The sequence below is a fragment of the Archocentrus centrarchus genome, chromosome 7 (genome assembly GCF_007364275.1).
Source record: "Archocentrus centrarchus isolate MPI-CPG fArcCen1 chromosome 7, fArcCen1, whole genome shotgun sequence".
NCBI lineage: Eukaryota > Metazoa > Chordata > Actinopteri > Cichliformes > Cichlidae > Archocentrus > Archocentrus centrarchus.
In genome coordinates, this window is record NC_044352.1 from 27466290 (window position 1) to 27610468 (window position 144179).

The 144179-nt window shown below is 41.4% G+C and overlaps 1 protein-coding gene across 1 annotated transcript; it reads right to left on the minus strand.

Moving 5' to 3' along the window:
- Positions 1-10951: 10951 nt before the first annotated feature.
- ajap1 (adherens junctions associated protein 1) lies at positions 10952-62204 on the minus strand. The gene is made up of 5 exons (XM_030734549.1): positions 61549-62204; positions 31431-32158; positions 12836-12923; positions 12454-12696; positions 10952-11089 (listed from the first exon to the last, which is right to left on the minus strand). Exons 1-5 carry the CDS (start codon positions 61575-61577, stop codon positions 11017-11019), a joined length of 1161 nt encoding a protein of 386 aa, XP_030590409.1. The 5' UTR covers positions 61578-62204; the 3' UTR covers positions 10952-11016.
- Between the last annotated feature and the right edge of the window lie 81975 nt (positions 62205-144179).

Consider the following 144179-nt stretch of genomic DNA (forward strand, 5'->3'; position numbering starts at 1 on the left):
ACCGGGAACTGCCCACTGAGTTTTGGTCCTGTGGCTTTACTGACAGAGACAGATTGGCAACACGCTGGTCAAGTAGCCAACAATAAATTAGTCTCTCCAACATCAATGCTTCCTATTACAGGTCATAGTTTCCTGCTTTCCACTGGTCTGGAACTGGACATTATGGATACTACAATGTTAGCATTTCTGCAATGCATGAAACACCAGTTACGTAGCATCTAGAGCTAGTGCCTCTTGTAACTAGGCAATACTTTCTGGTAGACAGCGTATGGTTTGCCGATAAACTAGTGCACCATACATGTAGCTAACCTTACGAAAGTGACTCGCTTATCAGGAGGAGCCATTTGCCTCTGCATGTTGCTGTAATAACAGGTAAAGAATAAAATCATCAAAGTGATTTGAGACTTGCAGGATTGGCTCATTTTATCCCCTAGTTCTCAAGTACTGCAGCCTGTGTTTTAAGTAAAGGACAAGACCAAGACAGTGGCAGCTTTACATCACCTGAGGCTATGACTTATCAAGCTGCCTGAGGCACACCATTTTGAATTTCTTTATTGTGTTGCTGAACTGTCAGATTTTATTCTATATGCTCCCAACCAGCTGCCAACGGAGGAAATATGAGTATAACAGTCAAGACATTTTCATATGGAACCCAATGAATTGGCAACAAGAACTGCTGCGTCTTTCTTACAGAAAAAGCTATTTTATGGCACAAAGCAGTGCACATGTGGCTGCTTTTTCCAGCACAATTGAGAAGAAATATGGGAAATATGAGATGGGTTTGGAAAACATTCACACTGACAAGGTTTGACCTCAGTAGACAACCAATCACCTTACAAAGGCTCTAAAATGTCATTTAAAACACTAAGTAGAATAGTTTGGCAGTCTTCTCAGCCCAGCCCTACGCTATCTTTGCTGCCATTCAGAGGTGGTCTTGATGTTCCACTCCCCACAGGACAACCAAGGAGCTAATCAACTTTGACTCCCCTGTCTGGGCAAGGTGGCATGAGACTCTTTGAAGGGTGCAGGTTTGCAACTGGGATTAATCTCAGCGTACTGAAGTATCTCCCTGGCAGCTGTTGGCATGCGCCGTCCACTCCCTTGATTGGGTCCGTCTGTGCAGGCAGAGCTGCATAATTCTATTTAATGTATGAGGAGTGAGAGGGGCTCCGTTCCTGTCACAGTCAGTGTGGAATGATCCAACTGGGCTCATGCTAATGTGGCCTGGCAGGCCTCCCTGAGGACAGAGTCTGGCTTTAGGGAGTACAGAGGAGGACTCATTCTGCCCATGCCGATTCGTCAAATATGAGAGGAGAACCGTATCTCCAGGTGATCTCAAAAGCAGAGCACGAGAGAGAAAGCAAGGATGAGAGAGAAAGAACAAGAGAGAAACCTCTGATCAAGAAGATATGCTGTTAAACTGAGAAGGAATATCTCACTGCTTAGGCAAATGTTTTTGTTTGTGTAAAGAAAATTCAAAGAAATCAGTCAAGAGATTGTCAAGATACAGTAGACAGACATACTGTATGTCAACCTAAACCAAAAGGTTGGCGCTGTGGTGGCTTCTGAGGCAACACTGAAGTGGAAGCTACTGTATGAATTTCCATGAATTAAAACAATCCATCCAGTAGTTATTAAGATATTTGAGTATGTGTCAAGGTGATGGATCAAAAGTCCAAGATTTTACTCACTATTGACCCACGCAGCTAAAATGTCTGAAGTCTAATCACAAATAAGACCAAGAACTATTTATTGAAACTGAATATAAAAGAAATATAATGATTACTATTTGGTGCTAGCAATGTCAGTTGCTTTTTCATGTGAGCTGGTTGTTGCTTTGGGCCAGTGTTAAATGGGATTCTCCACTAAGCCTTCAAAAACCATTGTGAAGTGCATACTAAACAAACAGGGTCTGTGCTCGCAAAGCTTTAATCAGTGCCATTATTAATGGTTGACTGCTTTAGATAGGAAGAAAAGCCAGCCACGAAGACATTTCACACCTTAATCAGGTAGAAAAACAGCCATTGCAGCACTTACAGCTTTCCCCACAAATATGTCACTGCTCATTCTGGAGCCTTTTATCCAGGCAGACCACGCAGCCAAAGTCATTTTTGTCATTTTACAAAGAAATTCTTCATTGGAGCCAATAAAGGGAGTTCACTGACCTTATTAATATTAAAAGTGACATTGTGTGATATTTATAAGTTGCGTTGCGCTAAATAGATTTAAATAGATTAATAAATAGTTAAATAGATTTCCAGTTTATTAATTAAGAATTGTAAAGATATAATCTACCCATCACAAATGCTGTCATCCATCCATACTCTTCTGCTCGTCCAGTTCAGGGTCGCAGTGGGGCCAGAGCCTATCCCAGCTGCCATAGGGTGAAAGGTGAGCGGACAGGTCGCTAGTCTATTGCAGGGCCAACACAGAGAGACAGACATTGATTCACACTTATAGCCAATTTAGAATCACCAGTTAACTCAATGTGCATGTCTTTGGTCTGTGGGAGGAAGCTGGAGGCCCAAGACGCATGCAGGCACAACATGCAAAGAAGGGCCCCGGCAGGCCAGTGGACTCAAACCCGAGACCTTCTTGCTGTGAGGCAACAATGCTAACTATTGCACCACCGTGCTGCCTGAATGCTGTGAAATGGAGAGAATGAAGGTGTTAGGCAGAGAAGCAAAACAGCAAAAATAAATAAATGAATAAATATCTGGGATAATCAAGACCGCAATGCAAGATTAATCTGCTTGCACATACACACAAGTGATAAACTGCAGATATGTAGATAAACCTGAAATATGCAGATTGATGGTGTACTTCTCAAAAGCTGCTGTGCGCTTTGTTTTGTGCTGATAATATACACGTCATGTGGTGTTCAGAATCTGAGAGCTGTTTTAGAGATATTCATCTTGTTTAAGCTGTATGTATTTTACCAGTGGCGTCACCTTTATGCTTTAATACGACAGATGAGTCACTTTTACCTCGGCGGTTACAGGAGGAAACCTGAGCCAGCATCACACAGTGTGAATGCTGGTGGATGACAGTGTCGGTCTCATTTGTTAGCATTATTAGTACTCATCAGATTTGACACGATAACTCATATTTATTCATTAAATTGCTAACTTAGCATAGCTGTGTAGGATTTTGCATGTCATTGGATTTGTCAGACGCACCAAATGAATTCACATTCAAATCCTTTATTTTGCGCCATTTGCCCAGATCGCTGCCCTCCCCCCAGAGTCATTCCAACAAACTCCCTATAGCACAAGCTCGTGTTGTTTTACATTTTATTAATAGCAACATCAGAGTACTAAATGTACAGAGGACGAGTCCAATGAGAATCGCATTTACAGTGCTTGCAAATACAGAGCTTAGTAGTACAAGAGTAACCAAATCAAAGTCACCTGGAAATTGTAACATTTACCAATAACTACAAAAGGAAGAGATGTGGTTCATAAGACACAAAATAAAAGTTATACAACATTTAGCCGTCACAGAGACAGACTAGAGTCCCTTTGTGTGGAGGTGTATTTTGTGTGTGTGTGTGTGTAAGTGTGTTTGTATATACTATAGTCATAGGTCTTATACAAAAGTTAACAGAGGTACTCATTGATATATTAAACACAAATATAAAAGTTTGAGTCACAAAGTACAAACTCTTCATTTTTATGGCGACAACACATCTTGAGTCCTTCATGGTAGGTATGAATCGTGATTGTAAGTCAGTTTCGATGAACAGACCGCTGTGTGCCCCCATGTCAACCCCCCACCCCAAAAAGAAATAAAAATCTATACAAACTCCTCACCCCGTGAACTTTGAACTTTGACCTTTTACTGCACTGATGTTTTCTTGTTGATTTTTTTTTTTTTTTACACATTTCCATCCACTCTTATCAGCTCTCGCAGAGCATACAGTCACAAGCCCGACATTTTTCTGCTATCCCAAATTTCCTCGCCGTGTCACTCATTTCAGGCCTGCACTTATTTCGCAAGGCATCATACAGAGCTAGAGGCCATCTGCATGAATTAATTGACACGACAGCAGATTTGGGTTGCGCTGCTAGTCTCATTCTAGCAGAGGGATTATAAGAGAATTGAGATGTTGCAAACAAAGTGGGTTTTTTTTTTTTTCCAAGTCTTTTTCAAGTCTGACTGCACTGATAAGCACTGACAGTGACAGTGCTTTAGCTCTTGTGAATAGAAAAAGTAAAAACATGACCCAAGAGGAGAGTCATAGCCCTCCGCTTTAAATACAGTTAGCACACAGTATGTGATTTTTCTGCAAAGATGTGGAAACGCTGAGCAAGGAGCTACAGTTTACTGAGAGTAAAAAAAAAACAGTGGATCCAGTGAGATACCTGCACAGTCTGATGGCAGTTTGTGAAATAGTAACAAAATTTAATCGGTTTATTGGAGTTCATAGGCATGAATTTTCCTTCTTTTTAAATTTTTTTTCCATATATGTGGATGCAAAAAGAGCTGTGTCACAGTCATTAAATAGTCACTAAAATCCGTTTTTGTGCTTCACATTGAAAGAGCAACAAAGTCCACCTCAGAAGTAACCTGACCTTCACCAACAAGATTTGTTTTTACTTTCTCTTCTTGTCTTTGAACTTGATGATTTTGGTTTCATTTGGGGAATCAAATATTAGTGTTCAGGAAAAACTCACAATTTGCATTAAAATGTTCCACGTTCAGCTCATTAGTCTGAAAGTCCTGCTGACTGAGAACAGAAGTGTCCATACACGGATCACATTTCATCACTATTTCACAAAACGCCAAGATACCAGCTGAGGGTATAGATCCTCTCCTCTAAGTTCATCTTTTCATTGTCCCATTTACCATCTTTTTTCTTGCCTTGTTGACTGAGCATCCTCTAGATATGTTTTTACTATCACTATCAGTGTCAACTGTGTGATACGTTACTGCGCTAATAAGACCACAAACGGCCATGATTTCATCTAGTCACCGATTCCTATGATCTCTCCTCTCGTACGAATGCTTCCGTTAATATGTGGAAAGAAAACAACTTTGTCCTTCAGCTAACATGTCACTCAAATAAAATATATGTCAATAACTTCCACTCTGAATATCTGACATGCAAAGAGGAATCACAGTCTCTGTAAATGTGGCACATCGTTCATCTTGACAGGAAAAGCCTTGCTGATTGATAGCTTGTTTATACTGAGGAGAGCATAGGGTTTTATGGGCTGCTGAAAAAACAGAAACGGGAGCCGCAAAATATTCATTCGCTGTGAAAAAGGCATGTCAAGTAACACCCCCCCCCAAAAAAAACCCTCCTGTTTTCTCCTGCGATGCGCTCAGACAATGTTTCTTGAAACGAATCTGACCAGCCGAGTGGAATCACTTTCTTTCCCTCTTAGCTATAATAAACCATGCTCATCGCCTCTCCTGAAATATAAACTGAAAAGGAAAGAAAGCAGTAAGACGTATCCTTACGTATCAGCTTGATTTCAGACACAGGTAAAAGTTGGAAGGGTGCTGCATGCTGTCTCCGGACATTTGCGCCTGTTTAAAATATAGATCATAGCTGCTAGTTATGTTTTTCTTTGTCTAAATATCCTTCAGCAATGCAAAGAGAATTTCTTTTAGCAGCTCCTCATGGTTTCAAAGAGAAATACTAACATTAAAATCAAGCTTTTTGAGTCTTTATAGATCTGCCACCTGAAAAAAAAATAGACTGAAACTTTTTCCCCCAAAGTAAGAAACACAAAGAACTCCAGAATGTCAAAATCTCCCTTTGTTCAATAATATGATTTAGCATAAAAATCTGTGAATCTGTCCCGCGCTGTCGTCATAATCTTGGCAGAAAGTTTCAGCAAATTTCAGATAATCACGCTGACATTAAATAATTATCAGATCTGCTGTCGGCAGCAGGCAGGACACTGTAAGTACCTTCGTTGATGGAACTGTTCACATCAATTCAAATTATTGTCGCAAATCAGCCAAATGTCTTAAAGCTGCAGGTGTACCATGGAAGTTGTTCATATTTCCGCGCCGATCTCTCACAGTTGGCGTGCGAGCTTCAACGACAGTCACGTGTAGTACAACTTGAACTTAAGAAAACAAACAAACAAAACAAATTTTTAAAAAGACCTTTTTGTGTAGTTTTGGCCATCATTGCACTCAGGAATCACAACACTGTATTCAACAGAGCAGCTGTCAGGCAAACAGCTCAAAATGAGCCTGAGGGGGTATTTCAAACTGTCAGATGGCTTGTAAGCAAATCTCCAGGTAGCCAGACACATTTAAAAGAAAAATGAACTATCTCCCAAACCTTTCACTCTGGTTTACCTGCTTAAACAGTGACGTTTCTGACCTGCTGTATTTGTAGTTGTTGTCAGTACATCCATTTGTGAGCTTGTTTTAGGCTTTCTGGATTCACCGTGCAAAATTCCCGCGCCCCCCGCAGGTCTCGGCAGATTTCTTGTTTAGTACAGTGTCATTATAACCAGTTGAAATGTTGGCCAAAGCTACAACAAGCAGGAGAATCTGCAGCCAAACTAGGAGCCCTGCGAGGCTGCGCTGAGGCACAGCAGCAGCGATTTCAGCTAAAACATCAGCATGTGAAGAGACAGCGCTAACATGCTGATGTTCAGCAGGTATAACGTTTGTCATATTCACTGGCCTAGTTCAAGTCAATTCAGTTTTATTTATATAGTCCCAAATCACAACAACAGTCGCCTCAAGGCGCTTTATATTGTAAGGTAAAGACCCTACAATGATATTTCCATTTAGTTCATACTGACTGACACCAACACTGCCATCACAACAGCCATGCCGGCATTATAGCTGAAGGCCAAAGCTGGAATAAAAACAGAATTATTGAAAAACTTTGAAATTGAAAAAGTTTCCTATCAGCTGTGATGTTGGCTTTTTTTTTTTTTTTTTTTTACCCTGACTATTTAGCAGTCACATCAAAAAGGGAAAATACAGACAGTGTACTTCACAAACCAACAGTGTACCTCCTTTCACAAATGCTCCTTTAGATGTCTTTCCCTGATTATTTCATATGCTGAATAAATGCTGATATCGGTTTATTTTCGCAGTCATTACAGTAACTCGTGTGACAAAGCTTACATTTTCTGGGGCAGTTGTAGCAGTATGTATATACAAATACAAAATGAGAAAGGCGACAGATGATTGCAATCCAGTCTATATCAAGTTTAGTTAGTTTCTTGGCAGCTACTGTTGGATTAGCAGGATTTTTTTTTTTTTTTAATTCATGTGATGATACACTGTCTATTAAAATCAATGCAGAAATGATAGTTAAGAGCAAGTCATTGGTTTCCCAGCCAACCGTGGATACAGCCGAACCCAAGATATGATCACAACACTGTTTAAAACCACTCAATACTTTCAGACCTCCCACCTGGTAATCACCCTTCAGTCTCTGAGCTATTGCAGCGTCTACTGAAGTATTATACTGGTTAGCTAAAGATATAATACAAGTAACTGCTTGAAAGTGCAGGTAAGAAGCTTGGCACAAGGTTAGTTTTGTGTTTTGAAAGAAATACCGTAGTTACACATGTAAACAAAGACACTATCCCCGACCTAGCTGAAACCTTCCCAAAAAATGGGAGAGGTCTTGAAAAATAGAACACACCTGTACACAAATAGAAGCAAATATATAGAAAATACATTTACACGTGTATAATATACAGCAAGTTTCATAACCCTCTGACTAGTAAGATATCACTCTTCATTCAAAAAAATATATGTTATGTCAAAGAAGCAGCACGGCCTGACTGTGAGGCTGTACCGGCATGGGTCATTCATGAGATGATTTTCATGTTGCGAATGGGCCAGTGCAGGAGTTTTGCACCACAGTGTTAATCCCAAGCCATCTTGACACCTCCTGAATGGCTCACACGTACCGATACTGATCACTGGGACAACCTGTTGTCTTGAATCCTTTAAGGAAGTTGAGTACAAGTCAGAAAACCGACTAAGTGAAGGACTGGAGATCGACTGTCTACACCCAGCGAAACCCACCATTTATATCTGTACATACTGTATTGCTGTCTGCAGCCATAAACATTTACAATTACAGAATTGTAGTTGTGCTTTGTACAAACCCACAGCAAAATAAAAGGTAGATTAATAGACCGCTTTCTCGAACGCTTCGTAGCACGAAGGTAATCTGTTTTAGGAGCTTGAAGATGATAATAAAAAAGTACTGGTGCTAGGAAGCTCTCAGGAGAGCCTTTCTGTCCTTCCTCACCACGAGTTTAAACCAATTTGGCAGCAGCAGATTGGTTTGTCTTAATCCCCTTTCTACAGCAAAACACTGAGGGAGTGTTTTTAGGCCTTTGAAAGTACAAAAACAGAACTTTTTCCTCTTAATTCTGCATCATCCCTTTTCTTTTTCTTCTTTGATCAGTTTTCTACAGCACAAATGAAGATAAATCATCCGTGAGCAACCCCAAACATCCTGGCTGTAATAGCTGAATTATTGAATGCTTTGAATGTTGTCATCAAGTACTGAGTGGATTTGGGTCTGGACAGAGCTAAACCTTAAAACCTCCTGTGTTTGATGGGGGATTCCTTCCCGCTTACATCCCGCATTCAAAACAAATGATGCAGATCGTTCTGATCCTGAGGGACGCCCCATTTATAGCTTCTTCCCAGCTTTTCCTATTTCATTTTATCTTTTTTAATCTTCAACAAATTGGTTGAAGGTCTTCCTGATTTTCTGACTATAATTTAGAGTTTTAGGTTCAACAAATAATTTGTCAGGCGAATCAGTCTGGGAGTTAGGCGGGGGGGATATTCAATTACTATCCATGGAGGGACTCCATTTTTCAACTTTGCTATTTATGCAAATGACCACAATTTATTTGAACACAGGGCTCATATTAAATCTGTTCCACCCTTTAACGTTGCAGCTCGGATCAAAATCATAACCAGCGGTTAGATTCATCCCAAAACAGCTGCTGAGACAGAGACCGATACGAGGTGTGCGAGAGAGCTAGACAGACCTGAGGCAGTATGAATGTCCTGTCCAGCTCCGTGCAGTCTGTGGCTGGACTTACTCGTGAACTTTCTGCTGTGGGATTTATCGAGGTCACGAGCCCGCATCACAGAAGCCTTTTGCGTATTTTATTTCCCTATCTTCCCAAATCAGATGCAAATCTTACATAATAAGCAGTTGAGGTGGGCGCTGGACTGGCTTGCACCAGATGTGTTCAGATGGTTTTCTCTGATATTCTCTCATCTCACGTGGGAGTATTTAAAAAGTGGTTCCGAGCGCTTCTGACTTCCACTAGTAGGGCTGTGGCAGACTGTTCTGTGTAAAAAAATAGACACGACTACTCTGATTTTTAAAATGGGACCTGTAGAAACAACTTCTTTTTAAATTAACCGTCCAATAAAGCATATACCGTTTCTATTTTTACCTTCTTCATTCTCTCTCTCTTTCAGCTAATAGAATAGTGCTTCATATAAATATTTTTTTTAGACTCTTTTGCAACACATTTCTTAAAACTATTTCATAACATATTCAAATACATTTAGCATTTTTTGTACTTTCACATTTCTTTAAAAACAAAAACAAAATAAATGTAACTGCAGTTGATACAGGGTTAATATAACGCTCTTTTTTGTTTTTTGTTTTTTTGAAGTCCGTCAGTTGTTGTTGAAATTTCTGTCCATCCAGGTTGTGGCACATAGTGGCATTATTGGCACATTGTTCAGAAATACAGTTCATCTTCCACCCAAAGAAGCTCCTTGAGTTCCTTTGAAATAGGTCAAATGTTTTCCTTGAGACATCCGCAACGTCCACAGTCTTGTTCCATACATCCTGTAAATATATTTATATATAATCTATATCTAAATGACTGTAGGTTCTTGGAAATATGGATTTGCAGCGTTGCAGCTGCTCTGCTTGTCATCTCTAGAAAAATAAATATCTTCACCAGTGTCCAAAGATCACGCTATTTTACAAAAAGAAGCTGTTTTGTGTGTTTCTTGTTTCCAACCTGTGGAGATGCAGAGAACAAACGACTCCTCATTATGTGCCCAGTGCAAAATCAAACACACACCCACACAGAATTTTTAAAGCTGGCCTGCTTCTGACTTATTTTAGGGATAAAATAATTTGTCTTGAAAAACATGTAAGTGTGCCTTTCTTAAAGGGCAGTGCTGTATTAAAAAAAATCAGTGCTGTTAAGGTCTATTGTTGCATACACTTAAGCCTAAAAAATACATGAGATTTGCAAAGATAAAAAGGGATCTTGTGTCTTTTAGGACTGCAGCGCAGGGAGCAGAGTGTGGAAAGCTAAGCTGACTGAGACTAATGTGTGTCCAGACAACCCAGGGTCCCTGTCCTCTCTCTGCGTGCTACCTGCTGGCAATCTATTCCTCTTAAAAATCTGGGTCAATAGCAAACATTACACCGCCCCTTGGGCCTCCAGCAACACTATGGGGCTAGAGCATGTGTTTAACGTTCATGCTTTGAATTTCAAATGCTGGCCCGTTCTGGCGTATTTTAGCCACACATAAAAATGTGTCACAAGTCAAGCAAAAAGTGCCCCTTTACTCCTAGGAATGTTCCAAACAATATGCTTTTGGTGTAAGATTGAAAGTGGCACCATAAACATGAATGAAAACGTTTCAGATATGACAGGAGAAATAATTAACAGTGACCTCACAGTTTATTAACACTGATATTTACATAATTAGTCTCTTATCTCAGCTAAAGACCTGTGCTCCTGCACTGAGCTGGATTTCTCCCTTTTTTTTCTTTCTTTTTTTTTTTTTTTAAATCAAGGGGCACAAGATGGAAGGGAGCATAATCATGTCACAAATATAAAACATATGCCAAGTTCCCTTTTATTCCCAAAGTGGGGCAGCATCACCATGGGGATCAAAGTGGCTAAGGCTCAGATGATCATTTGCAGGGGGGGGACAAAGTGGCACAGTACCCACCAAAGCGTGAATTCATGAAGTCTCTTCCACCCACAGAACATGAACAAGGCCTTCAGCTCGTCAACATGAGATCTCAAACCACTTCTCTGACACAAAGGCCACAGGAATCAGTTGTCTTTCAGTGGGGGAGGGCCTGTTAGGGAAAACGCAAGAAGTCGGGGTCATACTGCAGGTAGTTAACTCATGTGAATAGATACTGTATGATGTAGTCACACTCGTTACATTTTTATGTTAGATGCAATCACAGTATATTAGTTGACAGTAAAACCCCTGTATCCATTCTAAAAAGATATTATTGGTGAGCAGTGACTTTTCCTCAAAACAACTTTTCTTTACAGACCTTATCTTGCACAGGCTCCAAGGCCTAATTATGTCTCCTGTTAGCTTTAAGCGCCAAAGTCGACACGGTACCACTGTCACAGACACAGACAAACAGGCTGACAGAGACCTCCACTTGGTGAAAGTCTCTGTCAGCCTGGGACTGCTGGCCTGGAAAAAGTTCTACATTTTTCAGCAGTGCTGTTGCTTAACCTGACAAAAAACAAGCTATAAAAATGTAACAATCCTTCTATAATTTAAAAGCAGACTATTTACACCAGATGAATTATTTTGCCCTCCCTGCCAACATAATGAATCTGTTACAGGGTTTGGAACCACTGAGTAAGTGTGACCATCTTTGCTGGCCCTGCGGCTCAGATGACTGTGCGATCCACTCAGACAGCAAACACTGTCAATACTCCACCAACTTATTGTAGCCGTGGCAATACAATGGGTGCTCAGTTTTGATGTCAAGCTCACTGACACATGTTCACACACACATTCATTTTAAACTTGACTTGCCAACATTAGATCTCATTCCATATTTTTTGGTATACATATACAACACTGATTAACTGGGTCAATAAATTTGGACATGTGAAGTGCATTTACTAATATTACAGGACTCGTGGGTATTAAAGTTTAAAGTATACACCCATGTGCCACGTTAAATACTCCCATAAAGAGACAGGCAGAAAGTGGCACTGTAAAGACATCCTAATGACTTGCATTTATTAGCTGACTCATTACAGCAATGAAAATCACTGGAACATGTTTTTTTTTTTTTCTTTTGCATGCAGCTTGAACACGCTGAGGCATGCGGCAGATGGATGAGGTGATGGGAAACAGTCCGCCAATTTATGTGTAGATTTGCTCGAGCAAAATACTGACTGGAGCTGACTGTGGTGCAGAGTAGCAGCACGAGCCCGGAGACGAACGCGAGGATTCATGGTCGGCATTTCAATGTACTTTTTCCCCCCATCTGTTTTTATTTAATGCGTCTTAATCCCGGGCACAAGTTACTGGAACATTTCTTAACCCGTTTTAAACTGATCAAGCTTTGCTGCTCAGCATGGGGCTTCATCAAATTTAAGCCACTTGATAATAACATTTACACTGTGGATTTCCAGTGTTGAATGGCTGAGAAAGTGCACATCCCCCCTGTCATATAGTCAGTACCTGTTTCCGTTATACGCAGTCTTGTAGACGGGCGTCTGCTGGATCATCTCATCAGTGTAGATGGGCACAGCAGTCCGAACGCACTCATGTGAGCACTGTAGGCTGTCATTGTAGGCAGTGAATATGTCCACCTTGCTGGGAACCCGAGCTGGGGTGAAGTCTGTCAGGTTTTGGCAGCTTTCTTCTTGCTGGTGGATCTTTCGCTGATGGCTATTGTGGCGACCATTTCCAGACTGCGCACAGCTACAAAAACACGCACCAAAGACAAGAAACAAACATAAAATCATACCTTGTACCTTCGGTCATCTATTAGGATTTCTGAAAGGGAATGAGGGTCCGCGGCCGACGTGTTATGAGGCAAAAGTAAAGGAATCTTTCCTACCAGTTTTTAAGGACGAGTGTTGTGATCAAGGCCGCGATAACCATAATGAGAGACACAGTGATTGTGATTATCTGGTGAACTGCCAAACCTGTAAAAAGGCAGAAATGAGCAGGAGAGCAGAGAATTACAATCATTTGTAGAGGAAATGGATTCACCTGTTGTTCACAGCACACGGCCCAAGCACTTCACTTCTGTTTTGCTTTTTGAATTGCACAAACTCGCTGCACTCGACAAAGTTTCGAGGCCGGTCCTCTTAAAATGTAGAGGATAACAATCAGAACAAGTGCTGATGACACTGCGCCTGCGAGTTCAAGACTGACAGAAATTATTTCATTACAGTCAACTCGAACGGGTTCACGAGTTCCAAGTTTTCTAATCTGCTGAGAATTTAGAATGATGTCATCAAAAAAAGAAAATAAACCAAACTCACAATCAGGAGCTGGCATGTTTTCCCATAACTTTGTCTTTGTAGATTCTGCCTCGAGGCTTTTATTGAAACACTGAATGAGAGTAAATGATTCGATAGGTTACATATATATAATTAAAAAAAGATCAAAATTTTATCCTCATCTGTAGTCTGAGCACTCTGAAAATGGATGCATGCCAATGCGTAGTTAATGAGCAAGACTACTTACACACATGCACACAGGCGCGTGCACGCACATTATATGAATCAAACTTCAGCTTAAAGCTGCATTAATTGATTTTGGGTCACTGAGGGGAACAAGACATGCTGATATATGTAGCAGTCCTCCTTAGGATGGCAAACTAGCCGTGCCAAATGTGTTACAAAACAAGTGCGTACCCAGATGTCGAGCAAGAAAGCATCTGCATTCATCTGAAGTTGTGTAAGTGAAACACTTTGTCACGTTTAAGCTGTTTTGCACACCTCAAACTAATGAAATCGTAATCTTTTGGTGTCATATGCTCCAATATTTCTCCAGCTCCGACATATTTTGGGTCTTTTTATCATACATGTCGTTTTGAGCTTCTGCTGCCACGGGTGCTGACAATCAGGCTTGTCATCATGGAGAGAATCACAATGCCGAGAGATATCAAGGTGAGATCTATCATCCAAGATAACAACGCTCGCCCCCACAGGATGGGGTTTGTCAGAGACTACCTCCAAAATTTGGGCGTGAGGAGGATGGAACGGCCTGCTTGCACTCCTGACCTCAACCCCACTGAACAGCTTGGGCTGCTGTTCATGACAGAGTGACCAACACAACCCCACTGGCTAACTTGCGACAAATGCTGGTTGAAGAATGGGCTGCCATCCCACAGCAGTGGGTGACCAGCATGAGGAGGAGGTGCCAGGCTGTTGTGGCTGTGTATGGTTCTTCCACATGCTACTGAGGCCCCTGCTTGTTACATGAATGAACAGCCAGATTGCCAATATGTCTTGTTTCTTCAGACTTCATCCAATCCAATAAATGACACCAAACACGAGTCATTAGCAGAATAAGCTGTTTGGCATTAGCAGAGAAGATCTGGCACATACTGAACTCTGCTGCTCAACCCACAAATGTGTTTTCCTTACAAATGTGGCTCCACTTAAGGGGAACGAAATGGGCTTTCCAAGGGTTTATTATAAGATTTATTTATTTAGTGACAAGAAGCATTCTTACAAAGAAATAAGCAACCAAATACAAATTCTTACTTTTTGTGTTTAGTTATCTGTAAATAATGAAAATAACATTGAATATTTCTACATTTAAAATAAGAATCTCAACTGCAGTAAACATGGACTCAGTCACTGCAAGGACTTCTTAGGTCACACTCTTATCCACTGACTGTTAATATTCATGATACACTGATCTATTTGGACCCGTCTTCCTGCTCTTATAAAATCATTATTGGGAAAAAAAATTGCGCCCCAATTATAGCGCTATCAGAAGGACAGAACGGCTGCTGGTTGGGGAAATGATAACTCATATAGACTGAGTCCTGAGCAATTTAGAATAGAACGCTGTTGTAAGAATTGGTTATTTCACTGCTCGTTATTATTTGATCTAAGGAGGATTAGAAAACCCACTAACCTCTGTATAATCACAAGTCAACCCAATGGAAACCGTATCATTGTAATTTTCCACACTTCACTGACATCTTCCAGGTCTGTGGTTTATAGGATTGTTTTGCTAAGCTGGACATAAAGTGATTCAGCCTTTTGTTTATGCAATATATCTTAATTACTGCAATATATCTTAATTATATATATATATATATATATATATATATAGAGAGAGAGAGAGAGAGAGAGAGAGAGAGAGAGAGAGAGAGAGAGAGAGAGAGAGATAGGTATAGATAGGTATAGATATATGAAGCCCACATGTCCCCCATTGTTCTGTATGACTAAAGCACAAAATCATTGTTATTATTTAAACACTTGCACAAAACTGTGCAGTCCATGTCTAAACTAAGGATTAGTGCAGGCCTAAAGCCCTGTACTGTAAGGTTAGTGTGTATGTGTGTGGCTGAGTGATAATGCATGAGAACAACTAGGACACAATGACACACTGCAGCAGGTGACATGCTGCGGGAGGCCAGAAAAAAGAAAAAGAAAATGCCATGATGAAAATGCCCACGTGGCCCTTATACATCTCACCTCTCCATCAGCCAGCTGCCTAGCTGCTGATCCAAGCCAATTTGTCTTCGGGAAACGCTCAAAAGGAAGTGCTGCTCAGTCCTTTTAGAAAAGCACACAACCTCTCTTCTGCTTTCCATCCACCTGGACGGCCTCCTCTTAGATGATAAACTTAGGTGGTTAGGACCATGCGCAAAACATACCAGGTCAACCTTGGATTAATGATATCTCTGGCTGGCTCAGGGAAGCCTTACCTTCCCAGTGCAATCAGGGTCCCTTGCCATGGCAAAGGCACATTAACTTATCCAGCAAGTCATTTGCATTTACCTCATATCCCCTCTCTATCCTCTATCCCCTTCTCTGCCTGTGTCAGGCGTATGCTGAAGCTGTTAAGCTGAAAGTGTTCAGCTGTAAATTAACATCTGTCCAAGTTCAGGCACAATACAGCTGACCCGACCTTGATCAATAGCTGAGGAGTCCTCTAAGGATTGCTTCATTTTATATTGATGTCAGATTGAAAGAGGGGGACTTTCCAGTCAGTAGATTTTAAAATCAAAAGCTGCACTAATTTGATTTGTTAAGCCATTACTGATTAAATCACATTACGGGACAGAATTAGGCTGTGCTCCTTCCCAGCCTCCTATGGACACGACTGAGCTCAGGAAAACAAGTGGAACTTCAATTAGAAAATTACAAACTGTCATTAATTGATGAATTTGATGATTGACGTCTGTAAACATGTTTAGTATTCTATAATTTTATATGAGAGGAATCCGATTGGCTACACTGGTAAATATGAGCATGCTGTGTCTAGTTAATTGATGTGGTTTTATATTTTAATATTATATTTTTTAATGGTATTTAAGTCAAAGTTGCTCATTAAGTTACTTCTGGCTGCCATTTGGAGCCCAAAACGTGCGTAGTTTCCAACTACAGTTCTTTAATGAAACAACTGAACCCAAGAATGTGAGGTCCAAACAACACAAACACAACATTAAGTCCATCACATCCTAATTTTCAGGGCAGTACGTTTAAGGCTGCAGGAATAATAGAGCAGATAATGACATGGGTGACAAATCTGAGTGCAGAGGCAAGTTCTATTTTAATCCACAACTGCCAGTTGGAGGGAGGAAAATTTGGCCTCTTTATCTAAAACTCGTTGTGTCCTGGCAGTCAGCTTGAAAAATCACCTTTGGCAGTCACCTTGCTTTGGAGATACCCAGTTAGCTTTTGTTTGGTCAAATCGCTGCCAAACAAACTGCAGCTGAGAGTCGCACGGGCAGAGGGAGGAAGGAAGAGAAAAAAGGGACGGGACATAAAGTGATACAAAGAGGAAGGGACTGCTGGCCTGTGACCTCTGTGGAGCTCCCATCAATGCTCCCAGCAAGGAATAAATGAGATTTTTCACCTTCATGGCTGTGACAGCCTGATGAACATGTCAACAAAAAGGATTGCAGTTAAATTAAATTTCCCCTCGCCACCTACTTTTAATAAAAGAGCCACAGCTTAGACACAAAAACTCTGGGGAGTCAATTAATGCGCCTGGCTGGTAATATCTGTTTTTCTATGGTATTTTTAGGTTTAATGCATTAATGACAAATGCCTGTCTCAGCACAGCAAAAAGGTCAAGAACAACAAAAATAGTGAATTTTACATATATGTCTGTGTAGATTCTCAGTCATCCAGGTCATAGTAGTCTCTGGAGCTTGAAAAAGGCGACTGGACTTCTTTTTGTTTCTTGAAGACGTTTCACCTCTCATCCGAAAGGCTTCTTCAGTTCTCAACCAATTTTACATATATGTATATGTATTGTTAAACCCTCCCAGCTCCTAGCTGGGAGGGTTTGAACCCTTCCTCCACAAAGATTGGGGCATGTTTTCACTACTGTTTGGCGGTTGTATGTGATCAGGATTGTACAAAAAATAATGCCCCCCACCTTGGTGGAGAGGTTGAGCAAGGGAAAAGAAAAATATGTCTATGTCGGTGCAGGTCTAGAGGACCTTCTTTAGACTGTTCCAGTTTAGTTTAAAACCCTCAACCTTTCTGCATATATAGTTTGAGTCTCCGTGCTTTCTTTTTCCCTCATTTTGATGTGTTTTTTACCGGTTTGGCACCAAACAGCAGACACAGTCAGCAACTTTAGCAGCAGACATTTCTCTCAGGAACTGGAACAGTGAATACTGGACTTTCAGTCTGCTGAAGGTGTGAAGCAAAAACATTTTCTTAACACGTTTGCCATTACAACTTTCCAAAAAATTATGTTTGCAGATTGCTCTGCTGCCTCCAAGTGGCAAAAACTTGATTGTTGCTGCTTTAAGCTTCTAGTCAGATGACTTGATAAGTTATATTTATAATTCATCGATTTCTAGAGTTGCAAAATGGTGATTATGGCTGTCTTTATGAAGGAAAATACAGCTACAACATTTTTCTCTCAAACATATTTATCTCTAATTCAGTTTGATCTTTAGGGGATAAACTGATCAGTCATTAATGCAGCCACATGTCCTATGATATCACTTTGGCTTAAAAAGATTATGCACACAAAATGTTATTTTTGGGTAAAACTAACTGGTTATTAAATGAGTGTTTCCAGTAAGTATGAATGTAGTAAATTTAGCATTGTGTTTTTGTTTGTTTTTTTCAGGGGCATATCAAAATATCTTCTTGTGCAAAAATTCTGTCATTGAAATCTTCAACACCCAAAAGATGGTGCAAGACTCTAGTTACCCTTTCTGCACAGTACAGACTCCATAAATAACCTTGATCCAATATAAAATGTCATGTGCTACACCTACAATATTTGATATTTCAGTTGTGGTGATATTCTGCAATTAAAAATTCTCTCATATCTCAACACTTTACATATTTCTAGCTAGAGAAACCCTCCAGCCTTGTTTTATCGTACATTTCCAGTGATTTGTCTGTCTGCTGTTTCAGTGGTGAATTATGTGACAGCATCTAAACTGCAGACTTTTCCCTGAGTAAGAATGATGCAACAATGCGATCTTGGTGGCGCTACAAAGAAAATCAATATTTAATCACTATGCATATGTATGAGTTATTGTGTGCGTCTGCTGGATTGTCTGCATGTAGCGGGTTTAGGAATTATTTGCAAAGAGTGATTTAGAGGTAATGGAACCTAAACCCACGCAGTATTCGCTTAAAAGCACCTGAAAAAAGTAGGAAAGGGTCCTCATTTGTAAACCAGAGTTTCAGCTTATAGAGGTTGAGCAACCTCATTCCCACAGATTGCAAAGTGCATTTGTTCCGGCACACTCGATACATGCCTATACAAATCCCCCAAGACTGAGCAAAACAGGTTAGGAGAAGGCTTCCATCAAAGGTTGCCTGTTGATAACTAGGAATTGCCAATTAATGCTGGTGTCAAAGTGTCAGTCTAGGGTTGATTTCCACAGAGTCGCCAAGCAATCTAAAGCACTCACTGAAGAAGAGGCTAAGACAGGCCGAGTGAGGAGCAGGACAGAGAGAGGAAGAAAGCTAAAGAGCGATAGATCTGAAGCAATTACTCCGCACATCTTTTCTCTCAATGTCAAAGGCATTGCTGCATAAATCAAACTGCATGGCAAATGTTAAAATGGCCACAAAAAAAAAGGAGGCAGCCAGAGTCCATATCTTCAAGTTAGGCAGTGACCTCTTTTTCACAAGCATACGCTCATCTTCTGTATTAGAAACATCAAGGAACACACAAGAGCTCAGCCTACAACACACAAATGAAAATTACTGCAGTTTCAGGAGGGTGTAAAATGCTGTTGTTACTGAGGCAGCTTCAAACAGCCTTCCTTAAATCTGTATACTGTCATGTTGGTGACAGGAGGCGTATTTGTGAACCTAGCAAAGCTTAGCTGAACTGTTTAGCAGGTGAACGGATCTAAAACATGCAATGCACGACTCCTGTCAGGCAATGCAATGCTTTTTGTAATTCTTTTTTTTTTAACAAAACCCAACAAATATAACAGGAAATCACATTAAAATTCTCCTTTAGAACTTTTGATTGACAGAACAATCTAATATAGCCAAAATAGTGTCTCAGTCAACATCTGTATGCTTCTTCCTTGAGGCAGATGTGTCAAACCTTGAAGAAGGAGCAGGAGAAAACAGAGAGCGAAACAGCATCTGCTCAGTGTAGCCCGTTCAGCTCCTCTTGGCTGAGTTTTCCATAAATCGGGAACAGGGGGTTTGACTCTGCACGCCTGTCGCGGGGCATCAGCATTTAAGTCCAGATTTAATGCTTGAGAAAAGGAGATTCATTTTTACTCACTTTATTGAGAGTCAATACAGAGAGTAAAGGCAACCTTATTGGATTGCCATGGTAACTGTTGGGAAAAGTGATTTCTCCCTGTCTCTGTGTGTGTAGCTCTCGCTGTTGAAGTGGCTGTATTATACGCCTATACGGGTCTACGCAGGTCAAAAATCTACATTACAATGTTCACTGAGCTCACTTCTTTAAAAATAGATCGCTGAGACACTTAACATACATTTTACATGTGCTCACTTTTCTCCACAGTGGATGTAAACTTACTTATTTACTCCATTCGTTTCACCCACACGCCCATCACAAACTTGATAACATGACGTGACCAGATGGATCCATTTATTTTAAAGACCTCCCGGTTCCTACGCTGAATGCAATTCTTTTCGCTTTAACCATCCGCCACGTACATCTGCTGACACCGACAGATCTGTAAGGATCAACGGTATCTTTCAGGAACACGCGGTGGTGTCTGCTCGCTCTACATAACTCTGCAATATTTAACCTTGCAACCCTCAGATCATCTAACAAGACCCAAGTTATCAGTAGCGGGTTTGCTGACTGGAGTTTTAATCATCTCATATCCATAATGGAGCTGACAGCGCCATCTGCGTAGAGTAGAGGGGGGTCGAAGTTGCTAGCAGCACAAACAACAGGAACAATCAGTGAGCATCTGGAGGCTCTACAGCTATAACACCCCCCACCCGCCTCCCTCACCTCCTCACTCAACCCCTCTATGATGGCCAGAGAGCTATGAGAGCAGGATCAACAGGAGCCCATTCACTTACATCTGCAGTATCCAGAAAAACTCCAATCCAAACTGAGATATGCAAGATGTTGAGGATGCACAATGCTGGCATATTGTCTTAATACAAGAAACTACAGATTGCATTGCAGCTATTAACCACAAAGGCTGCATTGTGCTGGCTGCAACACTGTAAAAAGGCACCTAATTACAGAATCATAGACACCTAAGGCTGCAAGCCAATAAACTTAACAGGTGTTAAAAGGATGTGCTGGCAGATGACATGCATGAGAATAGTTCAAACTAGGTTAAGTAGACAGAAGGCACGTGAAAGCTACTTCCTTTACACAGATTAAGAGCAACATTCGTTTCTTTATCCTGGTCTAAACATGCTGAGTTTTCAACAATACCAGAAAGAGCTGTCCCCTTGTGTTGTCCTGTACTGTCCATGCCAACAGTGAGTGGGAGTTAAGACACACAGCCTGCATTCAACAAGTGCAACTCACTCAGGCAAGCTGGCAAGTTGTTGTGTGCTCTCCTTGTGTCACTATGCAGTTGATTTTCTACCAACCCAAACGAGTTGGGGAAAAATGTTACAGTAACCGATTCAATCCCAATGGCAGGTGTGATGAAACAGTTCAATGTTCACTTCTGGAGACTAACATCAATAGATTTGATCGTAGCTGGATCAAATTCAGTTACAATCTCTCACACACAAAGACTGACTATTAGAGTCGGTCTTCAGATGTCTAATTAACTTGTCACACAAAGCAGTTTAGTCATGGACTATCTTAAGCAGGATTACCATACAATGAATTCTTGAAGACTTTTATTTTCAAAGAAGAAAAGAATGCCTAATGCAGCGACCACATCTGACCTTTCAGTTCGTTTAACCCGGCAGAAAATGTTTGTCTTTTTAAAGAATCCAGCAATTATATGGACATACTACTTTGAAAACACAGCAAAGACTGTGAAATGTGGAAAAAAAATGACACCAACAGCTAACGGTTTAAACACTGTGAAACAGTAAAACACTGAAAACTTTGTGCTGCATAAAATCCTGTAGCATAGGCGGGGTTATTTACAGGTTTCAGTGCAGTTCTGTGAATTCTTCAGTCAGGATCGGGACAGTTTCCTTTGGACACACAAAAACAATTTCCAGTGGCTTACTGCAGAATCTAAAAACTCTTTCCTTTCTCTTTGCTCTCTCCATAACAATGTTAGCAAACCACAATGAGCCCTGTTTTCCTCCTTTTTTTTTTGTTGAGCGCCAACAGTCAATGTGGATATAACTGGCTGTTACCATGGTAACGGCAATCTTAGGCTGGGCTTAGCCTGGGGTTAAGGTTTAAATTTTGGGAGCTTTAAATGTTTGAAGACATTTCCTGTAAACTTGGAGAACATGTTTACAGGAAAGTGCTGAAGTTACTTTTCTACAATTTTTTTTTTCTATCCTCACAGTGATGAAGGTGCAAGGAGTGGTCAAAAATTCACTATAACCTTAAATATTAATGATTTTACCTGACCACAGCCAAGCAACAAAATATAAAATTCAGACCACTGTGGAAACAATCTACAGTACTTCTTTTTTTTTTTTTTTAAAGGCATTTTGGATATTTCCTCCACCCCCATGTGAGTAAGCAGGCGAACGTAGCTTCTTCTACTCTCTGCCAATTTTGCATTCACGGTTGACAGTGATTACACTCTGAAATGATTACAGTCATGTTACACGCATGCCACATGGGGATGACACAGAGTACATTCATGGCTTGCATTTGTGCTAGCATACAGTATTCATGGGTCATAATGTGCATTTACTGTACAGCTGCATACCTCTACGTGTACTGTGATCTAATAGTTAGTGAGTGCCTAAGCAGCAAAGGTATATACATTTTCTGAGCTGCTGAGTTAAAGCAGTTATGGAAGATGTCATGGCCGGGGAGGAAACAGGCGAGGAATGGCTGACACGAAGGACTCCAGAAGTCAGCGTAACTTAAAAGGGATTTATTTAAGCAGGGGAAAAACAAATACAAAAATCTTGGAAGGGAGACGACGGGCAAACACAGGGAACACACGGGCACACAACATCAACGACGCAACAGAGAACAAAACAAAACTGAGGGCTTAAGTACACACTGGGTAATCAGGGCAAGAGGAAACAGCAGGGAACAACAGGTGAGGCAAATGAAACTAATTACACAGGGGAAGCAAAGCTGAACACAAAGCACAGAAAAACCAGACTGTCAAAATAAACAGGAAGTGACAAACCAAGGAACATACTGACTAAACACGGGGAACAGGCACAGACTCAGGACAGAGACGCAGACATATCACAACACTAGGAAATAAACTAACACAAAACGCTGGGCCAACGGCCCAGGACATGACAGTACCCCCCCCTCAAAGGCCGGCTCCCGACGGCCAAAACCAGAAAACAAAACCAGACAAGGGCGGGAGGCGGGGGGCCAGGGGGGGGGGCCCGAAACCAAAACAAAGACAGGGAGCAAAACAGAAATCACAGGGCGTGAACAAAACAAATCAAACCCGTACAGGAAGAAAACAAAAACACAGGCCCAGAACAAAAGGCGACGGCACAAGGCCGGAGACAGTCCAAAACAGGGGGTCGAAACAAGGAACAGTCCAGGAGCTATGACAAAACAAAAAACAGCAGGGGAAAAAACAGTCCACAGTTCAGGGGAGTCAGTGGGAAATCCAAAAACAAAAAACACACAGTCAGGAGGCCGCAGAGGCCAAGGGGCCACAAAGCAAAATCCCAACGAGGGAGGCCGACCGCGCTCCCAGCGGCGGCGGCGACGAGGACGAGAAGGAATCACTGGAGGCCGCCCGCGCTCCCAGCGGCGGCGGCGACGACGAGGAGGAGTCACTGGAGGCCGACCACGCTCCCAGCGGCGGCGGCGACGGGGAGCAGGCACCGGAGGCTGACCGTGCTTCCAGCGGCGGCGGCGGAGACGCGGAGAAGACACTGGAGGCCGACCGCGCGGCATGCGGCGGCGACGAGGAGGGGTCACTGGAGGCCGACCGCGCTCCCAGCGGTGGCGGCGACGAGGAGGGGTCACTGGAGGCCGACCGCGCTCCCAGCGGCGGCGGCGACGAGGAGGGGTCACTGGAGGCCGACCGCGCTCCCAGCGGCGGCGGCGACGACGAGGAGGAGTCACTGGAGGCCGACCGCGCTCCCAGCGGCGGCGGCGACGGGGAGCAGGCACCGGAGGCTGACCGTGCTTCCAGCGGCGGCGGCGGAGACGAGGAGAAGACACTGGAGGCCGACCGCGCGGCATGCGGCGGCGACGAGGAGGGGTCACTGGAGGCCGACCGCGCTCCCAGTGGCGGCGGCGACGAGGAGGGGTCACTGGAGGCCGACCGCGCTCCCAGCGGCGGCGGCGACGAGGAGGGGTCACTGGAGGCCGACCGCGCTCCCCGCGGCGGCGGCGACGAGGAGGGGTCACTGGAGGCCGACCGCGGGGCATGCGGCGGCGGTGACGGGGAGCAGACACTGGAGGCCGACCGCGGGGCATGCGGCGGCGGAGAAGGGCGACCCCGGGCTCTGGTGGGGAACCCTCGGGTGACGTGGAGCGCTCGGACTGAGCAGAGACCCCCACCGGCTCGGACTGAGCGGGACCCCCTGGCTCGGAGCGCTCGGACTGAGCGGAGACCCCCATCGGCTCGGACTGAGCGGGACCCTCGTGCGCGGAGCGCTCGGACTGAGCGGGACCCTCTGGCGCGGAGCGCTCGGACTGAGCGGGACCCTCTGGCGCGGAGCGCGCGGACTGAGCGGGACCCTCTGGCGCGGACTGAGCGGGACCCTCTGGCGCGGACTGCGCGGGACCCTCTGGCGCGGAGCGCTCGGACTGAGCGGAGACCCCCATCGGCTCGGACTGAGCGGGACCCTCTGGCGCGGAGCGCTCGGACTGAGCGGAGACCCCCATCGGCTCGGACTGAGCGGGACCCTCTGGCGCGGAGCGCTCGGACTGAGCGGGACCCTCTGGCGCGGAGCGCTCGGACTGAGCGGGACCCCCTGGCTCGGACTGAGCGGAGACCCCCATCGGCTCGGACTGAGCGGGACCCTCTGGCGCGGAGCGCTCGGACTGAGCGGGACCCCCTGGCTCGGACTGAGCGGAGACCCCCATCGGCTCGGACTGAGCTGAGCCCATGGGCTGAACGGGGCCTACATAGTGAGGCACCGGATGCGTAGGCTGGGACCGCGGAACAGGGCACACTGCTGCTTTATTGAGCAGCAGGGGCTGCTCGGGGAATAGCCGAGGTGCAGGGGACTGCGTGGAAGCAGGCCGGGAGACGACTGGCTGCGTGGAAGCAGGCCGGGAGACGACTGGCTGCGTGGAAGCAGGCCGGGAGACGACTGGCTGCGTGGAAGCAGGCCGGGAGACGACTGGCTGCGTGGAAGCAGGCCGGGAGACGACTGGCTGCGTGGAAGCAGGCCGGGAGACGACTGGCTGCGTGGAAGCAGGCCGGGAGACGACTGGCTGCGTGGAAGCAGGCCGGGAGACGACTGGCTGCGTGGAAGCAGGCCGGGAGCTAGGGAGATCTGGCTGCGTGGAAACAGGCCGGGAGCTAGGGAGATCTGGCTGCGTGGAAACAGACCGGGAGCTAGGGAGATCTGGCTGCGTGGAAACAGACCGGGAGCTAGGGAGATCTGGCTGCGTGGAAACAGACCGAGAGCTAGGGAGATCTGGCTGCGTGGAAACAGACCGAGAGCTAGGGAGATCTGGCTGCGTGGAAACAGACCGAGAGCTAGGGAGATCTGGCTGCGTGGAAACAGACCGAGAGCTAGGGAGATCTGGCTGCGTGGAAACAGACCGAGAGCTAGCTGACACTGGGGCCTGAGAGGGAGCTGACACTACTGGAGCTACAGAAGGAGCAGGAGCTGAGGGAACTGGGACCAAAACCGAAGGAACTAAGACAGGGGCTGAGGGAACTGACTGAGAGGGCACTGAAACAGCTGACACTGGGGACCGAGGAAGAGTTACTGGAGCTGACTGAAGGCGAGGGAGAGCGACTGGAGCTAGAGCTGACTGAGACCCTGCTGCTGCAGCTAACACAGAAAACCGATGCGAAGGCTTGGACCTGGCTGCCCCCACCCGCGGAACAGGTGCGAGTGCCGAGGTCAGCCCGTCCGTGGCCGCCCCCACCCGCGGAACAGGTGCGAGTGCCGAGGTCAGCCCGTCCGTGGCCGCCCCCACCCGCGGAACAGGTGCGAGTGCCGAGGTCAGCCCGTCCGTGGCCGCCCCCACCCGCGGAACAGGTGCGAGTGCCGAGGTCAGCCCGTCCGTGGCCGCCCCCACCCGCGGAACAGGTGCGAGTGCCGAGGTCCGCCCGTCCGTGGCCGCCCCCACCCGCGGAACAGGTGCGAGTGCCGAGGTCAGCCCGTCCGTGGCTGCCCCCACCCGCCGAACAGGTACAGGTGCAGGGGAAGCTGGAGCTAAGGGAGCTGGAGCAGGGTGAACAGAGGGAGCTGGAGCTAACTGAGGGGTCTGGGACTGCGACTGAGGAGGAGCTGGAGCTACAGCTGACTTGGAACACTGCGACTGAGGGGGAGCTGGAGCTACAGCTGACTTGGAACACTGCGACTGAGGGGGAGCTGGAGCTACAGCTGACTTGGAACACTGCGACTGAGGGGGAGCTGGAGCTACAGCTGACTTGGAACACTGCGACTGAGGGGGAGCTGGAGCTACAGCTGACTTGGAACACTGCGACTGAGGGGGAGCTGGAGCTACAGCTGACTTGGAACACTGCGACTGAGGGGGAGCTGGAGCTACAGCTGACTTGGAACACTGCGACTGAGGGGGAGCTGGAGCTACAGCTGACTTGGAACACTGCGACTGAGGGGGAGCTGGAGCTACAGCTGACTTGGAACACTGCGACTGAGGGGAAGCTGGAGCTACAGCTGACTTGGAACACTGCGACTGAGGGGAAGCTGGAGCTACAGCTGACTTGGAACACTGCGACTGAGGGGGAGCTGGAGCTACAGCTGACTTGGAACACTGCGACTGAGGGGGAGCTGGAGCTACAGCTGACTGGGAAGACTGCGACTGAGGGGGAGCTGGAGCTACAGCTGACTGGGAAGACTGCGACTGAGGGGGAGCTGGAGCTACAGCTGACTGGGAAGACTGCGACTGAGCGGGCGCTACAGCTGACTGAGGCGAGAGTGGCTGGGGAGGAGCACGGCGACGCCGGGAGCGCTGCTTCCTTCGCGTTCTGTTGGAGTGGGAAGCACGATTCTCAGCATCCAGGATGTCCACCAGCAGAGGTGAATCAATAATCTCCACATCATCTGGCAGCCAAGAGAGGTCTGGGGAGGCGGTGGGCTGTGGGTGAAAGGATGAAAATGACGAGGTGGGAGAGGTGAGTTGAAGGGATGACGGCGGATCCGGAAAGCGAGGCAGCGCCTGTGGTGCTGAGCTGCAGTGGTGCGGAGGAGACGACGGAGGTGAGATGACCGGCTGCAGGAGAGGTGAATTAGTGATGGCTTGGAGGAAAAAGGTTGTGTCTTTGCCCTGGACAGGGCGACCAATATTATACAGTTTAGCTTGTAAGTTTTTCCGGAGCATGATTATGGAATGGGCAAGGGAGGCAGTGTCAGGATGGGTGAGGAGCCAAGTGGAGGAAGAAAAAAGTCTGCAGCAGAAAATTGCCTGAATAATCTGACGGGGTTCATCAGTGGCATGAATGATGTTCCTGGAGAGATCTATGAGCTCCAAAATCACTTCCTCTTGCTCGGAGGGGCTCCTGGTATCCGCGGGGTCCATAGTCTGGTTGCGTCGTTCTGTCATGGCCGGGGAGGAAACAGGCGAGGAATGGCTGACACGAAGGACTCCAGAAGTCAGCGTAACTTAAAAGGGATTTATTTAAGCAGGGGAAAAACAAATACAAAAATCTTGGAAGGGAGACGACGGGCAAACACAGGGAACACACGGGCACACAACATCAACGACGCAACAGAGAACAAAACAAAACTGAGGGCTTAAGTACACACTGGGTAATCAGGGCAAGAGGAAACAGCAGGGAACAACAGGTGAGGCAAATGAAACTAATTACACAGGGGAAGCAAAGCTGAACACAAAGCACAGAAAAACCAGACTGTCAAAATAAACAGGAAGTGACAAACCAAGGAACATACTGACTAAACACGGGGAACAGGCACAGACTCAGGACAGCGACGCAGACATATCACAACACTAGGAAATAAACTAACACAAAACGCTGGGCCAACGGCCCAGGACATGACAGAAGAAAGGCCAGTCCATGCTGCTACAATTCTCCCTAAAACAGAGACTCAATCTGTAGACTCCATCAACACAATATTGAAAAGAAGCAGGTATTAGAAATAAGTGCAAGAATGAACAACTGAATATTTGATTAGACAATAATTGGTTCATTAGCATACTAAATACATCATTTTAGGCATGTTTGTCAGCTATTTTGCAGCTTCTTAGTGATTATTCAGAGTAATGCAGAAGTCATTTTTGTAACTGCACATCCAAACTAAAATAATTTTGTCAGAGATTTTTGGTGTTTGACTCTTAATGTGCATTTTTATTTATTTTGAACATTTTACAGAATACCCATTCTATCAGAAACTGAATGAGAGAGGGTGTTAGAAACAGAGAAGCTTTCAAACCCAATTCAGAAAAACAGAATGCAATGATTTACAAATTTCATGAACTCAGATCTTATTCACAATAGAACAGAGAAAATGTACCATTTTAAGAAAAATATTTGCTTACTGTGAAGTTGGTGCAGCAACACGTCTCAAAAAAGGGGCCAAAAACAGCTGGAAAGGCAAGTGGTACTAAAAAGAAACAGCTGGAGGAACATTTTGCAACTAATTTGGTTAATTGCTATAACATGATTGGGTATAAAAAAAGTGCATCTTAGAGAGGCAAAGTTTCTCAAAGGTAAGGATGGACCCATGATCTTCAGGCCCTCAGGCGACACTGTCATGTCATGGAAATCACTGCATGGGCACCAGATGATTCTCTTTTCAGGGAAGGTATTGCACATGTCAGCAAGACAATGTTAAATCCCACAGTGCATCTATTTCAACAAGATAGTTTCATAGCAGAAGAGTCCGGGGGCTCAACCGGCCTGCCTGCAGATTATTGACGCAACATGAAATGCAATTTTTGACAAATGAGATTCTATCTGCTCAACAGTCCAGCACATTTTCTCAGTTTAAACATTTGATTTGTTTTCTGTCTTCTATTGTGAATCAAATATGGGTTTATGAGATTTACAAATTATTGCATTCTGTTTTTGTTTTTTGTTTGTTTGTTTTTTTTACATTTAGACAGCGTTCCAACTTTTTCGGAATCGGGGTTGCATACTGATACTGTGATTATAGGGAACAATCAATTAGTGCAGAATTACAATAGTAATTAAAAATGTTTGGTGTAGAATGATTTGGCTGGTAGATAGTTAGCATAAGATATCTGAAACTTCATAACACTGCAACTAATAGTCTCTCAAGTTCCTCTCACACTCGGTGAAGATCACTTGGGGTTCTTCAAGTTGCATGCCCAGAATGTAAATTGAAATGTGGCAGCATTTCCATAAAAATAAAAATATTGTATCATTCACCTGAGATAATTGCCACAGTTAGCTTGGCAGAGCAAGTGTAAGCTTGCAGGATGCCAAGGCACATCCATGGAGGGAAAAGCACATTCAGCAGATGCCAGCTGGGTGCCAAATGCTCTTGAACTCTCTGCATGCATACATCATGCATGCAGTCTTTGCACTGGTTATGCATTTTTCAGAGCAGTACATCTAAATTGCGTGCATGTGCACCAGCCTCTCTCCTACTGTACTGACAATTAATTAACCTTAAGTGGAAGTTGACACAGCTCTGTTTAGATCTGTTTTGACATGACGAATGGGCATTTGGGTTGGTTTAGCACAAAAAAACTTTCAGCAATTATTCCGCAGTGACAAAGCAGCCTTTTGTTTTGAGCACGCACAGATTAGATGCTGTTGTTAGCATTACTGTCAGCTGATGCCAACTCATCTGCTGTTAAAGTAAAAAAAAAACTTGTGTGTAGTGGGCAGGTTTGACACAGTAGCCACCTAGAAGGCCTTAACCTTCTCAGAAATTATTTCCGATGAGAGATAAGGCAAAGAGAGAAGGAGAAATCTAGAAAGGTTCATTTGAGTTTGATTATCACTTTTCCTGTTTAGCAAAAGTGATAATCAATTCCTGTTTAGCAGAATCAATTTAAGATGGTTACAAGAGTTTATCCTGATGCAAGATTCATAAATCATGACTAGGAAATCTCGTAAGCATCCTCTAAGACAATGTCGGAGATATGAGAGTAAGAGACAAACATAAAGTTAAGCACCTCTCCGTCTGCAATACTTTCAATTCATCAGCAATCCAATGCTGTGCTGCTCGCGTGGTAATTACATCTTGCCTTGGGGCTAATATGAGGCAGAGGGTTAATGTGTTGTGAAGGCAGAGGGAAAATTTCTGCTGCAGTTACACACCCAGTCTTTGCTCTGGAACACGGTTCTCTTCATCTGCTCTGATCAGACACAGTGTGCTTATTGATACAATAATATGCTACCAGTTGGGGGGAAGAAAAAAAATCTTGGCTCGCCCTTCTTGTCAGCTTTCAGTTAGCTGTGGTGACTGATTTCCTCCAGGATGCAATATCAAGCCATCATCTGAATCACAGGTGGTCTCACACTTACCTCCCAATCAAGAGAAAATGAAGAGCTCACAACAAAAATAACAAGATAATTATGTCCTGCCATTTCATTTGGTGTTCGCTATAAACAGTTAAGCCACTGTACAACATATAAATAATGTTCAAGAGTTTTTTTGGAGACGTCTTTGTTTCGATATAGAACATGAACAGTACAGAGTGACAGCAAACAGTTCGGGACCTGTTTATTCATAATCTGAATTCTCCCATTACATTATGAGGTCATTATTAAGTAATTCAAAGAAAATTATTAAACTACATTACACAACTTCTCTGACTTCCTCTTACATTTATCACTGAAGCCGAATAAGTGGTGATGAAGGACATCTACTGTCCTGATCCATGCATAATTTTATGACAGATTTTGCTATTGTGCTAAATGGGAAAACTTCATTTAGCAGTTATTGTTCAGAGGTTGTTAAAACATAACTTACATAGGTCATTTAAATAAAAAAAAAAAACATGTTCCTCACAAACATAATGACATACTAAATCTAATATGCCTGGCAGGGAGGATTGTGTTTCCACACTACAGAGGAGCTGCCCATAAAAATCCATGCCCATAAATGCCCACATACAATATTTCAGGCTTGAGGGCTACAATATGGTCAAGGGCACAGTCTGTGAATATCAGGGGCTACTTCCCTAGGTTGCAATATTATATTCATGAAAAGTAGATCATCAGATGTACAGCAAAAAATGTGATAGCAGTTTGTCTTGCAATATCACTAGGGATAAGTAGAAGACACCTTCAAATTACTGAATCCCAATTTCACCCCCTTGTTCTTTGCTAGTTTAATATTTTTAATTATTGTCCTGGAGCTGGAAGTCTGTCCCACTGTGAAAGCGCAGCAACCAGGTGCAACATATGGAAGTTTCATCCCTATGCTACACATGAACCTGTTTTACATATATACCTAAATCACATGTAAACATAACCTTAGGCAGCTCATCATATCACAAAATAAAGTTCACCTTTGCCGAGAGAAGCCAATTCATCCTTTATTCATAACGTTTTCAGAGCTGATTTAACAAATGTGTTACCTTTATCTGCTTAAAGATCCCCTGAGAAATGTTTTATTAAAGAGACACGCTGCAAAAGAAAGCCCAAGTAACATGTTTGGACACTGCTGACTTGACGAATTATCTTCACTTCTGTAAGTTTGTCTGTTTAAGAGTTACTGAGAGAAAACATTTTTAGCCTACCAACTCATGTTAAATCGTGAAATTCACACTAAATAAATACTTGTTATATATCTTACCTGGTGTGTCCCCATATGGCTTTGGTGGTTTGACAGTCTCCGGCTTGCTGATAGGGGACTTGGTGGTGCTCTTGGCCTCTGTTGTGGTCACCACAGTGAACGTCCTGTGCCTGGTTGTACTGCTAGTGGTTGTGGCCACTGTAGTAGTTGCGGCCCTGGTGGACAGCGTTACGTTTGGCTCTGTTTTTTCCTCATCTATGTTATCGGTCCCCGTGGGTCCCCAGTCAATATATCCAGCTGTGGTAGTCCGGCCCTCCTGAGACTTGTCATAGCTGTCCCATTTGAGCTGCCTCCTGGTTCTAATTAACAACCTCCCGCTTGATAAAGCCACTGGAGCTTTTGCTATTACAGCCAAAGGATCGCCTGTCTCTTTTGGAGAGTATCTCAGCCGGCAATCCTTACAGGCCGCTTGTCCTTTATGTGCTGGCTTCCAATGCTTTTGACCTTTAACTTTTGGCACTATCCCTGCCCTGCTGTCTTGGGGTGGAGGAACAGGGCTGAGGAGCCGGTGGGCTAACGGGCTCACTGTTCTCCAGTGAAGCATGTTAGGCTTATCCCAGAGGGGCTGCAAGCGAGGCCGTGAGCGAGGCACCGATTTAGGCGTGAGTTTGATCCCCAGACCCTGACCGATGGGGCTGCACACAGAGAAGTCCAAGGTAAGGTGAGTCATAGCTAGTAGGATCCACACCCGGTGCCCCACACAGCTGCCTGGCCGCAAAGCAGACGGACTGCAAAGAGAGAGTAAATGAGAGACACGACTTTAGATTCAAGCACTAAATGTTAAAAACAGAGATTTTTTTTCTGTCCTATCCTCACAAGTTTTTCCACTTTTATAAAGATTCACAGCTGTAATGATCCTGTATTTATACACTTTGCAAAGTTTAACGCCAACTTCTGAAAAACACACTCAATTAAGCTTCAATAATAATTAGCTTCGCAAAGTGCCTCTTCAATAACAGCAGAAAGGTCGGGTGCAGGGTAAACGTGGGAAAGATTGCGCTTTTTGTTCTCAACTGTAACAAGCAGTAAGGACTTGAAGCTGCAGATTCTTATCAGCCCAGCGATGATTACACCAGCGCACAAGGTCAGTCCTCATTTACCTGATCATCACATTCTGCACTATCTCCCCCAAACACAAAGTCATCTGATTCCCAAAGGGAAATTTGATTGTGCAGAGAAATGTCTGAGGAGGTTTTGTGTAACAGTAGTGGAAATGCACAAGTGGGCTTCACATTTAGCAGGTCTGTTTCTGTGGGTCTATGTATGTGGTGTTATTTTTAGGTCCGTGCGAGATCGTAGATTCCCCCGCTCCTCTCTGCTGCTCTGGGCACTGTGAACTCCCGCTGGCTGCTGCATTAAACTGCACCATTGTGCACTCTGACTCGCAGGTGTTTCCATAGTTTGCGGCTGGACCATGAAATTGAGTCACAGAAGTTTGGTGTTCTATTTTAGCTTCATTTTTTTATAGAGGTGGAGGACTGTTTGCATTGAGATAATCAGAGATATTTATTCTTGCCAGTTTAAGCGAGGCACTTCTTTAATCATTTACCCTCTTAGAGACAACAATTAATTACTATGACTGTCAGTTTAGATGTTTTATTGTCTTTTACCCATTTTTTAAAAGATTTTACTGCATTATAGTTTATTCTAGTTCTATTTACTTTATTTTGCTTACTTCCAGTACTATGGGATTGATATATTTTCACTGACTGTTGATACACATAAGAATCAGGTTACTTTAGGTTTGGGGATATGTTAGCAGTCTAGCCGTCCCAGTAAATGGATTTCCAGTCAGTAATAAACCTAGTCTCAGCTATTAGCTCCACACACATTGATCATGCACTCAAGTCTTTGTGCTGTTTTCAAATGGGAGAGGAGCTGGAGCAGACTGTTTATTACATGGTGGTTTTTCTTTGTCATTTGTTGTTAGAGATGAACAGAGATCACCTCTAAGACATCGTGATGTGTAACGGCATCCTGTCCATAACAACAAAAAAAAGAGCAAACTTAGTGGTTCAAAATGGTGGCAAAAGTCATGGTGAAAAATTTGGGTGCGCACATGAAGAAGTTACACCACTGCAGTATCTTAAGATGAGGCATGACTATATTGCAGAAAGCTTCACCTATATGGCATTTGTGTATGCTTCTTCATGCTTGCGGAAGTCCCAAAATATACTTTGTCCCTGTGTAAACTTCACTTCTGCACATCACCAGGAAGGCAAGGTGACAGACAGGCTGGCTGTTGAGGCTTGCACCCCGCAGTAGACTGTTTCTACAGACAACCTTCAGCAACTCCTGGGACAAAGCTCCACATTGAGTCCTAAGGGAGAAACCTCATTATGAGTTGTCTTTCATCTGTGGTGTCCTTGGCCAATTTAAACCCACATTGAGGACTTTTCTGGAAGATGATGATGGGTGCAAAAGTTTGAATGGATCTGTCAACAGTCAGAGGCAGCAAGAGACGTCTTTTGATCATATAATCAAAAACCTATGTTTTTAGAAGTCTCTATCATCTGCCTATTATGACTGTCAAAAAAAATACACACACACACACACAGATAGTAATTGATACAAAATAATGAATATCAGATTAGATACACATTTGCAATAGCATCGATACCAACAGCACCCTCTGCACCTCCTGCAGCTGACACACAGCACTGCTGCAGACAGGCAGGCCCACAACTAGCAGCTGAACACGTGAACAGCAGCCAACAAATTTGGCGAAGCATCTAAAGACTGGCACCCCTGGTCTTTATGGAGAAGTACTAAACAGCTATCATACTGTAAATGTTAACGCAGCCGGTGCACACGTTAATATTAGCCATTTAACTATTAGCAGTTACAGGATAGCCACCTTAGCCATCTGTTATTACTAAAGTTGTGGGTAGCAGCTAATAACACAATAACATTAATGTGGAAGACCGGAAGTGTTAATTTAACAGAATAATCCAAATTTCTATGTCCAAACAGTGTTGAAAGTTTGAAGCAAAGAAAAGGCTACTAGCAAGTAGACAGAAACAGTGGCAGCACCAACTCAACCTCACCAACATTACTTGATCAGCAATGAAAATATTTTGCCGAGTCACCAGAAGAAAAGACTACACTCGCGATATTTGATCAGTGAGTATCTAAGATTGCTTTCATTGTAAATGATGCTTCACACAAGCAAATGTACACAAATAGGACAAAGATGCTGCATACTTCAGTCCCCATTCACAAAAGGCCTGTCTGACCCACTGCATACCTTGCTGCTGTTTGCCAACGTGAAAAAAGTACTAAATGTAGTTTTTGGATTTGAACTGGAAACAAGGTTCAAAGGGCTTCACTGGCATGAAAACATTTTAAAAGATAAAACTGCTGCTCGCTGGCAGTAAGTGTATAATACTGCTTGAGGTGTGAGTGAAAAGCTGAGGCTTCACACTTTTTGAACTTGCTCAATTAAAATTTTAAAGGTAATCCAGCATACTAACAAGAGACCTTTCACAATTATTATGTAGACAAACTGTCCATGAAGGATAAGAACAGGCTTTTGTTATCACCAGCCTTCCACTTTTAAGGTGTGAGAGATCAGCAAACCACTAACTGATAAATAATTTAGAATGACGTCTTAATTGAGCTGTAAATGATGACTGATGTGGTCATGAAGGAGCTGTGACAAGGTCAGTCGATTATTGACAGTTAAAAATATGGATAATAATTTTTCGTGTGAGTGCTTTGGCCTCGACCTCAGACTGAGATCTTGGCACCTGCCCAACCTGCACACTTGAGGTGAGTAATTTTTAACTCTCCAGGCCAAATTATTGCAATATCTGATAAGGAAAATGGCCGTAACTCCTCATGAATAATATTTTAAAGCAAGAAAAAATTGAGGCATAAATGTTTTATGATTATGTTTTTTTGCTGCTCCTCAAACATGGTCAGAACAATGTAGAACTGTTCAAAGGAGCCTGCAAAAGCAAGCCTGAGGGGAGCTGGCTTTTCTGATCATAGTCAGGTCTCTATGATTGAGTTAGATGGGAGTGTTGTTCTTTTGCTGGGTATTGAACTTCTCATTAGTATATTATATATGATTTGTATACAGCAATTGTATCTCATTCATTCTCAACTGAACATTGTGAGCAAAGATGCAAAAATGATTCCAAAACTAAGCTGTATAAGTATCAGTTCATTTACAGTCAGGACCTGCTATAGCTTACCATAAAACAACAGTTCAAAGATGCAAAACCTGCATCAATCAGAGCATGCTCCATAGTGTCTGACTTCTGTTTAACCTGTTTATTTGCTAAATTAAAAGGCAGCATATTCTTGAGACCAAATATTATCAATTTTGTAAATTCTTTAGCTGCCCAGCAGTTTATTGTTTTTGTGAACAGATTTTCTATTAATCTATTCAGAATATGCTGTTTTAATTAGTTATCATAGTCTACTTTCCCTATGGAAATGATAATGTGCCTTTGTACTGTAAAAGCTCCATCTTATGTTTATTGTATTACAGGATTTTTAAGAAAAATACCAATATTTGGTGATGCTGATATATCAGCCGATATTTTTTTTTTCAGACACACAAAACAAATAGATTTCCCTAACATTTGTGATATGTAATTATTTATTTACTCGTCTGCGCTCTGCTCAGATCAGCTGGTATTTGTGGCATTCCAAACATGTCTTGTGTACATGGAAGTTGCAGAGTGTCCTCCGGTGGGAAAATTATGCAAGGTCATCACATAACATCATAACATGATTTAAGAGTGTTTACTTTTTAAATTTTCATTTATCACCATTATAAATGTTGACAGAAATACACTGCCTGGCCAAAAAAAAAAAAAGTCGCCACCTGGATTTAACTAAGCACATAGGTACGAGCCTCCTATTGGATAATTACTGCAGCTGGCAACAAGTTATTTAACCCCAACTGGTGCAATGAGTTGCTTCTCATTTCTTAAACAACCATGTCGAAAGACACATCGCGTGGTCGTGGAAAAGATGTCAGTCTGTTTGAGAAGGGTCAAATCATTGGCATGCATCAAGCAGAGAAAACATCTAAGGAGATTGCAGAAACTACTAAACTTGAGTTAAGAACTGTCCAGCACATTATTAAAAACTGGAAGGATAGTGGGGACCAATCGTCTTCGAGGAAGAAATGTGGCCAGAAAAAAATCGTGAATGATCGCGATCACTTAAACGTTTGGTGAAATCAAATCGAAGAAAAACAACAGTAGCACTCAGGGCTATGTTTAAGAGTGAAAGTAAGAGCATTTCCACATGCACAATGCAAAGGGAACTCAAGAGATTGGGACTGAACAGCTGTGTAGCCTTAAGAAAACCACTAATCAGTGAGGCTAACTGGAAAAAAAAAGACTTCAATTTGCTAGGGAGCATAAAGGTTGGACTCTGGAGCAATGGAAGAAGGTCATGTGGTCTGATGAGTCCAGATTTACCCTGTTCCAGAGTGATGTGCGCATCAGGGTAAGAAGAGAGGCAGGTGAAGTGATGCACCCATCATGCCTAGTGCCTACTGTACAAGCCTGTGGGGGCAGTGCTATGATCTGGGGTTGCTCCAGTTGGTCAGGTCTAGGTTCAGCAACATTATGTGCTCAAAGAATGAGGTCAGCTGACTACCTGAATATACTGAATGACCAGGTTATTCCATCAATGGATTTTTTCTTCCCTGATGGCACGGGCATATTCCAAGATGACAATGCCAGGATTCATTGGGCTCGAATTGTGAAAGAGCAGTTCTGGGAGCGTGAGACATCATTTTCACACATGGATTGGCCTCCACAGAATCCAGACCTCAACCCCGTTGATGATCTTTGGGATGTGTTGGAGAAGGCTTTGTACAGTGGTCAGAATCTGCCATCATCACTGCAAGATCTTGGTGAAAAATTAATGCAACACTGGATGGAATTAAATTTTGTGACACTGCAGAAGCTTATGGAAACAATGCCACAGCGGATGCATGCCGTAAACAAAATATTAGTGTGTGACCTTTCTTTTTCTGGTGGCGACTTTTTTCTTAGCCAGGCAGTATAGATCAGCAAATAGTTAATATATGTTGTTGCAAATGCTTAATGTGTTTTGCGTTAATAATAATCAATAAGCACATAAATCAGTTTCTGGTGACTATAACAACATTTAAATTTCACAACACTCCTAACAGACCACATTTTAAACTTTTTATTAACATATTTCTTCCATTTATCCATCCATGCTTATCCAATTCAGTTTTTTTTTTTTTTTTTTGGGGGGGGGGGGGGGGGGGGGGTGCCATAGGATGTTGTCAGTCTGTCGCAGGGCCAACACAGAGAGACAGACAACCATTCACCCTCACAGTCAATCATCCAGTTAACCTGACCCCACTAACTGCATGCCTTTGGACTCAATTTACAGATGCAATTTCCTACTTACTCTCCATCTCATTCTATATGACTACTGATGCAGCACTAACATGCTGACAAGATGTTAAGTAGATGGTGTTTAAAAACATAGGTGGTAACGGCAATTTTCACAGTTCACCCATTAAACGTAGTGCTGTCAGCTGCCTCGTTATAATTACCACGCCTAAAATACTAGTGTCCAGCAAATTTACTTAATCATTCTTAATTACTTTGAGTAAGGAGGAGAGCATTATACACTAAGGATATGTCTGCTCCAGACCAAAATGCTTCAACCTGCAGAAAATCCAAAGCTCACGCAATAGCAATTAAGAGTATCTGTAAGAAGTAAAGGATAAACTGATGTAATTAACACCAAAGCACATGGTAGACTTCACAGTTTTATGAATTAGTCTATTTTGACAATTTTAAAGTAAGAAGCTAAACCATAACTATTTTTAAAAATGTTATCAGTGATGTCTTATATAAGGTACATATTATAATTTATTCTAAATTGGTAATTTAAGCAGCATTAATTGCCTTTAATTCACTAATATGTCAACATATTTCCACTCGCCTTTCATTCACATATTTTCCACACTATAAAAGCAATGTGCTGATCTTGGTGTTGGATTAGACGCAAAAGAAAAAAGCTACAGTGAGAACAACGCACGCTACACATAAATTGTCTTCAATTGATGTTGTCTAAGAACAGCATTTTCATAATTTCAAGACTGCTAATACACTTTGACATCCTGCATAATGAAAATATAATCTAGAAGTTTACCGCACAGATGGCAGAATAATTGCAGTTTTCACAGCATGAACATACCAGATTGCTTTCTGGTTGGATTGTGTGTTCTGGTGTCCTATTTTATGAGCACATGCTCATCCTACTGTCAACGCTAACTTCAGAATATAGGTAAGCCCTACCAATATGGCAGGAAATCCCTTTAGTGGAGCTTGTGGCATCTAATGATTCTGAGCTGCTCACGCCCCTTCTTACAAGTATCACTGTGATTATACATGCAGTCCTTGTACAAGAACTGGCGTATCTGAGGAGGAGCTCATGCACATGTTTATCGGAGGACTAGGTAAAGTTGACTGCAAGAGACTTTATATGCATTATTCAGGCGGTATTCAGTGACCCTACAGGATACTTTTTAGTCCTGAATCTCAGTATGCCCGGACCATTTTGAACCCAGACATACAGGGAATGAAATTGCTTTGTGAAGTTACAGAGCGAACCGTTAATTAGCATGTCTGCTGGCCTGGAGGACTCAGGTTTGAAGGTCAGCTAAAGACTTGCCGGAATGATGATTTTAACCAAGACTTGACAGACCAGCAGATGAAGAGGTAACTTGGCCTTCTGTTTGCAGATGTATCAGGCCAACAAAATTGCTGTGCATAGCACGTACACAACATTCCAGGAGTTTCTACCATTATGTTACACACAAAGCACAACACGTTTCGTAAACCACCATATTTGCTGTTATCCTTCACTGCTTCTTGCACCCATTGATCCAGCAACCATGATGATGCCTGCTACTGTAAATCTATAGGCCCTTAATTACACTAAAATACAAGAGCTGGAAGAAACACGTGCGTGTGTGTGTGTGTGTTTGCGTGCGTGCGGTGGTGTGTGTGTGTGCACGTGTTTCCAGCCTCTGCCGTCCTTAACCAAACTCGAAGTGATGTGGGATTTCAGCAGAAGGTGATGTAACAGTGTAAGATGTGATATTTCAGAAGAAATATATTTAGATTACCAAATATGAAAAAGCGCTGGAGGAAGGTTCACCAAGCTTGACTCCTCTCTCTGCTTGGTGCCAGTTTAAGCTGTACTATATTCAGTAAATCTACTTCCAACTTATTCTGCAGCTTTTTACAAATGCCACTGTCAGGAGGGTGAGGATTAGTCTTTGACAGGCACTCCAAATTAAACACATGATCTATATGCTCAGAAATCACACACAGTCTGCCACACAGTGTCATTTTATCAAAAATATCTTTGGCCTATTATTCGAGGGCCTACTGCATTTTATAACGAGCCACACATAAAACATTAAAATCACAAATATGTTTACGACATGCAAAGGCCAAACTGAAGACTCTGCCAGCAGAATTTCAGCACACAGCATAACTGTCTCACTACTGCTGGAACTAAACTGATGTTTTGTTTTTCTTTTTTTTTTTTAATTTTCTGTCACCTTCTTCTTCAAAAGCCAATGCCGTGCTGTTGCGCAAACAGGAAAACGTTACAGTGAGTAATCCATTGCGTACAGCACTTAATACCATTTACCTGGCCTTGAAACTGGAAACCTCGCTTAACCAACATAATACCATCAAAAGACCAAAATGAATGAAGAGTAGCCTTTGAAGTCTGTGAAAAAGTTCGCAGCATAATCCTGAATCAAATGCTTGAGCAAAGGGTGAGAGCGGTTAATAAAAGAAGGCCATTCATACAGGCTATTACGCCTTGAAGACACACAGTGTATATCCCACATGTCACATTGTTGACATGTAAAATGCAACTACTGTGGGTTTGTACTTACTTGTCTGTGACCATTGGTTTTCCAGCCTATTGTTTTTCACGCTTTCATGGTCTGTGAGCAGCGCTTGAGGATTGTTGCTCTCAGCATCAGTGACTAAGGCAGTCTAAATGAAGTAATTGCATTTCCTTTCCTCTCATACATGCATATGTTATGTGGGGCTTAGCTTATGCATCATACAAGAGATGCTTTAATATACCTCAGGTGACAAGAAAATCCTCATCTGTGCTAAACTGAATTTATGCAAACATTAGATTTATGATGCTGTTTAAAACTCTGCTGCACTCTCTGCAACAGTAGTCCTGCATTCTGAGCACTGAAATGCTTCAAAGATCATAAAACCTTTCATTCATCCTACTCAGTCTGAATTCTCTGTTTTTAAATATATTCATTATTTGGTTCTTGCTAAATCAGTCTGAAGTCACACTTTCAAATTCTTTTTATGCTTAAAGCAAAAGTAAATATATATATATATATATATATATATATATATATATATATATATAGCACAAGTATTGGGCCAAGGGAACGCCATGATATGGCAGCCCAAACCACCACTGATCCACCCCCATGCTTCACTCTGGGCATGCAACAGTCTGGGTGGTACGCTTCTTTGGGGCTTCTCCACACTGTAACTCTCCCGGATGTGGGGAAACAGTAAAGGTGGACTCATCAGAGAACAATACATGTTTCACATTGTCCACAGCCCAAGATCTGCGCTCCTTGCACCACTGAAACCGACGTTTGGCATTGGCACGAGTGACCAAAGGTTTGGCTATAGCAGCCCGGCCGTGTATATTGACCCTGTGGAGCTCCCGACGGACAGTTTTGGTGGAAACAGGAGAGTTGAGGTGCACATTTAATTCTGCCGTGATTTGGGCAGCCGTGGTTTTATGTTTTTTGGATACAATCCGGGTTAGCACCCAAACATCCCTTTCAGACAGCTTCCTCTTGCGTCCACAGTTAATCCTACTGGATGTGGTTCGTCCTTCTTGGTGGTATGCTGACATTACCCTGGATACTGTGGCTCTTGATACATCACAAAAACTTGCTGTCTTGGTCACAGATGTGCCAGCAAGATGTGCACAACAATTTGTCCTCTTTTGAACTCTGGTATGTCACCCATAATGTTGTGTGCATTGCAATATTTTGAGCAAAACTGTGCTCTTACCCTGCTAATTGAACCTTCACACTCAGTTTCATTGTCCAACCCCTGTATGTTCTGACTCATAGGCTTGCTTTAAAAATCTAGCAAGTAGTTGCAGATTTTTTTCTTCTTTCAACTCCCTTAAATAGCCACAAGTGAACATAAGAAGAAGGCTAGAGTGAAGAAACTTGGAGGGATTATGAGAAAAGTTTGCCTGTGATCAATTATTTGGTCAAATAATTTTTGTGCCTGAAGACAAACTTCAACAAATTTTTAGAGGTATTTTTATTCTGTTACACAGATATTGAGATTGCCTTGCATTATAATTGCCTTTCATTGTATCAAGTATTACAGAATTGCTACATGTGAATATTAATTACACTGTAAGCCAGTCTGTGCGTGCTCGTGCCTTCAATATGATTTAATGCTCTGCGCGCCATATTTGCAGTATTACTTTGCCATGAGTATTTTTTTCATTTAGAGGCTTTTTGTTTGTTTGTTTTTAAGGATTGCCATGCAATGTTAGTTATTAAATAAGTCAAACAACCAGCATCTAAATGAATAATCTAATCTAATGTAACGGTTTTTGGACCGGTTACAAGCACCATTTTATCTCAACGAAGAGGAAACTCATCACATCCTTAAGGCTTGCAACATGTCAAGCATCTTGAAAAAGGCGAGCAGTGCCCAGTGCCTGATGATTCTGCTCTTCCCTAGAAAAGATCAAAGTAGTTGAGTGCTGTGTAGGCTATTATGCACAGCGATTCTGCAAACCATTTGCCAGTGGGACACAGATAAGCAAAGAAACAAAGGGCAGGAAACAGCATCTGTGAATGAGGCCAACTTTAAAGGGTCTTCTGAAGCCTTTTTATAATGCTTCGCAGAGCCTCGATGTTTTAGTAATCATAAGAAGTCAAGCTTAACAGAAAGTGATAAAACAGTTAAGAATACATTGAAGTAATACTAAACACAGACTATTTTAAAAGTCTAAATTTAGAGCCAAATTTCTTCCTTATAGTGTACTTAAATTATCGTCATGAGAGTACAAGCGCCTAATAAAGGATTATCTGACTCTCTGAACTCGTCCTTTTCCCCCTGTTAGGCCCAGTAAAACAAAACTATTATCTCTGGAGCTAATCAGATATTGGCCCTAATTGTCTCTGCACAGTATCTCTGGCCCATTTCTTGGTTCATCATCACACTGTGATCACTTGTGCGAAGTAGGTCTTAATTAGAACTTGTTGGGAGTTTGCAGATCTGAGGCCTCAGCAGATGGGCTTCCCACCTGAGGGAGGTGAAAAAGGCATGCCTTCTTCAATCCTTTCAACCTGGATCCCCAGGCTGCCATCCACAGAAATTTTATCAGCACGGTCTTGACAGCCCTGCCACTGAGTACACATAATTTTCTTGGCTGGCCATTGAAAGGTGTCTTATGAAGGTGACTCCACCTCTGCTGAAAATCTGGGTGGGATGGCAGACGCTATCTGCCAGAGACGATTTAGACTGAACCAGTGGTTTCCTTTTTTTTTTTTTTATAACCTCTCAGTGGGGTTTTTCCTGCCCCGGGAAAGGTGCTCCAATTCAGCCTTTTGTGAACAATCTGAAGAATACAAAAAGTAACAGGTTTTATTCAGCGTAGCACAAGCAGTTTATAGAGTATTTACACGCTGAACTATGGTATTCATGTCTCTCCCACACACTTCTAAAAACAGCACTTGTAAAAAAAAAAAAAAAAAAAAAAAAATGCATATATATCCACTGAGGAAAGGTTCACCAGCTCCAGTTCACAAAGTTTCATGATGCAGTGGGTGGATTTCCCTGTTGGACCAAGCAGGCACAGCGAAAGGTTAAAATGAGACTATGAGCATAAACTGGAGGACAACATCTCATCATCTCAACATCATACTTGTTGTAACTGACTTTTTTGGGGGGGGGGGGGGGGGGGGGGGGGGGGTGGGGGGGGGGGGTATTGTAGTGTTTCCTCAAGACAGAACCCTGGGCAGAGGGAGTCGGTAGTGGTGGTGGTAGGCACTCAATGCGAGGTGCTTTTATACTATTAACTGTATTTAAAAAAAGATTTGTAGGGGATGCAGAAAAGGAACACCTCCCCTGCCATCAGCAGCAGAGCTTTAAGCATTTATACCCTGTAGGAAGCTTTTATTGCACCTACAATTTTGGTCAACTTGAGTAATCTCAATTTATCTTCCCTGAAATGTAACACACACAATAAAAAAGAGAGCAGAGGACAGAGAAACTAGTATAAATGACAGCAACATGCAGCAGAGTCCTACATGCAGCTACAGTGAAGGATGTGAACAGTGCACAGAAATTTAGTAATGAGATATTAGAAATTGTTTTGATTTTTTTTCTTCAGTTTCTACAGGCAGGGGATGCTATTGGCAGAATGGGTTTCTATCTATTTGTTGTTGTTTGAACAAGAAAATGCATACCTTGAATTTCTCAGATTTCATTAAAAAATAAAGGATATAAAATGAAGATGATCCACTGAGCCATCCATCCATTCTCTACCATTTATTTCAGTCCAGTCTAGGTTCTGCTCAGGGTCTCCTCCCAGTTTGACAAGTACTAAGCACCTCACCTAGGAGACATCCAGGAGATATCCTAGCCAGAGTGCATCTCGCTAAGATAACCACCTGATCAGACTCCTTTTGTTGCAGAAGAGCAGCAAAAAAGGAAGTCTAAAAACCTCCTGATTGACTCCTCGCTGTATCTACTGGTTTTTAGATTGAGTGGTAAAAGGCAGAGGCCTTGGAGTTCAGATCCCTGACTGCCCTGATGGGCTTTAGGGACAATGAAAATGAATTATTTCAAAATGTTGTTGCGTAAATTTCAAAGTTTAGTAACTTAATTTTCCATTCAGAATTTCCATTCATCATAGTAGATATTATGCTTACAAACATCTTACTTAAAGTTCCTCTTAGCAACATTAACAGTACTAATAATTTTCCAATCAAAACCTTGATGTAAACCAACATATCCATTAATTACCACATTTAATCAAATAGCAATCACGGCCTTAACTTTACTTCCATTTGCCATTATTGAGCAGCCTGATGCTGGACAACCCAAAAGTGGATAAAGTTGCAGGTACCCAAATCTCACAACCTGAATTGTGGGGGTTGAGACTTTCTTGTGCTCTAATGTTGAGGCCAAGCACCGAGCAAGATATCCATCCATCCAACCATTTTCTTCCACTTATCAAGTTAAAGGTTGCTGGGGGGGTTGGAGCCTATCCCAGCTGTCAGGGGGCGAGAGGTGGGGGTATACCCTGGACATCTATCGCATAGATAGCACAGAGAGACAACCACTCACACTCATTCACAGCTACAGCCAATTTAGAGTCACGAGTTAAACTAACATGCATGTCTTTGGGAGGAAGACAGAGTACCCAGAGAGAACCCATGTAGTCATGAGGGGAACATGCAAACTCAGCTGGCAGTGGATTCAAACTTAGGAGCTTCTTGCTGTGAGGCAATGGTGCTAACCACAACACCATGCTGAAGAGCACACAGTCCAAGTGGTCCTAACAGGACTTCCAGAGAACAATCTGAAAAATAGCACCTGCTCTGAATGGATTCTCGAGTTGAACACGACTTTGGGGGGAGGAAATTGGCTAAATTTATATCAGACATCGACTTTTATGGCTACGTTTTTAATCGCAGTTTGCATTCAGTGACAGATGTTCACCAACATTTGCTTCTCAGTTGTAGTTTATATTCCTTATGTCTGTTTTAAGAAAAAAATGCTTTGCTTGTAAAGGTAAATGTTTTTACCTTTAAGCATTATAAAAAAATAATCTAGTGAAGCTGCCCATTCAAATGTCCTAATGGTAGCATGAATATATGGAATACGCAAATACTGTAATGACTTTGTCTGAAAACCTATTCACTGTTCACCTCTGCTGCAGACCACTGCCAACTGCCTGCCAGTGGCCTTGTTAAATATTCTCTCTGAAAAGGTTTTCTTGTCCTTAACTTTAAAAAATAAAAACTCCCTTTTAGGAATAAACTATAAAGGCACCTCTCTATCCATGATTTATGCTTTGTGTTAAACTGTTGTATCCCAACTACTTTCAGATACTTCAGCTTCTAGGCTAACCTAAACAATAGAACTGAGTGAGACAGACTCTGCTGCTGTTTGCAGCACAATAGAGATTACTCAGCATGTCAAGTTTGTAGACTGTGGCTGTGTTTACAGTGATGACTTATTCAGGTTTAAATGGAGGTAACTGGGGATTTCCTGTTTACATTAAATATATCAATAAAAAGATCTTTGTACACACATTTATTATTCATGGTCTTCCAGTCACTCTCCCAACACTCTTATAATAGCTACTGGAATGTTTTCGGCTTAAAATCTGGTCATTATCAGTCAGTGAATTAATATCTTATGTCTGTGCAATCAGACGTTCATTCTGGTATTCGGTGCTTTAAAATGATTTAAAGCCAAGTTGCCTGAAAAAAATGACACTGCCATGGCTTTCCCGCAGAAGCCTGCAGGGGATTTTTATGTGGATGTTTATATCTTCTTTAAAGTCATAGGCTTTGGGGTAACTATTAAGTCGCTCCAGTAGCCATGTTGCTAGATTGAACAACTTTAAAAGATTATGGATTGAGAATACACCAAACACAGTGGGATGCTTGTGAGCGCTCATACAGTCTGTTTCCATTCATTCAACCTTCCCCAATTCAACCAGCCCCAAGCGCAGCATGTCCACACTGGGGAGAAGATTCTTAAAATAGAGATGGGAGTATATGGACTATGCATCTGAATTACCCTAAGAGAGTGACAGAGATGGAGAAAGAAAGGAGAGGACAGGGAAGGAGCTGTGTGGTAGTCTTACCCCTCTGGGGGTGAAAACTCTCTGATAACATCCAGGCCACAGAACAAGGACATGTCTCCTTTCAGACGACTTACTGTGAAGGCAATGCGCACACTGGATGCACTGAGAAAGCAAGCTGCATCTGACTGCTTTATCAGATTACAACAGTGGCTTATTTAATTAAAAACTGAAATTTGATAAGTCCTATATTTACATGAACATGAGTTTGGCACAGTGATGCTGCACTGTGGCTCAATTCACCCAGAAATCTTTATGTGTTAATGATAACTCGTCGCTAGTTGCCAGGAAATGGCTGCGTGGCAGGGAGAGCAGGACCCAAATGCAGGACTCGGAGGACAGGGAATCAACTTAAAGCTTTTTTTTTTTTTTTTTTTTTTGGTGTAGACTTACAGGGAAAAACACTAAACAGACTGAGCAGGAGCAAGAAATATAAAACTCAGAGATCAAAAGAAAACAACATAAAAGGAGGAGGAAGACTGAGGGCTTAAATACACACAAGGCAATTAGGGAGCGAGGACACACCTGGGGAAAAGAAGGCACAGGTGAACAGAATCTAACTAACGAGATAAGGGGGAAGCAAAACTGAGCACAAGAAACAGGCAAAATAAAACAGGAAGTAACAAACACCAAACAGAGACGGAGGCTTGACAAGACACATAGGAACATAGGAAATGCAGGGAAAAAGAAACTCCAGCATGAATCCAAAATATAATTACAAGAACATAGAAAATTATAATTATGAACTAAGGACAACATAACAAACTCAAACACTGGATACAAGACCCAGGAACCATGACACTGCTATTGTCTTGGTGCATCACCAGCTCTTTTTTTTTTTTTTCCCTCCAATTTAACATGATGTCACTGCTGATCCCAGGAAACAGTATTCCTCTCTTAGTGATCTCAACATGTCTACAGTCACAAAACATCAAACACTCATTAGCCGCACAGATCACTGGTCAGTTATGACTGATAAAAATGTATAACACATACTGTATCAAATGTATCACACTATGCTAACAGACCTAAGGTTTCAGTAGCAAGTAGTAAGAGGATTAATGTCATTTTAGCCACACGATAGAAATCAGAAGTGGATGAAGCCTTTGGGAGCTAAAGTGCTGTTTAATCTTCTCAAAGACTCAATACTGACCTGCAAAACATGAAAAACAATGCAGACACATATTAAATAATTCCATCGCTCTCACACTTACTCTGGGAATCGACTCGCTTTTCCTCCCAAAAACATAAATTTACACTAAATGGAAATGAATGACCCCTCTAGGATTAGTGAGGTAAAACATGTCTTTTGCTTCAACTGCAGCGCACTGAGAAACAAGGGCACAATAACGTTCCCTATTTGCCCTTCCCAGTTCCATTAATTCCAGCATGTAGCTTTAACAGAGTCTGGCCCAGAATAATCACTGTTTTCAAGAGGAGGTCAGCAGAGATGTCCTGTGCAGCTGAAACCGCCTCGAGTTGGGAAGCACTGAACAATTGTACTTAACTACCGCTCTCTTTGTAAAACAAAGGCAATACAGGAAGAGACACTACACAAGATGAAAATTAATTCACCAATACTTTTGAATTGTATTACATACTGTACTTCAGACTTCAGAGTTGTCCCATACTCTGTGAAACTAACAGACATTTTTACATTGCGTTGTACAGTAATGCACATTTCTTGGTTATTTAAAATTTCTGTCACAACTGAGTTAAGGTTAGTTAGCATCTGGCTCCCAAGTGTAGATCAGGAGGCAGCCAGGCGCTGAATCAAACACAATCCAGTCATTAGGAGGAGAATCTGATAACAGTGTCAGGGGAAGGGTCATGGAAAGCATGCCGAAATGAGATGATCTAAATAAAATAATGCAGCATGCTTTTCAAACTAATAACTGTAGAAATGTTTTTTCTGAGTGGCCGTGCATGTCAAAGTGACATCCATATGAATGTGAGGATCAAAGTCTTTCCATCATTCTATCAATACAATCAATGTTACACACGTCACCTGTCAAGGTGAGGTTTTCAAGTGAGAAAAAGGATAAGAAATAGCAGCTGACAATGAGAGACTTTGATGTTGGGTTACGTAACCCGTCTGAATCTCTGGCTGCTCTCACGGCACTCGTCCGAGAATAAATAATATTTCAAAGTTGGAAGGCTCACTGAGTTAATCTAACAATCTTGACAAAGTTTGTTGATTTATGAAAAAAAAAGAAAATGCAGAAAGAAATCTCTGTTCAAAGTCAACAGAATCGGCTGACAAAAACTGTAATGTTACCTTGCAGAACACTGGATTGCTGAAGCACCGCTGCGTGATTCTGTTATTTTAACACGTTTGCTTGTTGCTGTAATAAACCTTTAAAAAAGGGAAGCCAGTGAATAACAAAGACATGCTGACACTTGAGGCAGCAGTGGCCTGCAAAGCCAGCATTCTGTGAGGTAAAATTACTGTTTGTTGATGGAGTCCAGTGGCTTTAGAGGATGATAACACAAGCTTCAGAAATGGTTGTCTGACAACAAGATAGAACACTGAAAATGCTTTAATATAGCTCAAGCTTAATGTAATATTGATTTTTTTTTTAAGTGGGTGCTAAAATGCACACCCACATCAGTACCTTGCTTTGCCTCTATCTCTGGTTGAGGGCATGCCAACTGTAGGTAATATTCTGACTATGGATAAGTACCTCATACAATCCCACTTCAATAAAGCAAAGTAAGTTTGGAGTGAAAACCGTTTACTCAGTTGAGCTGTTATTTTTTTCAAAACTGCAACAGCTCCAGACTGATGATCTGACAGGGTTTAAATATGTCCTGTGATAATTTGTTGCTTCATTTTTGACTGATTAATAAAAGTGCTTGAAACATTTAACACGTTGCTTTTAGCTGGCTTTTTATGTAACACTTGAATCAAATCCTGCGCTCTCCCAGCAGAAGACCCAGCGCAGACAGGCTCACATCAGCAGCAGGTGGAAGACAAGGGAAGGATGATACTTTGCCAGTTTCATGTAAAATTATGAACCTTTTAAATTTTGTTTTGATCCATGTCTGCGGTGAGAGGCTCTTAAACATTTGCATTCCCAGAGCGGGTTTTGTGAATGGTTGGTGGAACTTGACATGCTCATACTCTTCACACATGTGAAGTGCTACTATGCTCATCCATACTGTGATTTCCACTATTCTATATGCATAACATAATATTATGTGTCTGCCCATCCTCTCATTCAGTCGCTCATTCAACAATATAGGTAGATTTATTAGACATATAAAGAAAACAGCAGTTTTAACATCTCTGCTCCATATTTTGTTTGTTTGTTCTGTTAAGTATGCATGCTATTGCTACTGCAACAAATACTCCAGACAATGACTAAGACAACTGGAATTAAGCAGATATCCATCCATCATCCATACAGGATAAGCAGAAGAAAATAGATGGATGGATGGATGGATGGATGGATGGATGGATGGATGGATGGATGGATGGATGGATGGATGGATGGATGATGGGATGGAATGGATGGATGGATGGATTCATGCTATAGACAAAGAGATCTCAGGTGCACACGGACTGCACGTGTCTGTTATTGCAGCTGTGGCAGTGGTCACTGGTTGCTGCTGCTTCTGATGAACGCGTCGACCCAGCATGTGGCAGCCATGTTCAAAAGGAGATATAATGGAAATAAATTGCTGGCCAAGGAAGTGTTTGGATATGCTTGCTGATCCAGAAAGCCCTCTGCTACTCTGTCAGAGTGGGGACAAGCAGTGTCCTGCTGAAACAGCCGCAGGGTGGAGGGCCGCAGCAAGAATGGCACAAGCGCATGTTAGAACACCTCGTCTCAGGACCTTCTGTCCAGTCAGATTTCACCAGGCACAATCAGATCAGAGATGGTGCTCTCATGGACATGCAAGGTTGAAGCAACACCTCAGACAACGCATTCCAGCATCCTGCATGCCGGACAGAGCCAGCCTTGGTCAACTTCAGTCAGTCATGGACAGTATGATGGCACTGATGATAATATTGTGCATACTGTAGTTTGGTAAACAAAATCACCAATCCTGCAACTGACTAGTGGAACCAAAAACTACTCACAGAATGTGTTATTGGTTTTCTAAGAGATTAAAATGATGTGGTAAGAAATGGACTGCAAACAGAGATTAAATCATATTTCATGACACAAAACTTGTGTTTCTTTATTGACTACTTATATACTTTACTGTATGTACGCAGTCTTCTGTAATAGACTGTGTGGTAGGACTATCAAAGTAATCAGTGATATAGGATGTGATGACGTGACGTCTTCCGAGCACGCAGAATAATGTGACCGCTCCAGACACGCCTGACAGAATGTGTCAGCCTCCAGTGACCATTTAGTAAGGGACTAGTGAGGGAGTTACTTCAACAACCTCCAACCAAGCACATACTTGCGAAAATACGCAAGAAAACCAAAGTGGTTGTGCTCCATATGACAGGAAGAGTGAACGGCGAATGGAAATTAGTGATGTGGTTACATGGTGGTAAGCAGGGCTAGTAAAAAGCTCAACCCAAGATACAACACCCCAGGCTCCGGAGGAGTTACAAGGTTCGGTTACTTTAGTTACTGTTAAACTAAAGCGTTATACAGTTATGTTATACTTAACTTAAAATTTCCAGGAAAAACACTACCTAGGCTACCTTTGTGCTTAATCCGGTGTCCCTGTATATATGACACAAAGCAATGCCACTAGTATTGCAATATATTTATGCTGCTGCTGGCACCTCTTATGGCAATAGAGTCACACTTTGAATCAGTTAATCGGTCATCAATGAGCTCATTAGAAAAGAAGTATGGATGACACCCTTCATTTTGTTCATATTAATACAAGCTGCAATCTTTTTATTTTTTCTGTATCATCATAAATACCAGCATTCACAAAATTCCTGGAAATATCATGATATAATTTTGAGGCTGTACCCTACTGTGTACTCTATGCAAATAGGCTTGAGAACTAGAATGTATGGAAGCAGACATTTAATGTGCATGAATAATCTGATGCAGACTAAATATATTCAGACAGGTTTAATTTTGAACTGCTGCTTCATCATCTGTGTGCATGTGGGGTGGGAAGCGGATGATAGGAGCTGCAGACCTTTGGGACATTAGATTATAGAACAAAAGCGAGGCTCTTATTTTGGCCGTGCTCGCACGGTGCAAAACTCTCAGGGGGGGGAGTGAGGGGAATATGTGGGAGCTTCACTTCAACAAGGTCCAGAAACACACTTACTCAAATACACTCTCTGACCACTCTGCTGCCCTCAATACACCTGGTCTCTCAGGCCTTCTCCCCCTCTTACACGGTTTTCTCCACACTCTGGGGACAACAAATGAATTCCATCTTGGTGGAATCAGAGCAGCGCTGCCTTTTTGAAAGAAAGAAATCTGCAGTTATGGCATAAATAAAAACACCTTATTTTTTCCCAGCTATTTGCTTTCGTCTTCCTATCCATTTACCCGCAGAGCTGACCTATAGTAACAGGTTAATAGTTAATGTGCTTCTGCTACTGATCCCACAAAGCCTGCTTTTTGGCATCAAACCGAGTCATACTGCTTTTAAATCTGCATCTGTTATTTTAATAAGCACATACTGGCATGTTGTTCAGTCTGCCATGTTTGGTCCAGACTCAATTTTCTTTATAACCATTTGATAAATTTAGATTGGTAGATAAAGGATTGTGGAGGATGAATTCTACTGATGTTAGAACTCATTAATGTAGCTCGCTTATCTTATCATTCTATAAACAAAATGAAGGATTCTGTCAATGCAAAGCTGATTTTGCAGCTGAATTTCACCTTGTGTAACATAAATCAAATGCAATGGTCTCAATAATGGTAATATTCTCCTACGTGCTCTTCATGAAATCTGGGGTTATGGGGCCATCAGTAATGAAAATACAAAGTCATTAGCCACTAAAATATTTGTGTTAAATCACTGCAACTAAGTGTTATTCACAGCAGTTATTCATAGCCACGGTATTATATGAACCTACCCTGATCTCAGCTCAGTACATTGATCACTTAAACCTGACAGGCAGATCAGAGCTAGAGTCTGGTGTAATCTATAGTCCTTTTCAGACATGGGTTACTATAATACTGCTGATACTATATAACACTGGCTTCATCAGTCTGTGAAAGTGGGCTTTCTTTTATATTAATGTTGCCCATGACAGGCATACCCCTGATAAGACAGAGAGAGCTACAGTACATGCACAAGTGGTCAGTACAGTGATGTATGTATACTGCGTTAAGTGAGTTTTTTCTTAGTAAAAAATGAGAGAAGAAATTGTTTTCCAGGAAAAACTATTTAATGCATCCTCCAAAACAATTTTATCAAACTGAGCAATTAGCACACATGCAACACACACTACGTGCACACCTGTTCTTTAATGCAACTGCATGCATTTAAGCTTATCCCATTTTTAAAAGTAATGCATAAAGTTACTATGTCTCATCTAGTAAGATTGCCATCGCAGCTTTTATGGACAGGTTCAGATGCAGTGTGATCACTGGAAAGAAAAAGAAGTGCATGTTTGAAAGGGCTTAATGTGTCTCCAGGGAGATAATGCCTAAATTGACTGGAATCATGTCTTGAAAAAGAAATAAAATTCCACACAACAGAGTGTAATCACGCATACAGCCTGAAAGAAACACCAAATTGTCATTTAAGAAAATGTACGACCATTAAAAAGGCCGAACTTCTCCGAGAAATGAATGTATTCATGTGAAAAATATGGCAGGGCCTGCTTTTTCCAGTTCAATAAACACAATAGACCTGTTAATGATAATGCAAATTGAAAATGTCAGAAGGTATACAAAATGCTGAAAGGAGTTCTCGGCGGCTTTGATGAATGGCGCTGCATACTGGATATTTGTGAATTATGAGGCTACATAGCTTGTTCCATTATTCCATTTAAAGCTCATTTTAACTGGCACCTGGCCCACAATCCTGGACACAATGGAAAAATTTTATAGCGCTGAACTTTGGGACATTGTTGAAGTAGCGCTTTAAATTTGAACAAATTCTTCTGTAATGGAAAGCAAAGGACTCACAGGACTTAATATGTGCTAATAAGCAAACGTGTTTCAGAGAAAGAATGACAGTCAGTAATATCAGTAATAATACTAACGTTCTCAAACAGAAAGGCATGCAAAGCGTTAGCAGTCTCTAGAGACAATCAGCCACCTTTCTTATCCACCATAATTCACACAGACAGCATCACATTGTGGCAACAGCCTTCAAAATGGACTATTAGCAGATGCTCTATTGTTTATTTTAATCAGTTCTGCTCACTTTAAGTTTTTTCCTCTGCTTGGCAACTTTTTTTCCCAACATCTATCACATCGATTCAGGGAAAAAGGCCTCCAACGACCTTTTTATTACTGAGGGAAAAATTGGGGGGGGGGGGGGGGGGGGGGGGGGGGGGGGGGGGGGGGGGGGGGGGGTGGGGGGGGGGGGGGGGGGGGTGGGGGGGGGGGGGGGGGGGGGGGGGGGGGGGGGGGGGGGGGGGGTGGGGGGTGGGGGTTGTGTGGTGTGGGGGGGGGGGGGGGTGTAAAGTCTGTATAGAAAGCTCTAACGTCTGACGAGCATCACGTTTTCTCTTTTTATTTTTCAATCCCACACTTATACTTTGGCAAACACATCAGGCACGGGTCAAAATGCATTACATACAGCTATCAAAATCATAATTGAGCTTCATGCGGCACTTAAAAGTTCATGCTATTTATGTTTATTATTTCACTCTTAATAACTGTAGTTTATTCGCTGTTGCAGGGTCTTTTATTGATTGGTTTTTTTCATGCTTGTAGGTTTATTTTGTTAGTTTGTGCATTTACAGGAAGAGCCATCATTTTTAGACAAAAACTTTTTTTTGTAGTTTTGCCTCTACACCACCACAGTAGAATTTAAATCAAACAATCAAGATGTGATTGATGTTCAGAGTTGCAGCTTTAATTCAAAGAGTTTTCCAAAAATGCACCAAGTGTTTAGGATTACAGCTATTTTACACTAGTCCTAGTTCAAAATTAATTGGCAGACTGACAGACAAGCAATTTCATGGTCAGGTCTGTTCCCTGTTCTCTTGTTATTTCATGATAAAAAAGTTGATTCAATGTGTTGAATTTGTATTTATAGCTTATAGAGTGGCCAAATCAACAACCTGGTTTGTTCTTTAAAGAAGGAATGCACTGGGCAGCTCAGCCAACACCTGAAAGACCTGAAAGACCACAGGAGACAACTAAAGCTCATGATGACAGAATTATTTCCTTGGCTAAGAAAAACAGCCAACTCAGTTGAAACTACAGATGGTGCAAACCACTGGTTACACTCAAGAACAGGAAGGCCAGATCAGACTTCTAGATCAGCCAGTAAACATCTAAAGGAGCCTGCAGAGTTCTTAAACAAAAAATCTGATGAAACCAAGATTGACTTTACCAGAATGACAGGAAGAGAAACAGCTCAAGATCCAAAGCATACCACATTATTTGTCAAACATGGTGGAGGCCATGTTATGGCATGGGCAGTATGGCTGCCAGTGGAACTGGATCATTAGTGCTTGCTGATGATGTAGCTGCTGATAGAAGCAGCAGGATGAATTGTGAAGTGTACAGGGCTGTACTCTCTGCTCAGACTCAGCCACACGCTGCAAAACTGATCAGATCACAGTGCAAATCGAGTCTGTCACGGCAAAGAAACCTGAAACCTGATATCAACCCAACAGCGCATGCTTTTCACTTAATATAAAACTGAAGGCAGAGAGGCTTCAGGCAGCCACTGAAAGCAAAGATATTTCATCCAAGTAATAAAAACAATCCTTATATTTAAAAATGTGTAAGTTTGTTCAATTTAATTTACAGCCTCAGAAATGAGTGACTATGTATGAAAATGGCTACAATTCATACGCATTAATTTGCTGAAAGGGAACCAGATCCTCGATGACCCAGTCACCAGCACGTGAGAGGGTGGAAAGAATAAGCTCTATCAAGCTTTCAAATAATTGACATTATAAATATCAGCAATTTTTTGTGTGTTTCAGAATTAAAGCAAAATCCACACCCACGATAACAGTTGTGTTATTTAGCCATTTATTTTTGAAGAAACAGTACAAAATTATGGAAGAAGAACATCAGTTTCTTTTGTATATATGTGATTAATTGTGACTGGCGGGGGTTGGGGGCTGGGTACAGTTTTATGTTGCACTTGATTTTTGCAGCAGCAGGTACCTGCTGTAGTGCTAATCACTAATTGTGGCCATGGAACAGACAGAACAGCAGGACTGCCACAAAAGGATAAAGGAGGAGACACTGGGAAATGTATTTCCAATTTCCATCATGAAGAGAAAGTAACATGGATACAAACCAGAAGGAGAGCACCAATTTACAGTTGGTTTCATGTGAATGATTTAGACTACCTTAATTATTTCACCAATATCAGCTGAACTGTAAAACAGTGAAATCCTGAATATAATAATAATACATCTTTATATATTACATACGTGACACAGTAAATTGTTGCCATAAGTCACTCTATTCATACTTACTGAGCTCATTCATACTTGACTCAGTCTGAATTCACAGAGCTCACATTCAAGTGAAATGAATGGACCTCAACAATGTTTTCACAGTAAACTATGAAGCAGCTTTCTGATATAATTATGACATCATTTATCCTCTAACAATTTATTCTTTTAACCCCCCACCCCCACCCCTGCCTTCCCCACTTTAGCTTTAACTTAAACTGTTGAGAATCTGACCGTGGTTGTTGGTTGCTGTTTGCATTTCAATTGCAGAGGTATTTGCATTCATCCAGAAGACCTGAGGGGTTCATCCTCCGTCCACTTAAGAAGAGCTGCGATACCTCTGAGTCTGTATTTGCAGCCTGTTGAATATGCAATCCGCGCCTTTGTTGGAAGTGAAAAGGCCTGTGTGCTCAAGCTCTCAGACTAAGTGATGGGGCAAATATAACCCAGCATGTACACACACACGCACACACGCTAGCATACCTACGTGCAAATGGTTCTGTAGTAGCAAGCACAATTGCCAAGATACACAGGAACCAAATCACTTATTCCCACTATGTTGTGTTTCTAATTTGTTGACTGTGGTGGCTAAATCCTCCTAGATACCACTCCAACCAAGCAACATGCCTCTGGTATCAAATGAATGTGATTAGCATTGAGACTTGCCAGATGTTTACAATCCCTGCTGACATATCCCACTGATCAGCAACAAAAGAAAAAAGGCATATCACTCAAGTATTCTGCTTTAAGGCAGGTCATGCAAATGGTTTCCCTTTCACAATGACCCAGATTTCATCTTGACTCTGAAACTAAAATGTTTAGTTCTGTTCTCAGATTATTAGAAATGCATAGCGATTGCCTTAGTTATTGATATTAACCATACCTTCCCATGTAACCTGTAATACATGAGCTTCTTTTTTTTCCAGAGCAGTTTGAACATCAAATCGAAAGGTCAGAAACACTGGTAGGAATCATCTGTGTAGATGCACAAACTTCTGTTGTGACCTTTTACTTTGGACGATGCCCGCACGCTTCAACGCAGCCCTTATTTTTTTTCCGCCGTACTTCCAAGATAAATTTCACCTCTTAACATCTTCTCATCATGAATCAAAATCTACTGTTATAATTATCTCTACATGCTCGCTGTGATTTAATTTATTTATATTTTAAGGAATCTCGGCAGCATGTGGTTGTGTTTGCTCTGAAAAATAAAGGCTCTGAGGTGTAGGAGTTAAGCTGTCTTCAGTAGATATCCAGTATTAGGGAGATAAATACCACAGTTGGCTTTCCAAAGAGTTCCAGAGATTTATGGATTGCCTCGGTGCAGCAGGCCTCTGGGAGGCAAATATTGTATGAAAACTTCCAAATGTTTTGGTAGTGCGCAACGCGCACACACATATGCACACAAATAGACTGCATCCATGCCTGAAAGGCTGAACTGCAGCAGCTGCTACTATGGCTGTAGTGTAAGAAACATTGCTGCATCGCTGAGGTCAGAACATAATTCATGGAGGAAAACAAACAAAAGAGAAAATGGGTGGGGCAGAGTGTATGTACGTATGTGTGTGGTTAGAGGGGGTCTAAGACGCTACAGCCAAGAGTGTTGCATCATCCCATTAATTACTCCCACTGCACAATGTCCTGCAGTACAGTGTACATGACCTACATGCTCAGAAAGATAAAGCAGGACTGTAAAGAAATATGGGGGGAAAAAAACAGGCCAGTGCTCCAATCACATCAGCCCTTTGCTGTCAAATTTTTTTTGTGTCTTGTGCCAAACTTGACAGCAATTACCACTAAATAGGTGAGCACAAAATAAAGCAGGTAGCAGTTTGGGATTTTGGTGGTGGAGAAGGGTAGAAAATGGCCCAGTGAGAGGCGGCCCCAGCGCCTGGAGAAGGCCAGTTAGTGGGAAGGGCCATGATGGATAAATCTGATCCTTTGTAGAGGCAGTATTGATCCAGCAAAAGCTCACTACATGAATCAAGTATGAGTTCTGTGCTGTTAGTTCCCTTACTCTGTGGATAGTTGTGCTCTAGTGTAACTCGCACACTTTTTTTTTCATGTAGCGCAAGCTGGACAAGCGGGTCATTAAACCCAATCAGGTTGAAGGCTGCTGCCAATAAATTGGGAACACAGACTCTAAATTCATGAGATCTGAATATGGAGATTTTATTCTGAGAAGGTTTACTGTCCCGCGACGGTTCCACAGAGTGTTCAGTCCTAAATGAAAAGACCACTTCCTCTTCATGCTATTGATTTTTTTTTTTTTAAGCAGTACATAAATTTGAGTATTTTAGTTTTCAGTTAAAAAAAAGTACTTAATGAGCTAAAGTCCAAGCTTGTCATTTTAAATATTCAGTATGCACTCGTGTCACAGTAGGAAACTAAACCACAGCAGCAGTTATGGTCCTTTGACTCCTCTCTGCTAATTGCTAAGCCAGTCGGTGGCAGGTCAAGGTTTATGTTTCACCCGTGTCCTTCAACAACAACAAACTAGTTTCTCTCTTGTTTTCTTTCTTCGGGGTATTTCCAGATGCTCAGATTGACGGCAGCCATGTCTTCTTTGTCTTTCACGTGATTACAACAGGGAACAACCTGTACCGGTCCGTCTGGATGCGACAGATTCATGCTGAGCGCAGGGTGCTAATGGCACACATGCAGACACACTCTCGCATGCACACAGACACACACACGCCTCCAGAGGATAGGATCTCCGAGAAGCAACACAGCCTATTTCACTGCAAATTAGGTTAATCACGCTCCAGAGAGGCCCAGTTAATAACCCTCATAGAGGCTATTAAGATGGCACCTAAATCATAGGAATATCTGAATATCTGATGGCCCCTAACACAGTAATGCCATGTTTAGCCTGGGAGTTCTTAGCAGGGCTAGCTAAGAGGACCGTGGCTTGTCATATAACCAGCTGCAGACTGATGATGCTGTACAATTGTTTCTCACTGGGAAAGAAAAAAAACACCTCATTGCAGAGTATAATACATTAGAAACCCTTCTCATTAAGCCAGTGATATTAATCAGAATTAGACTATTATAACAGTTTTCTCTTTCACCCAGGATTAACTCACAGAATACCAAGCAAATTATCATCAGGTATATCAATATTAGGCAGCTCACAGCTCATTAAAACCACTCTCTCTTTTGTAGTGTGCATTCTAATCACCAATTTTTTAAATTCGCTCAATGGATCACCATTCCTTTTCAAAGATTTACACAGCAAAAGTTAAACATATAAAGACGCAGCCACATATGCTTTACAATCCTCCTGCAGGCAAGTGAAACAGACAAATAAAGCCTTCATAAAAGGCAACCGGTGTCTCAGTCAGTAACGCTTTTTACTGCCGCAGTGTGCCGAGGCCTGATAGCATCTCTGGTGCTTCAGTTGTACGAGAGCTCACCATGGGGGACCTAAAACTGTGTGACATCCATGAAAGACTGAGCCTGGAGATGCCGAGTATGCGAGAGCTGAATCCCCCGCTGGTGAACCCTCAAGCCAGAAGCTCTCCGGTTCAAGCTTGTTAAAACTCTGTGCAATTACCGGCATTTACTTTGACTGGAAGATTTCACATGTCACATGCAGTGAAGCATGTTGGTGGTCTGCATCCACCTATCAGCGCTCATTTTCGTCCATTTGCGAGAAAAACGGAATGCACACTAACAAACAGCTGGTTTACAATTTGCTTCGGGTGGCCACTTTAAACGACTAAATTTTGTGACACGACAATTACAGTTTGTTCCCATTTTATCATCACATCTTTACAGTCTACTAATAAGTCTATAAATAATGGTGATAATCACCATCACCCAGTCTTAGCCCACAGGCTGTCTTAATGAGGTGGTTTGCCCAGAATGATGAGTAACTGCTGCAGTCATCTTCAAAAGCCTTGGTTTTAAATTGTATCTTTATCTCTCCATCAGTCCTTTTTCTCCTGGTCTGCTAAAGCCAGCGCCATTGCATTTACCCCACATATTTACTTTCTGTAGGTGGTTTGTTCTTTGTCTGTTCCAACAGGTACAGTGGCTTTCTCTGTACACACTCACAGTTCATCCTTCCTTTATTCCAAACAAAGGAAAACAAATATTTGCACCACCCATACTGCAAGGAAAGAAAATCACCCCAGTAAAGCCCCACCACCGAGTGCTGCCGTCACTATATGATAATCAACAACAGCAATGCAAGACTTTAGACAGTGGTGGGGTTTCTTCTCATGCTCAGAGCAAATCCGGGTAACTTGAAGACTTCAGCTAAAGCTAATTCAATATCAGCATTTTATTACTTTTAATGAGTTTTGTTTATCGGGATTTCATTTACTCAAGGATGACATACATTTCAAATTAAGGTTATTATCAGGAAAATGGACAGACTTTAAAAAAGCAGGGTAAATTACTTCAGTCCAAAACATCAGTTGCAGTTTATCCAACTTCCCATTTCAACATTCCACACTGTGGGAGCAAGCGACCAGGAAATTCCTGATGATGGAAATTGGCTCCTCTGTGCCTAAAGACATGACATTTCATTTCATCATCTCGCACAACTGATCTGTCTAAGACGTGTATTGCCATTACCCTGCGAGGTCATCCCTAAGATGTACAGCGTGTGTCATGCATAACAAAAGTATGGCTGGGAGTGGGCAGGGATATGAGCTACCAGTGGGAATGAGATCCAGCAGGTGGTAAGAATGCAGCCTTGGTCTCATTTCACTGTGTGTCATTACCTATAAACCTATTTTGGGGCAAATGAATGATCTCATTTATAGCTTTTGTTGAGACTTCCTAACTAATTGGAGTGAGAAGCCTACTTTCCTTTGCTTTGATTTAGGGACATAGTTATATTTACCAGAAAAAAACTGTTCTGACTAAAGACCCTTTATTTTAGTCTAAAAAGATGGGGGCAGAGTTGGCCAATGTGATCAAGCTGACCTCTGCACACAGGTATTGTGTATCCCCTCCTTGTACTTGTATACGCACTGATTAGTACACCAAGTACTTTAATATTTTGGGTATAGTTGGGTTCTCAGCTTTATTTAATTTTACTCATTTTACCTCCACCTTCGCATGCTAATTACCGCGTTAATTGCATGTTGAGCTCGCCCGCATGTGTTTATTCTCACAAGTGGGGAGGAGTTGACAGACCTAACCTTGAGGCTGTGCACGCGCGTGCGTCTGCACACGTGTTGTTTTGAGCACGCGCCTGTCTCTGTGAATGTATGTGCGTCGCTTGCGCCGTACTGTTGGCGACCCCCAGCGTACAGGATGTGAAATTTTCCCATCTTTTTCCATCCATCCATTTAATCACAAATCATATCTACAGAAAGCCTTTGTCTTATTCCTTATTGACAACGATAAAATAGCAAACATATGTTTTATGTATATAAGTCTGATACAACGGCACCTACAACTGCGCGTTTTTCGCAGTCCTATTGATATATGTAATTCGTTCATCAATTCCAGCAGACTCCAATAACTTGCAGTGGCGTAGATTTAAAAAACTGAGACATGCTGCCGAAGAGAAATGAGAAACAACACAAAACAACAGCCTACATTTTTTTTGGATCCTTCAAGAATTTACCAAGTACAAAGTAATCACCATGGCACTGAATAAAATTATTTGTTCCTTACCTGCGCGCAACACTCCGTTTTATCCACATTTTTTTTTCTCGACTGTCGAAACCGACTCAGTCCTCCAGGTATCCTCCCATTTGGATGGGTTTTCCACCAAAGACGACAATTGCTGATACAAAAGAAAACACTCAAGTTACGGACCTTACTCCAGCTGTCAGCGCAAACATCATTTAAGCCATATCCTTCTGCGTTGCGCACATCAAATTCCTCCAAAAAAAAAAAAGAAAGGAAAAAAAAAAAGAAAGAAAAAAAAAATTCGCTGCCAAAATCCCACTAAAAATACCACAACAATAATCAGGTCTCTTTGAAGTTGTTCGTCAGTTCTTCAGTTGGCGATGATTTGCTCTTCCTCCTCGCCAGTCAAAAGGAGAGGGGTAGGCGCGTGCAGGCGGACAGGTGAGCGGGAAACCAAAAGAGGTACCCTCAAACTTTGCCTTCACGCAGACCTCTCATTTTAGCCGCCCCGGCAGGAAAGGCAAAGATGCGAGATGCGGAGAGCCAAAACAGGGCATGTAGTCGGCGTCCTCATTGCTGAAATGACGCCGTCACTTCTCCTACATTGCTGAACGACAGATGAACGTCCAAAAAATTGGGGGCGGAAGATGAGAATGATCAGTTATCTGAAGCAGGGAGGATTCAAGTCACCAGTGGCAGGGGGTCCTCATTATCTACTGACATCTCTGGAGGTTTTGAGGGTTGCGCCGGGGTTAGGCAAAGTAAAAAATAATAATATAAATGTAAAAAAAAAATAAAAATAAAAAAAGTGCAACTGAAAAAAGGAAGCGGGGAAGCGGCGAAGGAAAATCCTGGAGGCTGAGGGTTGTTTCAGAGGAGTTAGAGAGAGTGGCTGTGAGAGCTTGTCATTACAGCGGAGAGGAGACCGGTACGTCTCCTCCTGCTGCTCCTCTTCTCTCAGACTGACGAACGATCTGCCTGCTGAGCCCACGCTGCCGTGACGTCATTTTAAAGCCAAATATGTCATGTGCTGGAGTGTCTCACGTCATATGGGTGCACATTCATGGCTGCAAGACTGGATATGACAAGTCCAGCACAGTACACAACTGTGCAGAGCTGTACACTTGGGTTGGGTGACCATACCAGTGAGACTAATGATTTTATTATATTTGAGGAAAAAATGCTGCATTACATATACCCTTTTTATAGCCAGCTAATAGACTGAGTGTGCCAAATAATCTTGTGGCCTGTAATATAACATAATATATCATAAAATAATTTCTAGAGCATAGTACCAGCTTGCTCACAAGCATACAGTTATTCACTGTATCATCTCTCATCATAGACTGTATATATAAGATGGACATAAAAAGGGAGCATATGCATAAATACCTCTAGCTGCAAAAAGAAGTAATCAAGGATATAGGAAAAGCACCCTCTGCTCCTCTAATCTTTGATCTCAGTCAGCGCTTTCCTGATGAGTTCAGGGTCTCAATCGCTTAAAGTCTTAAAGTCTTACTGAGCACAACATGGTGTTCATTTTGAACATCATTTCCCCAGCTGTGTCAGAATGGATATAGCAGGATGTATTTTAGGGCGGGTGTACCTTGTGATTGTTGCCACAAAATGAGCATGCAGTCTGACCCGGTTTTTCGCTCATGCCATAATGAGGATTTCATTGTCCATCCTTCTATCCATTTGTCTATCCATAATTCACAAGAATCTACTCCTTCTGCAGTATTGAGTATTGGGGTGGCTGTAGCTCAGGAGGTAGCGCTAGGAAGGTCGGTGGTTCAATCCCTGGCTGCTCCAATCTGCATGCCAAAGTAGCCTTGGGCAAGATACTGAACCCAAAGTTGTCTTCTGATGTGTTCATTGTAATATGTGTGAATGTTAGACAGAAAGCATTTAGGTGTAGAAAAAAAGTGCCACTGTGAATGGGTGAATGAGGCATGTTGTGTAAAGTGCTTTGAGTGCTCAAGTAGAGTAGAAAAGTGTTATATAAGAACCAGTCCATTTACCATTCTTGATCAGAATGTAATCAAACGTACCCATTGAGTATTCACCCAAATTGTGCTCAAGGTCATGTTTGTTGTTTTCCTGGCACTTTTCCATTTTCATAACACTTGCAACTCCTCTTAGAATATGGCTCAGATTTTATTGAAACTTATTCACAGTGTTTACCTAAAGGATTTTACCCAAATTGTCCTCAAGTTCAAGGTCACACTTGTCATTTTTACAGCAGTAATCTGCGAATTGTGATGAACAGTGAGCCGGATGAGCTACCGTATCATTGATGTTCTGATTTAGTCAGATATGACATCCAGTTTCAAAAAGTCAAAATGCTCGCCTCAAAAACAGAACATTTCAAACCAATAGATGGCGTCATAATAATTACATCCATCTTTTATATACAGTCTTTGGTTAAAGCAGCAAAATATGTCATTGAGATCAGATAAAATATTATTTTCTTCTTATTTGCCTTGCTAATTTTTTGAAGCAATATTACTGGATAAGAGAATCTCTGGGAAATGTATAGCCGGTCAAGGACACAGCAGTAATTAGGCTACTACAGCATATGTCAGGCGTAGTAAAACAATACCCTGACCTATGGCTGAAGTTGATGAATTAGCATTTTATTCATGTCTAACACAGTGTAGTTAATAAATTAGCCAAAGTAATTATTGTGCCATATGATACATAATGTGGTCGCATAACTGGGTCTATGGCTGACTATAGACTCCCCCGGGCTACAATGGTACAGTCCAACCAGAAGGCAGTGCACACAAATGGAAAATTAGAATGAGTCCCTTTATTTAATGTATTTATTCAAAAATCTAATTCTGAGGCAAAACCCAAATATAAAACATTAAAAATGTAACCAAGGGGCATGACAAGTCCATTTGTAAAGTAATCAAAAAATGGAAAATGGAAGTTTCAAACCTTTTTCATTCTGATTCATTTTGATGGTGCAAATTGGCCAAAAATCTGCAAAGCATTACACAGAACATATGGGCAGCTTTTTATTATTATAATAAAGTGCCATTAAGCACACTAAAAGTCATCTGGCTGGAGTAAGCTTTTATTATCATCTTTCATAATTAGTATTCCAGTTCCCACCCTTTTTCAGTTTGGGGTGATTCATACTTCCCAAATCCCTTGGTACAGGTGTCATGACCAAGCAAGTGTAGGGGTTTCTATTGCTGCCACAAGGACAGGGTCAGTGTACAGTAAAACCGCTAGTTCTGGTTGGTGGAAAGCATGGCAAAGGCATACAGTACATTGAGCAAGGATTATTCCACTGTGTGCCAAAGAAGTAAGACTTTAAGTAAATACAACCAGGGTCCTGGAGGCTCTTGAACTTTAACTCTTTTAAAAGGCTCAAAAAAGACAAGATGAAATTTCCCTATTCTGTTAGATTTACTGTTAAAAAGCTGTGAAACATTCCAAAAGTCTGTTAATGACATTTCTGCATCATATAGGTGGGGTCTCAGAGACCCTGCCTATCATTCATGGAGAAATACAATTGAATATCATATGGGTTTTTTTTTACACCTGTGATTGATGTTCACAGTGCTTTTCACAATACCTGTCCCAAAAGCAATATAAGTTTATGGTGTAAAGTATACAGTATAAACAGAGATGGATACAGAGTGATGTCAGATTTCAGGAAGTCCTCCAAACATCAGGATCAATCACATCACTCTGAGCTTTAGTGTAGTGATAGCTCCGCAATCTGAGGTTAAATGTATTTCCTTGTAATATTTACTAGCTGAGTGCTGAAGCTAAAGCGACAGGTATTCTCTGGCGAGGGGCTTATATCTACCATCGTTCCCACATGACATGAATGCAGCATTAAACTGTCATCCTGGGGGCTTTTTGCACACCTGTACTACAATATATGAGCGGTAGGCAAAAATCCAATTTCATTAGAATCATTTTGCTGATGTGACCGCACAGTGAGATAGGTGAAAATATTACCCATGACAAGACCAGCTCTTGCGTGAGAGAAAGTGAGAATGTGCCGGCCTTTCTTGTACACCTCGGGGTCAACGTGTCAAACCGGTGAATGCATCACACCTGTTTGTTAGCCTTTGCAACCACTCTAGCATTTCCTGGAAAAAAAAAAAAAAAAAGAACGCGTATTAGAAAATGCCACAGTATTTGCTGTATTTGGATGTGCTTTGCACTCAGATTCTCAGTGTGCAAAAATGAGCTCCACTTTGCCTCTGGTGTGCCTCTCCAGGGTTGCCTTGATCAGCATCTAGTTATGAAGAAAGTCACTCATCTCCCAATCAGATGAATTGCAGCTGTTTATAACAGTGACTGCTCTATACACGAGGAGGCAACTTTCCTCCCCCTCTAATTGTTGCTATAAAGCACACTTCTGTCAAATACCCTCATTACTACATTACTGTGCATATGAACGTACTGATCCAAGCGGGTATCTCTGTCTGAGGAAACGGTCCGTAGCTCCACAGCAGATGGAAGCTGTCATCACTCTTTTTCTCTCTGTCACTTCCTCCATCTCATCCCTTCTCATTCACACTCCATATCCCACACTCACTGTTTTGCATGCCGTCTTCCTCTCCTTCGCGTTTGTGCATGCGCTCACACATGCCGTTGCCTTTGTTACTTCATGCGAGCAGCATATGTGCAATAAAGTGTTAACAGGCTTATTTTGCCTCAGAGGTAGAGTCACAGGTTGTCATATATAAGGCTGCGGGTGGCTTGGGCTCACATGGACCTAAACTCAGCATACTAAACATCTGTTGTGTAAGCCATTAACACCCCGCCACGAGAGTGCGAATTAAAAGGAAGAGGGATTTGGGTATTGCTGTGTGTCTGCTAAGCTGGACTGAGTCACTCTGAACAGCAGTTGTGGGCACTGTGAAGTGTGCAGGGTGAAATTGATGCTGCAAAGTTTATGGCCGTGGTCTAGCTCAGTAAGAACACGCCGTCTCTCACTGAGCAAGAGACCTTTTGTGTCCATTGTGTCTTCTCTCTCCTGTGCTTTGTCCTCTTTGTGCTCTCTCTCCCTGTACCTTTCTGCGGCTATTTCTGACTCCAGAGTCGCATGTTTCTGATCTGTAACTGGCCTCAGTAACCTGGTGAGTATTTATTGTTTGTTGCTTCTCAGTGCTCTTCGTTTTGCTCTTCACTCTCCCCTCACCCCAACTGGTTGAGGCAGATGGCTGCCCTCCCTGAGTCTGATTCTGCCTGAGGTTTCTTCCTGTTAAAAGGGAGTTGTTTTTTTTTCTTTTTTCTCCCCGCTGCTGCCAAGTTTTTGCTCAAAGGGAATTGTTTGGTTTCTCTCTATAATATTGTGAAGGCTTGTCCTTACTATGCAAAGTGCCTTGAGATGACTTGAGCCAGATTTGTTGTGATTTGGTGCTATATAAATAAAACTGAATTGAACAGCCCAAGGCTTTAATCTAAAGTGAAATCTTAAGAGGTTTATACAAATGGACACAGGAAGTGATGTTTAAGAGAATATTAAAAGGCTTTGCAAGCTGTACTACACACATGGATTCAACGTTGCGGTGAATGATAATAATTATGTATTTATACTTTTTTTTTTACAGTGCATTTATTTATGTGTTTAACAGAAGTTTTGTGTTTTTTTTTTTTATTTGTTTGTGTGGGGGGTTTTTTTAACTTAAAGAAGGAATTATCCATCCTTCAGTCTTCATTGCAGCTTGTGCCTCTGATACTCCAGCATTGCTCGTTTATTCAGAACTCTCCATCGCAGTGTAAAAACCAATCCAAAGTCCCAAAACTTGCTGAATACGGGGTTTCAGAGCTTGACCACATGGAACACATCCCCTCTCATCAGCATCAGTTATTATGAGTGACTGCCCGCCAGCAAACGTTTCTAGTTCCTGCTGCTTTCTGTCCTGTCTTTTCTCTATTCTTTCTATTTTTCAAGCTACAGATGGGGAAAGTAGATAAGAGACCCTTTTTTTAAAATTTAATTAGCTGGTCAGTTAATGCTTTATTAGAGTTAATGTTGGAAGCACTAAGGAAAAAAGATCAAAGCATCTTCAAGTTGCTGGAGCATTACTGCAATGTGTTATGCTAATTCACTGTAAACATATATAGACTTTATTTATATAATTTTGTCACAATCCCTGACAATTCAGAACAGTCTGCTTTGAGTGAGGTTGGAGATGCCTTCGCTCCAGAGGTGACTTAAATGATGATGCTGCATGGGGGCTAGAACTTATCCCAGCTTCTATAGGGCGAGAGGCAGGTTGCATCCTGGACAACTCACCCGTCTGTCATAGAACTAACACAGAGGGACCATTCACCAACCATTCACTGTCACGCCACCAACTGATTTAGAGTCACCAGTGAACTTAACCCATGCATGGAAGGAAGCTGGAGCGCCTGGAGTGAAACACGGGGAGAACATGCAGACTCCACACAGAAAGGCCCCGCACTTCCTGGTGTAAGGAGACAGCGCTAACCGCCACAGCACCCAGCTGATGTTAGTGTTTCTGTATATTTGTATAATATGGAAATTTTGTAAATCAAGAATAAAAGCTTTTCAGATTTCAGGTGGGACTGTGACTGTGTGGCTGGACAGATCACTGAGTTACACAGAACACTCAGAAAATAATGCTTTTTTATCAAGCAAAAGTATTCGTCCACAATATTTCATTATAAAAAAATCAACTTATCTCTTAGTTTTCTGTAAACTTTTCATTTTTGCATTTCTTTATTTATTGTATATTCAAAGCCACATTTAACTAGCCATCGATCCCTGGTTTTGTTAGACATTTATACAGTAAGTATCACAGTGCAGTGCTCATGCGATAAAGAGGACATCACAGACAGGTCCATTCACATTTCTGATCATTTAAATCATATTATATATAAATTGTTTGTTTTTTTTATGTGATGGGATAATATAGAAAAATAGTTTGAAATATGATATCAAAATGCAGTTTGAAACAGCTGAAAATTATTCAGTTCACAAGAAAAACTAAACAAGATAAAAACCTCTGTATGAAACAACTATATAGGCATCATAGCCCACAAATCCTCCCTCAACACACTAAATTATTCTTCCTTCCTATGATGGTCCTTTGCTAAAAGTTATGAATCAAAGACTGGGAAAATGTAATCTCAGGTTCTCCTGTCAAAGTTTTTGCTAGTGGGAATTTCAAATTGAAATCACACGCACAGATAAAATATATTGCAGGTGCTGCAGTATGGGCACTTTTTAGTTTCCCCTTTTCATGCTACTAGCAGGCAAAGCACTGCCAATCAGAATCAGCCAGCAGACATGTCTCCCAGAACAGCCCAAAAGACTGTGAGGAAAACAGTTACCATCACGGGAGTCTCTGCATTTCTTTAAGCAACTTTTTACATCACAAAAGTTGTGCTGCTTTCTTTTTTTATTGCAAAATGCTGTGGAAGATATGATATTCAGGTAGATATACTTTTCCTTTGTTATGCGTTTAATTATGTCTGCTGTTCTGAAAGCTGACTTGAATAAAAGGTGCATTTGGGAGTTAAAAGTATTGTTCTTTAAATGTTGCCAGTGGTGGCCGGCTTGTATAATTCCCTAGAAATCTATGCTTACATTTGATTTCTCCAAATACATCAGAACAAAGAGATGACCTTTCTAGGTTTCCATTTAATGTTTTTTTTTTTATTATTATTATTATTTTGTAGAAGGCAGCACAAGGAACGGCCACTTATTGATCTTTTCTGAGTTGCCCACCTTCAGCACTCAGGGATGGAGGATACACAGAGCTGAATAGTTCAGAGTCCCCAGCTTACCCTTATACACCTGTCACATATGTTATACCCACATCTGCACTCTTTAGCATGTTAGCCATAATCTGACAATCATAGCATCTCATAGGTCAAAAATGTGGAGCACGAGACTCAACTGAGACTAAAGCTGATGTTACTATGGCAACATCATTTGGATGAACATTTTAGTGGCAGCTGGGATTAACAGTCTAACTTTGAAGGGATCATATTTTTGTAGTGAAAAGCAGGAAACAATGGAAGACATACCAAAAAGAAAACATCATTTCAAACTCTGACAGTCATCTTTAACATTAGCCTGTAAACCTATAAATAGGTGTTAGATTTGTAATGTATAGGAGCAACATTACAGTCCTGTTTCTCCTCAGCTTTTAGGCATCAACTCTGAGCCGCATGTGGAGTGGCCAAAGAATCAGACTTGGCTCTCTGCTATGATCGGATTGGAGGAATCTGAGACATAAAACATCTAATATGTTAATGAGAATATTTAAATTGAAAGCAGGACTTGAGTTTTCTTATAAATAACAGAAAGTATTGCCTGGATCATATAATAGTGCATGCTCACTGATCTGTAAGAGACACTAAGTGAAACTTACTTACAGTCTATTCCTGAAAAGTAGCTCATGTTAGATATTTATTGATATATAATGCTTCTTGAGTCCAATTCAACTATAGTTTTTCATCGACTTGCACAGTGCCCTTAGCGCACAAATCACGAGGCAACTAAAATTGTTGGTGCACGACACGATTGATCAATTTACTCTTTGCGTACAGAACATTTGAAATGCTAATCAAGAAAAACACATGTTGGAAGGACAATGAATCAGCCCACTGTTAATAACTCAAAACATTTCAGTTTTGCATTGTGAATTGAATTACCCACACTACACTAAATGAAGTCACGACACAGAAAACAGAGTGAGGAGGTGTGCTGCATTTCAGTCTTGTCCAGAGGAAAGCAGCGTGAAATTGCCAACGCAAAATGCAAAGAAATGTCATTAACTTTCAAGAAGAGGTGCAAGAAAGCTTCTCCTACTTTGAAATGGAGTCAGTGATGCCAGAATAAACAACCGCTAACTGACCGATCATAGCTTGGGCCAGAACGCCTGGCGCACTTTATTCTCCCCAATATGAGCTTGATTGATTTTCGCATTTAGACACCCAACATGTGACATCGTACTTTAATCACTTTCTTCGAATTCATCTTCTGTTTTTGTGAACCCAGCTAGCTGCATCTGACACTGCCTACATGAAGGGCATGTGTGGGTTGTTAGTGGGGATCAACCAACATATGTATGGTGAAAGAGTGAGCGTGGGAAGGTTTAATAATACCTTACAATGTATTATCCATTACAACATCACAAACCTATGGCCTCTGGAGGTAAGCTGTTTGAAGAGCATTCCTTTGCTGTTTGCCGGTTTAAAATTCTGCACACCCCTTTTGTTTATCATAAAAAATAATGTCTGAATAAAATATTTAAATTCAAGAAGCAGTTGAGTAAGCAATGTGCACGGCAGCTTTGCATTCCAGCCTCCTATATTTCAGGATTGATGTTGATTATAGTGGCTCTGACGCTGTGCAGCACGCCTGGGAACAGCTGGATATACATCTTAGTGTTTTCAAGAGGAAAAAAAAAGTGATGCAGTGTTGAGATATAGTTAACATTTCATCTGCGGAACTTTCTTTGCTTCATTAAATAATGAACGATTGGGTACAGCTGCGTGATTTTGGGATTATTTCATGTCAGTGGATAATGTTTGCACTAAAAGCAGACTCAGCTGGCTGAGCAGGTCAAGTTATGTAAAAGGGCCTTTTCTCGCTGGTCTTACATGGGTAACAATAGGGAATCAAAAGGACTAAGTGCAGGGTGATCAGCAAGCTGTAGCTCTGATACGATAAACAGGAACAGCTTAAAAATCAGTTGCACAACGTATACAATCAGGCCGTTACATTGTTATTTGCTCGCTGAGTTTATGCTTTGTGCAAAGCGTATAGAAGATTCGTTTTCCCGCCGCCTTCCTGCTGGCCCCCCCTTTGCACACAAATGGCACTTTGACATTGTTTTGAACTAAACATAACGCGGCTATTCAAAGAGTAATTGCAGGGTGTTTCTGGAGCTCCAGTGTGCATCATATGTCACACTGGTCACTACACTTGACTGGGGCACAAGTATGCATTACTGACTGTTGGTTTATTAAATGTCTTTTGCAGCTTTCACCCATGCGGGACCGTAATAAAAAATGCTGTGGTATCCTCTCAAATTGACAGTGTCCATGCAATCGGTTATGATCGTGAAGAAATGACTGATGAGCCTGTAAGTTGTAACACTTTTCAATAATATTGCGCTAGAATTCAAGCAGGAAAAAGATTTGGAAAAGTAATATTTAATTCTATTGCGTCTACCTGACTTTTTTCAGCCGGCTTTGCCGACTGAGATTTATCTGACATAATTTCTGTGACTTCTTGCTAACGGGGTCTAAAAGTATGAGTGAGTGTGAGCAGGGCGGCTGTTTGAGTGTGCCGTTGAGCCATCTCCATTGATCTCCTGCCATCCAGGACTGTGATAGCCAACACTCCCCTGCAAGACTCTATAGTGTCAAGATGGACATTCACTTTATCTGTCTCTTGTTAAATTGTTAAATACACCCTCCCCTTGCGCGCGCGCACACACACACACACACACACAAAGACACCCTGTCAGCACACTGGGCTGGTGCCCAGGGCCACTGAACTATTTTCAGGGAAATGTCATATCTTCTCAGTTCAAAGACAAGCAGCAGTGATGGTTCAACTCACATTCACCTTTGCATTTACATGTAGTCTTTGGTGTGGAAAGGAAAACAAAATGTGTTCATATTGTGCTGCACATAGCTGCACTCTGCCTGTCTGTAACAACGAGTGTCTACTTGATACTGTACTTTCAACTCCTTAGCGTGCTTTCACGCAGCTGCAGTGAAGTCACACGGATTTTTCGCTTGTCAGCCCGAAAGAAAACAAGTTCGCACTGCCGCTCTTGATACTACAATGTGGCTCTTCAGAATTAAGCTTATTTCACTGAGTGCAATAAAATAAATAAATGAACGCGATTCAGGAAAAGAAGGCTGTAAAGAAGCAAACTGCAACTGAGTATATAGTGATGAACACTTATTTTCACTGCTACATGTTTTCTCAAGAAAAAAAAACACACTGGCGTTCTTTCATTTGGCAATCCACGGACGGAATACCTGGAATAAAACAGCAATGTGACTATGTGTTTCCCTGCCTGTGTGGTTCTTTCTGGAAAGGGGAAAGACTCGCACATGATAAATCACCACAGCGCTTGAGTGTTTTACATGATTAGATGGTGGAGGGAACATTAAATCAAGCTCGATTTACTAATTGACTGGCTGTGAGACCCTTATCTCTGTGCATTCTGGCTGCAAGCATTTTCTGTGCTTAAATGAAAATGGCTGCTCCAAAAAAAAAAAAAAAAGAAAGAAAGAAAGAAAAGAAAAATCATCCTCCAATATCTCAGGACTGTTGCTGTAATGCATGGCTTTGGAAGCTGTTATGTGCTGCTGCACATACGTCTCTTCTGCTCCGGCTCTTTGCTGCTGCTTACTTTTTGTCATTTTGTTGAATCATACAAAGGCAGCTAGATAAATCTGAATTTGAGCAACGTCAGCAGAGCCCAGTGAACAGGGGGGATGCAGTGATGTGAAATGTGGGGAGCTGACCTTGAAGAAATATTCAATTTTTGTTAGCGGTGGGGGCTAAATTCTGGTTAGGCTGTGCATTCTCTCAGCCCAGGGGACGCCAAACTATCCAGGAGCTAGGCATAATGGGAAATGTTGTTGCAATGAATAAAATAATTACAAAATGATACAAAAGCATTTGGCTGCTCTGCATAGGGACATAATGCCTGGAGGCATTAGATTATTCCTATCTGCCCTTGATATCCATGTGTGTTGATTAAAAAAGGCCGACAGTCTCGTTTAACACACAGCGTATAAAGTATTTTATAAAGCTCCTCTGGTATGTCGAATGTTAACGCCTGAGCCTTTCAACAAAATATCAATGGAAATTTATTGGCACACACTCAAGGACAATTGACTTCCTGCTAGAATATCTTTCTTTAGATAGCAGAGGAGCTGTAACGATGAGAAATTCTTCAGTGAAGCACTGTCACCCTAGCAGTGCCTACCTGGAAGTTGAGTGTGGGAGCACTAGAGTCATTGCTATGGAAACAAAGACAACAATACCAGAAAAGAGGCACGCACAGGACATAACTAGAAGTAGAAACTGCACCGTGGCAGAAAGAATGCTCTAATTGACTGGTTGAAACTGATAGTGCAAGGAAATCCCCGCGTTTCATTTCTCCCAGGTCACACATGTGCAGCGCATTTGTTTCCAATGTCTGGGCAGAAAAAAGCTGTTGGTAATAGTGTTGTACAAGAGAAAAGCCCAAGGGGAGAAGCACTATCTGTACAGTATCATCAAGTGGGACTCTGGATGTCCTTAACAAATTCAGTCCAGGCGAGATGGTCTCTTATTTGATTGATCTGCACCTGCAGGGAAAAACACACTTCTAAGAGGATAACATCTGCTTCACTGGGAATCTCAACATCTTGCTGAGAAAATGAGTCTAAACAAAACCCTGAAAAGATGTCTATTTCTCTTTTGAGGAAATCCGGATCTTGACTGGTTAGGCAGAAAACAGGTCACAGAGACAAGCTCTTCACCATCTGAGAGACGACGCGTGATGACTCATGTGACCACGGAGGGTAATGTGATTTATTTCAAGTCGCTTCTGTGACTCTGTCACCTAGAAAAATGCTATCCTCTTGTAAGAAAATTTTAGCTCGTGCAGCCACGGTTTCCTGACTATCGGTGAAGCAACACATCGTTGGAGTGCAATGGATGGATTGTGGCCATTGGAAAGCCAGCACAACCAATATCACACATGGATGCCTTTAGTATTAAGTAGGATGGGATATCTGTGGATAGAGAGGCGGGGTAGGGGGGAGCAAAAGTGGACAGAGCGAAGAGCACCAGATTTTGGCTTTCCCAAAGAAAAACCAATGAAGGACTGACTTCAGCTTCCAGAAAATCGCTCAGACTATTGAGAGATTTCATCTACATTTAGAGGAATGTGTTTGCACAAACTAAAGCCTGAAGAACTTTAGTTGATGCATATCTTAGAAATTGTCTAAAAAAAAAAAGCTAATGGTCATTCTTACAGACAAACACTTTAATAATACCACCATGCAACTGCAAGTACCCTGGTTTGTTTCTTGCTGAGGACCTTTTATTTCTAATCTGAGCGTTCTGATTTGTTTTTTGTTGATATAACAGAACAGAAATCCAACAGCAAGAAATTCTGCATTAAATCAGTGAAGCATTCCATAGTTTTTCCTATCAAATCATATGATCTCCTGCATCCTGTCTTCTTGTAACAAATTTGTAGTAATATACTTTTGCGCTTGTGTTTGTTGATAAGGATTATACAATCAGAAGCTCTGGATCAGCTTCTAACCGGAACTTGGTGCAAGGCAAGTTTCCTCTGCTGCTGTATCGCACACCCAAGTTATAACTCCAGACTTTTAAGCCAACATAGATTATATTACATTTGCTGATTTAAATGTGTGAGATTTCTAAGTCCATTCTGCACATTGAAGCAACTATGATACCGAACATTGTCTTGCTTGTTGTTGGGAGGGCTCCGGCTGTGAGAGTAATCTGACTTCAAAGATTGCTGCCATGATGCCAAGGGATGCTGAGCTTTGTGCTGCAAACTTCCACTTTTAACTGCTGGTCACTTAAGCAGTGAGGTGATTGGGGGAATAGGTTTAGCCAGTGTGAGAGGTTTGTCACTGAAACTGAATTAGGGCAAATTGATGGTATTATTCCTCCGGCTGCACTAGTGGGACGGTATAAATCACTTTGCAGCTGAGCAATAAAAAAAATGTCAGCCAGCGGATTAAAGACACTCTGGCTATGAACTTTTCTTTTCTCTTCTCAAGCTACGCAAATATGACATTTGGAAAGAACAGGACCCTTGAAGCAAAAGCAGCAATCATCCTTGTAACACATCCGACCATACTACACCAGTGCTATTGTCTGCCAGGGGCTGAATAATAGTGTGTTTTGATAAGAGCCTGTGTGCCACCAGCATATTATGAGGCAGTTAATAGGTTTTACTTGCTTTCATGCTCAATTCAAAGGATTTTGCTGCACAAACAAAATAATTTGCTTTTTCTGTCCTAATGCCCTCGTTCTGTCCCCTGGGTAAATGCAGATATAATGCACATTCAGACATTCTGGATGTGAAGCGAGGCACTTAAGGTGGGGTTATTTGTTTGATCTCGTCTTACCCCTCATCTCCACACCTGCTTTCCTCTTTAGTACTCCCCTGCCTGCGTGGGTTATGCCATTGCTAGAGAAATGAGGGTCACAAATCCAATAAGATTCATCACAGGCTCAAATCAGATTAGATTAATCTTGCGTAAAGCAGGGGCCAAATGTACTTCCTGTCAACCCAGAGCATCGGAATCCAGACAAAACAATGACAGCACTTCACGACAGCTTGCTGCAGGGTGTGTAGTAGTATATTGCGGTATGTTTGCATACGCAAAAGCAATGTGTGCTCTGGTTTTAGGCACCACTTAGCACTCACCTTTCTGCTTTCTGGAGCGCTACGTTCAAAGAAACCAGTCAGAGTCAGGATTTTGCTGACACACACGAGCCCTCGAGCATCTATAACAATTTTCAACAGATGCTTCCTTCAACAAATCGGGCTAAAAGATAGCCTCCTGCCTGTCTTTCACACCCATATTCCACATTGTGCACTAGCCTCCCAGCGTATCACTTTATACAGACACTGTTTTAATCACCTTGCAATATTGCTTCAGTTTGGTTCTTCTTTCATCGCTCACTCCTTCCTCCCTTGGTGGCTTTAATTTATCCACAATGTATCGATTTAGGACCAAGAGAGTGGGCAGCTACTGATGACTCTCAAAATTATTCATATGTTTACTGAGAGGTTTGTAAAGCACTGAGACACTCCTGCCGCCTGTGCCACATTGCGGACGCCACATCCCATTCCACACTTGGCGATAAATTCCTTCGAGGTTTCGAGGGTGATTTCAGCGATTTATATCTCCCCTTCACTTACTCATTGCTTCAGTTTCCTTGCAGCACCGTGGTGTACTGTGGCAATTTGCCTATTGGAGAACCTCTTTTGCTGAAAACCAATGTTGGGCCATGTATGTGGGTTACGTTTTACTATTTATTGTTAACTGGCAATTGAATATCTACACACTTTATGGAGACTGTATCCTGACTGTCTGTGGGTTAAACTTTATTTTAAAAATGTACACCTGCAATTATACATGTGAAAATGCAGAAAATCATACATTATAGCAAAACTGAATGTCTGCAAAGAGGAAGGCCTTCAGTGTTCACTATAGTAACCTCCAACAACAAGCATCATTTATTGGGCAGTTGTTCAACTGGATGTAGTAGCGAGTAGCCACTCAGTTTGGTCACAGCTGCTAGCAACAGTATAGTATAGTGTTTAGTAATACAAGCACGCTGGCCACACTGCACTATTCTCTCTTCTTTCACAGGAGCACAAGCTGACAAAGAGTGATTTGAACAGGCAACTGAAAACACGTTTCAATTAGATTTATGTTATTAAATATTTTTAATCCAAAAAATATTATTATCTTTTCACTGCTGCTTTTAAATTCTGTCTTCAGAGATCGTGCTACTGATGATCAGTGGATCGGTGTTGGGTAGCAAGGTACATTATTAAAACTCACCTTTGGTTTGACATTATATACCCACCTAGATCCACTATAAATATATCAGTCAGTAGTTTTGTACGTTGTCACCTGGTGACACTGTAAGAGGAAGGAATCTCCAAAAAATATATGTAAATGTATGGGGCTCTGGCACAATGACTTAATCAAACCTGCAATTTGTTCATTTTTTTTTTTCATTTTTTTTTGGGAGGTAAACTGAATGAAGTTTATGAGTAAATTCCGTAAGGAAGATCTGTATTCACTCCTCTGTCTGCTTTCCTGGGTGTTTGGCTGCTAGTTTATTCTACACATCACTTCTACTTTCCCATGCTGTCAAACTCAAAGCTGACATCATTGCTCTCGTCCAATCACCTTTCTGCCCACCTTCTTCAAGCCAATCAGCCTCCACTCTGCATACTTTAAATCTCACTGCTTACCTGTCATTCCCCCTTGCAGACTCATTCCCTCTTCCCCATCTCCACCTCACCCAAATTACTCAGTCCGCCATCCAAGCCTCCATTTATATCTTCACCACCCTCAGCAGCTAGACTCCGGGGGTCTCCTCCCCCGATTCCTATCACTGCTGAGATTCTGTTCTGCTCCAATGGGCCACAGGAGTCTAATTGCCAAATGGCTTAATTGAATTCTGTATATCAATAAATCATGTTTAATTCCATCTAATGATCTCTCCTTACTGAAATATTTGTGCCATAAAACAGATTGGAAATTGACAGGCTTTTGGTGCACTCCTGTAGAGTCTCCAGAGTTAGCAGCAACGCTGAAATGGTGTTTTACCCTCTAGCTCTCAGAACCAGTCCCATGACTGAAAACAATGAATTACGGCATGTCTGGACTCTTTTATCTCCCCGATAGCTATGGCAGAAAGTGTTGAACACACATTAGTGCTGTCCTTTTCCTCTCAGGTACTTGGATGACCTCAGGGCTCCCTTTATATTTGCCTCACATAGGGTCCACTTGTCGGAAGGACGTCGAACATATGGTAATGATTCCTAGACAGGGTCTGGTAAGTTGTCAGGCAGCTGCAAACTGCAAAGCAGATGGAAAGATGTACCCTTTACAGAGCTGAATGTCATTGGCTGGCATTTTCCACCATGCCTCATGGATAAGACTACTGAAAATGGCCTGGAGCAAAAAGGAGAGGCCCTCCTCACTCTAACAATGTATGAAAAGAGATGTTTGGGGCAGTGACTGCATACTTAATTGCACTAGATAATGATACATTCCTATAAAACATCGGTGAAAGAAAAATTCTACTTGTAGATAGATGGATAGATTAATGGAGTTGTGACCTTGTTGTGAACTTGTCCAACACTTGCAGATTTATCAAACTCGAGTGCATCTTTGGAGTCCAGGGTGCCACAGGTCTTTCTAAACACAATTCATCAAGTCAATAAGTGACCTTTGAGGGCAGACTTCATCATTTTTAACTTTTGTCTTTAGAATTCATAGGAATATCAATGTGGCAATGTAACAATCTCCATCCATTCTCTTCCGCTTATCTTGTTCAGGGTTGCTGGGGGGCTGGAGCCTATCCCAGCTGTCATAGGGCGAGAGGCAGGGTACACCCTGGACAGGTCGCCAGCCTGTTGTAACAATCTCTTTAAAAGAATATAAACTAAAACAAGCATGAAAACACATGTATGTTTTATTTTATATGGATAAATGATAAATGGAAAATGGATAGATTGACAGGTTAGTTACAGTTATTTTTGTGGCCCTGTTGGATTATCTGACAAATAATATGGCCTTCTGTTGTGAGGTACAGCCTTCAGTTTTGGTATTTGAAGATCTACCTCACAGTTTAAGATGCAGTTTCTTAACTAATCTTGCTAGCTTACTAACTCAACAATTCACCCTCTCATCAAAATAATGTGACTTCTAGCTCCACAAAACCAACAGCGTGGCAGGCAGAACACTGACAACGGTTCTGTGGTGGTTTTCCCTTTTTATACAGAGTCTATGGCATTTACACACAGCACCAGTAACCTCATTAACAAGGGAATGGTCAGGACTTGACAGCAAATTGTGTGTTCTTCTACACATCAAACGGGTCAGTTGTAAAAAAGCAATTAAAATGTAATACAGCAGCCTTTCTCTCATTAAAGGGGCTGCCCCCACTGTGGAGATCCTAACCAGTTCCTCTCAGTGTCTGACCAAGATTTTACCCTTTTATCAGAGCACATTAACTCTCTATAATCTAAATTTCAACGTTGCTTTCTAAGAGCAACATGGGCACAGCGTCTACACTTACACCAAGTGGCAACCTCCAGACCTGAAAAATGAAGCCAGTGCTGAAGTTCCTCATCTGAAGCTGGCTCAAAAAGCACCAATCAGTTCCCATAGACACCCCCCCACCCCCACCCCCCATAACATAAAAGTTTGTACTTCAGTTTCACTAATTCGCCTGTATGTATGTCTGACCATTGCATCCTTCCATCAAAATATGGTAACCAAGAAGTAGAAGCCTTCACTGACCACATCAACTCAGTGAATAAGAACGTTAAGTTTATCAGTTTACCAGTCTCAACACTGGTAAACTGGTCTACCAGAAGCCCACACACAGACCAGAACCAACTCTTTGACTCCCACCACCCACTGGAACACAAACTTGGGGTGATCAGGACCCTGCAACATCAGGTGGAAAATGTTCCCTCTAAGGCAGAAGGGAATAAAAAGGGACACACACATGTAAAGAAAGCTCTGTGCTCCATCAAATCAGTGAATATGCTCAAGAGAGACGGTCAGACACCAACTAGGGAGAAAGAGAACGACAAACTGAACAACATTTTCATTCTTTATGTCGCAGGTCTGTCAGGGAAACTCAGATGAATTTTCTCCAAGCATGACATTCCACAAGGACAAAATTCCCAAAGCTAAGCAGCATAGTGTAGCTGTGCAGCGCAGTGAAGAGTGCTCTGACTTCTACACTGGAGAAACGAAACAGCCACTCCACAAACACATGGCACAACATAGAAGAGCCACTTTGACAGCACAAGACTCAGCGGTACGTCTGCACCTAAAGGATAAAAGGACATTCTTTGAGGATGCCAGTGTTTATATTTTGGACGGGGAAGACAGATTGTTTGAAAGAGGAGTAAAACAAGCCATCTATGTCCACTGAATGACCATCACTGAACAGAGGTGGTGGCTTATGACACCAACTGTACCTCATCTACAATACAGTCCTGAGCTCCCTTCTCAGGCATCTCTACCCCCACTCACACCTTACTTTAGGTGACCTGAATAGGTCACATGACAGGGTGGCACAAGGCCTCACAGTGGTTTTACCCAAAACCCCTGGTGGTAATGACCCAGCCTTTTTTCACTCCTTGGCTCATGTGATGATGCACATGATTAATAGTGGGTCAATGATCACCTCCAAAGAGGACAATCCCCACCACAGTTATCTATTATAATAAACTGTTTTTTCAAGTTTATGAGACTATATTCATAATATTCACTTACTGTGTCTTTAGGGATTTGATTTTCTTTTTTGTGAGCAAGTATTTTTTTCAATTAGCACAAAGTAGAGCAAGCAGGAAAGGTCATTATTACAAGCATCACATCAGAAACCAAACTATGGGATAAATGACCAGTGATTACAATAAAGGAAAAAGTCATAAGATGAAAGTGGTTACAACTCGTTCTTACATACATATGATTCTTTGAATTAGATCTTTTCTGTAGCTGATGAGACATTTCACACAAAGCCACAAATGCAGCCATTATATTATCATTAGAAGCAAAATTATGATCTTACAGCCAAGAAACATAGTTGACATAGTTTAGTTTTATGATATGACACCTAGATTAAGACGTAGTTGGAACCCCAGGTAAAAGCTAGGAAAAAGATATTGAGCAATAATGTTTTTTCAACCACAAATTAGCAAGACAACAAGGGCAATTTGGCCATTAATATCTAGTGAACCAGAGTGCAAAGGAAATCAGTTCGACACCAGCCACCCATCAGAGCATTTATGGATGATAACACAGTTACCACAGAGTCAATCAGCAGATTCTGCATCTGCTGGGACTTCCAGCCGCTGCCTTAAGAGCAATAAGATACACCTGTCCTTGTAGAGTGACAGCAGCCAGAGAAATTTTTCAGTACTGACATCTCCAGCAATCCAGGTGGAGGCATGATCAAGTCTTGAAGGCCGCTATGAAAGGCCACCACTGGAAGCTACTGGTGGATCTTTAGCAGCAAATGGAGCTCCCTGCATACATTGTGACAACCACCTTGAGACGTGTCCACCTGTCCACTAAACAAGTGGACTTGTCAGCGGTGACAGTTTCACTGCATGGAAGAGGCTTTTGAAAAGAGACTGGTTACTGGGTTTCAATGAGCCATTTAAGCAATGAGCAAAGTGTCTCGCAGTGAATGTCAGATGCGGTGGTTTTGTTACTTGATGCCTGTTTAAAGCCTTCAGCTCACTGGGCGTCGTACAAGTGAGGAGAAGAAGATCCATCCATAATACCATGAAAGCAGCAGAGAAGTCTTCAAGATGGCTGTGGCTCTAAAGAGGAGAACCAATGGGGTGCAGTAGCTAGCTAGCTATCTGGATGCACGCTGGGATCTTATTAGCCTCTGCAGGGTCTCAAAAAGCTAGTGAAATGGGCCCAGATGCATTTCATGCTATCCAAGTCGAGATCATAGGTGCTGAGAAAATGGAAAGTGGTAGATAAGTTATCTGCTGGTCATATCTGGCCAGTCATTGGATTGGCCTGGCTTGCCAGAGAAGTTTAAAGCATGGTTGTATCAGTATGACATTCTTCACATTATCTTTTAAACACTCCTCATGTATGAAGTGCCAATCTCCAAAGTTAAGACCTTGGATGGGGAGGTCAGCAGCCATCTGAGACAGTGGCTGTGACTTCCATATATTGACATATTGACATATTGACGCAAAGTGACACATCCCTATTCCCATTCCTGCGAGATGAATTACAGGGTTAAGATCCTGGTTACTCTTCTGTCAGTAAACGAGGTCTCTAGTGACTGGGATACATTTGCCACATGCCTGGATTATTACAGCCTGAAAAATTCAGACGACAGTAAGCGGTATGAATCTTCAGCTTTAAAATGGTCCTTCAGACACCTGAGACAAAAATGTAAAGGATGCCATTTTAATAAGATCTACCATATTCTCATTCAGAAACACAAGGAGTGTTTATAACAACAAGTAGTAAAGAGACGATAAGGTCTAAGTGTTTTTTATCCCACTCCCTTCTTTAATTTGGAGACTGCCGTTGGCAATAGCAATAACTGTAGATTAGCGGTAGGGGGATTTCTCTGGGGAGAGAGACTACAGAGGAAATCGTTCCAGGCCGATCCTCTGCAAATGTTTTTCTTTCCAAAGGCCAGATCTCTCTGCTTCATTGTCTTTGCTGCCCCCGTATTTTCCCCAGTTTTACTGCTCTTCTGAGGGACAATTTGTGTGTTGGGCCCTGGTTTTATTTGTTGGTGCTCTGTGAAGGGTAGGAGAGGCCGTCAAATGAAACCCATTAATCACCTCACAGGCTATAACAGATAATTGTGAAGGGAGAGCGAGAAAGACATTGAGAGAGGTGGAACGAGTAAGCATGAAAGAGAGAGGTAAGCGAGGGAAAAGAGTCGAGGGAGAGCAAATAAAATAAATCAGGAAGTGTGGTGTGGGGATTCTTACATATAAAAGCCTTTGCCTTCAATTTCCTTGCTCACTCGTTCTCCCACTGCGCTCGGAGATGGTTGATTGAGTGCAACGGAAAAGTGAAATATTAAGGTAAATACATGACTTTTCAAGCCCCATGATACTCAATTGATGGTACCTTGTACCATTTGTTTAAATTACACAGCTGTACTGAGCACAAATTTAGAGTCATGATGACATGACACAGACACGTACTTCACGAATGAATTGTGGATCTGTGGACTCACCCTCAAACTGAAGCAATATTCAACATGTCAGCTGCTGTGAGTCATTTTCATTCTCTTTGGGGCAATCAATTATAATTATGGTCAAACAGCAATAATTCCCTACTTTAAAACATACTGCAAATGTACCTCATATGTTTAGTATATCTGTCTTTGTCCTGTTGCCTGTTTGGGGCTTTAGGGTGATCTCAAAAAAAAAACCCTCAAAGAATGCAGAAATGTGTATACTAAAAATGCCTTGCCATGAAGCACGTGGCACAAAAAAAAAAAAATGAATGAACACAAGAGTGATTAAACAGCAGGTAAATTTAGCCTGGAATCGTAAATGAATCGTGATTATACTCAGCGGCAGGGGAAACTACTGGGTCATGTCAGAAACCTTAAAACGAGACACAAACAGCTGATAAAATGAAAGATTTCTCAAATGATCTCATCCTCCCCTGCCAACTGAAGTCGAACTTCTGATGAACTAAACATTTAATCTACATAATTAGTCAACACAGCAGACAGACACATCCTGTGCGCATCCACACAGTTCACTGCATCAGTTCTAGAAATACACCATCAGACGCAACAAAAACATGTTCGAATAAGGCGCTTTGCTGGCAGACTGGGATTATTTGTTGGACACATTAACGTTTAAGTGATGCAATGCAGACCGCTGATCAATTTAATCCAGTTTGTGGAACTTTAATAGCCCTCAGGGGACAAGGACTGACAGCTTTACATCTCGCAGAATATACAGCAAATTTATTTAGTCGCACCAGAAACATGTTTCTAGATATCTGCGGTTTTGCTTTTGTTTTTTTCTTTCTGTGATGAAGATATGAGATGTGTGATTCCTTTAGAAAACACCTAACCCTTTTGGTTAAAACAGACCCTGATGCGTTTTCTGTTTTGGAGCTGTTCTTTTAGGCTGCTGTGAAAGCCATCAATCACACTCCGGTGCAGACCAAACATCCGGACAGCGATGGCCTGAAAAGGACACCATCAGTTTAACCCTGTTCATCTCCGGTATTACAGGAAAGGAGACCAACTGCAGGGTTGTGTTAGAGTGTGGCTAAAACACTATTAAATCCATCTGCTGTTCATGAACTGTTACAAAAGCAGTGTCCCGATGAATGGATGTATAGCATATATTTATAAAAGATCCTTCTATAGCCATGGCAACACATGTGTACTCCTGTGTGTGAGTGCAGATTTTGTCCCTGATAAACAACAAAGTGGAAAGAAGCTCAATCAGAGGTTTGTTGACCTCGTGTCCTACTTCATATGGTTTCATCAAACCACAAAGTAACTGTCCTACCATAATGTATCCATCCTCCTCTCTGTTTGTCACCACTTAGGATACATGTGGTCAACTTGTATTGCTGATATTATTTTGTGAGCCGCCTGTAACGCACAGTAAAGTGCAGCGTAACCTGCAAACAGCCCCAGACTATGATTTCCCCATGCATCACCGCAGACAGGGGGCAAAGACGAGGTTCGCTCTATGCAATTTTTGTCTGTGTAACTTGATTCTTTGTTCACTGCTTAGAAATTTGTTCGACTGCAGCAGATTACAAACTAGGAGGGAGCTTCCATCTCAGGCTTGTGGTTCTGTTCTGGTCTAGTAGAGTGACTCAAAATATAACCTGAATAGATTTAGTTCATGTGGAGTAATTTTTTATTATTTTTTTAAAAAATTTTTATTATGTTTTTGTTTGTTTTTTTGTTTGTTTTTTTCCTCTTGAGAAATTATCACACTGAAACCCTTGGGGCAAACATAGGGCTGCAAACAACTATTTTCAATATGTGTTGTTTGTTGTTTTCTTAAATAATATTTAGATTGCTCTGTGTAAAAAAATGTCCCACGAGATCATATTCAGAAGTCTGAGCAGATGTTTAAAATCCCAAAAGCGGTTGTGTTTTTTTTTATGATAGATAACTGGGAAAATCTGGGAAATTCAGGGGTTCAGTGTAAATACAGAGTAGTCAGATATGTTATACTGTTCAACCTCACTCAGGCCAGTGCCCTGTTCTTTACCTTGGATGACTCATATCGTCAGGGTTGAACTGAGTTTTTCACACAGTCACTTGTTTGTCTAGCAGCAGAGTCCAGTGTTACAGACGCCACCACGCCGACCCTGTAAAATCGAGAAAATGTGCAGAGAGCGCTCCATGATGCTGCTGCAATCAACCTGTTCTCACTTCAATACTGAAACTTAGTCGGGTTCTCTTGACACCATGCTGTAATGTGCTATGTACCCCTTTAGCAGCTTTTAAAAAAATTGATATCACACATGAGTGTTTTCTTTTTTTTTTCATAATCTTTAGATTCTTCAGTAAACAGGACCAGCTGTTAGAAACCCCAAAGATATGGTGGTTTATGCAGGGAAGCATATGGGAAATATGTGGAATGATTAATTGGTTTTCAAAATAAAATTAATTGTCTAGGTCCCTAGGGAAAGTCAAACAACCAGGTACAGTGGCCACTCATCAATGTTATCCAGTCATTTTTTAAAAGTAACAATGGACTATTGTCCTTCTTGGTCCCAACCATATCAATCAAACCTCAGGTGTGTGAACTCCCGAGCTGGCAAAGTATCAATTTCTTCCAGCGCTTGCAGACCCGAGGACTGTGATTCATTTTTATACTCATCTAACCATTAAAGCCACATAGAAGCATTTGTATCAGTTGTGATTTTTCTTTAAAATATCACATAAATATACAGGTTACAAATAGTCTTTTGCTCCTGCAAAATCTTACAGATGGGACTTTGGTGAGAAGGCACCATCACACTAGACCAAAGTCTGACAGCTTAGAAAGTTGAATCTTTGTATATTTCCTGTCTAAACTTTTTTTCTGTTGTTGTGAAAAGAAGACTTATTGTTTAGTAATATGAATATTTACATAGTTCATCATCTCTTATCATAGCTGGTAAGGGATCATATTTACATTCTGAAATGTTATTGAGGTTTCTAGTGTAGGTTTAAATCCTCTCATTTAGTCAAAGCTGCTATAAACATAAAAATGGTTTAAGGTTTATAAATCCACTATTAACCAAACAGTAAGTATTATTAATTGTAATTTCATTAACAGCAGATAACCATTTACTGAAATTTAATTGACTATTAATGTATTTACTATTTATTATCACAAAATGTTACATTGTATCCGTCATACACAGAACAGTTCAGACGGCCTGAGAGCGTGAACTGCTTCCAGGAAAAGGCCACTGGCTGCTCATAAACTTTTAGATCTTTGCAGCAATTAAGGCAATCAGAAACACTTCACTGGCAGCTCTTACAGGAAAAAGCAGCTGATAAATTGCCAGTTTTGCACAGAGATAATAAAATATCAGTAATTACAACTTCAACATTGGTACAGAATTTATTGGGCTGATCTCTTCAGGTGTCAGAGTTGAAAATCCAGCCCCTTCATTCTAATCTCCTCTCTTAATGAGGACAAGCTCATCTGTTGACAACTACTGACCATCAAGTGATCGCTTTGTACACGGCACTGTATTCAGTATATTGCCATCCTGTTTTAATCTTCAGAATGCTTGACTGGTATTGATCATTCTGCATATGAGTCAATGTCAGTGTTACTTGGTGATATAAGAGCCAGTCTCCCACTTACAGCGTGATGTGCCAGGGCTCAGCATGCAGAAAACACACATTTGATTCAGACAGTGATGTTTCACAACAGAATTAGAAGCCTGCCAGTGGCTGCCAAAGTTTTGCAATAGGATATGCAAATGTCCTGATGGGCTGAAGGGAGAGAGGTGGAAATTATCTTGAAATACAACACTGTGAAGCAAAGTAAGTGTGAACTGTCACAGCTTGCTCCAAGAGTCCCTGTTCTCATGTTACTCCCATCATTCAAATTGGCTGGAGCCTTGCGGTTTTCTGCCACTTTTATGGTGTGTATTTATTGTTGCTCTGTTGAATCATTTTACTTATCCACCCTCTTGATATGTAGTTTTATTCACTAGGCCTTTGATTTAAGGCCCAATTAACAAAAGAGCACCACAGCTGCTTGTTTATAACTCTGTGCATCAATGATGCGTCGACTTTTTTTTTGCTGTGTCCCCATAGCACATATGTTGAAGAAGCATGCTGCATATCCTGCAAATATGAAATGAATTAGAGAGGGCAGAATCATTTCTGGCTCAGAAATAAATGAAAATATACTTACAAGATTCTTATCTTTTAATTACATCGATTAGATAGACACTGATTTTATAATCAGTGTCTCTTCTATGCAGATATCATAATTATGAGTTGTAAAGCGTGAGACTGAGACTTCTTTTGATATTTACTGCAGTATGTGAATCTGATATAACACGATTAGCACACACACTGGCTGAGACACAATTTTTCATTTGTGCACCTTCAGTCGCTGCTTGAAATCAGTGTAGTGAACCTATTAGGTCGGTGTACCGGATTTTTAAAATCCAGAGTTTCATTTTTAACAATTTTTTTGTTTTCTGTTTGTTTTTAACAATACAAAAAACAGGAAATGGCTCATTTTTCATTTTTTCGTTTCTCAATTTTGAAATGGTAATCAGGAAATGAGCAATTTCCCGATTTTTGTTTTCTCATTCCTGAACAAAAATCCGTTGGCCGCAAAGTACACGGACCCCATACAGTTCTACGGTATATGGATTCATACATATTTAGCAATTCATACATATTCACCAAATAAAATAGAATAGAAACATGAAAATGAAGAAGACAGTGTGAGTGTTTCATTCACATTTGTGCATAAAAGTGGGTTGTAAAATGTAAAATGTATTTAGGAGCACATGTGTAGATACTGTAAAAACTCATCATATGTACAATTCACACACAGCAGCAGACTGATACTTAGCTGCATGGCCAGCTAGTGATTCCTCTCACGTGCTCAAAATGTTGAACTTTTTACAGTGAAGTCCCCACACCCTGGTCTTTCTCAAGTGTGAGCAGTAACTCAGGTCAGAATCTGGTGTTACTGTTCACACAGGACAAAACAGCCTTGAGGGAAGCAATTAATCTACAATACAATATAGATTTAACTGAGCCATCACTAATCCCTTATACAGACATTCGTGAAGCTAATTTCTGTGACTTTTCAAAAAAAAAAAAAACATTTCTAGGGTTATTTATTTAGCTACACCTTTATCAAATCAGGAAAATGCAGTTTCCAAATTCCATAACTTTCAAATTAAACGTTTTTCATGATTGTACAAACTTTATTTTTTGACGTTTAATATAACATTTTTCTTCTAGAGTACAGGCAGCGGGTCTTGTTTCACAGATATAGGGATAGTTATGATAATATAGTATAAAGATGTGGCACAGCCACATCACTGTGTGTGGCTAACAAGCTGAAAAGTGATGGGTCACTTTTTAGTTTAACTGATTTTATTTAGGTGAGGGCAGACAAAATGCCTCTAAGATACCTCTAACTGAATGTGTTCCCACAGGAAGTGCTGTAATTGTGTACTGGCTGTTTTATTATGTATTAATTTTTTATTTATTTATTTTTTTTGGGGGGGGGGGGTGGTTTAGCTACTCTTCGGCTATAGCAAAAGTGACATATCTAAGAAACATCCAATCAACTTTCCCAAGACAAATCAAATATGCAAAAAATAAATGGGCCTCACCTCAAGAGAGAAAACTGAAAGACAATATTTTAATCATATGTGATATCATTTATTGATAATTTCATCACGTCTATAAAATGTAAAGACTCCCACTGTCTGTGTGCAAATGCATGAGTGAAAACAAAGACGCCTACTCACTTGGAGCTCAGAGCTCCTGGGCATAAACTGTCAAACTGAGCATTCTTTTACCTGAATATAAAAAATGTTCAGGAAAATAATTCACGCTCCAAAGTGGGAGAACAACTGGTTGATTAAGCCTGCTAAACACAGAGAGGGTTTGCAGCCGCTCTTCTCAACAAATGACTTTATTTTCATCAGTGACACATAGATTTATTTCTTTTTTAAAAAAGATGATTACTTCATCAAATGACTGTAACTTGGAACATTTGTGTACGTTTGTATACCTTTGTGTGGTGAGAGAAACAACAGAGAACTTGAGTACTTCAATGTTTGAAGCAAAAATCCGACAACGCCACCCTGGGAATTTCAACCAGGGAATATTTGCTTCAAAACAGTACCAGTCACCAAAAAGGCATTCAGGTTCGTTATACTTAACAGACAGAGAGGAGGTTCAGACCACTAAGGAGACGTTCGTCCATTCACATGTATTCTTCCAAACGTCAGATCAGAGCTGTGACTTACCAGTGGGCGAGTGGGCTACAAAAAGAACGGAAATCCACCTCAATTCACATGTGTGTCTCACCTTGGCACACTAAGGTGCAGTTCAAACCAGAGGGAACACAAACAGCCACAGGACACAAAAGAGCAGATCCTGCCCAGCTACTGCCACTTTAGGCCCTCAGCTTCTGAATGAGACAAAGACAAAAAGGTTCTTAATGTGTCCAAAACATGAGCAAAAAAACAATTCCATTCTCCTTTACTGTAGTTAACCCTATTGCTGAAGTTCACTGGCAATCCACAGCTATAAAAATGACCTTCCACACACATTTCCTTTAAAAGGGCTCAAAGACCCAACAAATTACAACAAATATAATAAACCGTTACAATCTGAGCCAGCTGTGCGTGAAGCAAAAAGCCGATCATAATGCTGGCCAATGTCCTGCCAATTAGTAAAAAAAGAAGCAGACTGTTTTATGGAACACAACCCAAATGCAAGGACAGAACAAAACGCAATAAGCTGAAACAAAAGAACAAAGCAAAAGCAACACAATAAGCAACACAAATAATAATGCAAAAAGGACAGGCAAAGCCAGCAATATCAAAAGCAATGCCTAAAAGGCAAATCAGCAGTGCTCCAGCAATGTAGGCCAGACTAGCGGGCTCCACGGTAAGGTTGTTAGCCATCAACTGGGCTAAGATACCCATGATGCATATCGTTGACATCAACAGCATAGCATCGCCAAAAGTTACCAGTCAGATGGCATCTTCTGTTTCCAGGAGGAGGCGGTCTATACGGGCCTTATCCAGGTGCAATTTACAATGAAAACACCTGTTTACTACAGGTGTAATTATTAAACTGGCAGAGCAAAAGAACGAATGACTGACAATCCCGTCCGAAGAAGTGAAACTCCACGGATGGCTTCTGCGAGAGCATGAATACCAGCAATCAGCAACAATGCAGCAGAGACGTAATGAAACTCATACCTGCGACCAAGATCAGATGAGCAGGAAACAGGAAAGCGAGATATAATGTGACTAAATAAGGTCAAACAATTAAGTAAGAGAACATTAAAGTAAATGTCCATTCTGCTACAGTCACTGATGTTTTAAAATGGGCAGTAAAACAGAGAAGACATCTACAAGAATGAAGAAGTTTGACTGCCAGTAAGCATACTTTATGGTAATCTGCTGTAGTGTTTTTGCCATGGACGCTAAAAAGGACCACTGGTTAGGTAAGCTGTGTGGCCTCAGGTGAGATATAAAAATCTGTTTATTGCCTGCTGAGCAGGAGTAGACTGTACATTAGCATGACACACGTCAGAGGTTTATTCTTTTATTTTTCTAGTTATGGGGAAGTTGTTGAGTTATGCTTACAAATACTGATTGGGCACCCGGAGGCCATCAGAATATGATTTCAGTTTTGTGGTATTCCACTTAAAGTCCTCATGCCTCCTCCGGGGCTATGGCAATGGCTCATTTTGAAATTCATATCGTGTTGTGTGAGAGGCCGAAAGCTGTGATTAAATTCGCTCATTACCACTCACCGTGTGACTTAGTACCACAACGATATTTTGCACAGGTCAGACAGCCTGAGAGCAATATTCATAAGAGAATAATGTCTGTGGCGCGCTCATTAAGAGGAGGAAAGACATCACCATTTGCCCACTTTCAGAATTGTAAAGACTTTCTTGAGGGGCACAGGATCAAAAGCATATTAGAAGAACACTCAGCCTGTGCCAGCCTTTTAAGTAATGGCATGGATTCTTAAGGAAGAAGAAGACGAAGAGCCAGTAGGCTCAACAAGGACGATACTGGACTGGACTGCTGTTACACTTACCGGCTGCTTTTAATGGATGTTAGTTGATTTAGCTTCACAGGGCCACAGTGATGCACTTGTCATCTGTGTTTCACTTTAATTGGATACGCTTTTTTCTCCTACACCATGAGGGGGACATAGAATGCAGAAGTGCATTTTCCACACTGTCAGCTCTGGCTGTGGATAAAATTCTAAATGAAGAAAGACAGAAAGTGATTGCCATGTCTGGCTGCAAATGCTTTAATTAATAAAGTGGGAAAACATACCTTTAGGGTGTTTCCTGGACTGTGTGATAAAAATGTGGCGCTTATGATGTGCAAGTGACAACCCATGTGAAACAAAACATTAAGGATTGGGTTATGCTCTAAAACAAGTAGTTTCATACATTATCCAATCAGCTTAGAGTGAGACCAACTGACCATGTGGGGAAGAGCGAAAAGGCGACCGCTGTGGAAATGAGAAATTTTCCCTCAAGACTTTCATATGGTGCATTCCATTTGAAGTTGGAATTTTACACTGGAATGCTCCCTGAAGTTGGACTTCCAATTCAGAAAGTCAGAGCAGCCCCACCAACCCCGACTTAACAATCCAAGATGGCACCAGTACACATAAACATTAATAAAACTATAAAACATGCAGTCTGTACTATTAGTGTTGTATATTTGTGACTGGCTAAATAAGTCATACGCAGAGCACTGACCAGATTTTATCTATGCAGCTATGTTTAAGTGCAAAAAACAAGCATTGCACTGCACTGCTAGCAATGAATGAATAGCTCTACCTTGGAGCTAAATAAATCCTGTTTTTCCTTGCTTTCACTACTGCAACATGCCCAACTTCACTCCCAGCTTCAACATCTGACTTTATTCACAGAAAATAAGTGGCCGAAATACTTGTGTAATTTAGATCAAACATCAAACACTGACTCATTTCTCACTTTCACCTACAGCAGATAACTAATCACAGTGCGAAGAGGTGTTTAAGTGCTGGACCGTCAGTTTCAGAAATTTTTAGATTCGAAAACCTGACCTGGTGTGGAAGCAACCTGGCAGCTTAAGAAAACCTGTACAGTGGAGGAAGGTTCAGCATGCTTAAAACCGAGACCTAATCATTTTTGCATGTTTTAAAATGTGTGTACAGGGTGTGCCATACTGATGGAACACAGTTAAATGCATGCAGCTTGCATTATAAAAATGATTTATCATAATTGAGCACAAAACATCAAGTCAGTTAAACTTATGGGATTTTGACAGGTGCACCAGAGGAGCAACAATGACACAACCTCCAAAACAGGAATGATTTCACAGGTGGAGACCACTGGCATTTTTCCCTCCTCATCTCTTCTGACTGTTTTTTCACAAATTTTGCATTTGGCTAGGGTCAGTGTCACTATCGATGCACAAGTAGTCCATTGCCATAAGATTTGCTGTGTCTCCCAGCACAGTCTCAAGACCATGGAGACAGGCAGTTACTCTAGTTCCACATTTCCACTGACAAGGTGCCAGAGCCGGTGCCGGTGCCAGTGCCAGTAAAAGTCACTGCTCTGTAGAGATAGAGTGCTCCACAGAGTGACTTTAACTTGTTTTGTGCAGTCGCTGTCAATGAGATTGATGGCCAGAGTGACAATAAAATGAGTCCCAAATTGTAATTTTATTTTTGAAATAGCTATGCGAACTGTTTCAAGCACTGGCCTAGAGAATTAGTTTAGAAATATTCCAGAACAATCTTGTCAGATCTCACACCAAATATGAAATATCAACATCTACTTCAGATTTTGCATTCCAGTGGAAGGCATTCCAGTGCGCCTTCCACGGGTTTTCTACTCTACATCTACTGATATCACTTCCATCTAAGCTCGCTAGCAAATAAACTGTGACCTTCATGTAGGGCCCGCCAATCATTATTACTCTGATTATGGAGTCGACACCAAATGTTTTATTGTGACAAGAGGCCTTTGGATTTATCAAATGCTGTATGACTCAAATGTTGTTTAACAATAAGAGGTTAATCCCACCATTATTGTCAGTGCCACAGCGTGTTTAACTCAGGTCTCGTCCATATGCAATAATCACCCGCCTCATTCCCTCGTCAATCCATGTCTCTATTTATCGGTATCTCGTTTTCTCACTTCTCCAGTGACACTGAGGTTAAAGCCATCGGCTGGAAATGTATGACCTACCGCGGCACGAGATATGCAGCACGGGCTCGGTTCAATAATCAATCTCCTGTGTTATCAGAGTAAGAGTTGTCTCGTCTGGGGTGGAATTAGTTGAGTTGCTCTTTGCATGCTGGCAGTGTGATATGGAGCTCAGCAGCTTGCAAGAAAACATTCAGCCTGACTGAAATAGCAGATTTCTGGTTTAGAGCAGCTGGATATTCCCACACCTCGAGAAACTCTGCCAACGCTGCTTTCAGCTTCCCTCCGCAGAGTCATAAACAAGAACTACCAACATCTTCTCTCAATCGATAAAAGTCTGTTTTTCAGTAATACTTCAACTTTAATGGTTTTGTGCACAGATTGCTAACTTAAATGATATCTTGGATAAAAATATTCCACAAAGGTTTATTGGTCATTTCTTCTTTCAAAAATCCAAGCAGAGACTGTAAGAAAGAAAAAGAAAGGAAATAAAGAAAAAAATAGTCATCAGCACAAATTGTGTTGTAGCAGTATATAAAGCAACAATTGATTTTGTTATTTAATTGAATTAAATGACTACCAGTTGCGTAACAGTGCGAGAAACAGTGGTTTCTATGTCCACTGTCAACAACACAACTCGAACACCCACATTATGGTTGGAGATTCATGTACTAGTAACAGATTATTTAGCTTCCATTTCTTGTGTTTATAGAAGACATATCTTTTTCCCAAGCTTTGAAAGAGACTATGATGTCTCCATCTCATTTAATTTCAGTCTGTTCTATTGAGCAGCTGTGAATTGTGAAGACTGCATCCACCTATAAATCTATGAAATAAGAACCTTGCATACCAGATCCCTGCAACTACAAGTTATTGCTTTGTAATTACTGAAAAAATTGATGCACTGCAAATTACGAAGCAGTCCTGATCAAGATCCATGATGGTCTTTAGTCATGCTGTAATGGTGAGAATTAAAGCTTCTATTGTGGATACAGCTTGTGCATCAGATAGAAATTCACATAGCCAAGATAGAAAGCAGCAGAAATCAAGCTCATTTTATTATTGACAGCCATTCATTGTTGTGCAGTACTGAGTTTTTTTTTACCAACTTGGCACACCAGTACTCTGAGGTAACACTAAGAAGGTATTTACAATACTTTTTTCTTTTTCTGCAGTGTTCACCATGTTAGTTTTACACCATGTTAGCTTTTTTTGCTGGTTAATTCTAAAAACAACATCATTAAACAGTTTAGTCATAAACAAAAGTTAGAAGCAAAGCGATTGCCAAAAGTTATCATTAATTGTAAGAGGATCACATTTTATACCAATCCATATTTTTAAGATGATTAATAGCATTGCTACTTTTAGCACTGCTAAGAGCTTTTAGCAGCGTTTCAAATTCGTAAGCTAACATAGATTAAATGACTTTGAATTGTGTTTCATTTGCTTTGGCTTCTGGTGAGAATGTATGCAGCTTTAAACTCTGAATCAGTTTCACAATAGATGACATAAAAAAAAAAGTAAGGATATTTGTGTGTGGCTTGTGCACATGAAAAACTTGCCAAATCTTCTCTGCCAGTGCCAAACAGCTTATTCTACCACTGACTCTTGTTTTGAGCTTCTGGAACCCCAGGTGCTGACAGTCAGGCTTATCATCATTGGGGGCAATCTCAATGCAGAGAGATATCGATATGAGATTCTGTAACCAGCGGCAATCCCGTATGTCCACAGTCTGGGACTGAACTCTGTCCTCCAAGATGACAACGCTCGCCCCCACAGAGCGAGGTTTATCAGAGTTTGGGAGTGGAGACGATGGAATGGCCTGCCTGCAGTCCTGACCTCAATCCCACTGAACTCTTGTAGGATCAGCTTGATCGTGCTTTTCGTGCCAGAGTGACCAACACAACCACACACTGGCTGACTTGTGATGAACACGGAGATGCCATCCCACAGCAGTGAGTGACCAAACTGGTGACGGGTAGGAGGAGAAGGTGCTAGGCTGTTGTGGCTGTGCATGGTTCTGCCAAATGCTACTGAGGCCCCTGATTGTTACATGAATAAATTGTTAAATTGCAGACTTCAATCATCCAATCCAATAAACAACACCAAACAAGAGTCAATAGCAGAATAAGCTGTTGGCAAAAAAGATTTGGCAACTTTTTTTCATGGGCGCAACCCACGTACTCAACTCTGCTGCTCAACCCACAAATGCATTTGGCTTACAATTGTGGCACCATTTAATAAACAGGTTTTCCAGCAGTATAAGATTTATTGCAAAGAAGCATTGTTACAACAAAGAAAAAAGTTGACGTAGAGCTTTAACGGAAAAATGCTGTTAAGACTGACATCAGTAAAGTTTGCATATACTCAATATGTTCAGAGCACCATTAGCATCTGTATATGTTTCTGTCCATCTGATAAAGGGTTATTACAAATCCAAATATTTTGTGTTTCCATTCATTTTTTTTCCCCATCAACTTGTGAGGCGAGCATTTGTTGCTCACATGTTAAAAGTTGTTTTTGAATGGTTTCAAAGCTGAAAGCAGCCACCTGAAGCCTCCAAACCAATTAATTAAGCTGCAGGCAGGAAAACTAAATGGATGGGCTATAATATGAAATTTGCCCAGGGCTGACTCTTTGTTGATTTGCATTTCGTCATTTGATGAGCTGTTGTTGTAAATGTTCCTCACATCATTTTGTTTTCAATCTAAGTGTAGTCTTCTTTCTATATGGTTTAAATTAGTATCATTTATTTATGGCTTGTGACACAAAATCATTTAATGGTAGTGGTGGTTGTGGTGGTGGTCTGACAAGTGCCTTTGTGCTTTTTCATGCTGCCACGAGTTTCACAAGTTTTGCCGAGCTGTTTACACGTGTCTGAATCAACAGAAAACCGCAATTTTATCAGATTTTCGTCAGAACTCTGTCACTCTGACTTTGAAGTGTCTTCAGCTTGTTTTGTGTTGCTACGATGAAAAGACATCTATGCATTTAGGAACGAGAGTACAAAAAGCTTTAAAAATGTATCATGCATTGTTGATATCCTTAGCTGACATAAGAATTGCAGCATCTCTCTCTGAAGTTATATTTTTGTCTTCTTCTCGCTCCCAAACTGACTGATGTTGTGTGTAATCTTTGCAGAGTGTGGCTGATGAGAACAGTCAGATCTGGGCGAAGATAGCTCCAAAACCTCTTACTAACCCTGTTAGAATATTCATGAGTGTGGAGGTAATTTCTTTTGCAATGTAGGCATTAATATTAACACGAGTTTAATGGACTGAAATGGATTGAAAGCTAAACAAAACCCCTGCGCTAAATAGTTATTCCGCTATCTAAGTTTGATGAAAACATAGGAAGTCCTATGGAAATGAATTTATTATGAGCACTGTACGGCTGTCACAAGAAACATTTGGATTCTGACCTGCCTTAGAGCTATATCAATGCCCTTTTGCAACTTATTCATAAGTTTCCTCCAATATACCCCTAACTCATTCAAAGGTGGACACTACTTTTGGGGGTGCTTTCTCTTAACGCAAAACTTCATTCCTCACTTTGCTTAAAACCCAATTCTATTCAACCCTTGCCACGTATCATAGCTTACAACAGTAATTCCTGCAGCTCATTGATGTTGTCCATTGTTCCCACATTGATTTAGTCCTCTTTTCACATCAGAGAGACAAATTATTTGACTCTTTCAACAATGGCACAAGCACGGCCTGAGGTGCTTTAATGGACACCTCCTTCATCCACGGCTTTGTCGATAGTCCACGCGAGCACTCAGACAACAAATCTGTGTCCCCTCTGTTTCTCCTGCCAGCTGAGCACTGAGAATACAGCAAACAGAAGGTCGTGATGATACACCTCAAGTCTTATCCCTCATTTTCTGCTGACTTGAATCCCATTGTTGTTTGTCTCGGGCAAGTTGTCGTGTTGACAGGATCTGAAATTACTTTTGTCAAGTTTCTGGTCGCCCTCCTCTTGTTTAGATGATTTCTCTTTTATTATCATCCTCATACAGGAGTCAGTAATAGAATGTCTGTGAGAACACCATGTACATGTGCTAACAACCTCCCTGTTTTTTGTTTTTTTTGGTATTTTGGGGGGGGGGGGGGGGGGGTGCTCTAATTAGCCACCACAAATCCACAGCAGCTACCTGTTTCTGAGGGAACAAGAGGGATCAAACGAAGACAGTCGCAGAACTCTGAAACCAACATTTCTTATTTGGTTGATTAAGGGAATTTGTTTTCTGTTCAAATAATACCAGGATCAGTTGACACTGTAATACACAGAGCGAAAGACATCAGACAGTTGTTTTGTTATTACAGTCATTTATTGCATCTGGGGTTTTTTCTTAAATTTGAATTATTTATTTATTTGTTAAAACTCTGCCAATGTCTTTGAGGGAATAAGAAGTTGAAAGTTAGCCTCGGTGCTTTTACTGTTATATATTCTGTTTCCATTGCTACTGAATGATGACAGGCTGGATAAGGAATAAGGATGGTTTTTTTTTGTTTTGTTTTGTTTTGTTTTGTTTTGTTTTGTTTTGTTTTGTTTTGTTTTGTTTTGTTTTGTTTTGTTTTGTTTTGTTTTGTTTTGTTTTTGGTTGCAATCAACCACAAAATTACATTAATTTAAAGCTGTTAATATATATTTTGCAGTTTACCATACAAGGTTCTGTCACTCCACCCATAAAAAATTTTAAACCATACCACTGTGTGTTGGGTTGTGGCAATGTGTGTGCTCCCTCAGACGCCTCATCACATTGCAGACTGTCAGCGCAGAGCCCTGTGGATGTTCTCTCCCAGTGTGCCTCCTTTAGATGTGTGCACTGCTAGCTGTGTCATTGTAAGACACAGAAAAGGTGAGCAGATGGTTCCTACGTGTATAGATCCCACCGTGAAGTATGGAAGCGGAAGTGTGATGCATGGGGGGGGGGGGGGGGGGGGGGGTGCTTTGCTGGATCAGCATGGCTACCACAGCATTCTGCAGCAACATGCCATCCCATCTGGTTTGTGCTTAGTGGGATGGCATGGGTTTTACAATGACCCCCCAAACACCTCCAGGCTATGTAAGTGCTATTTGACCAAGAAAGAGGGTGATGGAGTGTTGCATCAGATGACCTGGCCTCCACAATCGCCTGATCTAAACCTAATTGAGATGGTTTGGGATGAGTTGGACCGCAGAGTGAAGGCAAAGCAGCCAACAAGTGCTCAGCACCTCTGGGAATTCCTTCAAGACTGTTGGAAAACCAGTTCATGTGATTACCTCATGAAGCTGATTGAGGGAATGCCAAGAGTGTGGAAATCTGCAATCAAAGCAGAAGGTGCCTACTTTGAAGAATCTAAAATCTAAAACATGTTTTGGTTTGTTTAACACTTTTAAGGTTACTATATGATTACTACATGTGTTCTTTCATAGTCTGGATGACTTCAGTATTAATTTACAATGTAGCAAAAAAAAGAAAAACATTGAGAAGGTGACTGGTACTGTATAATACTAAATTTAATTTTTTTGTTGTTGTTGTTGTTGTTTGTATGTTTGAATACTTTTGAATTTGTATTGCTATACTTATTGAAAACATCTGCATTTCCAGTTTTCTGTGTTTTCCTGTTCTCTTTCCTGTTATTTTCCTGCAAGCCAGGATGTATGTTATGCGCTTGCATTATAGCTGAGACTGTGCTTTCTGCATTAAATCCCCTCAAGCAGACAGCACCAGAATTATACTGGTGAAACGGTCTAAATGTTTGAAAACTATGCATTTAATAATGAGCAAATAAAACCATTGTGACAGGCAAATACCCTTATTAGCAGAAGATTATCTTCAAGCAGACAACATTCAAATAGTTTTCCTGCACTGTGTTCAAAGTGCTGCAACAACAACCACAGGCAAGCTATTAAAACACTGATACAGTTCTTAGCTGCACGAATGCTACCAGGCGAGGGACGCAGGAAATTCATTTTCTTGTTATTGCAAAATTATTCAAATGAGAAAACCATCAATAATATGATTCCCACAGAGAAAATCCCCCATAACAGGTCCAATAGGATAGGAGATTTGATAAGAGGCCGTGTCCCACTGGCATATCATAATAAAAGGATTTTTGTAGTCCAACGGTTCGGTCATACATGCTCGAGTCCATGATGGATGCAGGGGAGATAACCCTTCTTTCTATGCACATCTGTTTTGGTTTTTTTTAATGATGGTTTTAACAATGACACAGCAGTGAGGTGATTTGAAAAACCTGTGCTAATTTTTTCCTCACCTTTTCTGGCTGCAGTGACAACCCAATTTCCATTAAATATAATCTGGCAGTTTAACACTCGCTATAAAACCCAATGGGGCGGAGACAGGTATTGTGCAGGTTTTAATTATCTCAGCGATAGCCTTCAACAGCTGCCGTGTGTTTATTTTACTTTGCACTTAAAGGAATGCTCTTTAATCTCCTGAAACCCACCTCCCCAAACAGTTTCATTTTTCCAGATAGACCCACCGCTATCATATATTGCAGATTTCTTGAGATAGTTCCATCCCATTTCATTACTTCATCCTTTAAAAAATAAAAATAAAAAAATAGACAGAGCCATTATGATCATCATGCTCAGCTTATGACTGACCTCATTGTATCACATTGTCAGTGCCGCAGGCAGGATAGAAGGGGTCTGCAATACCGGATTGTAAATTCTGTTGTTGCAGCTTTTAATTGGTGTGAAATTACTTTTTCAGTGGAGGCATAAGTATCTGACTTCGCAGGGAATAACTGAGTTCGATATGGTTGACAGACACCAGCATGTGTAGATTGATAGCGGTGTTGGGCCAGCATAAACAAAGAAATGTCAGTGGATTCCAGGGGAGGCGAACAACGTCTTGCTCAGCCAGGCAGAGTCCCAGCCTCATGTGTCTAATCCCATGTATAAAAAGTAGACAGTTCAGCCAGAGTGAAGTCATAATACTTGACTGTATGTTCACTTTTTGACAATATATAATAAATAATAATATAATCAATAGCACAGTTGTTGAGGAGAGGATATTTTCATATGTTGGTGCCAATGGGGAAGTAAATTAAGCCTACTTTTTTTATTTTCAAATGCCCAGCAGGGGGCAACTGCTGGTTGCAAAACATAAACAGTAGAAAAGACCAACATACCTACTGTGACATCACCCACTGATTTCTGAAGTGCCTTTTGAAGCTTTCAGATGAGCGTTTCATCTTGGCACGCTCATTGGCTCACGTCAATTAGCGTGACTAGCTAATCCTCCAGTTTGAAACATAGTATGGCAGAGATTTACAACTTAATTTTTTATTCAATATGACCCAAAACGAGTGACTGAGTCCATAAACTCAGCAAGAAAGTGTTTACAGAGACAGAGTCAGAAAGCTGCTTTTCCATATACTTCTATAGGCCCGGATGTCTTTTTGCTGCCACAGCTATCGCCATCTGGTGGCCTTAAGATAGAATGCAGGTTTAAGGCACTTTTGCACTGGCTTTATTTTTGTGGCCTGAGAGCTACATTCATGTTTTATACTGTTTATGTTGAAAAAAAAACAAACAAAAAAAAAACTTAAGAGTCATTTTCTCATGCTTTATGAAAAAAACAGTGTACTTCCCACTTAATTTATGACCTCAGTAAACACATAGTTGATGAGTTGTGGTCTCAGTTGTTGGCTTTACAATGCATTTATTGAAGTGTGATGTTATTATAAGGCAGGGTGCAATTTATGGCATGGCTACTTCATGACTGACAAGGGTCTACCTAATGAGCATGCAGTGTGCCTTGGTTTGTCAGTGTTTGTCAAAGCCAGTTTAAAAAATGGGAATCATTAAACCAAAGGATGTCATCATAGTGACTATGTACATCTTTTATATACATTCTGTGGTCACTATGTAGGAATCCAGTCTTTTGGCTAGCTTAGATAATTACATCAGATATATAGAGATGGCTGTTTTCTGTTACTATATGCGAATATGGTTAAATGATGGACTTTTCCACACACGCACTGACCTGTACATAAACGCAGTTGCACTTGAATTGCTGCTTTAGCACATGTCATCCTATTTGCACTGGATTATGGCCTAGAGTACTAAATCAGCCTGAGCACTTGTTTGACAGGGCACTGTCTGCTCAGACTGTCTTCAGAGAGAATACAAAATCCCTCCTCTTGGGTGTTTTAGGTTTACTAGGGAAATTCACAAATGTTTAATAAAGGAGTAACATTTCCTGCTTATGGGAGGGTTTACTGAATCCTTTGTTGAGCAGAGGTAAGATGTGTACATTAAATTATTTTTTGCTCCCAGATGTTTCCTGGCTTTTAAAGCTCCCCAAGCTCAGGGCCTTGTCGGGTTTCTTGGAATTTAAAATGTAGCCTTGTAAAGCCAAAGAAAGCACCATGCACCAGGTTATACTTCACCTGGCCCCAAACACATCATTCATGCTCACAATAGAGGCCAAGCTTATGTTGGATTTTTCGTTGTCAGTCGTTCTTTTCAGAGCATACAATTTAGACAGCATTGTAATTTCAGGAACAAAAAGTGACGCGCTGTATCCCCATGAACATAGATTCACACTTATATAATAATGAAGTGCCTTGTGGAGACTGAAACAGAGTAAGACACAATGCCACCTGGACTTTTGCTGCCCTAATAAACTGCCATCACAATAGTAACCAGAAGGGAAAGCATGAAGCTGCTAATCAAACACCTGGTCCAGGTGGCTAGATGTAGGTTACATGCCTATTCTCTGACATGTTTATATAGCACTTGGTGTAGTGAGACACATGTTATGTTCACAGTGGGATTAAGGGCTTTAAATGATCCTCTTTAATAAAACTTTACTAGAATAAGGGTGCATATTCATTACAGCATTCAGTTCAAAAATCTTAAATTAAAAAAGAGCATAAGCATAAAAATGATGAGACAGAAATGAGAAAGACTTGCAACAAAGGGCTCTGGTCAGTTGCACACCAGGATAATTAAGGCTCGTAATTACTGCTCGTATTAGTACCCTTTGCTGGAGGGTTCACCATTCCTCCCCTCCTGGCCTGAGCACAGAACAGGAATGCTCAGAGCATGTCCAAAATGTAACATTTTCATCCTCTTGGCAGCGGGAATGTGATCAGTATTTTCCTTAGAATCCAGTAAATTTGTTTGAAATTTCCTGAAGGTTAAGACTGGCCTTAGTGTGGCACAACTGTAAAAGAGGAGAAATGACCAGACACAGTAAATTCCTCCTTCATGGGAGATGAACTGTCAAGAACGGGATACGTGCGCATGCAGTTCTTTATTTTTGACATAGCTTTTCTAGGATTAAGGAAGTTGTGCGCAAGCTGGTATGACATTTACATTACCTATAAGATTGATGGGTGCCTTTTAGTCACATACCCATGGATTATGCTTATATAACGCCTTCATGAAATTACATCTGAGCCACGGTTGCTGTCTCTTCATTTAACCATTTCGCACATACTTCTGATCTTTACGTGTCACCTATACAATGGATCTGTTATCTGAAGTCCTACTGTCATTTTAATCCACAGCTACAGTGCAGAACAGACCTGGCACATACCCATTTAGCAAAGCCTTTTATCTGTGTCCAATCAAAAATAATTGCCTCCTCCTTTCAGATCAAGCCACCTATATGGAGAAAAAGAGCCTTAAAACTCCCCAGCGGTTGGAAGCACATTCTGAATATGAATATATCGATGTTAAATAGCTGCCAGAGATTAAATACAAAGCGCGCGCGCACACACAGACACACACATAAACAAAGAGGTCCACCTCCTCACGCCCACTCCCGCATGGATTCCTTTATAAACAACATGAGTCAGTCAGGTTGGCTTTTTATTGCCGCTGCAGCTCTCTACATCCCCGTCCTTGGACCAGACTCAGCCAATCACGCCTGCAGGAGGGGGGGGGGTGGGGGGGTGGGGTGGAAGCAAGCCGCAGTCATCAACAGCTAACCAGAAATGGGCCAAAGACAGACTGACCAGGGGCTGTGTTTCTCTCTGGTAATTGGCTCAGTTTTAGATCTTAATACGTTCAACAGATGTTTGCCTGTGCCCTGAGCCATGGAACAGCCAACTGTGGAGGAATTTGTCCTCTATGAGACGATGTCCTTGTTTTCAGCTGCTTTGGTGCCCGTCTCTCTGTTTGACTTGATTGCGGAGAACATATTATTATGCCCAGTGCATTTCTACTCCATGCATGTATGTTGGAGCAAAAGAAAGAAACATTTTAGTATTATATACTCTTAGCAAGCATAGATTGTTCTGGTGTTGGTTCTACAGTATAAGTGGTGTCCTGGGACTTGCCCAAATGCCCTTGAGCAACTGCTGGAAGAGTTCAAAGGCCACCTGGTTCAGATTCAACCAATTTTAGGGGTTATTCACACCTATGAGTGATTTAGAATCACCAATTAACCTAACCCACTAACTGCATGTCTTTGGACTGTGGGAGGAAGCTGGAGTACCCAGGGAGAACCCACTCAAACACATGAGGAACATGTAAACTCCACACAGAAAGGTCCTGGCCAAGGTGGATTCAAACGCAGACCTTCTTGCTGTGAGGCAACAATGCTGACCTCCTTATAATGTTAAAGGGTTTATTGTCATTCCTTTGTCTCTCAGTTGTGTTTTTCTTTTATCATTCTGAAATTCTGTTGAGGCAGATACCCTGTGTGGAGGGGGAAGTGGGTGGCCATTTATATGGACACACACACACACACACACACAAACACACACACACACACACACACACACACACACACACACACACACACACACATATATATATATATGTGTGTGTGTGGTCAGCATTTCCTTTGCACTGCTACCAAGGGCTGCAGGGTAATGACTGGCTGTCTAGGCAGAGAGTGGATGGCAGTATGGTCACCAGCTTCCTGTTGACATAATCTCCCTCTTCTTGACAGGAATTGTGGAGTGTGCAGCATGTGGTTGGTACAAAGTATAGTTAAAGTCTTTGTAGAACTACCCTCCAACTCAACTTCAGCATCCCGAAAATCACTTACCCCGACCTCACCGAGTCGACAGTCACGTTAAATGACTCCTGCTGTGTAATCAAGCGAGGGGAGCTTGTGTAAACTTTATCCACCGGTGTAGAAGGTGGCAGGCAGGGTCACCAACAATTAGGAGATTGATGTCCTCTCCTTTAATGTTCTTCAAACATTATAATAAAGGGAGAATAAGGTTGGGAAATAATAACTTGGGTGGGGAGGAAGGATATTTTTTCCATGCTATTTTATTATACATTATTTTTCATCTTATTATCTAAAGTACACAGGTTAAGCCTCAAGTCAGCAAAACAAATTTAAGGGTCTACAAGGTTAACAGAAATACGGCTGGATATTAAATAGATATTAGCCTCAAGAACGGCCTTTCCTGGCCTTGGGCAGCAGGTGAGCACTTTGGAAAAGCTCAGGCTGGAGCAGAGTGTGTATTTCACAACTCATGTTGATGCCATGCAGCACATGGATGTGATTACATAATGTTATCTACTTATGAAATGAACAGAAAATATGCATGGTTCAATAAAAATTTCTGTGACCTGTGTTTATTCAAGGCAAGCTGTTAAACATAATCTTAGTTCCAGAGTCAGGTGGAGTAAATGCTGGCCAAAAATTACTTTATAGATATAGGGGGAGGTACTGTAACACACTCACCTGCAAGATATCCAGCACAAGTGAGCAACCTAGTGGAAAATTAAGGGTCTGGCTCAAGGACACCTGCACTGCAGTTGCTGAGAATCTGTAATAATACTTGTTTTTACTTTTACTCTTGTACTGTAAATTGATTTTGCTTTTAATGCCTAATAATATTACTTGAGTAAGATGTGGAATGTAGGGTGTAGGGGTAAGGTCAAATTGTGGTGCTTAAGTAAAAAAAACAAAAAAAACAATTTCTTCCACCGCTGCTCACCTTTGAGTTAGAAATCCTAAACAAATGCCTAAAAGTTAAGTATTGGAACTGCAGTATGTACCAGATGGAAGAGGTTCCATAACAGCATTGGTCATAGATTACAGCCCGCAGCACATAAGGAGGCCACACTTTAAAGGTACAGTACGTAAAATATCACCACTAGATGTCAGTAGCTTTTCTCATCCCAATTCAAGAGTACAATCCTGGCTACAGTGGCCAACAACAACTCTGGCTGCCATACATCTGCATGAGTGTAGGCTGTCAATATACTGGGTGTCCACATCTACTTACTCTGAAGGAGGATGTGAAACTTTGTGAAAGGAGTCCGACACGAGTCAATGAGTCAATGAAGCTCGCTGTTAATGACAACTATACTGAGGGGAGTTGTTGAGGATATCCTGAACTTGTCTCTCAGTAAGTGCTGCTGTTTTTGCCGCTGTTTGCCTTCGTTAATGAAACTTTCTTTGAAGTGGATCTAACATTGTCGGACTCAGACACTGAACAAATAAACTCTCATACGATGTGAGAATGTAATCAAACTGTTTATCAGAGGGAAACTGTAATTTTTAGAATGCTCGAGCCTAACGTTAGCTGGCATAATGTTGTTGGAAGACATAATTACACACTAATACATGTATATTTAGTGCAACATTTCTTTTTCTATTAAATAATCTCAAATAATTGCTTTCTGTATGGCTAAGAGCCACAAAGTATCTATACTCATCTGAGGGACTGTAGAAATCCAGTTCTGGAGGATGTAATGCCTCAAACCACCTGACAATCTCCAAATGTTTTTTTGTTTTTTTTTAATTAATTAATCAATTTATTCTTTTATTTATTGTGGTGTCTTGTGGATGCCACACTGATTTTAGAAAACCCTGCATTTTGTACCCTTATCTGTTTTCTGGAGTACTGCCATTCACCTAAGTAGAGTTAAAGTTCTTACAGTCACCTGCATTCTGGCTGTGTACTTTCCCACTAGTAATTTCAAACCCAGTCAGTGGGAAATTTTACAGCCAGTTCCAAACAATAAATGGTATGAGAACAATTCTCTTCCAGGGTCAGGGAGAGAACTGTTCTCATACATCAAGTTTTTTTTTTTTTTCACTGGCTACTGGTCTTCGGCACAAAAAGGGGCACGAAATTAACCATTCTTAACGAGGCGTAATGGCCCTCTTGCACTCTCCCCTTGTTTCAAAAAATTACAGGAGTATGTGCTGCAGAGATTGCTGCTTAATTAGAAAGCTCAGCCAAAACCCAAATATTGTTCCAAGGACACAATCCGGGTCCAACTTGCTCAACATCTTCTATGGTAGATCTAACTGGTCAGCAGCCAAAATGCTTCCAAAATAAATGCACTCAAACTTTTAATAACTTGTTCACTGAAACTTAAAATGATCCTTAAAGTTGTTGATTGTCTCTAGGGTTCATGGTATACGACTAGGTTCTTAACAGAAACAAAAAAAAAACCCAAACTTAAATACATTTTAATCCCTGAATTCTGGCAACAATGGCTCAAACTGGTGTAGGTGCTAAATTTCAGATGGTCACTCTTCATTCAGTTTTGATTAAATGGGACTCGCCCGGTTTAGAATTGTATCAGATGTGAACTGCAATAGTGAAACTGACCTTTTGACCTCTACTCTGATCATGGGTTTGACCTTCCTTGAAGCAGTCCCATGTTTTTAAAGCAAATTAAAATATCCTGCAGGCAATAATTTTCATTCTCTTTGATAATATGCTGCTGAAAGTATTGTGAAACATAGCACCAGTGAAATGCATATAACCTTTGCGTTTTCTCTGCTGGTGCCCCACACTGTTAAATAATTAAACACGTTTGGTTATGGAGACATCCATAGACAGACATGTAGCCAAGTGATGAAATCAACATATCTCTGTCCATATATCCATACAGCCATACAGCCACACATACATATATACATTTTCTTCTGCTTATCAAACTCAGGGTTGCTGAACCTATCCCAGTTGTCATAGACAGAGAGGCAGAGTACACCTTGAATTGGTTGCCAGTCTGTCGCAGGGCTAATACATAGAGACCAACAACCAACCACACTTACATTCATATGTAGGTCAATTTAGAACCACAAATTAACCTAACATGCATGTCTTTGGACTGTTGGGGGAAGCTGAAGTACCAAAAGAGACCCCACACAGGCACAGGAAGAACATTCAAACTTCCAACCAATACACCTACATGTCATAATATTCTGGTTAATGAAACTGACAGCAACATCCCACCTAGACAACCTGACTCGGCAGGGCTCTAAATAAATTCTGTACAGGTTTTTGTGTACTGAGGTGAAATAACCATAGTGTACTTTCTAATGTGATGTTTCATATTATAAGTCTTATAAGTCATAAGTCTTCTTTGTATGGACTTTTTTCAGATTTTACTTTTCTTGCATAATGAAGAAATGTAAAATTTTATCATACGAAGCGACTATAAAGAGATGAGGGAACATAAGCTCGTGATTTATGATTAAAGTGCAACAATATACACAGGTGTAAAATTGAAAAGATGAAATATGTTGGAAAAAGTAGCCAATCAGCTATTTTATGTCATATTTGGATTCAGCACATCAAAATCCATGTGTTTTATAAGTTAAAAAAAAAAAAAACAAGAATTATCTTCTTCTCTCACATTATATATCTGGCAGACTAGGGAGGGCATCATCTGGCACCATTAAAACATTATAGTTGGAAACTTTTATCAGAATTATTTCGGTTGGGCTGAAGACCTACTTTCCATTTAACTGGAGATACTGTTATTTCCATTGGAGGGAAATTTCCATATTACAGCATACAGTGAAATTTCATGTGATTATATCTTTAGTATAATAACATCAGTGTGTTTCTGATTTTTGTTTTTGCAATAATTTGTGGTTGCTCCACTCCCCCATTCCCTGGTACAGAAGAAGTGAACTGGTCTGGCCTACCAATGCTGGACAGTAATCAATCTTTTATTACCTTACATTAAATTCTCCACATCCACTACCCCGTATCTTGAATTGAAAATGTCAAGAAATTAAAAAATTTTTTCTGTGGTTCAACAAGCAATCACAGCCACATTTTGGAGGGATTTACTGACCATTTAGTAGCAGCTTTACTTCAGTGATAGGACTTCACTCTCTAGAAGTTTTGACCTCAACTGTGGAGTTTAAACACAATTTATCTCTAAATTAAACTGGGTGACTTCTGAATGCACAAGTACTCATGGATAAAGTTAGCATGACTCAAAAAAAAAAGACTACTTTGGAGTTACCAGATGTTGCAATTGTCCTGTAGGTTTGCTGTAATGGGGCAATTTATTTGGGCAAGTGATTGGGTTTAACTGTCTAGAGTTACAATGGTTAGGAATAAAATGATTGTTAATACAGTACTAAGCATGTGTTGAGGTAGGCAAAAGACTGTGGTTGTGTGTAAACAGGATGAATGCCAGCAGGAAATAAACCATAGTCAACTTTGTTGCTCCTGCCTGGACGTCATTATTATGTCACCCAGATTCCTGCAAGAGGCAAGGGTCACACTTCCTATGACCACTAGGGGACTCTATCATCCATCCATTTTCTTCCACTTATATATTTCAGAGTCGGGTGGGGGAGGGGGTTAAATGGTTTGTTCAAGCTATCATAAAGGGCAGGTCATCAATCTGTTTGAAGGGCTAAACACAGAGACAGGCAACCATTCACACTCGCATTCACACCTACAGTCAATTTAGGATCACTAGTTAACCTAATCCACTGTCTTTGGGAGGAAGCCGAAGTATCGAGAGAGACCCCATACAGGAAAATATGCAAACTCCCCAGACTGTGCTAACCATCACATCACCATGCCACCCGGGACTGTATCATTTGAATCTAAACATTTTGGTGTATTTTTTTTTTTTTTTAAACACACAGATTCTCTTATTTTTGGGGTGAGAGGAAAATATAAAAAATCCAAAAACATCTATCAAAACATCCGGATCAGCAGTGGAGGCACAGGTTATTAAGATTCAGGAAGTCTCTCAGGACATTTTGACATATTTTTCTGCCGTGATTCTGTTCTGTGATGGTAGCTGCCTCCCTCTGCAAAAGAATGTATTTATACCATGAGTTTTATATAAGAAAAATGGCACTTCATATAAATTGGCAGGTTTCTTTAATTTATTGCTATTCACTGGAGACCGGTGCCCTTGAGGTGTCTCTCTTTTGTTGTGCAGGGCAGTCGCTAATGAAGTGACAAACTCTGTATAAGGAAAGCTGCTGTTAAAAGTGTGATTCTTTAAAACACTGTAAACGCTCTCAAACCAAGGAAAGGTACAGATTTGTGGTTGACACCCCCCCCCCCCCCCCCCCCCTTCCTTCCCCACACACACACACACACACACACACGCACACGGCCTTTTCAGCTGTGGGTGGTAATTAATTCTTCACGAGCAACATACATTTTAATCTGTGCCACAGGATCCATTAAACAAGGCCACACAGACGAAGTTCACTTATCAAAAATTCTTGCTTCTTTCTTGGTCGCAATTTGTATTTTAATGACAAGCAATTATATCTTGCTCCCTGCACAGGGATTCACCTTGATAATCTTTGATTCCTTTGAAATCCATTTGGTTATGTTTTTCCTTTTATTCTCCCTTTAGGCTTTTGCCTGATGTTCTCTTGTAACCTTGAAAATATACATTCCATCAGCATATCCCACATCTCCTTATCGCTTTATGATGTTTCGGTATGACGGCTGCAATTGTGTTTCCTCATAACTGCTTCGAGAACGTTAACCTCTGGTATTAATGGTGACTCCTTTTCACTGAAGCCAGTCTCTGAGGGTCAGTTTTATTGAATTGTCTTTTTGAATCTCCGTCTGCTCTAAATGGAAATGCAGTCAGCTTATTTCATTTATCATATGCCTATAGTCTCCAGCTGGACTTCCACTCTCCCATTGCTCATAAAGAATTGAGCAAATCATTTTATCCACAGTGGAGGGTTATGTTAGATGGCTAAGGATTGGGCTGCAGCCTAACTGCATTATTTAAGACACAATTAAATGCTTAAATTTGATTGCACACAATAGAGAGCTGTTTTAGATGCTGCCCTTTATGTCCAGGAGTCTGGTATTTTTATGGCCCTAATATCTGCACAAATGCATCCTCTGTAACTTTCAGCTAATACTTCCAGTGTGCGTCTCAAATTGCTTTTGATCCATTAAATATTCAAAATGCTCTTTTGGGGGGGATTGTTAAACTTTTCATATTTTCATTCAGCATATTGTAACAAAACCATTTTTGTTGGAAATTCATTTCTTCCGAATAATATCACAGAGGACCCTAAGGCTGCAGCTGAAGCAAAGTGAAGCTGAGAGGATCCCAGTCTACCAATTTAGATGTTTTCTCATTATGGTTATGCTGGTATCAGACATGGGAACTAGACGGGATTCTTCTTGGCTTTTCTTGAATTGAAACTTCAGCTTGAAAACTAAAAAGAGACTTCAGAAGTTCTTCAAGTCAGAAATCTGAATTCTTCCATAAAAACTGCCCACATTTAGTTATGTAACATGTTCCCAATCAGATCCTTAAATCAGACATAGGGCATCTACAGTGGCTCTCCATCTGACTCTGTTCTTCAATATGGCCTTAATCTCGCCCCAGGACAGCCCAGCAGATCTCAACTGAGCTTCTAGGTTTCGCCTCCAGGTGTTTTTGGCCCTGAGGGGATCCATTCCAAAAACTGATGTGTGAGGTGTTGTGTTTTTACAGAGCTACAACATCACAGTATTGTGTTGTCATAGCTTTGCAACTGTGAATTAAAGAAGCATGAAGTTTAAGTGGAGGATGAAAGGATCAAATACTGAACTCACACCAACAAGGCCGGGGTTTGTGTCCCTTGCTAAACCAAAATTAAATGTTAAATTATATTGAATTTAGATCTAATAAATCTGATATCAATGGGAGTTTCTTAAGGCTTAGGCAAAAATGTATAGGAAGAGTATGGTTTCCCTTATTTCAGTGTTAACCATGTATTAAAAAGCCTTCCTGGCCTGTCTTTCTGGTGAAAAGCACAAATGGCTAACTTTGAGATTTGCCTCTAAATGCCTCAAGTGGAATTTATACTAGGTAACATGAAATATAATTTATTCAAAAATTATTTGGGATTTTTCTAACATTATTTCTGATCAATCATTTGTTTTGTACAGTTTGGTAGTTTGGTCTGCAGGTAGCACCAAAATGAAGGGTTAATATCAGAATTATCACCATTTGGTGACCGTTGTGTTGCGTACAGGCGACGTACGTTGAACGTGACACAAACGCGTACGGAGAGCGTAACATCACATTCGCAGGGGGGATGATGACGGATACAAAAGTCAAAAGAATTGGAATTTATAATAAATGTTTTTGTAAAACATATAAATGTTATTAAGTGCTGTATGTGAGATGATGATCATGTAAAGTTTCAGTGAGATTGGCCCACCTGTCGAGGCAGAGAGAGGGTCCATGCAGACATACATAAGCTACGATCGTTATAGTAAGATTATTTTGTCTTGTTCAGAAATACTGAGCTTTAAGACTGCCACACACTTCAAGCATCCAAAACATCTTTGAGCCTGAGCATGAGATGTCAAGTTGGGAATAGAAGTGCTGGTCAAATGAAGATACTGACATCTCCATCCAAAGAGCCTGCCAATAGCAAAGAGGATAAAAGCCACCTTGTCTCCAGCAGGACAGGGAAAGAATACCGACTTGTCAAACATCCGCGCATTTGTCCAGTGCGCCTGAAGAAAATGAAGCTCTTGCACATGTTGCAGTCTGCTCAGTGGGAAAAAGAGTTGGGGAGAGTATGTGAAGCTTGTTATAGCAAATCAATGTTCCCCACTTAGGTTTAGGTTACATAGAGGTGAAAGTTTCCCTGCTGAATTCTGGCCCGGGATTTATCGCAGTACCTCTATAATCTGTATTTAAGAATCTATTTTTCATCGTGACCATAATGGCAGTAAGATCAGAGAATGACTCTGCAAGCCCCTTCACAAGAGTGAAACTTTGACATTAAGAAAAAGGGAGAGCCAGTCATCCATGATTTTGTGCAACCTCTAATGGTATCAAGACTTCTCCAGAGACCAATTTTCACTTTACCTTTAAAGTCTTTCAAATTTTTAAGTGATTCATAGTCAACTTTTAGGCCTATTGTCAAATATTACCCAGAGGCACATAATTAGGGCTTCAGACTAGAATAAAAATGATGCATTTGACAGTTTTCTCTATGAGCCTTTCAGTTTAACTGTTTGCCAGTCAGCCTCATGAGAATTTGTAACATTTGTAAAAACTGAAATAAAACAAAGTTAAATAAAGTAATATGTACAGCTCCACCACCACAGGACCTTCACAGATTTTTCCTAAAGCCACTCGTGTTTTTAACTGTATTCCTCGTGTCACCATTTTGCTTAGACTTGAATCTTCGCCGCATCCCGAGGACACGAAACACTCTGGAAAGGATTCAGGAGTGCTCTTTATTTTCTGCATCAGTCTTTCTCTCTCCGGACTCGTCTCTGCGTCTCTGCTGCAGAAACACATTCCCACAGCATGATGATTCCACCACTGTGTTTGTATATTAATGAGGCGATTCTCCACGCCTCGTTTCCTACACACACACACTGTGTTGGGAACTGTGGCCAAATTGTTCAGTCTTAGTTTAATCAAGCAAAGACTTTGCATCTCATCTTCTGATTTCTTAGGTTTCTCTTGAAAAATTCCACAGTGGGCCGACCATGTGCTTTTTAGTGACATATGGCTTCCATCTGTTTGATGGTGTAACCACAAAAACTCTTCCATAGTGACCTTTGGATTATTAGTTACCTGTCGGGCTAAAGCCTTTCATCCCAAATTACTCTGTTTGGCAGAGTGATCAGAGATGACCAACACATTCTCATCTTAGAGCTTCAAATACTGTGATCCTGTCACTAACACTAGTGTTGCAAAGATCTGCACAGAGGTGTTATCTGGCATTGATGTCTTGTGCACAATTCAGTGGGCGTGTGTGCATTTGCTGATTATATGAATCTAATAAGGTGGACTCCAGCTAAGCTTCAAAAACAGGGACCGATGCTAGAATTAGGATGCACCAGAGCCCTATCATGGGTGTCATAACAAAGGGTCCAAATATGATTTTACATTGTGGAGTGCTGGACAGACTGATGAGAAAACAATGGCTACACTTATAAATCTGCAGTGAGGACTATTATTAGAAATCTAAAAATCAGTGCTTAATTTTTAATTTATTACATTTATTATTATATTCTAATCTTATAATTTCCAAGAAATTGGAAATTATAAGATTAACTGGCGTTACTGAGGACGGTCGTACTACGAAGCTGCTGCCAAGTAGATGGGGAATGCATTTTCTCAAAATGAATAACAATACAGTATTGATACACAAGACCAATAACAGCTGTAGCCTCAAAACATTTAGGAGATATAAAAATTAAAAACCCCTATATATACAGTACCAGTGATTGTGTCCAAACTTTTGACTGGTACTGTAAGTCCTGCAGACAAAAGCTTGGCAGGAATGTCTCAGGTTTTTATAAACTGAATTTTCCGAACCCATTCTGTGCCAATATTTTCATGCTTGGTATCGTTGTACATGCTACTGCTCATCCAATAGGCATTCTCTGCAGAGGTTTATCTCTAGGATAATTATTTGGAAACATTAAATAAAATGTGATTCTCTAACTGAAATAAAACAGGTGGGATAGCATAAACCCAGTCCTGCTCTCATAACGGGAAAAATGAACTCCATAGGAAGAGTGTTTGTGGAATATCTCTGCCCCCCCCCAGCAGGTGCTTGAGTTTCATCAGCAGTGCTTTTGTGGTGCACCTAAAATTGTGTCGTCCCCCCCCCATTATTTTTAGTTACTTTGTTATTCAGTAACTGTATTTAAATAGACTTTATTTTGTGTAATCTTTCACGCTAGATATTTTAATGTCTCATTGTCAAGTGCTTTCCTGAGTTTTAAGGGTACACAACTAACGTGAATGGCAGCCCTCCATTGTGATCGTTGCTCTGACCAATAGTTGTATTCTTTCAGACTGCATTACTGGTGCGGTGACCTCACCCCTCGGGGCCCGTAACACTTTGCTAAATCCTAATCTGCAGCTGGAGGCTTTGGATGGAAGATTGAGTGCATTCATGTGCTGCATTACCAGATGGAAAATACCTTAGTGCACATTAGAAAACAATTTGGTGCAAAATTAATTATGAATCCTCACAGTTTCACTGCAAATTGTTGAATTTTGGTTGAAGGTTTCTATGTAGCCATTTGTGCTAGATACGTGTGGGTTTTATCCTATTCACAGTGTGTGGGTGGGTGGGAATTAAATGAGGGGAATAAATAATATCACTGCCAGCTGATAACAGAAAAAGTCTGTCTGTCTGACTTCCACTAACTAAAGCTCTAACAGAATGAGAAGAGCTTCAGCAGATGCAGAAAGCCACTCTGTTAGTACTCTTGCTCCCCCTCAAATGACTAGCGACAAATCCTACATTTACATGAGCTTCACATATTGAAAACGCCGCTCTGGAAAGATACGTGGCTTTGATTGTTTCCCTTCTTTTGCACTGGATATGCAGTAGTTCTGTGTTCTTAGTTATTGCTTAGAAAAATTAGGACACACACTTGTTCATATTATCAGCTGTTAACTGCTGTGACAATGAAATGGAACTGCAATTAAGGCTTAATCTTGTAAAGTAGGCAATGTGCAACCTGGAGCTGCATCCCCAACACTGACAGGGCTGCGCTGATCTACTGAACCTTTTGTTTGTTTGATTCTTGGCTGTCATTTTCACAAGAAATAAACTTTATAAAGACAGCTAATCCAACCGAGAAAATGGACCCATTATCCCCGACTGAATTTTCCTGCGGTGCTCTCTTACAGTCACCTTTCCATCTTTTCCTATTCACAGTCATTGGGGCAATGCTACAAGAGCTATTTTTTCTCATTACTGCCTGAACAGGAAGAAAGTAAAAGCACACCAAAATAAATGGGGCAGTCTGAGGCCATTAGAAAATGTATCAAACATGGGTAAGAAAATGCATTAGCTGCATCTGGTAGAAGAAACGGGAAGACAGCTGCAGTGATGTCAAAGTGATCTGATGATTCGGAGAGACCTGGCACCTTTCACTGTTATCAGTGACAGCTCTTTTGTTCAGGGGTCTGAGAGTGGGCCACTTTAACAAGCTGATGGTCACATGATCAATGCACAAATTAACCCAATGATTTGAGCGACTGAAACACAATCTCCTTCTCCCCCCTGGCATCTCCGTCACTTCTTAACAAGGCCGGGCACTCTTCTATGAAAACAACAAGCCCTCGTCAATAAGTGGCTGTTGAGGCCATTCCAAAATAAATTTGTTTTACTACAGTCCAAACAGCAATCTCCCATTAAACTGACTGTAGTTCGGATTGATCTCCCCTGCATAGTAATTAATGACAAGGAGACTTAATATGCAGGTTCGCTGAACATCATTTCACCATTAATAAAAACTTGAATGAGAAAGTGGATGGCAGGCAGGATAAGCTAATAGCTTAGCAGGCACCCTGATTATATTTGACCGTGAATTTTTGGATCAAGAAGATCAGCTCCAATAATAATTGCACAGCCCAACATAATGGAACTGTTGTCTGTTTTGCCCAACGTCATATAAGATCAGTTTCATTTGTGTTTAACACAACGATACAGAGCAGCCAGAGTAGCTTTGACAGGCGTTAAAATAATCTTTGAACAACTCCAAATGTTTAAATGTATTTATGTGCTGAAGATTTCATTTTTGTAAAAAGAAAAAACAAGAAAGAAATAAAGAAATGGGTCCAACATGCTTTAGCAGAATCTTTAAACCTGGCAAGTAAGAGTGATTAACGATAACTTCTCCCACTCACTGACTTTCAAAAGAAATTTATGAATGGTCCAATGACATTTCTGTGACTGAAACCCAGAAACAGAGCAGACTGAAACACATCTCCCCAGTAAGCAGGTGGCATTCATCAGGTTAAAACAGTTCTTTATGGAAAAGACATTTTCAATTCAAAAGTGAATGCATACATTCAATCCAGAGTACGCTAGAGGGGGTAGTCTGAGACAATTCCACAACCACCATCATCCTGCTGTAAATTGCCATTAGTGCACTAAATGTGTCTTTATCTGTGGCTGAAAGGAACCCAAACCAAATGCAGCATTTACTCCTCTTTGAGTGATGTTTGCTGAGAATCACTGTAGTTTACCAAAAACAGTAGTATTAGTATAGTAATAACGGTATAATTACTATACTTTATAATATAATACCATAAAAATAGTAATAATTTTGTATAGCATAGTGCACTGATTAGTTCCTGCTTGTGGTTTTATCTCTTGTTTCTCTTTGGAGCTATTATAGCTATTCTCAAAGCTTCGTAAAGTAAAGAATGAAGGCACAAATGACGTTTAAAATGAAATACTGTAGGTCAACCTTTTTTTATTAGTCATATTACAATTTCTGTTCCTATGCTACAGTATTTGTCTCAGCAAAAGCAAAATATACATGCTGCCATGCACCTTCAGAGTTAAAAAAAAAAAAAAAGTCTGATACACATTCAGAGTTAAAAAGACTATTGATGCCAGTCCTCAAAACCCCTCAAAATCCTATCTGCAGTCTGTACCTGAGCACTGTGCTGTGAAGGCAGACCATTTACTGACAGGATTTTGGAGCACAAGTCTAAGCTGTTCTCCAGGAGCTGTCCAGCAAACCACATATTGCATCTCAAAGCAGCAGCAGCAGCATAATTTGGCCTTCTTTCTCTACTTGTTTGGAAAGCAAAATTTTGGATCTTAGCCTATACTTAAAATAACAGAGTGCATACTGTACCTACACCCTTTAGTCACTGGCAGTATAAAGGGAAGCAGAGGTATGCACGTGAACCAAAGTCATGTTATACTGGTGAACGCAGGTCAACTAAAACACCACTATGGTTATCTCAGGCTATAAAAAAATGTATTAAAAAAGTACATAATACAAATATAACCAGGATACAGAAGCTAAGCAGCCAAGCAATAATTTTCAGTTGAAGAATCTTCTGTCTTTGAAAAGAGTATAGCATACAGTGACTATCACATAAGATCATATAAACAAACTTTAGTGTACATTTATTTTTACTGTATCAACTCAGTGAGAGAGTTGGAGAAACTGCATGAAAATTAAATACAGTTTATTTGTCTTCACATGTCCATTGCAAATTAGAACCTGCACAGTTTGTGAGTTTATGATAAAACTTAAAACTACCTGTCACCATAATAATATTGTATCTAACACATCACACACACACACACACACACACACACACACACACAAAACACATCCCATAAGTTGTTTAATTGTATTATTTTCAGCTTTTTACAGCTTAAAAAAAAAATCTCTGTTCAATGTGTTTTTGCATTTAGTTGTGGGAAAGGAAAAGGGTGGCAAAGGCATGCACCTGTATGTCCTTTTTTGGCATCAGACTGCGTACTGTTATTATTTGTGAGCTTCTGATTGGCCAAACTTTCTATACGTTTTTCTATCCCCACCTGTTGCTTTGACTCTCGGCAGGGCTCGATATTGTTTTTTTGGATTTTCATATGAATGAAGATATTTTTCAAAACAAAAGTGGAAAAGCTGTTTTAAAAAAAAATACCTGTTCACTTGTGGATGTAGTCTATATGGGTCACTCCACACTAAGCTGTACAGAAGTGTTACTGTACATAATAACTTTTATCAGTTTTTCATTATAGCTGGGAAGGTTTATCCCCAGATGACACATTAGCAGCAGTTAGAAGATAATTCAAGTGACCTTAACAAATTGGCGTTCTATGAAATGTCAGCTGGAGCTGCTGTTGCAGATGTAACAAGGATGTAATTTTTGGGACACAAAAGCGTAATTGTGTGATAAATCATGCACGTTGCGTCAGGGATGCCACACAGTGGTATGCGTAATGCGTGGACTGCCTAATTCAGTTGCTCGATGTCATAAAATGCTCTGAGAATAATTCTGGGAATTCCCCGAGCATTCTTTCTACTGTTTCGGACAAACAGTTGATCGGGGCAAGATTTTTTTCTTGGCTACTGTTTTGTTCATCAGTGCCCCATAATAGAATAGAATAGAATAGAATAGAATGCCTTTGTTGTCAATATACAGGATGTACAATGAGATTGGAGGGATGTACAATGAGATAACTGCCTGATGACATTTGGGGAGATTAATGCAAGGCTGAATTGCTAATTATTTCAAGTAAGTGATCTACGATGAGCATTATGGGATAGCAGGGGTGGATGGACATAACAAAGTTGGACATCAATGGTTACGTTCACAACAGACAATTTGATTTCTGAGTGGATTGTTGCCGAATGTCAGATTTTCATTATATATGATCTTCCTTTATGCCTTTCCTAATAAAATTCCAGTGTTCATTCATTCCCTGTTATTAAAGGTGTATGAGGAGAGAGATTTAAAGAAAAGGTCTTTGCTCATGTAACAGACTCTTGTCCACCAGGGACTGCAAATCTGGAGGGACACTTTTATTTCTTGGTTATGTTAAAATCGTTGAAGCTGACTTCATGTTGTGTATAGCTTTGACTAGTATCTATTTAAAACAGAATATGAAAAAGACTGTGCCACTTTTGATTAATATTATATTTCACACAGGCTCCAGTTTTACAGTTTAGTACGGATTGACCCATATCTTATTTTTGTTGTCAAACACAAGCAGAATCTTTGCCCCCATTTAGTTTGTGATCTCTAACAAAGATGGTAAGCACAGCAAACATGCTCGCATGTTAGCATTGTCATTGTTAGCATTGTAGCTTAGTATTTAATTACAGCATTGGCTGATTACAGCTTCACATAAGCACCTGCATGGCTTAAGTCTCCGAGAGCTGTAAAATGACCCCTCATCAGCAGTACACACAGTAAATATTCATGTTATTTCAGATACCAATAGAGTTCTATTTGTTTCTCAAAGATTAATCTTCATTAGGCCTCAGAGATTCATTACTGGTTGAAGTCTACTCTGAAAGGGCTCGTGCAGCTTTAGGAAAATGATTTATCAGTTGATTAAACTAAAAATGTAGGAAATGGGCACTTATTTTATATGAGAATATTTTTCTTTCTAGTTTTCTGCAAGAATTCGTATTCCCTGAGGGGATTACTGTGGCTAAAACTGACTTTGATGAACTTCTTAAAGGAAGTACTATTTTATGGATTAAAATAATATATAAAATTACCACCAAGAAGTGTCATTTCTGATCATGAAGAAGAAAATAGCCAAATTGCTTTTTTTTTTTTTTTTTTTTTTTATTTAATTTCAAAAGCCATCAATAAGGAAATAAAACTTTAATTGATGTCATTTCTTGCCTGGTGTGAAAATGAGAATTCGTCCCAGGGGAGATGCATTTCAGGGCAAAAACAAATTTTGTCAAAACGCTGTGAAACAGCTATTAGGCGCCAAGTGTTCAGCACGTAAAGTGTTGAAAGTTTTATTAACTATGTGTGTTGTTTGGGAGGTTGGACTTTTCTTAGTATGTGCCTGAACGGTCTCAAGAGAGGAATAAGAAAGCAAAGCAGCTGAGCATTAAAGCTGCAGGCGGTGAGAATGAACAGTGTGCAGAGTAGGACGGCATCACGGCAGCCCTTTCAGGCCCACACAGTCTACACAGGAGGGATAGCACTTAAGCAAAAAGCCATTTATCTGTTAAACACACCCTCTGGATTATTTATCGCTGTCGTACAAGGCACCCATCCGCTGAAATCTCAATGTCCTCCCAGCTGCCGGCTCTGCTCAGGTAAATCAAAGTGACTGTTTCACTGAATGAGGTATGTAAAACCATTAGGACAAATTGCAGGAACCCATAGGGCCTGCCGTTTCCCCACATTCTGCTGAGAAGCTGTGGGCGTTGTGTATCACAGGAGACACATCAGCTTTGAAGGGGGAGTTCATGCTGTTGCAGTCACTTGTCACATAGGCTGCTTTATATTTAAGTGAGAATTCTCAAGAGAGGCCTGACTAATGGCTCTATATCAATGCACAACCGCGTGCTTTGTCTCCCTGTGACCTTTCAGCGTTAGTGCTATATGCGTTGGCTGCTAGAGCATTATGCATACTTAACTGTGTTTTTTTAAGAAGCATAGGGGTTGTGGGTTTGACAGAAATGCTCATCATTGCCAGTGACTAAAGCTTTACCTGCCAACACACTACTCAAGTTGATGTTCTTGTTTTGATGTGATTTTTTTTTTCCCTTTTTTTACTGACAAAGATGCTGGCAGATGCAAATCAGTAGGCTCTCTAAATTGGCACAACATTCCTCCAGACTGGTACTGGGCTTGGGTCAGATGAATTAGGAAAAAGGAAGAGAGGCACGAGAAGAGTGCATGTGTTGATGCATATTTAAACAGCAAAGGACAGGTGGAAAACAAATGTGGTCTCTTTTACTGCAGTTTCTGTAAGAAACTGAAACCTCTGTGAGTTCAATGAGTAACCAAAGGCAATTGTTCAACATGAGTACTTAGTATTGACTCTTTATAAAAAATTGATGTAGCCACTGTGACATAACCTGTCAGGTTAGATAGGTCATTGGACTACTGTCTTGAAGAGTCTAGTTGGGATATTAGCTGTCAGCTAATGCTAGCACTGGCTTGCTTGTTTGATTAGCAGGGTGCATCTAAAGTAAAGCACCAAATTCAGGGGCTGCATCATTCGAAGGATGCATTTGGAGGCTGATTACGTCACAGCGTGGCAACAAAGGCTGTCCAAATTCATCCTTTTATTGAATTACAGCTGACATTAAACAAGGTATAGTTGGAATTCCTGGTGACGCAGATATGAGGGCTGGACCATCCAATTTCACAGCCACTCTTTTCCGGCCTTCACGGTGTTCGCGGACTTCAAAGGACGCAGCCCCTGCATTTGGACACAGCTTATAATTCACTCATATTCAATGTGATGCTAACTTTGCAAGTCTTATAGTAGCCTACAACCGAATGCATACAAGACTACTAGCACCTAGCTGCCACTCAAATGAGCCACATCCCTGAGTATAATATGAAGCCTTCAGTTATATGAAAATTTCCTGACGTGAGCGACCTGGCCTTGGGAATATCTGACTGAGGAGCCTAGGTAACAAGGAAAGCCTGCCCCAAAGCATGCTCTGCTTTATCATCCCTTTTTTTTTTTAATGTGGACCATCCTTTATAAAATGAACACCATGTTTTATTCTAGCTGGTTCTCATTCCCAGGGTGTCGAACCTGCTTGGCTCATTAAGCAGAAGGTGTCCTTCAGCAGCTTATCTTGACTCACAGAGTTATGTTATTAGCAAGGCAACTCCCTAATAACTCCCAGCTCGTTATTTTTCAATGAGCAGGGTTACTATTGTGAAAGGATGGGTTTTTTGTTTCTTGTTTTTTTTTCTTTTTTTTGGGGGGGGGGGGGGGGGAAGGGTGTACACCAAGCTACAATGTTTTCCTGAAACAAATCAGGACGTGAACCAATGCAAATGGGCATCTTGTATGTAACAAGACTCAGGTGACACACACACACACACGCACGCACACACACACACCTTGCTTGCAGTTAAAAATAATGCAGCTTTCAAGAATTTATGCATTTACTTTTATTTGCAGACCAAAAAGCCACATCCATTTTTTATATACAGTCTACTTATGGAGCTAGTCATCTGTTGCTATTCCAGGAACTTCAGCTTTTGCACTTTTATATCATAATGTGCTATTCTATTTGTTTCTTTTCTTTATTACTCTTCTACTTGAAAAAATGATGTACCAGTAGATACATACACTACATGCCCTGCTGATTCAGACAAGATGCATTGCAAAATTATGGTCCTCATTAAAATTTAATTTTTGAACTAAGCAATTCATGTTTTTATTCTGGAGCTGCTTGTCTACTACAGTGCCCTGTTCACCTGCATGGGCTTCAAGTCCTCAGAGCATAGACTGTGGCAATTCCAAGGTCTGTTTGCTGAAAACTACAGATGGATGGCAAATTAGAATAAAACATGAATTAATTAGTGGAGGCCTAATAAGTGCTACCATAGAGGAAACAAGGGTTCCCTGTAGAGTTTGATGAGTATGAAAGTAATGTGAATCATATCTGATGGCCTTCACAGTCACCATATCTCAGCCAAATAGTGATGAACAAGCTGTTGGGAACCATTTGTTAAAATAACCAGAGGATCTAATGACATTCTGACTGTGCCCACTTCTTTCTACTCCATATTTTCTTTCCACGCTCCTCCTGATTTCTTTGTGTTTTCGCTGTTTGTCTTGCTACCTTTGCTTGTGCATGGAAGGCGTGGCACCTCCTTCTCTACCATTTCCATTCCAATAAATGTGAGCATCTGTGGCTCATCAACCCATCATCCTGCAGCGCATGTAGAGCGGCTCTTCAGTTATTCTCTGCCAGGTCATTGTGCTCTCTACTGTGGTAGTTAAGCCAAGGCCTTGTGCTCTGCTTAGTTTTAATTTGCTCCTCGTGTCTATTGCTCTGAACTAATTTTCCTCTCTTCTGTTTAAACCTGCCAACTCATCACCTGCCTGCCCAGCCAAGCTTCCACTCTCCAGGACCTCTTCAGTAACATTTACCTGCCTGCCCCACCACACTCTCCCTGCCTCCACCATCAGCTGCATGCCAGCCCTGATCATCCTGCTCTGGTTTTCCCTGCCTCTTTCATCCTGCATGCTCCATCTCCAAAGACCCATCCCGTTACTGTGAATACTTGAGTTTTCACAATAACGCCCTTTCTGAATCATTGCCAGCCTGAGTGTGTGTGTGCTTTGCCTTTGCCAGAAATTGTTTTCATTTTCAACAGCGGACGACTCCAAATGAATGATTTTTTTTGTGTCTCCTCAATGAAATTACAGCTTGTTTTCTGCTGTTATGTATAAATAACGTTCACTGAAAGGCTAATCAAAAACCACCATGTTGGCAGCGTCACAATGCGAGCAAGAAGCCATCATTCACCTCATGGTTCATTAACGGACTGGTGAGACTGGAAGCTATGACCAGGAAGTAAAGACTGAAAGTACAAAACAATGAGTGTAGCTGTAGCTGAGAGCAAGAAAGTGGGATCAGTGAACAGCCCAGTAGGAGCCTACATGCTTTGACGTCATGGTGAGCAAGTTGCTGGCAGTTAGTATTAAAGTGACAGATAAAAAAGAAAGAATATTTAACTTGAACTGAAAAATGGAACTGCCTCTGTCAAGTGAATCATTATTACCAACAGAAAACTTATGGGAGATTTTTATATTACATGAATCTAAAAGCACCAGCAGTAATGGATTTCTTTTTTTTTTTTAGAAAACCACTTTTCACCCCAGTATAAAAAAGTACAGAAGCTGTTGGTGGCTAATGGCCAAGACCTTAATATGTGTAATTTCTTTCTAAAACTGTATCTACAGAACAACAGTATTTTTGCACTAATAAGGTGTTTTCCAAAAAGCTATTAGCCAAAAAAGTGATATATCTCAGCATGGTGTGGAGTGTGTCCTTAAAATTTGAAGAAAAATTTAAAAAACTACCTATAGTGGATGAACAGTATCTGAAAGTCATGTCCTTAATAAATAGCAAAAAAAAATCCAGCAATTCTATCTACTGTTCACTGAAGCCTCATCAGAAATGGTCTCAGTGGAAGGGTGGCTGTCAAGAAGCCATTTTAAAGTAAGGAAAACAGGGAGAAAAGGTTGAAGCATGCCACATCACACAAGAACTGCACTGAAAATCAGTGGAAACAGGTCTGATGGAGTGATGGAGCGATCACTAGTATGTACAGAGAAATGTCAGGAGAGGCGTACAACAGTGGGTGCCTACAGCCATCTGTAAAACACAGTGGAGGCTCTGTCATGGTTTGGGGCTGCATTTCAGCCAATGGTTTTGGAGATCTTTTTAAAAAAAAAAAAAAGATGAAAAAAAGGTATCATCAGATTATGATCCACCATACAAAACTATCTGGAAAGCATTTGATTGACATCGGCTTCATTTTTAAACGTGACAGTGATCCCAAAAAAACACTGCCAATGCGGTAAAAGCATTCCTGGTTAGAAAACACACAGTAGAACACTATCACCTCTGCAGAGCCTCAACATTATTGTAAGTGTGGGATCATCTTGACTGAAAACAGAACAAAAGGCAGAAACATCCAAAGAAGAGCTTTGGATGTCCTTCAAGAAGCCTGGAGAACTATTGCTGAAGACCGCTTAAAGAAATGACGAGAAAGCTGCCTGAGAGAGTTAAGAATGTGCTGAAGAATAAAGATAGTCATACGTAATACTGAATTTGATGCTTCTTAGAATTGTAAAAACTGTATTTACATATACGGTTGCACATGTTTCAATTGTTTGCAATTTTCCCAGCGTAATACAAAGAAATGAAGGGTGACTCAAGACTTTTGCACAGTATTGTAAGTTATATTTTCTTTGATGTTGACTTGAGAAGTCTTCCATAATATTGTATATGTATGTTTTAGCTGTAGCTGTCTTTCTTTGAAGCAAAAGCCTTTTGGGAAAAGATGCTCATTTTTTTTCATGTGGCATGTCAGATTAGTTTTAAGGGTGGGAGAAAAAGCTAACCTGTGCAGAAGGTAACAAAATGAGCCTAATAACTCAGGAATTAATATTTAATTCCTGGTTTAATTATTTTATGGAAAATATATCAGTTAAGCATTTTACTTTTTTATTTATTTATTTATTTTTACTGCATTTAAAGTGAGCCAATCTAGGAAGACTCCAGGAAGTTATAGATGTTGAATTTAGGCACATAATACCCTAGTACTATGCTTTGTGCTAAGCTAAGCTAACTGGCTGCTCGCTTTAAGAGAAACATGTCAACTACCTTCATTTAAAGAAGTGAAAAATCAGGTTTAGTCAAGTGTGATATACTCCTATTTCCAAAATTTTTAAACATGAGCTGAAGGATGACACAGTATGAAAGCAATCAATAGATCCTGCACCAAGAAACCGGTTAAGAAGAGGCTCTGGGCACTTTGTGGCATGCTATATTCTGGATCAATGTTTGATTACTGTCTTTAAAACACTTCAATACAGGAAGCCTAACATGATTATAGTAGTTAATATTGATTCCAAATTCTATCAAAACAAGCCTTTATTCTGTCTTCCTTCACTTTACTCTCCATTTTGGCATCTTTGTATCAGCTAACTCTCTGTTTGATCTTTAAAAGAGTCACTTCTGGCTTTTCTGTGACTCGGTGGTCATCGTCTCAGTGTGCTGAGTGATGTAAACCTTGCTCTGAGAGAATCTGTCCTATATATCATCTCTCCTCTGGGAATTTTGTATTATTTTCACAGCAGCCAAGTAAGAACCTCACAGATACTGGCACGTTAGTGTGCTGTAACCAGCATCATGTGGCACTGTATCAGTGACACAGTTCATATTGTAAGTATGCTGATGTTAAGCACCTGTCATAAGCAACAGACTGATTGAAAAGTTATGAACACAATGTGCTTGTTTCAGACATGTCTCCAAGTGTCTGGCCCTAATTTTGTGCTTTATTCTTAGTTGTGGCTAATTTTGTCTAAATAGCAGAAGTAGGCTAATGACTAAGTCGTCAATAATTTACCCCCAAGTTCCTTTCTGTTTCTTTGAAAAAAGCAGTGTCTGTGATACTCTAAGGAAACGTAATTTTTTGGAAGGCGTTTGTGTGGAATCGCCACGTTTTATATATTTCAACTCTATATTTTCACTTTTATGTGTTTCTTCCTGGTTGGTTGTGCTCTAAATGCCATGGCATGTACCTGTAGGAGAGAAAGAGAGAGACACATTCACACACAAAAAAAGCTCAGCTTTAAAAATTCAGGACAGCCAGAGGTTTTTATGTCAGTAATTTCACTGTTGTGTCTTTGTTGCTTTTTTTTTTGTTGTTGTTGAGGGTTTTTTTTTTCTTTTTCATGACTACCTGTCACATCCACTTAGACAGAGGTGAGGTGGGGTGCTTTCTGAACCAAAGTGCCCTTCAGTCTGCTCGACCAAGTACTCCTTGGGAATAAAACCAAAACCACAGGCTTCCACTCCATGAAGCAATTCTTTCTGCCACTCCTCAGAGATCTTCCACTACAATCTATTGAATTTCAAAACAGACAGGCAGAGAGACAAAAGCTGAGGCCCTGATGCAACGTGTTTATTCTGGGTAATGAAATCTAGATTGTGACGGGGTCTTTGGCCATTTAATCTATCCCCCCGTGTGATTTTCTCTCGGCTTGTCTGCACATTTAGGTTCACTTCAAAGGGGTTCATAATGTGAAAGCCTGCTGACAGCTGAAGTTGCCTTTTGAGAATTTGGAGGCTTCAGGCCTTCTCACACTGACCCATCACTTGCATTGACTAACTCAAAGCAAAGACTTACTGACAAGATATTTTAATAGAGGGAAAACAGAATGGAATATGTAATGTAATCAGCACCGGTAGCAAATTGAATCTAATGATTTCTCATCTTTATCTCCCTTGAAAGAAGACCTGTATGTAAGCGTATTATCTTGTGACAAAGCACGAGTATGTAACACATGGTTATTCGTGCAGCAGACATACTCTACAATTCCCATGTATCTCAGATCAGGCTAATGCACAAGTGTGAATGAGACGGGGAGCTCTGTAACGAACACGATGTGCGCCGACGGGCTGCAGAAGCCAAATCCAGCAGGAGGAGATGATGGGGGTAAATCCACACTGTGGTTCTTTTCAGCGCCGCAGTGTGTCTCCGACTGCCTAATGAGGCCTTATTAATTCAGATCAGGGTGAATGATTACCTCATCATTCCCATTCTCCAGAGAGCTTCCACTCCCTCTTCCTCACCCAGTATTTACAGCATGGTAATCCAAAAGGCCGTCCCTAACCACGAGGCTTACATATGCCGTTTTGAGCAGGCGTCAAACAATACAAGCTACGATACACCTTTAATATGGTCAAGTTATACATGTTCCTGTGGGATGCAGCAATTACTTGGAACTATTTAAAGTCTTCATAAATCACTGGTATCTGCTTTATGTATTCCCCTTTGGAGAGGCTGAACTCCTACTAGCAGCAGATCTCTGGCAGTAAACACAGAAAACCCTCCCCATCTCTGTGCAGAGACTAGTTGCCTAGCAATGAAGTCTCTGATTTTATGGTCTTTGAGGCTTACATACACAAGAAAATGAAAAAAAAAATCAGGATTAGGTTTAGAGTACTGTAACAGCCAGACTCTCGCTCTGTTTTGCAATGTTATGTGGACGTTATCAGGCCAGTGGTCTTTGGATAATGACAACAAAAAAAAAAAGAGTACAAACAAAAATGCTGCATGACCAGAAGCGTAATCCTCAGTGAGTGGCACGCTGCACATTGATAGCGCTCCATGGGTGATGGAACCCTCACAGCCTTTTGACAGAGTTAATGAAATATTACACAAAAGTTAATCTGAGAGGTCAACGCAGAGTTTGTTGTTAATTACATTTGCACTAATCAAATTTAAAGCTTCATGGAGAGGGAAAAGGATGGCGCTAATTTCACCAGCTCATATTCATTTCTCGTGTTACCTCAGTGGATGTTAACATTTCTGTGTATATGTGTTTGATGCATGATTGATTGGTCGGCTGTTTTCAGTGTGCTCAAAGTAGTTTGGGGAGGCGGGGGGGGGGGGGGGGGGGGGGGGCACCATTATAATCAATGAGTCTGTCCTAGAAAGCACTGGCTGCTTGTTCAAATATCTTAAAGGACTCACATTTAAAAGGGCCTCTGATGACTATGCAAAATTTGCCTTTTTCATCTCAGTGGTTAAAAACAATGGTGTGATTTTTTTTTTCTTTTTTTTGTTTGTTACCAAACCATATTTTTCACTAATGGTGGCAAAAAAAAAAAAATGAATAATGGCAGCAGAGCATGCTTCTGACTGCACTTAACCATCAATGATGTAAGATGTGGTTATAATGGGCTTAACACCTTCAGCTAAAGAGGAGCTGAATTACTGGTTTTAACCCAGAGTTCACTGGCTTGTTAATACTGCTGTAATCAGATAATCATAATAACCCTCCAAATAAAAACAAAGAAAACAATGCAACCACTCATGATGACTTAAATCTATAACTTCATTTTGAGCTTTAATTGTCCAACCTGAACCATCAACACTGTTTTTAGTCACTGTCGGTACACTCAGCAGAGTTTCAGCAGTTTTCAAAAGTCAACAGAGGGAAAGTTGGTTTAAACTTAAAAAGTATTGGGTTAAGGTTGGGATTCAATTATTGTCAAAAGTCATTGAAGGTGGTTAATTATATTAGCTACTTTGGAAAGCAGTATCTGAATGGTAACATGGTTGTAGCTGTTTACAAGGGAACAATGGGTCAATATTTTAGGAGGAATTACAATTATGTACTAAAGTATTTTCTATATTTTCTATTTTCTAATTTTCTATATTAAGAATTTATAAAAACAGACCGTGGTGAAAGGGAATAGGGGGCCTTTATAGTGACAACAGTTTTCACATGGTATTAGTACCTAACTCTGCAATTCTGTTTAAACTTGTTTGGTTTTAGAGCTGTTTGCCAACAAAATCTTTAAAGTTAAAGTTGCATGCACAAATTCAAATGCATGCTAATGTTCCTAGAATTGCTCTCTCTGTATATGATGCCTTTGTTACCTTAAAAAAAGTGTAACAAGTTCCTGTACAGTTGTCATGAAATGCAGAGTTTAGGATCCAAATGCAGACGTGTGCAGACAGGTAATCTATGCCTAATCTATAGGCAATCACCAGTAGAGCATCTCACTTTCAGCAGTGTGACAAAATAGGTAGCTGCTACTTTTCACAGAATAATACTGTAAAATTTTCATTTTTCTGTAAATCACATAGCAAAAAAGTGAGATTATGATGCATATAATGAATATTTAGCATTCTTTTCACATATATGGTGTGTGAAAAAGAAATTTTTCACAGTCCTGTGAAAAACTAAGCACACCTCATGATTCAGTAGCTTGTAGGACCACCTTTGGCAGCAATAAGTTGTCATTTTCTGTATGACTTTCTCACATCATTGTGGAGGAATTTTGGTCCATCTTCTTTACAATATTGCTTCAGTCCATTGAGGTTTGAGCTCTTAAGATCTCACCACAGCATTTCAATCAGGTTGCGGTCTGGACTTGGACTGGATCATTGTAGCACCTTGATTCTTTTCTTTTTCAGTCATTCTGTTGTACATTTGCTGCTGTGCTTGGGCTCATTGTCCTGCTGCATGACCCAGTTTAAGCTTTAGCTGTTGGACAGATTTGACTCTGGAAAACTCTGGTATACAGAGGAGTTCATTTTTGACTCAAAAACTGCAAGGTGTCCGGGTCCTGTGGCTGCACTCCACATTATGGCCAGATATCTCCACTTTGGTCTTGTCTGTCCAAAGGTCATTGTTCCAGAAGTCTTGTGGGTTTTTCAGAGCCAACATGACAAACCTAAAACTGTGTTGCCATGGTTATTTTACAGAGGGAGAAAAGAAGCTTTTTCCTGGCCGTCCTCCCAAACAAGCCTTGTTCAGTCTTGAACAAGTCTGAGATGTAGATGCTCTTAGGTGCTCTTAGGTTTTTCACAGCATTGCATGGTCTGACCTTTGCATTTGTATCCACACCTGGGAAGATTGTGGCATTGAATTAACACCACAGCTGAATGCTCCAGACCAGCAATCTGCCAAAACTTCTGCTTTTATAGAACTCCTCATACTTCCTGATCATTTAATCGCGTGGTTGCTATTTACCTCCTATTAATTTCTATGGAAACAGTAAGGGTGTACTTACAGGACTGCATATGTATAAATACATAGCTTCACTATACTTGATGCTCATGATTGAAATCACATCAGGAATATTGTGCTGATTCATTAATGAGTCAACAAGGTTGTTTTTGGATCTTGAAAGAAATGACATTAAAAGACAATACCACCAGCCAACAGAGAGCCTTTTTTAACATCATACTGATATTAAAAGAAACTCAATGGTGGCTTTTGAATTTTCCATTCTTCTTGGTGATGATTAACTAATCAACACTGGAGCTCAGCGCTCACTAAGAGTAGCCCACCACTAAGTTCTTTGGCGGTCACAGAAAACAGCACTTTGAAGTTTTGGAGATGCTTCTTCATCTCGTTCCTCCATTCAGCGTCAGAGCAGAACCGAAGATGGTCAGCGTGTAAAGCCAGATGAGTACAGCAGAAATATACAGCAGATGATTTGAAAATGCACTTTACGTGACACGTACCAGAAGAGAGCGTGAGAGTTCCTGCTTTGAGAAAAGAGTCTGCTGCTGTTCTCCTGCATTTTTAATTAATTTCATTCTTACACTTCACCCCCACTGCATCTCCCACTTGCCAAAGCTCTTTAGCAAGAGAACCACTGGGAGAGACGCTCCACATAGCATGGCTCCTAAAAAAGCTGGAAGATGATGATGACACAGCCCCTTTTAACTGGAACCATATATAATCAGCAGTGTGTGTGTGTGTGTGTGTGTGTGTGTGTGTGTGTGTGTGTGTGTGTGTGTGTGTGTGTGTGTGTGTGTGTGTGACTTGTACATTTTTTGGTTTTCTCTTTGAGGGCCAAAAAGTCTTCACCAAAGACCAGAAAATAACATAATGTTTGGGTCCTGCTTTTAATAGAAAGCTTTTAAAATTTAATTATGTCTGTATACGCGTGACCATGTCCTTGGACAATCATTGGCTTTTATATACTTTAGTCCAGTAGCTTAGCTGCAAAATTTTAATATGTTCTATTTATGCAGACTATTTTTTAAAGCATCAAGAGGCACATTATTCCCTCAAGAAAAATATGTCTCTTTTGTTTACTAGTTGCAAGATTGAGACATGTTTCAGAGCAGATATTGTGCCTCCTTTTCTCCTCCTTATGGTCTATTTTTGTTGGCAGCATCTCTCTGGCTCTTTGAGCGCAGACTTTTTGGATAATCTTCCAAAGTGTACTGTAAAGTTTTTAGATTGATTTCCTTCCTTCCAGTTGGCCCCATTTGAAACTTCAGCAGTCTGTATGTATGTTACTCTGTGATTCAGTCACATAGAATTACCAATGCCAACCTTAAGGGGGGGAAATCAAAGGGGTTATTTTTACCTTTTTAACCAGCAGTGCGGATTTCATCTTCAAAGGTATGTCCTTCCAGTCTAGCTGAAATAAGATGATGTTTACAGGATCAGATCAAATTTTTAAATTCAGTATTTTCACATTTTGAGCCAAGTTTCCCCCCAATATCTCTAGAAGGTGTTTTCATCATATTCATCCACTGGATTAGGTTTCACTTTAGCTGGAGACACTGGTGAGAGGAAACTTGGAAGAGAATAGATGAATATTAACTAATGATGTGTGGCATGAGCAACACTAAAAGCCATACTCCCAGAGTTTCACAGACCTGCCAGGTAACAAATGGTTCAAACATACATTACTGTGCAAAAGTCTTGAGCCACTCCTCATTTCTTTATATTTTTCTTCCAATGAGGCAGCTTTTTTAAAGTGGTCTTAATCAATAGTTCTCCAGACTCCCTGAAAGTCTTTCAAAGTCCTTGTACCTAACAATTTTCAGAGGAATATTATTTTTTGTTTGTTTGTTTGGTAAGCCACTCAACACTGACCTATGAATCATTCAAGCATAATAAAGGCACCTAACTCAAGGTATGAACTCAGTGTTGCATCTACACTTAACAAACTTAAAAAAGGACCAAAACTCTCAAAAAAAAAAAAAAAAAACACAAATCATTTGTTCCTATTTCTTTAGCTGAATCTATGAAAAATGCCAAAGATAACACAGTTTGGCAGGAATAAAAGTACTTTTGCACCAACAAGAATACCAACAATTCAACCTGAATTGGCCTCCCCAGAGCCCGGACCTCAACATTATTGAAGCAGTGTGGGACCATCTTAACAGAGAACAGAACAAAAGGCAGCCAACATCCAAAGAAGAGCTTTGAATGTCCTTCAAGAAGCCTGGAGAACTATTCCTGAAGACTGCTTAAAGAAATGACAAGAAGGCTGCCTGAGAGAGTTCAGGCTGTGCTGGAGAATAAAGGTGGTCATCATACCAAAACCGACTTTCAAGCTCGAATCGATTCAAGTTAGAACTGTACAAACTCTGTTTCAGGCCTTTTATACTGTATTTCCATGTATGTTCACACATATTTCAGTAAATTTTATTTCCCATTTTCCTAGCAAGAAACAATACAGAAACAATATTTTTCCAAGTTTCCAAAAGTATAAATAAGAACATCTCATATTTACACAAACATAACATTATACTGGGATATGTTTATATGATTACATTTTATTTGTTTTGCCCTGATCATTGATTTATGACTAAGTTAGTCTGGTTGCACTAAATGAAAACCACAGCTCCAGTGTCCTCCACAGTACAGCTCTTGTTGCATAATGCCATTTCTGCTGAATAAAATGAATGTTCAAAATCCATGCTCATTTCACAAAATGTTATGAAATGTAATATTAGAATAAGTTAAGGAGGTTTGGTAGAGTCAGTGGGTACCGTAATGGAAAGGCTAAATTGGGACTTAAGGCTTTCACAAGTACCGCAATACAAGGTCAGCTGCATGTTGTGTAAGTGTATGTGCAGTGTCTTCCCGAGACAAGAGCATGTATCTGGTCTTCCCACTGCAGTAGATCCTCAAGTGAAGAAAGAATCTCATTTCCTCGTGGCTGAAAGGCTCGGGATGAACTGATGCGCAGAGTTAGCGGCCCGTGTAAAATTGACCATGAAAGTCGCTCATTTCAGATCAAAGTCAATACAGCCCCTTATGCCTTGCCTGTTCAATGGCTTCAGTGCATTAGAGGTTGCCAGAAGGCTTAGAAGGCTTTCTCTCAAAGCCATACCAGTGACCAGATGAGGGCTCCTCTGTTCCTATGAAAAAAGATGAAGTAATGGAGAGGCCGCAGATGGACGTATTTTGTACATGGCAGTTTCAATCAACAATGTCACTGTAGAGAATGACTGGAAAACTAAGCTAATGTTAGCCAGGAGAATAAGACCAGGAGAAAGACAACCAGAGATGTCAGACAGCAATGAATTATGGTTGAAGTGTGAAAATACGAATGCAGAAAACAAGAATAAGATGAAACACAATGACCCAGTTGTACTGAAGGCAAATGATGCTTGTCCACCGAACTGTTTAGAGCAATATAGGGCTTCCAGAATAGATGCAGGCAGCGTTGGTGTATTTATTTTGCAGCGATGTGAGGAAACGGTGCCACGGAGAAAACTTTTTTAAACCTCCTTTGATGCTTTTAGAATACCACACACAGTGGCCACAGATGACAACATCCAGTCCCCGTGGCAAAGCAAAGTGAATGCTGAATGTAAAAATCAAAATGAATAATTTGAATGTGACAAATATTTATCTGCAAATCTACAAAGAAAATGGGCTTATCATTAAAACATATGATGAGTCCTTTTTGGTCCACTGGATTAAAAAGTTGTTTTTTTTTTGGTTGTTTTTTTTCCTTTTTATTTGGCAACTGACTAAAAGAATCACAAAATATCCCTCAGGGTAACAGAATCGTTTTAGAAAATGACATGAGAGCTGTTAAAATGCATGAGGATCTCAAAAAGCTGCACAAAAGGAGCGTCATTTTGAAAACAACTGGCATGGTGCAATGAGCATATAGGGCTGTGCTCAATTCGAAGCTGAATATAAAAGCACACAATGATCGTGACTTGGGCTTCTGCTCGCTTTATAGGACTGGAATCTCTCCAGATTCCCAGCAGCCAGCTGCATTTGTCTTCCCTCCATGTAAGTTGAGACTTCTCCCATCTCTTCTCAAGCAAAAGCAATTAAAACACAGAGACATGTAAAGTATGTCCCCTTAATTGCCTGAAACATTTTTTAGGTTAATGCTCTAAATATCAGGAAATATTTAAATATTAAAAGCCAGCTGGCTAATTAACTTGAAATAAAAAAATAAAAAAAAACACATTTATACCAATGTTGATGCAACAAACTACAAAGAACCCTCTGACTTCAGTGGACCTTGGAGAAGTTTTACACAAAAGTGTGTCTGCAGTGCCTCTCTGCTCCCTACTCTTTTTTTTTTTTTTAGTGTTCATCAAACAAACTTCATTTCTGCATCACCGATTCAATCAGCATTTTGTTTGTTTCCACTGTCCAAAAGGTTTAAAAGGAAGCTAGATTGATTAATGGCATTTCATTTTTCCCAGCATGCAATGTGAGAAACCCTAGAGTTTTCTGATATATGTTCTCTAATTAGAGCGAGCCAGCTAATGAGCCTCGTTTGGGCTCGGAAAACTAATAAAGAAAATCTAACACAGAGGTGATGCCCTGTGGCAATTAGATAAGTTACCAGACAAGCAGTATTTTTTTTTTTTTTTTTTTTTTAGAGTGCTTCTTGGGGCACTTCAGTAGCAAAAAAAACATTGTTAAGTGTCTTCATTACCTGAGATGAATTTGTCCGTTACAGGCCTCAATTGATTAAGATTGATCGGGCTGAAGACACTGATGAAACCCAGTCAGTGTGTCTGGCTTTAAGAATAGCCTTGTTAAAATGTAAAATGATGACTGTAATTGCCTGCTCCATTTACAGGACAGTTAGTTTGCTGAATTTACACCGCAGTACATGCACAACTGCTGTTATTACACTACTACATTACACACCGAGAGAAAAATCCATTCCACTACCATCAACTAATGAATTAACAAATCACCTGTCCAGATTCATATGCTGAAGCCTCCCATAGTTAGGTGTGTACACTCACCAGCCATTTTATCAGGAACACTTGTTTAACTGCTCAATAAATTAAATATCTAATCAGTCAATCAAATGGCAGCAACTCAATGCGTTTGGGAATGTAAACACAGTCAAAACGAGCCAGTGAGGTTCAAAACGAGCATCAGAGTGGAGTAGAAAGGCGATTTATGTGACTTTGAACATTGCATAGTTGATGGTGCCAGATGAGCTGCTTTGAGTATTTCAGAAATTGCTGATCTGCTGGAATTTTCCCACATAGCCATCTCGAGGGTTTACAGAGAATGGTGCAAAAAGGAAAACATCCAGTGAGCAGAAGTTGTCTGGGTAAAAATGACCTGAGAGGAAGGCAACAGTAAGTCAAATAACCATTCGCTGCGACCGTGGTGTGCAGAAGAGCACCTCTGAATGTTGAACCTTGGCTCACCAAAACTGGACAACAGAAGATTGGAAAAATGTTGCCTGGTCTGATGAGTCCCAATTTCTGCTGCAGTATTCAGATGGTAGGGTCTGAATTTGGGGTAAACAACATGAAAGCATGGCTCCCTCTTGCCTTGTATTTTATGCTTTGTAGCTCAAATGATCTCAATCCAATAGAGCACCTTTGGGATGGGGGGCTTTGCATCATGGATCTGCAGCTGACAAATCTGCAGCAATTATGTGATTTAAGCACATCAACATGGACCAAAATATCTGAGGAATGTTTCCAGGACCTTGTTGAGTCTATGCTATACAGAATTAAGGCAGTTCTGAAGGCAAATGGGGGTCCAACCCAGTACTACAGTAGAAAGGTGTAACTAATAATGTGTCAAGTGTATTTTTTAGTTTTATCTTAATGTGTCTTCCGTTTTGAATGATACTGTTAGCAGTGACAGGGAAATGTGCATTTGTGGTGGCCACATATATGCACATTTCACACCAGAATGCCCCAAGCTCTTATTGCGAAGAGAGAGACCGGAATAGATCTGGAAAAGGCGGGAGAGAGAGGCCTGGGATAAAAGGGCTTGACTTCTCCTTTTGCAGGCAGTTATATTTTGAGTTCTAGCTTGTTGTGAGTTTACCGCCAATAAAGCTGAGACTACATACCTGCTCGTGTCTCCTTCCACCGACTCCTACATTGGTGACCCCGACTAAAGAACATGTCTGCTGACGACAGCTCAACGGCCGCGGCCGCTGTTTCCTCACCAGCCGCCGCCGTTTCTCCCGTTATTTTTGCGGCCACGGTCAAGCTCCCGGAGTTCTGGCAGCACGATCCAGAGCCTTGGTTCCAGCATGTGGAGGCCCAGTTTCACCTCCGCGGGATCACCTCAGACGACACCAAGTATTACCCTGTCGTCGCGGCGCTGGACTCTGCTTCTACCCGCCGGCTGATGGGACTGCTCCGGAACCCGCCGCCTGCTAACAAGTATGGAGCGCTGAAGGAGAACCTGCTGCGGATTTATCAGCTTTCAGACGAAGAGCGGGCTGATCGCCTGTTGTCCCTGAATGGCTTGGGAGATGGTAAACCCTCCGAACTGATGGAGCACATGCTGGCTCTGCTCGGCCCGGGCGACGCTTCGTTTCTCTTTACGCATCTGTTCCTGCGCCAGCTCCCCCCTCCCGTACGCACCGCGCTAGCCAGCTCCGCTCTGATACGGGCCAAGGATTACCGCGGGCTAGCTGAAGAGGCGGACAAGATTTTGCTGGCATCCAGGCATTCCGGTGTGCATGCACTTTTACCGCGTGCGGCTCTACAAGGGACGGAGACTAGAGAAGCTGGTGCTGTGGCCGCCGTCGCAGAGCGCCGGAGGAAGGAGAGCGTGCTCTGCTTCTATCATCGCCGGTTCGGAGTGAAGGCGAAGCGCTGCATTCCGCCGTGTACCTTCCAGCACCAGGGAAACGAGAGGGCCGGTGCTCACTAGCAGCTGTGTGCGCTGGCAGCTCGGACAAGCTGCTCTTCATTGAGGACACTGCTTCGGGACGCCGTCTGCTTGTGGACTCGGGTGCTCAGCGTAGCATCATGCCGGCTTCAGCTGCGGACGCCTTGGGACAATGTCACGGACCCCTGCTGGACGCGGCGAACGGTACCCCCATTCGCACATATGGAATGAGGTTGGTGACTGTGTGTTTCAAGGGACGTCAGTTTAACTGGGACTTTATGATAGCGTCTGTGTCAGTACCTATACTCGGCGCTGATTTCTTGTGTGCTTTCAGGTTGTTGGTCGATGTAGCTAATAGGTGCTTGATAGATGCTGTGTCTTTTGATACCTACCCCTGTACACTTGGTAGTCCTGGCCCCCTGCCCCTCGCTAACATGCTTGCCACAGGTGATGAGTACCAGCGTTTGCTTGCCGAGTTTCCCACCCTCACGGTTCCCACCTTCTCTGCAGCCGTAGCTAAACATGGTGTGGAGCATTACATTACCACTGTGGGTCCGCCGGTTTTTGCGCGTGCACGCCGTCTCGATGCCGCTAAGTTAGCGATAGCCAGGGAGGAGTTTGCAAACATGGAGCGCCTTGGTATTGTGCGCCGCTCAAACAGCCCGTGGGCGTCCCCGTTGCACATGGTCCCTAAAGCTGACGGTGGGTGGCGCCCTTGTGGGGATTTTAGGCGCCTTAATAATGCAACGACTAATGACAGGTACCCGGTTCCCCACATTCAAGATTTTTCGGTTCATCTTGCGGGGGCAACTATTTTTTCAAAGGTGGATTTGGTGAGGGGATACCATCAGGTTCCTGTCCATCCGCGTGATGTGCCCAAGACCGCGGTTATCACTCCTTTTGGCCTTTTCGAGTTTTTGCGAATGCCCTTCGGTCTGAAGGGCGTGGCACAGACGTTTCAGCGCCTCATGGACTCCGTTTTGCGTGGTATGCCATTTTTGTTCGTCTATCTGGATGACATACTGGTTGCCAGTCCTTCCGCCGCGGAGCATTCAGTGCACCTCCGCCAGTTGTTTGAGCGTCTCAGTGAGCACGGTTTGATTGTGAATCCAGCTAAATGCCAGTTCGGTCTGCCGGCCATAGAGTTTTTGGGACACCTCGTTTCGCCCCAAGGGGCGTTTCCCCTGCCCGCTAAGGTGGAGGCGGTTTCTGCTTTTCCGCGCCCTTCCTCGGTGAAGCCCCTGCAGGAGTTTTTGGGGATGGTGAACTTTTATAACCGTTTCATCCCCCGGGCTGCTCACCTCATGCACCCTCTGTACAATGCACTTAAGGGCAAGAAAGGCAACCAAGAGATAGAGTGGACACCTGAGCGGGTGCAGGCATTTGACAGTGCCAAAGCTGCTCTTGCCAACGCTGCCCTGCTGGCCCATCCGTCTCCCGAGGCGCCTGTTGCCCTTACTACCGATGCCTCCGATTTTGCAGTCGGGGCCGTGTGCGAACAATGGGTGGGTGGTGCTTGGCAGCCCCTCGCCTTTTTTAGCAGGAAGCTTCGGGATGCGGAGAGAAAGTACAGTACGTTTGACAGGGAGCTCCTTGCCCTTTTTCTCGCGACGCGTCATTTCCGGTTCCTGCTTGAGGGCCGTGACTTTACCGCTTTTGTAGACCACAAACCTCTCACATTTGCCATGGCAAAGGTTTCAGAACCATGGACTGCACGGCAGCAACGGCAGCTTTCTGCTATTTCAGAGTTTACCACTGACATTCAGCACGTCGCCGGCAAGTGTAATCGGGTGGCTGACTGTCTGTCCAGGGCGCAGGTTAGTTCTGTGCATTTGGGAGTGGACTACTCTGCCATGGCTGCCGACCAACTTACGGATACGGAGATTCAGGCTTTTAAGGTGGCCGAGTCCAGTTTGCGTTTGGAAGATGTCTCATTTCAGGATAGTGGCGTAACCCTACTTTGCGACGTCTCATTGGGCAGGCCTCGCCCCTTGGTTCCTGCTTGCTGGCGTCGGCGGGTTTTTGAGGCAGTTCATTCTCTTTCGCACCCAGGAGTTAAAGCCTCAGTTAAGTTGGTGGGGGCCAAGTTTGTGTGGCCCGGCCTCCGGAAAGAGGTCAGGGCGTGGGCTTCCTCATGTGTTGCTTGTCAGCGCGCCAAAGTGCAACGACACACCAAATCCCCTCTGGAGCACTTTCCCATACCCCAGAGAAGGTTCGAACATGTCCATGTAGACCTGGTAGGTCCATTTCCCCCTTCCCAGGGTTTCACCCATCTCCTGACAATGGTGGACAGGACGACTCGGTGGCCTGAAGCAGTTCCTTTGGCGTCAACCACCTCAGCAGATGTTGCTCGTGTGTTCGTCTCCTCCTGGGTATCTCGGTTTGGCGTACCGCTTGACTTGACATCTGACAGGGGTCCTCAGTTCACGTCTGAGCTGTGGACTGCTGTGGCGGAGAACCTTGGCGTCAGACTCCATCGCACTACCGCGTACCACCCGCAGGCCAATGGCCTTTGCGAGAGGTTCCACCGTACCATGAAGGCTGTCTACGGGCTGCGCTGGTGGACAGCAGCTGGGTTGACCGCCTTCCTTGGGTCCTGCTGGGCCTGCATGCGACACCTAAGGAGGACCTGCAGTCTTCTTCAGCTGAGCTGGTCCTGGGCCAGCCTTTGAGGGTTCCAGGGGAATTCCTTCCTGGTGCATCTGCTTCGGGGGCCGACAAAAGGAGCGGGCCGGTTTTCCCGGGGAATGATAGGTTTTTGGCCCCAGTAGCGGCGCATCACTGCCTTCCACAGTCATATGTGCCAAAGGACCTGATGTCTGCCAAGTACATTTTTATCCGCCATGACGCGCACCGTTCTCCACTTCGACCTCCTTATGATGGTCCATTCCGTGTGCTAGAGGTGGGACCTAAGGATTTTTTGGTTGAGCTGGGAGGTAGTCAGGAGCGGGTTTCGGTGGATCGCCTTAAGCCTGCTCACATGTTTCCGGATGGTCCTATTGAGTTGGCCCAACCTCCGCGCCGCGGTCGTCCTCCCGTTTCTATGCCTCACTCGGAGGACCTGCCCCCAGCTGCTGTTTTTTCCCCTGCGAGGGGGCAGTCTCGCCGTAGTCGGGGCTATGCCCCTCCCTCGTTTTCACCACCTGTTGTCGCCAAGCACAGCCGTAGCGGCCGCCTTGTTAAATCCCCTAGGAGATACTCTTGATGTGGTATTTTATTTTTGCTATGTTGAGTTGAAAATGGTTGCTGTTTTTATTATTGTATTGTTTGCCATTCTGTGTGTTCAGGGGGGCCTGTGTGGTGGCCACATATATGCACATTTCACACCAGAATGCCCCAAGCTCTTATTGCGAAGAGAGAGACCGGAATAGATCTGGAAAAGGCGGGACAGAGAGGCCTGGGATAAAAGGGCTTGACTTCTCCTTTTGCAGGCAGTTATATTTTGAGTTCTAGCTTGTTGTGAGTTTACCGCCAATAAAGCTGAGACTACATACCTGCTCGTGTCTCCTTCCACCGACTCCTACACATTATCGGATTTAAGCTTCATATGTAACATACATTAATGTACATTATTGCATCTTTCCTATCAAACTGTGTTCTATGATCAAACCTTCAGAAGTCCTATTTGGGTACAATTAAGGGTCTAACAATCATCACGTTCTTTAGCTTCAAATCATATGCAGTTAATATTCAAGTCAAACTAACCAGCGAAAAAAGTCTGATGCTCATATTAGTCCTAACCAATCAGCAGTTAAAGGCATTGTTTTTCAGACAACAGAAAGGAGGATATGTGCGCCCGCTGCATGAACTAGTGAATCCGTTGAACAGAATATATGAATATGCAAAATCTGGAGGCAAGGGACAAGATATTTTTTTGGACTGGAAGCTGTGGGGTTTAGCTTTGTAGACTGAGTTCAATGTGCCAATCACATTTGAGCAGGCTATGGCTGCATGCAGGTAAGAGTCCAAGAGCAATAGAGGAATGCACCGGCCTAAATGCATTCTATTGTCTCACCAACAATTTAGCTTCTCACTGAGTTTTGTTAATTTATCTGCGCTTGTAGTCTGCATTCATAGCACATGGTTTTCCAGACAGACTCAGTGTTAAGAGTGATTTAAGAGTGGCAACCCAGTTGAAAAATCCACAGATTTTGAATGACTGGGGAAACACACAGACAGTATGGGGTCAAATGTCACAGTGTTACCTCCTAATGAGTCGATCATTGAAAGAAGTTTCTAGCTTTCTTGTTTCATCCTTAACAATTTCAGTTGTCACTACAGCACGTCTGCTTCAATTCTGAATTCCCATTTTAAATCTGACCTTGATGCATTTGAAGGATACATGAACAACCATGAGATGCAGCTATGAAAAAAGCAAATACGTTTTCATTCACGGAGCGCATTTTAATTTTTTTTTTTATTTTTTCAAATAAAACAATTACTTTATTTTATTATGTTAAAACCAAGCTGCCCACACAAGGCCACTGGGATTTTTTTTTAAAAAAAGAAAAAAAAAATTTTATGCTCAGTCCTAATTTGCTGCCAAGTACATTTCACACTGTTGGTGTTACAGATAATAGAACACAGATTAGAAAATTGATTCATCTTTAGTATTCATTGCAGATGATATTCAATTAAGGAAATTAGTTTCACTTTGATGGTTCACTTCATGTCTCCTTTGATAGACCTAAAACTATCATAGTTTAAAATTTCAGAGCTTTAATGTGTTGCTTCCCCTCAGAAACAGAAGCGGCATTTGTCTATTTTCCAAAAGAAAAACAGACAGTATTAAACATTCCTCCTTGGCCTTTTATGAACCACAGTTTTAACACACACTGTCACACCGGGTTGTTTTAAATGTATTACAAAACGACCGATTCTACCTTCCCCCTGTATAGAAAACAAGTTGTGCTGCTCCCAGACACCGAATAAAGCTGAAGGCCACAGGAAGTCTGTGACAGGGCTGTTGTGGCTCTCCTGCTATAAATCTTTGAAGGATTACCATCACAGCTCAGGCAGGTCTGATGTGTGTACACTGTGTGGCACCAGCAGAAAAGTCCGGGACATCTCGAGTTTAGAGAAGGCTGATGCTAAAGCTTCCTGAACTGATTGCTGCAGGGCTCACTTTTGCTCAGCACCATGGTGGCGAGGGACAACATAATCCTCTCACTGTTGAATGACTCAGTACGTACTTCTAAATGCGTTTGCGTCATAAAAAATAATAGATCAAATGCACAGTCTTCCATGGTGCTCAGTTTCTTTTGCTCTAGGGCTCTATATGCTGGAGAAATGCTGACTTCCTCCAGTACACTTTTGTTTTGTTCATCTTCAGAGCAAACACAGCAGTTCCATCATTTCTCCACATCTGTTCCTCGCGCTTCAAAACAATATGAAAGCACAAGGGAGGCTGATCGCTGGAGTGTGCCGTTATAATATAAATGATCTGAGATGTCTTAGAAGCTCCTTGTGATACAAGGCTCTAATGACCATGAGAGCACGGTCAAAGTTGCACATTAGCATTCTGAGATGGTGTTTGTCCGGAGGAAAAAAAAGATCAAACATGAACACATATAACTGGCAGCTGTAAAACATCTGTAGTGTGCTTTTGAAAAGGTCCCGTGGAACATCTTCCCCCACGGGGGTGACCTCTGTGAGATATGCAGGGTCAAAATGAGCAAAACCTCCACAGCTTAAAGAGGAATGCCACAGATTTTACTCATCACAGTCTATTTACAGCACACTGCATGTAAATATATATATATATATATATATATATAGTGGTAAAAAGCCTGGTGCCGTGGAGAGCCGCAGAAAACATGTTAAATTATATTAAAAGGCACTACAAGTGCTTCAAGCAGTGCCGCTAAAGTCATAACTTGTATTAATCTTGGGGTGTGGATTTAGAAAGAAGTGAGCACACACGTTATCTGCTCGGGGCTAGGCACAGGCTATATTTGCCTGCTATTAGCACAGCATACACATCTGTATGTGTAAATTTTGTAAATTGAGACAAATTGCTTTGTGAATAATGTAAGGGTTATTACATTGTAACAACATTCATTTACTGATATATTTCTGTCCAGGTATGAAACTGAGCCATCTGTATATTTTATCTTTAGCGGTGGGAGTGTTCACCCCATAAGTTCACCCCATAATCCTTAAATCACAGGTCAGATGAATTTCCTGCCTCGACAGCTTCAGTTTCAAAATCTGGCAACGGTTTTATGGTGGAGAGCCTTTTAACTGAGCAGCCGACTCTTGAATTTGGTCCTGCGTTTCTTGACAGATGTGGGATGATGATTCCTGCTGACACATCCCGCCCCACTTTCTTCAATAACAGTTTGTTGAGCAGCTTGAACAGAGTCGTTACAATAGTCCACAATGAGACAAAGGCATAAATGACTGATTCACAAACACAATAGAGTGAAATGGAAATATTACTAAGCTGTCAGTTTTTAAGTCAGTTTTTTGGGATTTTTCTTGTCATAATAATTTCTGTCATAATGCCTCTTGACACCATGTTTGCTTATTTTATACTCATTATAATAAGACCAAATGCACAGTACTGTGAAAAAGTCTTTAGCCACCTCTCATTTCGTTATATTTTGCTAGGAAAATGAGAAATAACTACTTATTTAGATTGTGAAATAGGTAAAAACCTGTGCAGTTCAGGGTAAACTCCTTGTCTATAAAGCTCATTATCTGTATATTGTAGCTTACGAAGTATCTTTTTGCACCTTTAAGTAACAATATATCATGAGACTTTGGGATTAGGTATCTAACAGTTTAATAAATTACTTTATAATCTATTACAAATGATTAAATTAGATACCCAATAATATGGTTTCTACAAATAAATGTATGTATTTAAATAACGGGATTTGACAAAAATCAGTATTATATTTTTAATTTTCTTATGCAGTTTGTCATTATGCACTGGCTAAAGTGAGCTTTACAAAATCTGTTGATAACAGCATCAATAGTTATATTTACAGGCAAAGCAAGGGCAGCCAATTATTAACTAACAGTTAATAATAGGCCAGTATACATTTAGACCTACTGAATGGTAGAATAGCAGTAAAAACTGGGCCCTGCACTATCAATCATGTTTCATATTCAAGGTATCTTTCCATTATCTGGATTCACTTACCCTAACACTGATAATCAGGATAGCAGTTGTGGGAAAGCCAGTTATCACCTCACTAAGATAACCCAGGGTTTCCCAATCTGGCGACAAGCGTTTTCACATGAAAGGGATGGCGTTGGCAGTCTCTGACCAGTCACAAACACGAACAAGTGTACTGGCAACAGAGCTGCTACTTCTTCAAAGGGAGATAAAACTATACTGTGGGAAAATATGAAGAGGTTACACACACAGCACA

What these genes read in the sequence shown, in the direction of transcription:
- ajap1 (XM_030734549.1), bottom strand. Translation starts at nt 61,577, where the DNA reads ATGTGGATAAAACGGAGTGTTGCGCGCAG. An exon ending in GCCATATGGGGACACACCAG is followed by an intron (nt 12,924 to 31,430) that starts GTAAGATATATA and finishes GCCTTTTTACAG; the next exon opens with GTTTGGCAGTTCACCAGATA. An exon ending in ACTGCGTATAACGGAAACAG is followed by an intron (nt 11,090 to 12,453) that starts GTACTGACTATA and finishes TTTCCCTAACAG; the next exon opens with GCCCTCCCCCACTGAAAGAC.